Source organism: Rutidosis leptorrhynchoides, chromosome 11 (assembly GCF_046630445.1).
Source record: "Rutidosis leptorrhynchoides isolate AG116_Rl617_1_P2 chromosome 11, CSIRO_AGI_Rlap_v1, whole genome shotgun sequence".
Taxonomy (NCBI): Eukaryota; Viridiplantae; Streptophyta; class Magnoliopsida; order Asterales; family Asteraceae; genus Rutidosis; species Rutidosis leptorrhynchoides.
In genome coordinates, this window is record NC_092343.1 from 242,247,616 (window position 1) to 242,391,794 (window position 144,179).

At 36.3% G+C, this 144,179-nt stretch overlaps 2 protein-coding genes across 2 annotated transcripts; one reads left to right on the top strand and one right to left on the bottom strand.

Moving 5' to 3' along the window:
• Positions 1–21,677: 21,677 nt before the first annotated feature.
• Positions 21,678–22,400, bottom strand: LOC139875491 (uncharacterized). The gene has a single exon (XM_071862828.1). It carries the CDS (start codon positions 22,398–22,400, stop codon positions 21,678–21,680), a length of 723 nt encoding a protein of 240 aa, XP_071718929.1.
• A 2,246-nt stretch (positions 22,401–24,646) lies between these two features.
• Positions 24,647–107,036, top strand: LOC139875493 (uncharacterized). Its single transcript, XM_071862829.1, has 4 exons — positions 24,647–25,340; positions 25,430–25,576; positions 93,231–93,487; positions 106,884–107,036. The coding sequence occupies exons 1-4, from the start codon at positions 24,647–24,649 to the stop codon at positions 107,034–107,036; spliced, it is 1,251 nt and encodes a 416-aa protein (XP_071718930.1).
• Positions 107,037–144,179: the final 37,143 nt, after the last annotated feature.

A 144,179-nucleotide genomic window follows, 5' to 3' on the forward strand; every position in this document is an offset into this window, starting at 1 on the left:
AATGTTTATAATATCAAAAGAGATTTTAAATTATTATATTATCATGATATTATGATGTACGAATATCTCTTAATATGATATATATACATTAAATGTCGTTACAACGATAAACGTTACATATATGTCTCGTTTCAAAATCATTAAGTTAGTAGTCTTGTTTTTACATATGTAGTTCATTGTTAATATAATTAATGATATGTTTAATTATCATAATATCATGTTAACTATATATATAACCATATATATGTCATCATATAGTTTTTTTTACAAGTTTTAACGTTCGTGAATCACCGGTCAACTTGGGTGGTCAATTGTCTATATGAAACCTATTTCAATTAATCAAGTCTTAACAAGTTTGATTGCTTAACATGTTGGAAACATTTAATCATGTAAACATCAATCTCAATTAATATATATAAACATGGAAAAGTTCGGGTCACTACAGTACCTACCCGTTAAATAAATTTCGTCCCGAAATTTTAAGCTGTTGAAGGTGTTGACGAATCTTCTGGAAATAGATGCGGGTATTTCTTCTTCATCTGATCTTCACGCTCCCAGGTGAACTCGGGTCCTCTACGAGCATTCCATCGAACCTTAACAATTGGTATCTTGTTTTGCTTAAGTCTTTTAACCTCACGATCCATTATTTCGACGGGTTCTTCGATGAATTGGAGTTTTTCGTTGATTTGGATTTCATCTAACGGAATAGTGAGATCTTCTTTAGCAAAACATTTCTTCAAATTCGAGACGTGGAAAGTGTTATGTACAGCCGCGAGTTGTTGAGGTAACTCAAGTCGGTAAGCTACTGGTCCGACACGATCAATAATCTTGAATGGTCCAATATACCTTGGATTTAATTTCCCTCGTTTACCAAATCGAACAACGCCTTTCCAAGGTGAAACTTTAAGCATGACCATCTCTCCAATTTCAAATTCTATATCTTTTCTTTTAATGTCAGCGTAGCTCTTTTGTCGACTTTGGGCAGTTTTCAACCGTTGTTGAATTTGGATGATCTTCTCGGTAGTTTCTTGTATAATCTCCGGACCCGTAATCTGTCTATCCCCCACCTCACTCCAACAAATCGGAGACCTGCACTTTCTACCATAAAGTGCTTCAAACGGCGCCATCTCAATGCTTGAATGGTAGCTGTTGTTGTAGGAAAATTCTGCTAACGGTAGATGTCGATCCCAACTGTTTCCAAAATCAATAACACATGCTCGTAGCATGTCTTCAAGCGTTTGTATCGTCCTTTCGCTCTGCCCATCAGTTTGTGGATGATAGGCAGTACTCATGTCTAGACGAGTTCCTAATGCTTGCTGTAATGTCTGCCAGAATCTTGAAATAAATCTGCCATCCCTATCAGAGATAATAGAGATTGGTATTCCATGTCTAGAGACGACTTCCTTCAAATACAGTCGTGCTAACTTCTCCATCTTGTCATCTTCTCTTATTGGTAGGAAGTGTGCTGATTTGGTGAGACGATCAACTATTACCCAAATAGTATCAAAACCACTTGCAGTCCTTGGCAATTTAGTGATGAAATCCATGGTAATGTTTTCCCATTTCCATTCCGGGATTTCGGGTTGTTGAAGTAGACCTGATGGTTTCTGATGCTCAGCTTTGACCTTAGAACACGTCAAACATTCTCCTACGTATTTAGCAACATCGGCTTTCATACCCGGCCACCAAAAATGTTTCTTGAGATCCTTGTACATCTTCCCCGTTCCAGGATGTATTGAGTATCTGGTTTTATGAGCTTCTCTAAGTACCATTTCTCTCATATCTCCAAATTTTGGTACCCAAATTCTTTCAGCCCTATACCGGGTTCCGTCTTCCCGAATATTAAGATGCTTCTCCGATCCTTTGGGTATTTCATCCTTTAAATTTCCCTCTTTTAAAACTCCTTGTTGCGCCTCCTTTATTTGAGTAGTAATGTTATTATGAATCATTATATTCATAGATTTTACTCGAATGGGTTCTCTATCCTTCCTGCTCAAGGCATCGGCTACCACATTTGCCTTCCCCGGGTGGTAACGAATCTCAAAATCGTAATCATTCAATAATTCAATCCACCTACGCTGCCTCATATTCAGTTGTTTCTGATTAAATATGTGTTGAAGACTTTTGTGGTCGGTATATATAATACTTTTGACCCCATATAAGTAGTGCCTCCAAGTCTTTAATGCAAAAACAACCGCGCCTAATTCCAAATCATGCGTCGTATAATTTTGTTCGTGAATCTTCAATTGTCTAGACGCATAAGCAATCACCTTCGTTCGTTGCATTAATACACAACCGAGACCTTGCTTTGATGCGTCACAATAAATCACAAAATCATCATTCCCTTCAGGCAATGACAATATAGGTGCCGTAGTTAGCTTTTTCTTCAATAACTGAAACGCCTTCTCTTGTTCATCATTCCATTCAAATTTCTTCCCTTTATGCGTTAATGCAGTCAAGGGTTTTGCTATTCTGGAAAAGTCTTGGATGAACCTTCTGTAGTAACCAGCTAGTCCTAAAAACTGGCGTATGTGTTTCGGAGTTTTCGGGGTTTCCCACTTTTCAACAGTTTCTATCTTTGCCGGATCCACCTTAATACCTTCTTTGTTCACTATGTGACCGAGGAATTGAACTTCTTCCAACCAAAATGCACACTTTGAAAACTTAGCGTACAATTCTTCCTTCCTCAATACTTCTAACACCTTTCTCAAATGTTCACCGTGTTCTTGGTCATTCTTTGAGTAAATAAGTATGTCATCAATGAAAACAATGACAAACTTGTCGAGGTATGGTCCACACACTCGGTTCATAAGGTCCATGAACACAGCTGGTGCATTAGTTAAACCAAACGGCATGACCATAAACTCGTAATGACCGTAACGTGTTCTGAAAGCAGTCTTTGGAATATCATCTTCTTTCACCCGCATTTGATGATACCCGGAACGTAAGTCAATCTTTGAATAAACAGACGAGCCTTGTAGTTGATCAAATAAGTCGTCGATTCTCGGTAGTGGGTAGCGGTTCTTGATGGTAAGTTTGTTCAACTCTCGGTAGTCGATACACAACCTGAATGTACCATCTTTCTTCTTGACAAACAAAACAGGAGCTCCCCACGGTGATGTGCTTGGTCGAATGAAACCACGCTCTAAAAGTTCTTGTAATTGGCTTTGCAGTTCTTTCATCTCGCTGGGTGCGAGTCTGTAAGGAGCACGAGCTATTGGTGCAGCTCCTGGTACAAGATCTATTTGAAATTCAACGGATCGATGTGGGGGTAATCCCGGTAATTCTTTCGGAAATACATCGGGAAATTCTTTTGCAATGGGAACATCATTGATGCTCTTTTCTTCAGTTTGTACTTTCTCGACGTGTGCTAGAACAGCATAGCAACCTTTTCTTATTAGTTTTTGTGCCTTCAAATTACTAATAAGATGTAGCTTCGTGTTGCCCTTTTCTCCGTACACCATTAAGGGTTTTCCTTTTTCTCGTATAATGCGAATTGCATTTTTGTAACAAACGATCTCCGCTTTCACTTCTTTCAACCAGTCCATACCGATTATCACATCAAAACTCCCTAACTCTACTGGTATCAAATCAATCTTAAATGTTTCGCTAACCAGTTTAATTTCTCGATTTCGACATATATTATCTGCTGAAATTAATTTACCATTTGCTAATTCGAGTAAAAATTTACTATCCAAAGGCGTCAATGGACAACTTAATTTAGCACAAAAATCTCTACTCATATAGCTTCTATCCGCACCCGAATCAAATAAAACGTAAGCAGATTTATTGTCAATAAGAAACGTACCCGTAACAAGCTCCGGGTCTTCCTGTGCCTCTACCGCATTAATATTGAAAACTCTTCCACGGCCTTGTCCATTCGTGTTCTCCTGGTTCGGGCAATTTCTAATAATGTGGCCTGGTTTTCCACATTTATAACAAACTGCATTGGCATAACTTGCTCCGACACTACTTGCTCCGCCATTACTCGTTCCGACACCATTTGTTCCTTTCGTTCTATTAACCCCTGGTCCGTAGACCTCACACTTCGCCGCGCTATGACCATTTCTTTTACACTTGTTGCAAAATTTGGTGCAGAACCCCGAGTGATTCTTTTCACACCTTTGGCATAGTTGCTTCTGATTGTTGTTGTTGTTGCGGTTATTATTATTGTTGGGATGATTGTTGTAGTTGCTGTTGTTGTTGTTGTTGTTGTTGTTGTTGGGCCGTTTGTTGTAGTTGCGATTGATGTTGCGATTGTTGGGATAATTGTTGCGATTATTGTTGTAATTGCTGTTGTTGTTGTATTGGTGATTCTTATCACCGTTTTCCTCCCACTTTCTTTTGACTTGCTTCACATTGGCCTCTTCAGCAGTCTGTTCTTTAATTCTTTCTTCAATCTGGTTCACTAGTTTGTGAGCCATTCTACATGCCTGTTGTATGGAGGCGGGCTCGTGTGAACTTATATCTTCTTGGATTCTTTCCGGTAATCCTTTCACAAACGCGTCGATCTTCTCTTCCTCATCTTCGAATGCTCCCGGACACAATAGGCACAATTCTGTGAATCGTCTTTCGTACGTGGTAATATCAAATCCTTGGGTTCGTAACCCTCTAAGTTCTGTCTTGAGCTTATTGACCTCGGTTCTGGGACGGTACTTCTCGTTCATCAAGTGCTTGAATGCTGACCACGGTAGTGCGTACGCATCATCTTGTCCCACTTGCTCTAGATAGGTATTCCACCATGTTAACGCAGAACCTGTGAAGGTATGCGTAGCGTACTTCACTTTGTCCTCTTCAGTACACTTACTTATGGCAAACACCGATTCAACCTTCTCGGTCCACCGTTTCAATCCGATCGGTCCTTCGGTTCCATCAAATTCCAAAGGTTTGCAGGCAGTGAATTCTTTGTAGGTGCATCCTACACGATTTCCTGTACTGCTAGATCCAAGGTTATTGTTGGTATGTAGCGCAGCCTGTACTGCGGCTATGTTTGAAGCTAGAAAAGTACGGAATTCCTCTTCATTCATATTCACGGTGTGTCGAGTAGTCGGTGCCATTTCCTTCAAAATAGTTAAATGGAACAAGTTAATCATACAGAATATTAAGAGTAGTTAATAGTATTTCGTAGCATAATATGAACTCATTTATAAAAGCTTTTTCTTCATATTAGCGTTTTATAAGTTTAAATTCGGGTAGTACCTACCCGTTAAGTTCATACTTAGTAGCTAATATACAATTCAACTACTACAATTCTATATGAAAAACTGATTGTAATAATATTTCGCGTTCAAACTTTTATACAATATTTTACAAACTTACAATACCGCTTATTTTACATAAAGCATGAAATATAGCACACAATAACTTTGATACAAGATAGTTGTGAAGACAATTCTAGCTAGTACACAAGTCGTTCGGCAAAGGCAATAAAGACACGTAATTCATACGTCCAGAAACAAGTCATGCATTCTGGTTTTACTAGGACTACTTCCCATCCTTGGTCTTGTGCAACATAACCGTTATGGCCGTTGATAAGACAGCGTGTTGTAACGTCATCAAAGGGACGAGGGTTACGTAATGTCCAACAGTCCCGTAATAATCTAAAAACCTCATTTCTTACCCCAATTACCGACTCCGTCACTTGTGGAAACGTTTTGTTTAATAGTTGTAGCCCGATGTTCTTGTTCTCACTTTGGTGAGAAGCGAACATTACTAATCCGTAAGCATAACATGCTTCTTTATGTTGCATGTTAGCCGCTTTTTCTAAATCACGAAGTCCAATATTCGGATATATTGAGTCAAAATAATTTCTTAACCCGTTGCGTAAAATAGCATTTGGGTTCCCCGCAATATATGCGTCAAAGTAAACACATCGTAACTTATGGGTTTCCCAATGTGATATCCCCCATCTTTCAAACGAAAGTCTCTTATAAACCAAGACATTCTTGGAACGTTCTTCGAATGTCTTACAAACTGATCTCGCCTTAAATAGTTGTGCCGAAGAATTCTGGCCGACTCTAGACAAGATTTCATCAATCATGTCTCCGGGTAGGTCTCTTAAAATATTGGGTTGTCTATCCATTTTGTGTTTTTAAACTGTAAAATAGACAAGAGTTAGATTCATAAAAAAAATACTTATTAATACAAGCAATTTTTACATATATCATAAAGCATAAGAACACTATATTCCATATATTACACCACACGAATACAACTATCTTATTCTGACTCGCTCGTTTCTTCTTCTTCGGTTTTGGTTCGTTTTGCCAAGTTTCTAGGGATATATGATGTTCCCCTAATACGAGCCGTCGTTGTCCACATTGGTTTAGAAAAACCTGGTGGTTTAGAGGTTCCCGGGTCATTGTTACAACTTAAGGACTTCGGGGGTTGACGATACATATAAAGTTCATCGGGGTTGGAATTAGATTTCTCTATTTTTATGCCCTTTCCCTTATTATTTTCTTTTGCCTTTTTAAATTCAGTTGGGGTAATTTCTATAACATCATCGGAATTCTCGTCGAAATCCGATTCATCGGAGAATTGGTAATCCTCCCAATATTTTGCTTCCTTGGCGGAAACACCATTGACCATAATTAACTTTGGTCGGTTGGTTGAGGATTTTCTTTTACTTAACCGTTTTATTATTTCCCCCACCGATTCTATTTCTTCATCCGGTTCCGATTCTTCTTCCGGTTCCGATTCTTCTTCCGGTTCCGACTCTTCTTCCGGTTCCTCTTCGGGAACTTGTGAATCAGTCCACAAATCATTCCAATTTACATTTGACTCTTCATTATTATTAGGTGAGTCAATGGGACTTGTTCTAGAGGTAGACATCTATCACATAATATCAAACACGTTAAGAGATTAATATATCACATAATATTCATATGTTAAAAATATATAGTTTCCAACAAAAATGTTAAGCAATCATTTTTAAAGAAAACACGGTCGAAGTCCAGACTCACTAATGCATCCTAACAAACTCGATAAGACACACTAATGCAAATTTTCTGGTTCTCTAAGACCAACGCTCGGATACCAACTGAAATGTCCCGTTCTTATTGATTAAAAACGTTCCATATTAATTGATTTCGTTGCGAGGTTTTGACCTCTATATGAGACGTTTTTCAAAGACTGCATTCATTTTTAAACAAACCATAACCTTTATTTCATCAATAAAGGTTTAAAAAGCTTTACGTAGATTATCAAATAATGATAATCTAAAATATCCTGTTTACACACGACCATTACATAATGGTTTACAATACAAATATGTTACAACAAAATAAGTTTCTTGAATGCAGTTTTTACACAATATCATACAAGCATGGACTCCAAATCTTGTCCTTATTTAAGTATGCAACAGCGGAAGCTCTTAATAATCACCTGAGAATAAACATGCTTAAAACGTCAACAAAAATGTTGGTGAGTTATAGGTTTAACCTATATATATCAAATCGTAACAATAGACCACAAGATTTCATATTTCAATACACATCCCATACATAGAGATAAAAATCATTCATATGGTGAACACCTGGTAACCGACAATAACAAGATGCATATATAAGAATATCCCCATCATTCCGGGACACCCTTCGGATATGATATAAATTTCGAAGTACTAAAGCATCCGGTACTTTGGATGGGGTTTGTTAGGCCCAATAGATCTATCTTTAGGATTCGCGTCAATTAGGGTGTCTGTTCCCTAATTCTTAGATTACCAGACTTAATAAAAAGGGGCATATTCGATTTTGATAATTCAACCATAGAATGTAGTTTCACGTACTTGTGTCTATTTTGTAAATCATTTATAAAACCTGCATGTATTCTCATCCCAAAAATATTAGATTTTAAAAGTGGGACTATAACTCACTTTCACAGATTTTTACTTCGTCGGGAAGTAAGACTTGGCCACTGGTTGATTCACGAACCTATAACAATATATACATATATATCAAAGTATGTTCAAAATATATTTACAACACTTTTAATATATTTTGATGTTTTAAGTTTATTAAGTCAGCTGTCCTCGTTAGTAACCTACAACTAGTTGTCCACAGTTAGATGTACAGAAATAAATCGATAAATATTATCTTGAATCAATCCACGACCCAGTGTATACGTATCTCAGTATTGATCACAACTCAAACTATATATATTTTGGAATCAACCTCAACCCTGTATAGCTAACTCCAACATTCACATATAGAGTGTCTATGGTTGTTCCGAAATATATATAGATGTGTCGACATGATAGGTCGAAACATTGTATACGTGTCTATGGTATCTCAAGATTACATAATATATAATACAAGTTGATTAAGTTATGGTTGGAATAGATTTGTTACCAATTTTCACGTAGCTAAAATGAGAAAAATTATCCAATCTTGTTTTACCCATAACTTCTTCATTTTAAATCCGTTTTGAGTGAATCAAATTGCTATGGTTTCATATTGAACTCTATTTTATGAATCTAAACAAAAAAAGTATAGGTTTCTAGTCGGAAAAATAAGTTACAAGTCGTTTTTGTAAAGGTAGTCATTTCAGTCGAAAGAACGACGTCTAGATGACCATTTTAGAAAACATACTTCCACTTTGAGTTTAACCATAATTTTTGGATATAGTTTCATGTTCATAATAAAAATCATTTTCTCAGAATAACAACTTTTAAATCAAAGTTTATCATAGTTTTTAATTAACTAACCCAAAACAGCCCGCGGTGTTACTACGACGGCGTAAATCCGGTTTTACGGTGTTTTTCGTGTTTCCAGGTTTTAAATCATTAAGTTAGCATATCATATAGATATAGAACATGTGTTTAGTTGATTTTAAAAGTCAAGTTAGAAGGATTAACTTTTGTTTGCGAACAAGTTTAGAATTAACTAAACTATGTTCTAGTGATTACAAGTTTAAACCTTCGAATAAGATAGCTTTATATGTATGAATCGAATGATGTTATGAACATCATTACTACCTTAAGTTCCTTGGATGAACCTACTGGAAAAGAGAAAAATGGATCTAGCTTCAATGGATCCTTGGATGGCTCAAAGTTCTTGAAGCAAAATCATGACACGAAAACAAGTTCAAGTAAGATCATCACTTGAAATAAGATTGTTATAGTTATAGAAATTGAACCAAAGTTTGAATATGATTATTACCTTGTATTAGAATGATAACCTACTGTAAGAAACAAAGATTTCTTGAGGTTGGATGATCACCTTACAAGATTGGAAGTGAGCTAGCAAACTTGAAAGTATTCTTGATTTTATGAAACTAGAACTTTTGGAATTTATGAAGAACACTTAGAACTTGAAGATAGAACTTGAGAGAGTTCAATTAGATGAAGAAAATTGAAGAATGAAAGTGTTTGTAGGTGTTTTTGGTCGTTGGTGTATGGATTAGATATAAAGGATATGTAATTTTGTTTTCATGTAAATAAGTCATGAATGATTACTCATATTTTTGTAATCTTATGAGATATTTCATGCTAGTTGCCAAATGATGGTTCCCACATGTGTTAGGTGACTCACATGGGCTGCTAAGAGCTGATCATTGGAGTGTATATACCAATAGTACATACATCTAAAAGCTGTGTATTGTACGAGTACGAATACGGGTGCATACGAGTAGAATTGTTGATGAAACTGAAAGAGAATGTAATTGTAAGCATTTTTGTTAAGTAGAAGTATTTTGATAAGTGTATTGAAGTCTTTCAAAAGTGTATAAATACATATTAAAACACTACATGTATATACATTTTAACTGAGTCGTTAAGTCATCGTTAGTCGTTACATGTAAGTGTTGTTTTGAAACCTTTAGGTTAACGATCTTGTTAAATGTTGTTAACCCAATGTTTATAATATCAAAAGAGATTTTAAATTATTATATTATCATGATATTATGATGTACGAATATCTCTTAATATGATATATATACATTAAATGTCGTTACAACGATAAACGTTACATATATGTCTCGTTTCAAAATCATTAAGTTAGTAGTCTTGTTTTTACATATGTAGTTCATTGTTAATATAATTAATGATATGTTTAATTATCATAATATCATGTTAACTATATATATAACCATATATATGTCATCATATAGTTTTTTTTACAAGTTTTAACGTTCGTGAATCACCGGTCAACTTGGGTGGTCAATTGTCTATATGAAACCTATTTCAATTAATCAAGTCTTAACAAGTTTGATTGCTTAACATGTTGGAAACATTTAATCATGTAAACATCAATCTCAATTAATATATATAAACATGGAAAAGTTCGGGTCACTACAATATACACCTGAAAAAACAATTAAATCTTGAGAAATGCAAATAATAAGATTGGTTTGTACTGTAAAAAGTAATAACGCGAGATTGATGGCTCCATCTTTCACACTTTCAGAAGACAATATAGAACTACGATTTGCCACAAATCATTTAGGTATGTAAAATCAGTGTAAGTGGTGGCAACATGAACTGGGCCATTTGGGCACATAGCGGTATTCGGATCAAACATGTAATTTTTGGTATTCGTTGAATTTGATTTCGGTCAGGTTGACCCAAAAAATTTTTCCTCCAAAAGCCTGAATTTATATATCAACAGTTCATGTGGCAAAAAACGGACGGAATCAAGTGAAAAAAAGGTTTACTATTTCTGTATGTGTTGAACATGTCATATTAGCAGGGCACATTAATGGTAAAAACATGTCAGATTAACAAAACGTATCGACTTTTTTAGGTCATTTTCTTTTGATGAATCTTCTACCCGAGACCATGAAGACCACTTCACGTGAGCAGGAAAAGAAGAAATGATAATTAAGATGTCATCTATGGGTCATCAATTTGCCAACAAAGGAATCGCTTTGACAAAATAAGTGATCCATGAAGGTAAACAACTTGCAAACAATTGTACACACACAAATACTTTTGTTTTCAGGTTGTGGATATGTTCTATTCTAAAGTAACATATATACTTTAGTTCTATTTCTGTAGATTGCATATATAATTTATACTCTACATTTGTACCGCTAATATCAAGAATGTTTTATTTGTAGACTACATGTTCGGTCTATCTATAATAATTAACTTATATCTACAATTTTGTTCTATCTTTTTACTTTGCTTTGATTCGTTTTCTATACACAATTTTTGTCGTTTTAATTGATGTGCTCATAAATAAGATATTATATTTGAAAATTTTATTAACGAAACCCGGGAATTTGCGGTTCTTAAGCTAGTATGTATATAAAAAAATAGAGAAATAAAAGGGGATGAATAACGAATACCAAAATTGAAATGCACTGCCATCAGGTGCACGTCCCAATGCATTGATTCTCTTTCGACCTTTTGATTCATGCACCATTTTCATTTTATTTTCCGTTTAAGCTTTTGGGTATGGGTATGTTTATACTTGGGAGTAAATTTTCCCCCTTTTTTGTATTTTTTTTAGGGTTTAAAAAGTGTTATTGAAATGATGAGTTGGCGGGGTGCGGAGGAAGTAAAATAGTGGGAAGTGGTGTTTGGGTGCTATAGTGCGCTAGCGGGTGAATTTGAATTTTGACTATTAAAGTTAAAAAGTTAAATGGTATCGTTTTCTTGTTTTTTTTGGCAAATTGATTTGTTTACACCTTGTAATGCGCTAACTTTGAATATCAATATAATAAATTATTATGTCGTGTTATACCAGCATAATACATTACCTTAAACAAATACGAAGTACAATTTTAAAGACGTCCGATGTTTTAACCAAAATTCAAACTAATATAGTTTCTTCATTCTAAACAATTATTCAATCAATTTTTTATATTTGTCTCAAAATAACAAAAATGACTGATGAATAGAGTTAGATTTCTTAGTTTAATTTTATGTATTTGATCAATCCTAGATTATCCAATAAAGGCTAATCAAGGATTGAGTGCAATGAGGGGGTATAATGGATGTCGATTATGGTTTTGGGACCTTATTGTCATATTTCGTTAAGTGCTAAACGATCAACAACCATGTCCCGGTCTTCATAAATTACCTTAACCAACAAAGATCAAGTCTCGAGCAAACTCACGAGAGAGATCAATATGGCTAGGGCAATCCTTCCAGAATCAACAACCTAAAATGAGAGGTCAAACTCCCTATTTATAGGCTTGAGATCTGCGCGGAAGTAAAATGTGCGTGCACTTAGGCATTCCGCACAAGTACTGTGAGAATCCTACGCACTCTTTAATATTCCGCGTAATCTCACCGCATTCATTAGCATTTACCGCGGTTCATCAATTTCGCGTCTTTGTCCTTAAGTAGCTTTTCGCACTAAAAATATACATATACATATCTGGTTTTCAACCTGCACTTTCTACCATAAAGTGCTTCAAACGGCGCATCTCAATGCTTGAATGGTAGCTGTTGTTGTAGGAAAATTTTGCTAACGGTAGATGTCGATCCCAACTGTTTCCGAAATCAATAGCACATGCTCGTAGCATGTATTCAAGCGTTTGTATCCTCCTTTCACTCTGCCCATCAGTTTGTGGATGATAGGCAGTACTCATGTCTAGACGAGTTCCTAATGCTTGCTGTAATGTCTGCCAGAATCTTGAAATAAATCTGCCATCCCTATCAGAGATAATAGAGATTGGTATTCCATGTCTGGAGACGACTCCCTTCAAATACAGTCGTGCTAACTTCTCCATCTTGTCATCTTCTCTTATTGGCAGGAAGTGTGCTGATTTGGTGAGACGATCAACTATTACTCAAATAGTATCAAAACCACTTGTAGTCCTTGGCAATTTAGTGATGAAATCCATGGTAATGTTTTCCCATTTCCATTCCAGGATTTCGGGTTGTTGAAGTAGACCTGATGGTTTCTGATGCTCAGCTTTGACCTTAGAACACGTCAAACATTCTCCTACGTATTTAGCAACATCGGCTTTCATACCCGGCCACCAAAAATGTTTCTTGAGATCCTTGTACATCTTCCCCGTTCCAGGATGTATTGCGTATCTGGTTTTATGAGCTTCTCTAAGTACCGTTTCTATCATATATCCAAATTTTGGTACCCAAATCCTTTCAGCCCTATACCGGGTTCTGTCTTCCCGAATATTAAGATGCTTCTCCGATCCTTTGGGTATTTCATCCTTTAAATTTCCCTCTTTCAGCCCTTTATTTGAGTAGTAAGGTTATTGTGAATCATTATATTCATAGATTTTACTCGAATGGGTTCTCTGTCCTTCCTGCTCAAGGCGTCGGCTACCACATTTGCCTTCCCCGGGTGGTAACGAATCTCAAAGTCGTAATCATTCAACAATTCAATCCACCTACGCTGCCTCATATTCAGTTGTTTCTGATCAAATATGTGTTGAAGACTTTTGTGGTCGGTATATTTAATACTTTTGACCCCATATAAGTAGTGCCTCCAAGTCTTTAATGCAAAAACAACCGCGCCTAATTCCAAATCATGCGTTGTATAATTTTGTTCGTGAATCTTCAATTGTCTAGACGCATAAGCAATCACCTTCGTTCGTTGCATTAATACACAACTGAGACCTTGCTTTGATGCGTCACAATAAATCACAAAATCATCATTCCCTTCAGGCAATGAAAATATAGGTGCGGTAGTTAGCTTTTTCTTCAATAACTGAAACGCTTTCTCTTGTTCATCCTTCCATTCAAATTTCTTCCCTTTATGCGTTAATGCAGTCAAGGGTTTTGCTATTCTTGAAAAGTCTTGGATGAACCTTCTGTAGTAACCAGCTAGTCCTAAAAACTGGCGTATGTGTTTCGGAGTTTTCGGGGTTTCCCACTTTTCAACAGTTTCTATCTTTGCCGGATCCACCTTAATACCTTCTTTGTTCACTATGTGACCGAGGAATTGAACTTCTTCCAACCAAAATGCACACTTTGAAAACTTAGCGTACAATTCTTCCTTCCTCAATACTTCTAACACCTTTCTCAAATGTTCACCGTGTTCTTGGTCATTCTTTGAGTAAATAAGTATGTCATCAATTAAAACAATGACAAACTTGTCAAGGTATGGTCCACACACTTGGTTCATAAGGTCCATGAACACAGCTGGTGCATTAGTTAAACCAAACGGCATGACCATAAACTCGTGATGACCGTAACGTGTTCTGAAAGTAGTCTTTGGAATATCATCTTCTTTCACCCGCATTTGATGATACCCGGAATGTAAGTCAATCTTTGAATAAACAGACGAGCCTTGTAGTTGATCAAATAAGTTGTCAATTCTCGGTAGTGGGTAGCGGTTCTTGATGGTAAGTTTGTTCAACTCTCGGTAGTCGATACACAACCTGAATGTACCATCTTTCTTCTTGACAAAAAAAAACAGGAGCTCCCCACGGTTATGTGCTTGGTCGAATGAAACCACGCTCTAAAAGTTCTTGTAATTGGCTTTGCAGTTCTTTCATCTCGCTGGGTGCGAGTCTGTAAGGAGCACGAGCTATTGGTGCAGCTCATGGTACAAGATCTATTTGAAATTCAACGGATCGATGTGGGGGTAATCCCGGTAATTCTTTAGGAAATACATCGGGAAATTCTTTTGCGACGGGAACATCATTGATGCTCTTTTCTTCAGTTTGTACTTTCTCGACGTGTGCTAGAACAGCATAGCAACCTTTTCTTATTAGTTTTTGTGCCTTCAAATTACTAATAAGATGTAGCTTCGTGTTGCCCTTTTCTCCGTACACCATTAAGGGTTTTCCTTTTTCTCGTATAATGCGAATTGCATTTTTGTAACAAACGATCTCTGCTTTTACTTCTTTCAACCAGTCCATACCGATTATCACATCAAAACTCCCCAACTCTACTGGTATCAAGTCAATCTTAAATGTTTCGCTAACCAGTTTAATTTCTCGATTCCGACATATATTATCTGCTAAAATTAATTTACCATTTGCTAATTCGAGTAAAAATTTACTATCCAAAGGTGTTAATGGACAACTTAATTTAGCACAAAAATCTCTACTCATATAGCTTCTATCCGCACCCGAATCAAATAAAATGTAAGCAGATTTATTGTCAATAAGAAAAGTACCCGTAACAAGCTCCGGGTCTTCCTGTGCCTCTGCCGTATTAATATTGAAAACTCTTCCGCGGCCTTGTCCATTCGTATTCTCCAGGTTCGGGCAATTTCTAATAATGTGGCCCGGTTTTCCACATTTATAACAGGCTACATTGGCATAACTTGCTCCGACACTACTTGCTCCACCATTACTCATTCCGACACCATTTGTTCCTTTCGTTCTGTTAACCCCTGGTCCGTAGACCTCACACTTCGCCACGCTATGACCATTTATTTTACACTTGTTGCAAAATTTGGTGCAGAACCCCGAGTGATACTTTTCACACCTTTGGCATAGCTGCTTCTGATTGTTGTTGTTATTGCGGTTGTTATTGTTGTTGGAATGATTGTTGTAGTTGTTGTTGTTGTTGTTTTGCCATTTGTTGTAGTTGCGATTGATGTTGCGATTGTTGGGATAGTTGTTGTTGTTTTGGTGACTCTTATCACCGTTTTCCTCCCACTTTCTTTTGACTAGCTTCACGTTGGCCTCTTCGGCCGCCTATTCTTTAATTTTTCCCTCAATCTGGTTCACTAGTTTGTGAGCCATTCTACATGCCTTTTGTATGGAGGCAGGCTCGTGTGAACTTATATCTTCTTGGATTCTCTCCGGTAACCCTTTCACAAACGCGTCGATCTTCTCTTCCTCATCTTCGAACGCTCTAGGACACAATAGGCACAATTCTGTGAATCGTCTTTCGTACGAAGTAATATCGAATCCCTGTGTTCGTAACCCTCTAAGTTCTGACTTGAGCTTATGGGCCTCGGTTCTAGGACGGTACTTCTCGTTCATCAAGTGCTTGAATGCTGACCACGGTAGCGCGTAAGCAGCATCTTGTCCTACTTGCTCTAGATAGGTATTCCACCATGTTAACGCAATACCTGTGAAGGTATGCGTAGCGTACTTCACTTTGTCTCCTTCAACACACTTACTTATGGCAAATACCGATTCAACTTTCTCGGTCCACCGTTTCAATCCGATTGGTCCTTCGGTCCCATCAAATTCTGAAGGTTTGCAGGTAGTGAATTCCTTGTAGGAGCATCCTACACGATTTCTTGCGCCGTTAGCTGTATTGCTAGATTCAGAGTTATTGTTGGTATGTAGCGCGGTCTATACTGCGGCTATGTTTGAAGCAAGAAAGGCACGAAATTCCTCTTCGCTCATATTCAAGGTGTGTTGAGTAGTCGGTTCCATTTCCTTCAAAATAGTCAAATGAAACGAGTTAATCATATAGAATATCAAGAGTAGTCAATAGTATTTCGTAGCGTAATATGAACTTATTTATAAAAGCTCTTTCTTCATATTAGCGTTTTATACTCTTTAATTCGGGTAGTACCTACCCGTTAAGTTCATACTCAGTAGCTAACATGCCATTTCAACTACTACAATTCTATATGAAAAACTAATCACAACAAAAAAAATATATCATATTCAAACCTTTATACAATAACTTGCAAACTTACAATACCGCTATTTTACATATAGCATGAAATATAGCACATAAAACTTTGATACAAAGTAGTTGCGAAGATAATTCTAGTTAATAAATAAGGCGTTCAGCAAAGGCAATAATGACACGTAATTCATACGTCCAGAAACTAGTCATGCATTCTGGTTTTACTAATACCACTTCCCATCCTTGATTTTGTGGAACATAACCGTTGTGACCGATAGTAAGACAATGTGTTGTAACGTCATCAAAAGGATGAAGATTACGTAATGACCAACAATCTCGTAATAACCTAAAAACCTCATTTCTTACCCCAATTACCGCCTCCGTCACTTGTGGGAACGTTTTGTTTAATAGTTGTAGCCCGATGTTCTTGTTCTCACTTTGGTGAGAAGCGAACATTACTAACCCGTAAGCATAACATGCTTCTTTATGTTGCATGTTAGCCACTTTTTCTAAATCACGAAGTCCTATATTCGGATATATTGAGTCAAAATAATTTCTTAACCCGTTGCGTAAAATAGCATTTGGGTTCCCCGCAATATATGCGTCAAAGTAAACACATCGTAACTTATGGATTTCCCAATGTGATATCCTCCATCTTTCGAACGAAAGCCTTTTATAAACCAAGGCATTCTTGGAACGTTCTTCGAATGTCTTACAAACTGATCTCGCCTTAAATAGTTGTGCCGAGGAATTCTGACAAACTCTAGACAAGATTTCATCAATCATGTCTCCGGGTAGGTCTCTTAAAATATTAGGTTGTCTATCCATTTTGTGTTTTTATACTGTAAAATAGACAAGAGTTAGATTCATAAAAAATACTTATTAATACAAGCAATTTTTACATATATCATAAAGCATAAGCATACTATATTACATATATTACACCACACGAATACAACTATCTTATTCTGACTCGCTCGTTTCTTCTTCTTCAATTTTGGTTCGTTTTGCCAAGTTTCTAGGGATATATGATGTTCCCCTAATACGAGCCGTCGTTTTCCACATTGGTTTAGAAAAACCTGGTGGTTTAGAGGTTCCCGGGTTATTGTCACAACTTAAGAAATACGGGTGTTGACGATACATATAAAGTTCATTGGGTTTGGAATCAAATTTCTCTATTTTTATACCCTTTCCCTTATTGTTCTCTTTTGCCTTATTAAATTGTGTTGGGGTAATTTCTATAACATCATCGGAATCCTTGTTGGGATCCGATTCATCGGAGAATTGGTAATCCTCCCAATACTTTGCTTCCTTGGCGGAAACACCATTGACCATAATTAACTTTGGTCGGTTGGTTGAGGATTTTCTTCTACTTAACCATTTTATTATTTCCCCTACTGATTCTATTTCTTCTTCTTCCGGTTCCGATTCTTCTTCCGGTTCCTCTTCGGGAACTTGTGAATCAGTCCACGAATCATTCCAATTTACATTTGACTCTTCATTATTATTAGGTGAGTCAATGGGACTTGTTCTAGAGGTAGACATCTATCACATAATATCAAACACGTTAAGAGATTAATATATCACATAATATTCACATGTTAAAAATATATAGTTTTCAACAAAATTTGTTAAGCAATCATTTTTCAAGTAAACACGGTCGAAGTCCAGACTCACTAATGCATCTTAACAAACTCGATAAGACACACCAATACAAAATTCTGGTTCTATAAGACCAACGCTCGGATACCAACTGAAATGTCCCGTTCTTATTGATTAAAAACGTTCCATATTAATTGATTTCGTTGCGAGGTTTTGACCTCTATATGACATTTTTCAAAGACTGCATTCATTTTAAAACAAACCATAACCTTTATTTCATCAATAAAGGTTTAAAAAGCTTTACGTAGATTATCAAATAATGATAATCTAAAATATCCTGTTTACACACGACTATTACATAATGGTTTACAATACAAATATGTTACAACGAAATAAGTTTCTTGAATGCAGTTTTTACACAATATCATACAAGCATGGACTCCAAATCTTGTCCTTATTTAAGTATGCGACAGCGGAAGCTCTTAATAATCACCTGAGAATAAACATGCTTAAAACGTCAACAAAAATGTTAGTGAGTTATAGGTTTAACCTATATATATCAAATCGTAACAATAGACCACAAGATTTCATATTTCAATATACATCCCATACATAGAGATAAAAATCATTCATATGGTGAACACCTGGTAACCGACATTAAAAAAATGCATATATAAGAATATCCCCATCATTCCAGGACACCCTTCGGATATGATATAAATTTCGAAGTACTAAAGCATCCGGTACTTTGGATGGGGTTTGTTAGGCCCAATAGATCTATCTTTAGGATTCGCGTCAATTAGGGTGTCTGTTCCCTAATTCTTAGATTACCAGACTTAATAAAAAGGGGCATATTCGATTTCGATAATTCAACCATAGAATGCAGTTTCACGTACTTGTGTCTATTTTGTAAATCATTTATAAAACCTGCATGTATTCTCATCCCAAAAATATTAGATTTTAAAAGTGGGACTATAACTCACTTTCACAGATTTTTAATTCGTCGAGAAGTAAGACTTAGCCACTGGTCGATTCAAGAACCTATAACAAATATGTACATATATATCAAAGTATGTCCAAAAAATATTTACAACACTTTTAATACATTTTGATGTTTTAACTTTATTAAGTCAGCTGTCCTCGTTAGTAACCTACAACTAGTTGTCCACAGTTAGATGTACAGAAATAAATCGATATATATTATCTTGAATCAATCCACGACCCAGTGTATACACGTATCAGGCTAGATCACAACTCAAAGTATATATATTTTTGGAACAACCTCAACCGTGTATAGCTAACTCCAACATTACTGTATATAGAGTGTCTATGGTTGTTCCAAATAATATATATACATGGGTCGATATGATATGTCAAAACATTTGCATACGTGTCTATGGTATCCCAATATTACATAATATGTTAGAATACATGTATAATACAATATAAGTTATCTAGGATATGATTTGTATAGAATTGTTAATATTTCCCGTAGCTACAAAAATAAAAAAATATCCAATCTTGTTTTGCCCATTACTTCTTCATTTTAAATCCGTTTTGAGTGAATCAAATTGCTATGGTTTCATATTGAACTCTACCTTATGAATCTAAACAGAAAAAGTATAGGTTTATTGTCAGATATATAAGTTACAAGTCATTTTTGTAAGCGGTAGTCATTTCAGTCGAAAAAATGACGTCTTGATGACCATTTTGAAAAACATACTTCCACTTTGAGTTTAACCATGATTTTTGGATATAGTTTCATGTTCATAAGAAAAATCATTTTTCCAGAAGAACAACTTTTAAATCAAAGTTTATCATAGTTTTTAATTATCAAACCCAAAACAGTCCGCGGTGTTACTACGACGGCGTATGTCCAGTTTTACGGTATTTTTTTCGTGTTTTCAGGTTTTAAATCATTAAGTTAGCATATCATATAGATACAGAACATGTGTTTAGTTGATTTTAAAAGTCAAGTTAGAAGGATTAACTTTTATTTGCGAACAAGTTTAGAATTAACTAAACTATGTTCTAGTGATTTCAAGTTTAAACCTTCGAATAAGATAGCTTTATATGTATGAATCGAAAGATGTTATGAACATCATTACTACCTCAAGTTTTGTAGATAAACCTACTAAAAAGAGACAAATGGATCTAGCTTCGAAGGATCTTGGATGGCTTGAAAGTTCTTGAAGTAGAATCATGACACGAAAACAAGTTCAAGTAAGATTTCCACTCGAAATAAGATTGTTATAGTTATATAAATTGAATCAAAGTTTGAATATGAGTATTACCTTATATTAGAAAGATATCTTACTGTAAATAAGAAAGATTTCTTGAGGTTGGATGATCACTCTACAAGATTGGAAGTAAGCTAGCAAACTTGGAAGTATTCTTGATTTTATGAAACTAGAACTTGTAGAATTTATGAAGAACACTTAGAACTTGAAGATAGGACTTGAGAGAGATCAATTAGATGAAGAAAATTGAAGAATGAAAGTGTTTGTAGGTGTTTTTGGTCGTTGGTGTATGGATTAGATATAAAGGATATGTAATTTTGTTTTCATGTAAATAAGTCATGAATGATTACTCATATTTTTGTAATTTTATGAGATATTTCATGCTAGTTGCCAAATGATGGTTCCCACATGTGTTAGGTGACTCACATGGGCTGCTAAGAGGTGATCATTGGAGTGTATATACCAATAATACATACATCTAAAAGCTGTGTATTGTACGAGTACGAATACGGGTGCATACGAGTAGAATTGTTGATGAAACTGAACGAGGATGTAATTGTAAGCATTTTTGTTAAGTAGAAGTATTTTGATAAGTGTCTTGAAGTCTTTCAAAAGTGTATGAATACATATTAAAACACTACATGTATATACATTTTAACTGAGTCGTTAAGTCATCGTTAGTCGTTACATGTAAGTGTTGTTTTGAAACCTTTAGGTTAACGATCTTGTTAAATGTTGTTAACCCAATATTTATAATATCAAATGAGATTTTAAATTATTATATTATCATGATATTATGATGTACGAATATCTCTTAATATGATATATATATATATATATATATATATATATATATATATATATATATATATATATATATATACATTAAATGTCGTTACAACGATAATCGTTACATATATGTCTCGTTTCAAAATCATTAAGTTAGTAGTCTTGTTTTTACAAATGAAGTTCATTGTTAATATACTTAATGATATGTTTACTTATCATAATATCATGTTAACTATATATATAACCATATATATGTCATCATATAGTTTTTATAAGTTTTAACGTTCGTGAATCACCGGTCAACTTGGGTGGTCAATTGTCTATATGAAACCTATTTCAATTAATCAAGTCTTAACAAGTTTGATTGCTTAACATGTTGGAAACACTTAATCATGTAAATAACAATTTCATCTAATATATATATATAAACATGAAAAAGTTCGGGTCACTACACCATTGGTATTTGATGATACCCTTTCGCAGCATCCAGAAAGCATTTGTAAGGATAAGCATGCAAAGACTCCACTTTGAGATCTATTTCTGGAAGCGGATAGTTGTCCTTTGGACAAGCTTTGTTTATGTCTTTAAAGTCTATGCACATCCTCCATGAACCATCGGGCTTTTTTACTAATACTGGATTTGCAACCCATGTTTGATATTTTACCTCTGCGCTTTTGCACAATTGGTTTCAGTGCAGGATTTGCATTTAATCTATGTTCCGCAACATCACGCAGAACTCCAGTCATATCTTGTTTACTCCAAGCAAATACGTCCATGTACGCAACAAGCAATTGCATAATTTTCTTTCTTTTTTCCTCATTCAACTCGGTGCCAATTTTTACTTTTTGATCAGGATATCTAAAGTTTACGACAACCATGTCATCTTCTACAATTTTGTGCGCAACAACTGCATCATGCATACGTATAGCTGCACAAATTGTCTGCATACCCATAGAATTTATTGTTGCCACACCCTTGCAAGTAGTGAATTTTATCATTCCATGTATTGTAGATGGCACCACGCCAAGCTTACGCAACACGGATCTACCCAACAACATGCTATAACGCGAAGCAGCGCGTATAACATAAAAATCTAACTGCGCTTGCCTTTTTAATTTCACATCTTCTTCATCATGCAACTCGATTTTTAATGATATTTGCCCCATAGGCCAGGCGGATTCACCCGCGAAACCAGACAAAGATATCGCGGTTGGCTTCAATTCCTCTTTAATACATTCTGGCAATTGTCGAAAACACTGCTCGTATATCAAATCTATACTACTACCAGTGTCAACATGTATTTTCATAATTGTTATTCCAGTATTTGCGATCTTACACGATATGACTAGCGGTGCGTCATACGTATCGCGGTTTTGCTCAAATAGAAAAGTAATGGGCGCGAATTGCCATTTTCAAGCATTTCTGCTGCCTTTCGCTTTTTAAACCCTTTCTTCTTGTGTATTGTGCTTACTGTTTTCATGTCTTGCACCTTTTGTATCTTTTGTGGTGAATTTTTGTTCAAAAAAGTGTTCCACACTTTGTGCACCTTCAAATTCATATTCGTCTCATTTACAACCTTTTTCGTAGCTAAAAGCTTTTATTGTTTCGTCATTTTGTTTAGCTCACAACTTTTGTTAAAGAGATTACGTTTTCCTGCAACATAATAAAGAAAATTAACATGACTAGAATTAGGAAATGAGTTTAATAGCTCGATTAAAACGAACGTGAATTTCTCATTTCAATTCGGTTCGGGTCCTACGGATGGCGCCAATTGATCAATCCTAGATTATCAAATAAAGGTTAATCAAGGATTGAGTGCAATGAGGTGGTATAATGGATGTTGATTATGGTTTTGGGACCTTATTGTCGTATTTCGTTAGGTGCTAAACGATCAACAACCATGTCCCGGTCTTCGTAAATTACCTTAACCAACAAAGATCAAGTCTCGGGCAAACTCACGAGAGAGATCAATATGGCTAGGACAATCCTTCCAGAATCAACAACCTAAAATGAGAGGCCAAGCTCCCTATTTATAGGCTTGAGATCTGTGCGGAAGTAAAATGTGCGCGCACTTAGGCATTCCGCACAAGTACTGCGAGAATCCTACGCACTCTTTAATATTCCGCGTAATCTCACCGCATTCATTAGCATTTACCGCAGTTCATCTGTTTCGCGTCTTTGTCCTTAAGTAGCTTTTCGCACTAAAAATATACATATACATATGTATGTATTTGATCAGTATTTATTACTCTCAAAAAAATTTATTTATTAAATCAAATAAACACTAATCAACCTTACTTTAAATATAAATAAAAGAAACTAGCATGTATTATAATTATCTTACCAATGGGCCCTTGGCCTAGCGGTATGAGAAAACCCTTCAATTAAGAGGTTGTGGGTTCAAGCTTCATTTGAGACAATGAGATGTAAATATTCGTGGTTTTGTGTGTAATTATAGATTTGCCTTTAAAAAAAAAATTATCTTAATAATCTTAAATTCAATAAGAATTGTTATAACACGAATTTTTGAGCGTAAGAGAGTATTTACATACAAGTATTATGTTAACACCTATTTCCTTATGAGGTAAGGCTTAGTATGTCAACAAGAGACTAGAAGTGATCTAGCTTTTAGGAGGACGGAGTGTTACCGATTGATTTTTACCCTCGGGAAATAATCCCTGCAGACCCGGTTCACAAGTGTAGAAACTTGTGGGGTGGCTTAATCAATCTGTCATCCGTAGAGCGTAAGAGTGCTAGCCGGATGAATTCTAGTGAGAGAAAGTAGAGAGAGAAAGAGAAGTGAAGTCTCAGCTCTCAAAGTTGTCAGAATATCTGAACTTGTGTAAAATGACGACCCAAGGGGTCTATTTATAGTGTTAGATCCACCAGATTGCTCAGGGACAAGTGTCAGATGATGATACGTTCTGTTACTCGCGGTCCAAAATTTATGCTGAAAGTGCCGTTCTCCGGCGAGGGCTTACACGCTAGGCGGCCTTCAGGGCTTACGCATGACGGAACAGCCTGTACAGCGGAGAACGCTGGACGGACAACTCCACAAAACTGTTGTTTCTATCCTTCCTGATGCTACTTTTATGCAACCATTATGCCATTTTATGTGTGTATACGATAGGATACACCATTAAGTCCCCCCCAGTTTAAGGACTTAAGCATTTGAAAAATGATTAATTTGTTAAACTTTTGATAACGCATGCCAACCAAAATCTTCACATTTCACCTTTTCCTTTCGCATTGGTAATCACACCACAGGCATTAAATGATAGGCGAATTTTACTGAAAACATGATGATTGCTAAAATATCGCACGCGCCTCTTAGCTGTAAAAGGACTCTTCGATGTAGTCACCTTTTTATCTTGTCCTTACACGTGTGTGGCTGAAAACAAAACCTTCAATTCACCATTAACTACAGCTGTTATATCTTCTTACTTTTAACCATCATAAACCCTAGCCGATAATTCGCGTTTACAACTTCCTTCTACAGTATTCATCTTCTTCCATTAATACCTTCTTTATTTTCTGTTTCATTAGAACATTAATGGCGGCCATAAAGGATGTTGCAGCTATTCCTAGTAGAGTAAATGAGAGATATTTAAGCGAGCTACTGCAACATTTCCCTAGATTAGCTGGTGTTGAACCAGTGATTCCTGCAATTAATGCCAGAGCCTGTTCACCGCCCCCTGGCAAAGTTTCCATTTATGGCCATTCAATCTTCAGATTTTGCTTACGTTTACCAGTTACACCCTTCTTCTTAGAAGTTTGCAGATTTTTCGGTGTTGCTGTTGGTCAATTCGAACCAGCATCAATTCGAAAGATCTTGATTTTTGAAATGTATTGTCACGCAAGGAAAATTGAGCCATCAATTCGAATATTTTGTCATCTGGTACGCATAGCACGCCATGAAAATGGTTGGTTTACATTCAATAAAGTTCATGGGTTTCTGAAACCTGCAGTTGATCATCCTGGCGATAACTGGTATGCTTCATTTATTTTCATAAATGAAGATGTAATTGATAAACAATACTCAGCTACTCGAGTATGGCGCAAATATTCGCATAACATTTCTGTTACCTTTCCAAAACTCGTCACCAAAGAAAATCTTTTGTTTAAGAAGATTAAAGCTGAACAAATTAATGATATTAAATATGGGGAACACATGCTTTCGCTGACATCCATGAGCCAAGATTGGGATATCTCTCAAGGTTATGCTTGTATTCTTGCTGGGAAAAAGAGTAAGCATTTACTTTTGCTATATATGCTTAAATAAAATGTTCTTCTGTATCTATCCATTTAATCACTGTGACGGTTTAACTTTTTGCAGAAATTACTCCGCTTACCGCTATGCGATCATCATGTTATTCACAGCTTACTTTTAGCACTGAGAAAATTATTGATGATACCCCCAAAACAGATGAAGTGAGGGAGGAGGAAGATGAAGAAGAAGAAGAAGAAGAAGAAGAAGACATAGGTATGAATCGGATTGCCTCTAGAGAACGTCGTACCTCGGGTAATGAAAATGACAACACTGAATTATGCAAAATTCCATACCCAAACCTGTACTTGTTTTCTTACATACCCAGTACTGGTGGATTTTATAATCCAAACCCTTCCTTATATTTAATGCCACCTTTGAAATGTTGTGAAGCATATTGGAATTCTTTTATAAGTAACAATTTTCCTTTATCTCCAACAACTAGTGCATCACATCAAGACACTATCTTAGTAACTCTTCCGCCTTCCGCCAAGAGGAGAAGAACTGGTCAAATTCCTTCGTCATCTGCTCAACAGGGAGGTGGCCCTAGTTCTTCTCAACAACAAATTACGCTTCCCAATCTTGACACAAACATGCTCTCTTCTCTTTTAAAAGGACCACCACATTCGTATGAAGATTTCATGACTTTTATGAATGCCATGGTGTGTCCTTCACTAGAGCAATTTTTTAGCAACTTATCTGATGCAGATGCCAAGAAAGTTAAGGCACAAAGCATTATTTTGAACATTGCTTCTGGTTTGAATGACCTTCAACGCCTATCTGATTTGCAGAACAGTGAAGTCACTACAAATAAGGAGCTATCTGCTGAAAATGAGAAAGTAACCAAGGCTGAACGAATAGCCACAGAGATGAAGAGGGAATACGAGACAATGAAGAGGCATTATGAAAATTGCAACAGTCAGAGGGCGGAATATAAGGAGCAAGTTAAAGTACTATCCTTCAGAGAAACACGGCATCTGAGCAAAGTTGATGAACTAGTGAAGGAGAAAGAAAAATTAGTTGAGGAAAATAACATATTGAAGGAACAGCTTAGAGCCAAAGAGGAGAATGAAAAATGAATGATAACTGGCATTCCTGCACTTGTAGAGCGTGTCTTTAACTGTCAGGCACTATCTCACAGAATCCGTGAGTTTGTCCGCCTTGCGAAATCTGCTGAACGGTTAAATTTTTTCAACTTTATGAAGAAAAAACTACCAGAACTTCCAAATCCTCTTCCTGAGGTAATCACATCAAAAATTAATGAAAATGCTATTTTAGAAGCTGATGAAGCCGGTGCCTCAATAGAAAATATAAAGTTTTCTGATCTTGAAAATCTGTGTAAAAGGCCAGATGTAACAATAGATGATGTATTGAATTACACTCCACAGAATGAATAAAACATTATGTTTTTATACATCTGCTTTTACATAACGCTTAATATTGCATTTAGTTATGTATATTAGAAAGATATGATGTAACTTAGTAAGATTATTGTACTGAACAATGTTCAAGATACTGAGATTGTACGTTACAATCATTATAGTTATGAATATTAAAAACATATTCTCCGCCATACGCCTTCCGTCATGAAATTCATGAGGAAAAGTTATGAATTATTTTCGCCTTCAGATATTTTGCTGGACACTATGATCCGTTTTCTGTTTTGTTTTGTATTTTGTGTATATGTGTCATGACATTTTTTGTAGATTCGTTTCATCGCTTCGATGTTTTAGTGAGTTCTACATGTCTCACTATCGATACAACCATTTTGAGTATGATTGTACTTCTACCACCGAAAGGCTCTCTTTCTTTCTGCGGGTAGGGATGACACACAGCTATGTGACACCTGGGCTAAAAAATCCTTGGCCGGATAAAATTTGAAAAATATTGCCATAAGAATAATTGCTATTATTCATATTTTTTAAAGAAATTTTTTCATTTATGACTATATCTCATGCATTTGACAGTTGATCAAGCGGTCCATGCATATAGTGCTACGCATAAAATTTCTTTAAATTCATTGCATTCTAAGCACTTTCATATTGCTCGCCGGAAGGCGCATCAAGCATGTAGGATCCGTTCTGATTTACTTTCGTGACCTTATAAGGTCCTTCCCATTTTGGGGCTAGCTTTCCAAATTTGATTTGCCTGCTTGCTTCATTATCACGTAGTACTAAATCACCTACTTCAAATTGCACATGCTGCACTTTCTTGTTATAATATTTTGCCATTTTATGTTTGTGATCCGCTTGCCGGATGGCGGCCATCAACCTTCTTTCCTCCAATAAATTGAGATTCTCTCTTAACGCCTCAGAATTAACCTCAATATCAAATGCCATAATGCGTTGCGTTGGCACACATATCTCAGCCGGTATCACTGCCTCTGTTCCATACACCAGACTGAAAGGTGTTTCCCCCGTGCTCCGCTTTGGCGTCGTCCGGTGTGCCCACAATACATTTGGCAATTCATCCACCCATCCAGTTTGACTTAGACCTAATCGTGCCTTAATGCCAGCAACAATTTCCTTGTTGGTAACCTCCACTTGTCCGTTCGCTTGAGGATGAGCAACAAATGTAAAATTTTGTTTGATGCCCAGCTCTTCACACCAACTCCGAAATGGATTTTCTGCAAATTGCTTGCCGTTATCGCTAACTATTTCATTTGGCACCCCATAACGGCATATAATATCATGCCAAACAAATTTCTTGACATTTTCTCCTGTGATTTTTGCTAAACCTTTGCTTCAACCCATTTCGTGAAAAAATCGATTGCTACCACCAAGAACTTAGCATTACCAGTGCTCCTATTGAATGGCCCCACAATGTCAATAGCCCATTTACAGAACGGCCAAGTGGATGATACCGGTATCAAGTCATACTTTGGAAGACGCTGAATTGTTCCATGCATCTGACAATTCTCACATGTTTTGATGATTTCTGCAACATCCCGATAAAGTGAAGGCCAAAAATACCCTTGTCGCATGATCCGTGACGCCACAGTACGGAAACCGGAATGTTGCGAACAGACTCCTTCATGCATTTCTTTGACCACCTTTAACGCTTCATCATCGGTTAGACACCTTAACAACGGACCATTGTATGATTTTTGATAAAGGACGCCACTAACTATTTCATACATTGGTGCAGTCACTCTTATTCTTCTTGCTTCCGCCTTATCAACAGGTAACCATTCGTCATGTAAATATCTCAAATACGGAGTCATCTAAGTTTCCTTAGCTTCTTCAACTATTGCAATAATTGGTTTTCCATGTATTGATTTCTCCTTAAGTTCTTCAACCAACACTCGTTTGTGCAAATGATCAAATGTTAACGTGGCTAACTTGCTCAAAACATCAGCTTTTTTGTTCTTATTTCGAGGGATTTGCACGACTTCAAGGTTATCAAATTTCTTTGAAATTGCTTCCACCAACTTTACATATTGCCTCATGGATGCATCCCTTGCATCGAATGTTCCATTAACCAGTTGGGCAACAATTTGAGAATCAACATACGCTCGTAAATTTGTTATGCCCATTTCTACCGCTATGCGAAGGCCAAAGAGTAATGCCTCATATTCTGCTTCATTGTTTGAAGCATAAAAATAGAATTTCAGTGCATAAGTATATTCTTCACCGTCTGGACTTGTTAAAACTAGCCCTGCACCTGTTCCCTCTTCACTGGATGCCCCATCAGTGTGTAACTCCCACTCATGCTGTGATGGTGCCATTTTGTTGTCATACTCTACTTTTTCATTTGTCTCCAAGAGGAAATCTGCCAAAATTTGCCCTTTAACTGCATTTCGAGGAGCAAAATTGATTTCATACTCCCCCAACTCGATGGCCCATTTCGCTAAACGGCCAGATGATTCTGGGCGCCGGAGTATTTGCTTCAATGGTTGATCTGTCAATACTAAAATGGGATGACCTTGAAAATATCTTCGTAGACGTCGTGCAGTATGCACAAGGGCATAAACCATTCGGTGAAGTGGTGGATAATTTGTTTCACTAAGCTGCAACACCTTGCTAACAAAATATATGGGCATTTGCACGCCACTCCGTTCTGCGATTAGAACAGAACTTATTGCTTCCTTTGAGACAGCTAAGTATAAAATTAGGGTTTCCCCCTCTTTTGGTGCTGTTAACGTAGGTAATGTTTTTAACAACTGCTTAATCTCTTGGAATGAATTTTCGGCTTCCGCCGTCCACATAAAATCTTTTTTATTCAAACAGCCCTTTAACACCTTCATGAATGGAAGTGACTTTTCAGCTGCTCTGGACAAGAATCTTGTTAATGCTGCTAGACATCCATGTAACCGTTGAACATCCTTCTTGCTAGTTGGTGACTTCATATCTTCAATTGCTTGAATTTTCTTAGGATTAGCTTTAATTCCACGTTCTGTGACAATATGACCTAAGAATTTTCCCTCTTCCACACCAAACGTGCACTTCTTGGGATTTAATTTCATGTTAATTTTTCGCAGAGATGCAAAAGTTTCCTGTATATCTCGTAACATCTTTTCTTCAGTATGACTTTTGATGACAATGTCATCAACGTAAGCTTCTAAGTTTCGCCCAATTTGATCCTTAAACGCCATATCAATAAGTCGTTGATATGTTGCTCCTGCATTCTTCAAACCAAAAGGCATTTTCATATAACAGAATATGCCTTCCATCGTGTGAAAAGCTGTTTTGTCTTCATCCTTTAAAGCCATCGGGATTTGATGATATCCCTTAGCTGCATCTAGAAAACATTTGAATCGATATCCTGCTAATGATTCAACCTTCCAATCAATTTTAGGTAAAGGATAATTATCCTTTGGACATGCTTTATTGATATCCGTGAAATCCACACACATCCGCCATGAATTATCCGGTTTCCTAACCATGACCGGATTGGCTACCCATGTCTGATATTTAACGTATCGCAAGATCCCAGCATCTACCAAACTTCGTACCTCATCACGAAGGAACTTGCTTCTTTCTGGCGCCATGCCACGCTTTTTCTGACAAACAGGATGTACATTGGGGTTCACATTTAGCCTATGCTCTGCAATTTCCCTTGAACACCGGTCATATCAGACGGCTGCCTTGCAAAAACGTCTAAATTTGTTGTCAAAATATTGTATAATTTTTCTCTACATTCAGTGGACAACGTATGCGCAATTATGATTTTCTGATCTGGAAATTTAAGATTTGGTGAAATTGACCCATCATTGTGTATGATTGGCTTAATTACTGCCTTTGTTACTTGGGCACACTCAATTGACTTCTGCCGTTCTGCATATAACGTTGCCACTCCGCCTGGTGTTGGAAACTTCATCATACCATGTACAGTTGACGTTACAGCTCCAAACGTCATTAAAGCAGTTCTTCCCAAAATTATGTTGTACTGTGAATTTGCTTTAACTACCAAGAACTCAATGTTGGCTGCACGTCTTAGGGGTGGCTTGCCCAAGGTTACTTCAAGCAAAATACTTCCCTCAGACCACGATGGCTCACTTGTAAAACTTGCCAACGGCACATATGTTTCCTTCATTCCTTCTTGCACATCTTTGGGTAGCTGTATGAAACAATGTTCATACATAATGTCTGCTCCAGCTCCTGTGTCAGTGTAAATGTTGCGTATTTGTAACAACCCAAACCATCCAACGACAAAACCACGTGAAAACAGCAAAATAAAAAAAAATTTCCCTGAACAGCATGTTGCGCGGCGCGCCATATAGGCCGCGCGGCGCGCCAAAGTGGACTGTCTAAAAAGTTCTTAATTGCGAAAATGTTTGACTAGTTCCCGACATATTTAGGCGTAACGCTTTTAACCCCATGTTCCATATATAAAAACTAGCACGTTCTATTAATAAAATTATGTTTACGAAGCGGTGCCCACATCGACCCAAATTACCCTTTAAGTATCAAAATACAATTTTCGACCATAAGACTTTTAATACAAAATAAAGCCGAGCATGGCGATTGGGGACACGCTACCCAATCCTAATAAATCCAAAAGCAAGCCTTCTACGCAAACTATGCAAGTCCTCTAATCCTCGCGCTTACCCGAGCCACCATCCGCATGCAATCTATAAAAAGAGTCAACAACGAGAGGGTAAGCTAACGCTTAGTGAATGATAATATACTACATACATATATATGTATAAAATGGACACGCCACAAAATAACAAATACCGCATACCGAGGCATCCATATAAGGCACTACACTAAGCATACCGTACGATCTCTAAGCAACGAGCTAAAGATACAACAACAATATAAGTTCACCAACGACGATGTGAACAACGCCAAATAGCTACACCCGGAGGGTTAGCTACAACACAACAATACATTAATATGTAACAATATAAATATAACAACGCGTAACACTCCCAAGGTTAACCATAACGCTATGGTGCTACCGGCTCGTGGTTCACACCATACGCAATTGAGTCATACTCTTTTATAGTGCTACCTGCTCGTGGTTCACACTCGATGCTACCGGCTCGTGGTTCACATCAATTATTTTATAGTGCTACCGGCTCGTGGTTCACACTCGATGCTACCGGCTCGTGGTTCACATCTTAGTTTATAGTGCTACCGGCTCGTGGTTCACACTCGATGCTACCGTAACATCCACAAACAAATACGCCATAAACATGAACGCATAATTATTCCACTCACAATATTAACCCTTCGCCATTGGGGTTATATAATCCACATCACCCGCCCATGTGATAACGTACACACAAAGTGTGCACCTCGTCAAAGGTGGTCAACCAAAATGTACAACCGTGCCAATTGGACCTATACACAAGTCCATCAATCCACCTATATGTGAAGTGAGTTCTATGACCGAGAACTACTTCACCCAACCCGCACCCATCCTACACATACATATGCACATAGGATATTAACACTCACCTTGAAGTCTTGAAGAAAGCTTCCAAGTAAACCGCAACTCGCCAATGAAAAATACCTATTCCATTATCACAATTACAACAATACACTTAGAGTGGATTTACAAATCAACCCAATTCGTCACTTAGTGTAATTTCGACCCAAATGCACTTCCAAGCACAAACCGTGCCCAAAACTAACCAATAATCACTAACACAAGTGAGAATGGTCCTAATACGCCAATTGAACCCGAACTCAAGTGTTAAATACGTGTCATACCCATTTTGACACTTAAACCCTAATTTTGACCCATAAGGTCAAAATCTCACCATTTACAAGTTTTGACACCAAAACACATTTAACTTGGTTTTATACTTCAACTTAATCCATTTCAAGTTTATAAACCTCATTAAATCGCCAAATGGGTCATAATCACCACCAAACCCTAATTTAACCCAAAGTCACAATTAGTCAACCAAATAACCTTAAATGGGTTTCAATACTTCCATAATCACTAACTTAAGTGATTAAACTCAATTTCAAGTCCTAAACATGGCCAATTAGTTCACCAACCCAAAATCCACCAACAATTAACAATAAACCCAATTACTAGCATCACTAAACCCATTTCATCATCTAAAAGGGTTTTTCATCAAACTAACTCAAACCCTAACTTGAATATCAAATCAAATAGATGAAATTCGGAGTTTGAGCTTACCAATACCACCACAACGTAGCTAGGGACGAAAGGAACAACTTTAGAACTCGAGCTTTTGATCCATTCGGCCTCCTTCTTCACCAAAACCCTAAATCTCTCTCTAGAACTCTTACTCTCTCAATAGATAAGGTTGAGAGTGTTTGATGAGTGAAAATGTGATCCAAACTGATCAAAGGATCAGTTTTGATGACCCCAAACCGACCCCAAGTGAAAAGACCAAAGTACCCTTCATTTAGACCTTTTAAAAAGGCTGAAAATTGCATCAGACGGGTTCGGCGCGCCGCGCCGAAAGGTGGAGCGCCGCTCCAACCTACAGGTCAGTTTTCAGAAACTTGTTTTGGCCATAACTTTTTGACCGTAGCTCCGTTTTCGATGAATCAAATATCGTTGGAAACGTGATAAGATTTCCTTTCCAATGTTAAGGCTTTGGAACATCAACACAAAATTTATTTGGGGTTGAAAGGATACGTACACACCTTGTCACTTCAGACAACGTCCAGTTTCCTTAAGCGTCCGAGCAAGCAACACGTAAACTTCGTACACGCATCGTACACCATAAATACATTATGTACAATAAATATTTGGGTCTTACAACTCTCCCCCACTTAAACTCGATCACGTCCTCGTGATCTTCTCCACTTAACCAATCCGGACCTACTCAACGATCCTCACTCAAGTCCCAATACGAACTTTCCTAGACAATTCTTCCCAATGTATCTCTTTTAACAACTAAAATCGTCAACCGTGATTTATCAAAACCACAATCCGAGCACTAAAACCTGCTCAATTTCCCATATCGGGAAAAACTCAACTAATCTCGTACCGAGATATCAATCCCTTAGCGTACTATTACCGAGTACAATGCTAGAAGCAACCAAGTCTCAACCTAGGGTCAACAACCCGAAATGATGAAGACTGAACCAAACTAATCCTTACGGATACCATCAATCAATAAACATCCATTGTAGTGCGCAATACGACCAATACGCAACTATCGTAACATCATAATCCAACGGTTAGAAACCGGTAGCGCCCAAGCGACTATGGCGACGCTAATCCCATGGTGTACAAAATCGACGATCGTCACACCCGTAACAACACGTGAGCGAAACACGGCTATCGCATCACTAATCACACAACACACGAAGGCTGGCCGAAAACACACGCGCCTTAGTGAATCCGAACTACACGCGACTCACTACCTTCACCACAACAACAATCGGGAATGGCCGAACTACACGCGCCATAGTGAATCCGAACTACACGAGAGTCACTATCCCGGAGGAATGACCGAACTACACGAGTCATTTGTGAATCCGAACTACACGAGATTCACTCCTCAATACAATGACCGAAACCATACGAGTCATTCGTGAATCCGAACTACACGAGATTCACTTCCACAACATCGAGGTTGGCCGAACTACACGAGCCTTAGTAATCCGAAACCACACGAGATTACTACCTCAATAAGATGACCGAACTACATGAGTCACCATGAATCCGAACTACACGAGATTCATTTAGTTAAGATGACCGAAACCACACGCGTCATCGTGAATCCGAAACCACACGCGATTCACAATCTCAACATAGGAATGGTACTCGCATTTCCCACCGGTACTCGCATTTCCCGATAGTGTTCACCATACCGACATAACACTACTCCCTTGATGAAGTCAGCGGACCTCAAAGGTCATACTCCACCAATCTCAACACCGGATGAAGTCAGCGGACCCGAAGATCATGCTTCACCGATATAACACCACGCTCATGATGAAGTCAGCGGACCCCGAAAGTCATGCTCCACCAATCACGTATTCCCATGATGAAGTCAGCGGACCCGAAAGATCATGCTTCATCAAACAACCATACCATAATCGAGCAAGAACCACCTATACCAAACATAGGTACCAAACAATAATTCTCCACAAGAGAACCCGACACACACCTCCCTTAACCGGAGGATTTCACCTTGCTCGCCAAACACGTCCATTATCTCTCAACGAGATTTACCACGTTACCACCTCGGTGATGATTCAAATCCAAACCATAAGTACAATTTATCCGAAATTGTACTCTACCACAAATTGACCCAACCAGGTCTCGACAATATTTTACGGATCTACCAATAGCATCATCCGAAATCTCACACTAAAACTTCCTCGTGCGGGAGTGTAACTCCCCCACTTAGAACCACGTTCCATATCCACAACTCGTACAACCGCACAATGCTACCACATGTAGACTTTACCAACAATTGGGCTCACACGACCCATTACCACATCTTGCTCCAACCTTGAGCACACGAAGGATTTTAACCAACCCTTAAACACTTTGTACAAAAAGTGTACCGCAACACAATCGGAGTCGAACACCACGCTAGTTGGTATAAAAGAGGCACCTAATGTCGCGTCATAAAGACTCCATTACCAACACACATCGAGATTTAAAACACTCGATCTCAAGGGTTGCAACCAACCGACGAACCTCATGATTCGTCACTTCAACATCAAATCGAACACGCGCTTAACAACCAAACACCAAAACCATTTCCGTGGCTTGGTAGAAACGTTTCCCAAATACTAAGGAATGCTTGGTTGCACCAAGTCTTACGCCCTTCGCCCGTCAATCAATCATCAACATAGGGTACTTCCATTAGGAACGTCACCCATAGCATAACATGCACAACAAAGGCACGCAACTCAAACTCAAACGGCATTTAATAAATAATCAAAAGACATATTTATCAAAATTAAACGTACCTTAACGTCTCCTGGCCGCACTAGAATCCGACATACCCGTTCGCGTACCACCCGTGCTCACACTCGGACCCTTAGCCCTCTTACTCGGAGCACCATAAGAAACGACCCTTCGCTCACTTGAAGGTTCACCCTTTTTCGATCGTGAATACGACTCGAAACCTCTAGCCAAGTCAAATAATTCCGAAAACGATTTCGCTTGACCCCGGCTAATTTTACTTTTCAAGTCATCATTCAAGGTCTGATAGAAATCCCCCATCAACAAACGATCATTCCCCAAATACTTCGGACAAAAAGAGCCTTCGCCATAAAGGTCGTCTTGAGAGTACTCAAATCCATAGATCCTTGTCGCAAATTTCGCAACTCATTACGCAATTCCCACAAATCGGCCGAAGTCCGGAACTCCTCGAAGAATTCCTCCTTAAAGTCGTCCCACGATAAAGCCATAAACGTCTCACCACCGACAAGATCAATCTTACCATCCAACCAATCCCTTGCCCTACCCCGCAACAAACTCGTAGCGAGTCTCGTCTTTCTCTCGGGAGGGCAATCAATAGTACGGAAACACCCTTCGACGTCCGAAATCCAAGTTGTGCTTACCAGAGAATCCGGTTTTCCGTCATACATCGGGGGTTTAGTCCTCATGAAGCTCTTAAGATAACGCTCCATTTCACTACTACCTTGAAGTTCAGAATACTTCCTATCCATTCTTTCTTCCAACGCACCCATTTGCTCCGCAACGGTGGCCGCAACTCTAGTATTAAACTCCGCGTCATTCGCCTCGGTCTCGTTTCGCGTCGTCATTCTTAAGAATGCAAAACGATTAGTCCACGAACGTGTAAAACCGTACGCACGACACAGCCCCATCTTGCTAAACACTCATCGTACATCACTTGTTAGACACGATTTGCACCCGTAATAAGGTTTGCAAGTTCTTATTACGCACACATGCCGCATCGACTCGTTAGTACAACGACCGTCTCGCTCGATGATATACACAAACACAACCAAAATTCTACGCGGTACAAACACACGCGAGAATTATTATCACAACACGACAACATATTAATAATATCCGCATTACTAATATAAACGTTAGTCAACCTATAGCCAAGGTACTAACCAAACCCATTCCGACCCGTAATCCTACAAGTCCCGCAACAATTTAAGCACACACAAGTCTAAGTCTAGGCACCTATCTCAAGTCACCTAAATCCCTTAGACCATGCTCTGATACCACTTGTAACAACCCAAACCATCCAACGACAAAACCACGTGAAAACAGCAAAATAAAAAAAAAAAATTCCCTGAACAGCATGTTGCGCGGCGCGCCATATAGGCCGCGCGGCGCGCCAAAGTGGACTGTCCAAAAAGTTCTTAATTGCGAAAATGTTTGACTAGTTCCCGACATATTTAGGCGTAACGCTTTTAACCCCATGTTCCATATATAAAAACTAGCACGTTCTATTAATAAAATTATGTTTACGAAGCAGGGCCCACATCGACCCAAATTACCCTTTAAGTATCAAAATACAATTTTCGACCATAAGACTTTTAATACAAAATAAAGCCGAGCATGGCGATTGGGGATACGCTACCCAATCCTAATAAATCCAAAAGCAAGCCTTCTACGCAAACTATGCAAGTCCTCTAATCCTCGCGCTTACCCGAGCCACCATCCGCATGCAATCTATAAAAAGAGTCAACAACGAGAGGGTAAGCTAACGCTTAGTGAATGATAATATACTACATACATATATATGTATAAAATGGACACGCCACAAAATAACAAATACCGCATACCGAGGCATCCATATAAGGCACTACACTAAGCATACCGTACGATCTCTAAGCAACGAGCTAAAGATACAACAACAATATAAGTTCACCAACGACGATGTGAACAACGCCAAATAGCTACACCCGGAGGGTTAGCTACAACACAACAATACATTAATATGTAACAATATAAATATAACAACGCGTAACACTCCCAAGGTTAACCATAACGCTATGGTGCTACCGGCTCGTGGTTCACACCATACGCAATTGAGTCATACTCTTTTATAGTGCTACCGGCTCGTGGTTCACACTCGATGCTACCGGCTCGTGGTTCACATCAATTATTTTATAGTGCTACCGGCTCGTGGTTCACACTCGATGCTACCGGCTCGTGGTTCACATCTTAGTTTATAGTGCTACCGGCTCGTGGTTCACACTCGATGCTACCGTAACATCCACAAACAAATACGCCATAAACATGAACGCATAATTATTCCACTCACAATATTAACCCTTCGCCATTGGGGTTATATAATCCACATCACCCGCCCATGTGATAACGTACACACAAAGTGTGCACCTCGTCAAAGGTGGTCAACCAAAATGCACAACCGTGCCAATTGGACCTATACACAAGTCCATCAATCCACCTATATGTGAAGTGAGTTCTATGACCGAGAACTACTTCACCCAACCCGCACCCATCCTACACATACATATGCACATAGGATATTAACACTCACCTTGAAGTCTTGAAGAAAGCTTCCAAGTAAACCGCAACTCGCCAATGGAAAATACCTATTCCATTATCACAATTACAACAATACACTTAGAGTGGATTTACAAATCAACCCAATTCGTCACTTAGTGTAATTTCGACCCAAATGCACTTCCAAGCACAAACCGTGCCCAAAACTAACCAATAATCACTAACACAAGTGAGAATGGTCCTAATACGCCAATTAAACCCGAACTCAAGTGTTAAACACGTGTCATACCCATTTTGACACTTAAACCCTAATTTTGACCCATAAGGTCAAAATCTCACCATTTACAAGTTTTGACACCAAAACACATTTAACTTGGTTTTATACTTCAACTTAATCCATTTCAAGTTTATAAACCTCATTAAATCGCCAAATGGGTCATAATCACCACCAAACCCTAATTTAACCCAAAGTCACAATTAGTCAACCAAATAACCTTAAATGGGTTTCAATACTTCCATAATCACTAACTTAAGTGATTAAACTCAATTTCAAGTCCTAAACATGGCCAATTAGTTCACCAACCCAAAATCCACCAACAATTAACAATAAACCCAATTACTAGCATCACTAAACCCATTTCATCATCTAAAAGGGTTTTTCATCAAACTAACTCAAACCCTAACTTGAATATCAAATCAAATAGATGAAATTCGGAGTTTGAGCTTACCAATACCACCACAACGTAGCTAGGGACGAAAGGAACAACTTTAGAACTCGAGCTTTTGATCAATTCGGCCTCCTTCTTCACCAAAACCCTAAATCTCTCTCTAGAACTCTTACTCTCTCAATAGATAAGGTTGGGAGTGTTTGATGAGTGAAAATGTGATCCAAACTGATCAAAGGATCAGTTTTGATGACCCCAAACCGACCCCAAGTGAAAAGACCAAAGTACCCTTCATTTAGACCTTTTAAAAAGGCTGAAAATTGCATCAGACGGGTTCGGCGCGCCGCGCCGAAAGGTGGAGCGCCGCTCCAACCTACAGGTTAGTTTTCAGAAACTTGTTTTGGCCATAACTTTTTGACCGTAGCTCCGTTTTTGATGAATCAAATATCGTTGGAAACGTGATAAGATTTCCTTTCCAATGGTAAGGCTTTGGAACATCAACACAAACTTTATTTGGGGTTGAAAGGATACGTACACACCTTGTCACTTCAGACAACGTCCAGTTTCCTTCGGCGTCCGAGCAAGCAACACGTAAACTTCGTACACGCATCGTACACCATAAATACATTATGTACAATAAATATTTGGGTCTTACAGTATTAAGCAATTTGCAACTCGCGCTTCTATAACCACTGGACCATCAGATGGGTTTGTGTTACACATAGAAGGAAATGATATTAATTGTTCTTCCCAACCTTCTAATACTTCTGCCTTCCTTCGTTGTCCAGCTTTCCATGGATGTATCATGCCCACTTCTATGGGTATGAATTCATTATCCTCACCGTTTTTATCAGTATTGGTGAGATGATTCGTCTTAATAATGGATGGCGCCATTGTTAACACCTATTTCCTTATGAGGTAAGACTTAGTATGTCAACAAGAGACTAGAAGTGATCTAGCTTTTAGGAGGGCGGAGTGTTGCCGATTGATTTTTACCCTCAAGAAATAATCCCTGCAGACCCGGTTCACAAGTGTAGAAACTTGTGGGGTGGCTTAATCAATCTGTCGTCCGTAGAGCGTAAGAGTGCTAGCCGGATGACTTCTAGTGAGAGAAAGTAGAGAGAGAAAGAGAAGTGAAGTCTCAGCTCTCAAAGTTGTCAGAATATCTGAACTTGTGTAAAATGACGACCCAAGGGGTCTATTTATAGTGTTAGATCCACCAGATTGCTCAGGGACACGTGTCAGATGATGATACGTTCTGTTACTCGCGGTCCGAAATTTATGCTGAAAGTGCCGTTCTCCGGCGAGGGCTTACACGCTAGGCGGCCTTCAGGGCTTACGCATGACGGAACAGCCTGTACAGCGGAGAACGCTGGACGGACAACTCCACAAAACTGTTGTTTCCATCCTTCCCGATGCTACTTTTATGCAACCATTATGCCTTTTATGTGTGTATACGATAGGATACACCATTATATTACAAGTACCTGAATATTACTTGTATTTAATACTAAAAAGTTTTGACTTAATTGATATAGAAAGAGACATTATATTAAGGTGTTGTGTACTTATTTTTTCATTAATTTCAATAGAGATAGAGATAAAGACAAAGATGAATTGGTGTATGTACTAGTCAGATAATAAATAATCTTGTTTACTGGATTAATAAGTAATCGATCGAATACTACTTATATTGTGTTAAATAAACATTAAGCATTCTGAATCATTATCATGACAAATTTCCCCCTTAAATTAATATCCTAATCATCGTCAAAATACAAACCAATTTTGCCGAATAACACTCATGGTAATCAGCCCTTGGCCTTAAACTGGATAATCAACTAATTATCCCATGTATATACGAGTCCTATCTTATGAAACCACCAGATTTGTAAGTAAGAGCCATAGCTTCACAAAAATTGTCATTTTCGTATGACAAAATATTTCTGTTAGCCCATGAAACGTTTATGATTTTTTTTTAAGTAAAGGGTTACTCCGACAGATATTATTATATAATAACTGAAAATATATAATAAAACACAATTGTTACTAGAGAGCCTTGCAGCTAAGCAAAAACAACCAACTAGCTATCGACTAGACCAAATACATGACATGTGACAACTAGAACAACTCAAAACACCAAGACGAATTATCTTATGTGCCAATCTTCTCTAATCTGATCTACAAACCTTGAGTTCTTGATTTAATAGTCATAAACTTTAACCGAACAATTGAGCGAATAAGTTGAAATAGTTGGTTCATTGAACGATGTGATTTCTTGAATAAACGACTGTTTGTTTTTTACCACTGAAAATAAACACAAAATAGAGTTTAGCGACCACTACGCGGGCATTGACGGCTTTCCATAGGAATCAAGAAATAACTACACACCTTCCAGCCATTACTACCAATGGTTATGCATAAGATCCTTAGCTCATGTCTACACCCGAGTTAACTAATTGCATTCAAAGAAAAGGTGAGTGTACGAATCCATACAATTATTACACAATGAGCACTTTAACACTAGATTGTCTTTTAATTCTCACTTTCAACATGTCTTGAGACGTTCACCCATTAAAAGTCACGTAAAAAAAACATGCTACGAAGTACATTGTGTAAACCAAGTAATTAGGGACCAATCAACCTTCGAACCATTTGGTCGAATAATATCCCACACTCAGGATCAGAAAATCTACAGACTGTGTCATCTGTGTCGAAGGGTTGTAAACGAGCCGAGCCGAGCCCGAGTTTGATCGTGTTCGAGCTCGGCTCGTTTAATTTTCTTAAAGCTCGAGCTCGAGCTCGGCTCGATTCGAGCCTCAAATGTTTGGCTCGAGCTCGGCTCGTGACTTATGTGAAAAGCTCGAGCTCGGCTCGTTATAAGCTCGTTTATTACTAGGAATGTTTAAATGTGCAGCCCGATTGATTTCTTATCCATAGTTTAGATTATTAGAAAGACTAAGCATTAAACCACTATATTCACTTGGTCAAGCTATTGTTGACTTATGTAATTCAAAAGACACAGACAAACGGTAAATTGATATCGTCTCATTGTTAAAGAAGAATTCTGCTTGAGTAGTTTTTCAACTCCTATAGAACTTTCGTCCATAATGTTTTTTTATAACAAGTAATAAAGCATAAATACTCAGAGAGTGGTAGTCACTATCACTACGTGTTCGGTATATACAAGAACATAATAGAAGAAACATAAACACCAGAAATAACAAAATGAGAATCTGGAAAATGAGAAGAGAATTAAAGATGTTTTGAATGAAAAAGTTGAGAAGGGAGATGTAGGTGGAAAAGAGTACTCATATAAATTAGTCATTTATTATAATAAAACTCCAATTGGTTGATATTAGCGGTGGGTTAGTCATAAAAGTTTATGGGAATTAAAAATGTGTTAAATAGGAACATGGAAAGCCAATACTTTGTTTGGAAAAATTAACAGCGAGATTCGATAAATGATATTTTTCGTACACTATAATTATTAATATTAATAAAATATATAATATATGTAAAAGCTCGTTTAGGCTCGCGAGCTTAACGAGCTCGGCATGTGAAGCTCGTGCTCGTGCTCGAGCTCGTTTATTTAACGAGCTCTATCTTATGCTCGAGCTCGGGCTCGAGCTCGTTTAGGTTCGGCTCGAATCAAGCTTTTAACGAGCCGAGCTCGTTTAGGTTCGGCTCGAATCAAGCTTTTAACGAGCCGAGCTCGAGTAGCTCACGAGTAGCTCGGCTCATTTACAGCCCTAGACTGCATTACTTATCGAAACCCAGCAGCAATATCACTTACAGTGGCACGATCCAAATTATCCTCAATAATGTCTTTGCTTGCAACAATCTCAGCTATAGGCCCTAGACTGCATTACTTATCGAAACCTGCATAAATATTTCGACCATCGTTAATTTAGTACACTAAAAAATGCCGAAGCATAGGCCTTCTCGTACACGAAGAGGTTTAAACCTTTCCTTTCTACTCAATATGTCAGCTACTACATTAGCCTTCCCAGGATGATAGCGGATTTCACAATCGTAGTCGTTTATCAACTCAACCCATCGACGTTGCCTCATATTTAACTGTTTCTGATCAAAAATATGTTGAAGACTCTTGTGATCGGTATAAACTATGCACTTAACTCCATACAATAGTGTCTCCACATTTTCAACGCAAACAACGGCTCCCAATACAAAATCATTCGTTGTATAGTTCTGTTCATGAATCTTCAGCTATCTAGAAGCGTAAGCGATCACTTTCGTACGCTGCATCAATACACAACCAAGAAGTCCATGACAAACTCGCAACAACTGGGACCACCCGTATATTATGATTAGAGAGCATATTTTGATGAATCCATTTAACCGACAACGACTGCTTAAACATCATCAAACTCCATAAGTGCGTAACCATAAGAGCTACATTTCACAATTTTAGCCGTCTAATGCCAAGGCCATCTTCATTCTTGACATAGACACATCATCCCACCGGGCCTTATATTTTCCTCTCTTTAACTCTCCCTGACACCACAAGAAACCATACACCAATTTCTATATGTCTTTAATAATATAATAAGGCAATATTGTTGAGTCCCCAAAATAATTAAGGATTTAATTATGACAAAACAATATTTATTTGCACTAAAGTGTTATGTGCAGCCAGCACACGTTTGTTTATGTATAGTCAGCTAATATAGCTGTGTCGAGTGTTTAGTATGCTGCCTAGTCTATCAGCACAAGGTAGAAATGTATTCTTCGAATCAGCACAGGATGTGCACCCAGCAAATCAAGAATATCAAGTGACTCAGCATATGAAGGACCAGTAAGTCTGGATATTAGCATACAACACAAGACAGCCATGCTCCATTACAAGCATGGTAGTTTCCCAGAGTGGTCTACATCAACGCACTATTCAACAGAAGTCGAAGACAAAGTTGAACAGAAAAGGACAGGAGTCGGCGGCTGACAAGTGACCTTACAAGACCACGTGGGAATGCAGAAGTGGAACGCATGTGCAGACATGTGTTATACTTTATTCATACCTAGGGAACACAACATTCCATTTGTTTAAATCAAATGGTAGTGCCAAACCGAATTGGTGTGTTCCAGCAAATAGCTACCTAAGAGGAAAGAAGGAGAGCACGCCTTCTGACACAATTGTCCCCACAAGTACAAGGCATCCAATGTACTAGTGGACAATAGATTAATTACACGGTTAATAGAACTACTATATATATTGTTGTATCCACTATTGTAAAAACTAGTGGTGTGGGTTTATCTGTTAGAGTCAAAACCGTGTAATAGCTTTAGTTTATCTCTTAGCTATAATCTAGGTAATCTGTATCAACCAACTATCATTTCCGCCAAGGATAGTTGTGATTCTTTCTGATTTAATCAATAAAGAATAACAGTTGAAAATTACCTGTGACTCTATCTTATTTACTACAGAATACTAAACGTGTTTAACTGACTTGTTAATTAAGAAAAGAATTGTATTCACCCCCCCTCTACAATACTCCTGTTGTTATTAAGGGACCAACAACTGGTATCAGAGCTTCAGTCTTGATAATTAATATCTTGGATCTGAATTCTCTTATGGCTTCGTATTCAAACTCAGCTTACCTTGAGAATGGCTCGTCTAACAGACCACCTAAGTTTGATGAAGATGAGTATGAAACCTGGAAGGCAAGGTTCATGCTCCATCTTGAGTCTGTGGATTCACTCATGCCTGGAATTGCCAAAGATGGCCCTTTTGTTCCCACTGAGACAGTTGGTAGTGCACCAGCAACAGCTGACACTCCTGCCATCCCTGGCAGAGAGGTTATTCTCACTCCCTCTAGATGGGATGATGAGGATAAACGTCGAGTTGGTCTTGACCCTAAAATCAGAACCCTGTTAGCCATAACTTTGCCTAACCCTCTGTTCAAACTGATCAAGGGAAAAGAAAATGCTAAGCTTATGCTTGACTACCTAGATGTCACCTATGAGGGTATGGGAGAAGTTAGGCAGAACAGGGTGATTGCTCTTAAAAGAGAATATGAAATGTTCTTTGCCTATAAGAATGAAACCCTTAAGCAAACCTTCATTAGGTTTAACTCTTTGATAGCAGACCTGACCACTTTAAATGTAACCTACACTGAATTTGAACAAGTGAACAAATTCATTGATGCACTGCCATGTAAATGGAAACCTGTTACTGACCCATTAAGAACCACACAGACCCTAAAGAACTTTAACCTGTCTTCTCTCTACAGTTCCCTTTGGAATCATGAGAGGGCAGAAGCCAAGTTTGAACTTAACATGAAAGAAAACTTTAGGTCTGCCCCCACCACTTCAAAATCATCTAAAAATGATGATGCTGCTCTTATTGCTGCTGCTAAATGGAAGAAAGCTCAAAAAGCTTTACTGGTTCAAAAGTTACTGGCAGAACAAGAGTCAGCTGATAGTGTTGAGGAAAGTGGTACTGGGTCTGAAGAAAGCAGTACAGATGAAAGTGATGTAGAAGGGTTTGCTGAAGGTATGGCTCTGCTGGCTAGGCAGTTCAAAAGGTTCAATCGTAGTAGAACCAGCAAGTCATACAAAGGGAGCAAAAAGCCAAATGCTAGGTACAACAGCAAGTCAGTCAAGGGTCCTAAATCTGAGTGCTTTAACTGTGGGAAGGTTGGACATTTTGCTGCTGAATGCATGTCCAAGAAACCTTCCACGTCACATGCTAACTCTTTCTCAAAAGCTGATAAGTACAAAAACAAGTACAAAGCTATGAAAGCTCAGATGAAGGAAAGTGCAAAGACTGACAAGAAGGGTAAACAGCCAGAAAAGGTTCTAGTTGCTGAACATCATGACTGGGATGAAGCCAGCACGTCCTCATCTTCTGATAGTGATACCGATGATGATGGTGCTGGTTATGCTACTGGTAAAAAGCTGTGTTTGATGGCCAAAGAGGTAGAGGAGTCTGATGAGGATGATGGTGGTAGTACGTTTTTGGCTGATATGAGGGAAGCTGATCAAAACAGAGATTCTCCTCAATGGAAAACTGAAATGATGTATAAGGTTGATAATTTTCGAACTTATACTGATGATGAAAAAGCTGAAATGTTTGACTACCTAAGAATTGATTTATGCAGAAGCTGCAAACGTGAAGAGAGTTTGAAATCTAATAACAAATCTTTAAATGAAAAACTCAAAGGCAAAAATGATGAAATTAAGATCTTAAAAGATACAATTTCCAAACTTGAAAAACAAAACTTTGCTTTAGAAACTCTTCACGTTGAGGCAGCAGAAGTCAAGACCCAGCTGGACAATCTCAAAAGAGTTGTTGCTTCATGGTGCACATCTGCTCAACGCACAGCTAAATGTGTTAACGAGCAGGTGCCTGCCCAAGTTCAAGCCTTCTTTGCTGGTGACTATGCTGCTGCTACTGCTATTGCAGAAGTTACTTTCATGGACCCGATTCTTGAAACTGATCCTGAAGCTGTCTTGCCAAATACTTTTGCCAAGATAGTTGAAGGTAAAAAGGTTGTGACAAACAAATTTGTTAGACCTACTGTGTCCCCACCACCTGCCATGAAAGAAATTTTGGAGGATGAAGTTAGAGCAAGAGAAGCCAGTAACTCAATTGATGAGACTACTGACCCCTCAAGCATCCACTACATGACTCCGAAAGAAAGACGTATTAAAAGGGAAATCACTGAAAACAATTTGAGAAAAGTTAAACCAACTGATTCCCCTTCGTGTTCGAGTTCTACCAGTGCTAAGCCAGCTGATGACCAATCTACTGGTTACCCAGTAGCTGCAGACAAGCCAGTGAAACGAAATACTGGCAAATCTAAAGCAGCAGTTAAGATACCTACTGGTTCATCAGCATCAGAAGACAAGCCAGCAACTTCCCACGCTAACTTGTCAAATGATAAAGGAAAGACAGTTCGCCATGGTCATGGTACTGGTTCCAAAAGGAAAGCTGCCCATAAGGGAAAAGCAAAAATTGACTCGACTGATGAGCTGTCTATCACTGAGATAATGACAGCCAAGCTTGACCAGCTAATTGAGGCAGTAACTAAAAGTCGACCCGATCCTACTGCCCTTATTAGATCTGTGCATGACCAGCCACAAAAGCCAAAAGTGAGAAAATGCTACAAATGTGGCAGCAAAGCTCACCTGGCTAACCAGTGTACTCAAACCCAAACCCCATCTGCTGCTTCTTCTAGCAAGCCAGTAGAAAAGAAGAAGTCATCAAAGGTGACTCCTTCAGAACCCATCCTAGGATGGGTTCCCAAAAAGAACTAATCTCTAAGTTATTGTGCAGGGCATTCAAAACAAGCAAATCTGGTATCTCGACAGTGGTTGTTCGAGACATATGACCGGAAGTAAGTCCCTACTGATGGACTATCAGGAAAAGGATGGTCCAGTTGTTTCGTATGGAGATAATTCGTTGGGTTACACAAAGGGTTTTGGTACTTTGACAAATGGGAATGTCACGTTCTCAAATGTTGCATATGTAGTTGGGCTTAAACATAACTTACTCAGCATAAGCCAACTGACAAGCAAGAATAAGATAGTCCAATTCAGAAAGAAAATTGGTACTATTTTTGATAAGACAGGGAAGCCACTGCTGACTGCAAAACGTCATGAAAACATGTATCAAATTGACATGAACACAGCAGTCACAACAACTGATACTTGTTTCTATTCGAAGGCAGCAGACAACCTGAAGTGGTTATGGCACAAGAGACTCTCACATCTCAACTTCAAAGATATTCACAAATTATCCAGTAGAAGTTTGGTGTCTGGGCTACCCACAATGTCTTATGTAAAGGACAGATTGTGTCCTGGTTGTGAAAAGGGGAAACATCACCATACCTCGTTCAAATCAAAGCAAATCTCATCTGTTGAGAAACCATTTCACTTACTTCATATGGATCTATTTGGTCCAGTGAATGTGGCCAGCTGTAGTGGGAAGAAGTATACACTGGTTATTGTTGATGAATACTCGAGATACACTTGGGTGTTCTTTCTGAGGCAAAAGAGTGAAGCTGCTGATGAAATCATCAATTTTATCAAAAGAATGGAGCTTTTGAATGGGCAACTGGTGAAGCAACTAAGAAGTGATCATGGTACAGAATTCAGAAATGCTACATTAGAAGAATTTTGTGCTGACAAAGGTATTTCCCAAAATTTCTCTGCTGTGAGAACACCTCAGCAAAATGGTGTTGCAGAAAGAAGAAACAGAACTCTCATTGAAGCAGCAAGATCTATGTTGGCTGAGTCTGGGTTGAAGAATTACTACTGGGCAGAAGCTGTGAATACTGCCTGTTTTACCCAGAATAGATCTCTTATTGTGAAAAGACATCAGAAAACTGCTTATGAAGTTCTCAAAGGAAGAAGACCCTCAATTTCATTTCTTCATGTATTTGGCACTCCCTGTTACATTCTAAATAATAGGGATCAGCTGGGCAAATTCGATGCTAAAGCTGATGAAGGTATATTCCTTGGATATTCCAACATGTCAAAGGCATATAGGGTCTACAACAAAAGAAGAGGTTGTTTTGAAGAATCCATTAATGTTACATTCGATGAAACTGCCTCTGCTTCATCTACTGATCGTGAAGATGAAGTGTTACTGTTTGAAGAGCCTACTCAGCAAGCTCTTGATGATGAAGAGCCAGCAGCACAACCCTCACCAATCCATGCTGCTGGGTTCTCTGATGATGAAATGGAACATTCTGTTCCATCTGTGTCTAAACCAAGTAGACCTACTGGCTCTACTGAAGTGCTGCAACTTGAGCCTAGGTCTGCTGGTTCTGAGAGATCACAAGCTGGTACTGATTCTACTGATATTGATCAGCAACCTTCTGTTGCTGCTCACTCATCTGAACCAGCTGATGATCAAGATGCTGTGTGTTCTACTACCAGCTCACCTGTTCATAACACCAAATGGACAAGGGAGCATCCGATTGAGCAGATTATTGGTAATCTTGCGAGTGGTGTTATAACACGGAGGCATGCTACCAGTAACTTTTGTATGCATGTTAATTTTGTGTCTACCATTGAGCCCACGTGTCCTGAGGAAGCACTTCTAGATCCTAGCTGGGTTGGTTCAATGCAAGAAGAAATTACTCAGTTTGATAGGAACAAAGTGTGGACATTGGTACCTGAACCTGAGGATAAGACAAAGAAGATCATTGGTACTAAGTGGGTGTTTAAAAACAAGATGGATGAAGATGGTGTCGTTATCAGAAACAAAGCAAGATTGGTTGCTCAAGGGTTTAGACAGGAAGAAGGATTGGATTATGGGGAAACTTATGCACCAGTGGCTAGGATGGAAGCTATCAGATTGTTCTTAGCATATGCTGCTAGGATGAACTTTAGAGTATTTCAGATGGATGTTAAATCTGCATTTCTGAATGGGAAGCTGCAAGAAGAAGTTTATGTCAAACAGCCTCCTGGTTTTGTAAGCAGTAAATATCCAGACCATGTCTACAAGTTAGACAAAGCTCTTTATGGCCTTAAACAGGCTCCAAGAGCATGGTATGAGACACTTCATGTGTATCTCACTGGTATAGGTTTTAAAGTTGGAACAATTGATACCACTCTATTCTCAAAAGAGATAGATGGTGATCTCTTGTTGGTACAGATATATGTGGATGATATTATTTATGGTTCTAAAAATGAAAAACATTGTCAAGATTTTTCAAAACGTATGTCAAAGGCATATGAAATGAGTTTACAAAGAGATCTGCAATACTTTTTAGGATTGCAGATCAAACAACTTGATGATGGAATATTCATAAGTCAAGATAAATATATCAAAGATATGTTAAAGAAATTTGGTCTGACCTGTTTAAAAGACATAGGGACTCCAATGGCAGCATCCATTAAAATAGATGCTGATCCAAATGGTGAACCAGTCAATATCACTGAATATAGAGGTATGATTGGATCCCTACTTTATCTCACAGCCAGCAGACCAGATATTATGTTCGCCACATGTCTCTGTGCCAGATATCAAGCTGATCCTAAAGAGTCACACTTGCTGGCAGTAAAAAGAATATTCAGATACCTAAAAGGTACTGCTAAACGTGGTCTTTGGTATCCCAAAGACCAGGATTTTGAACTAATTGGGTATTCAGATGCTGACTTTGCAGGGTGTAAAATAGACAGGAAAAGTACTACTGGTGGGTGCCAGTTACTGGGTAGTAGGCTAGTCAGCTGGACAAGCAAAAAGCAAAATACTGTGTCCACATCCACTGCTGAAGCAGAATATGTCTCTGCTGGTAGTTGTACTGCTCAAGTACTGTGGATGCAAAGCCAGCTAAAGGACTATGGTGTTCATGTTACAAAAACTCCAATCTACTGTGACAACACCAGTGCAATTGCTATCACCAACAATCCTGTGATGCACTCAAGGACTAAGCACATCGATGTTCGGTATCATTTCATAAGGGATCATGTTCAAAAGGGTGATGTTGAGTTACATTTTATTTCTACAGACCAGCAATTAGCAGACCTATTTACAAAGCCATTAGATGAGAAACGTTTTAACTATCTCATCTCTGAGCTGGGTATGCTTGAGCTTTAAATAAAAGACAACTTTTGTTGGTGTGCTGGCTCTACAACGTGTAGGGCAAACCAGTAAGTCACATTTATTTACTTACTGCCTACATGTCAAACAACCAGCACAGCAAGGTCTTTTATATTTTGGTTACTTAAATGTTTTAAATGAAATAATAAATAGCTCTCCAAATTTAATGATTCTTTAAAACTGGAAACTCATTTACTTCCAAGTATTTAAATTAAATTCATGACATATTAAATGTAACAAAAGTATTTTGTATTTAATACAAAAAAATTATTTTTGAGATTTTAAATCAATTTGTTTGAAATGAAATCTGATGCATTTAATGCTGTATGGGAGTAATGAGTGTTTAAGCCGTATAAATGTCATGTCAACCGTCTGTCTCCCTTTGAAAACGTGCCAGTCTGTCACATCTGCCCACGCGCCTGCAGATGACAGTAATTTTCTCTCTCCTGCACTTTTTCACCCAATCACAACGGATAAAAGTGTGTTTCATCTTACAAAATAACCTTCGGTTATTCATTTTTCAAAATACACACACTTTTACTCTCAAAATCTTTTCAATCTTCAAATCTTCATCCTACACTCATCAATGGCAGAACAACAACAGCAATCACCACGTGCTGCAAGCCAGCAAGAGGAACAACAGCAACAACAACCTCAAACAGTCGAACCACAACAGCAACCACAACCTGCCCCACAACCGGCACCGGCACCGGAGGAACCGGTGGTTCAAGAACACGTCGTTCAAGGACCACTGTTCAATCTCCACCCCAACCTGATTAGGGCTCCAAATGCACCTGATCACTCACTGATTCGCCTATCTAGAGGCAATGCTGCACATGCCCTCTCTATTCCCAAATCGAAGGTTAACAAAGGGTATGAGGCCCTCATCGAATACATCCGTCAATCACCTTTGGCAAGAGCCATCACCGGTGTACCTTCCCGATTCTATGCTGCCTGTTTGGCACGATTTTGGTATACTGCCACTGTTGCCACCACTCCCGGCAACGTTCCATGTATTCGTGGCATGGTGACTGAAACCCTAAATTGCTCTGTCACCGTCGAAGCTATTAGACGTGCTCTTCAATTGCCCGGTGGACCATTTGTTTCTTCACCTACTAGTGACGAATTAAGAAGGGAGGTGTTGGAGACCATTGGGTTTGCTGGACCAGTGGCACATACACCGTTGAGAAAGCATATGCCACCTCTGTGGTACTACTTCTTTGGGTTGATGACTCAGTGCATGAGTCAAAAGTCAGGAAGCTTTGACCAATGCTCAGATTTTGAGCTCAAGCTTGGTCATGGGTTGTTGTTCAAAGGAACATCGATTACGCCCTTGAAATTTATTTGAGGCTAAGGGAAATGGTCACTGCTAGAGTAAGAACCAACTTGATTCCATTTCCACGATTCTTAAGCCTGGTATTTGAAAGTGAACTGGGTGAAGCTTATCAGCAAATTGCTGATCAATCATTTGAGGTCCCAGTAAAACAAGGGGGTATGCCAAAGGATGTACCTGCTGCTCCATATGCTGAGTTGACACCAGCAATGAACGAGTATCTTGCTGCTCGTCGTGGAGCCACCCAATCGACTGCCTCTGGTTCTGCACCAGCTGAGGGGGAGGGTCCTCAGCGAAAGCCAGCAACGCGAAGGAAGCAGCCAGCTACCTCAACTAGTACAGTCACCGTCTCATATACTGGTAAAGCAGTAGTTGTATTAGAATCTAGTGCTCTCTAATCATAAAGAACAGCCCTAGTCTTATATACTGACTACCCAATTCTAGTGTTGGAATCCGTTGCTCATCTATTTCTTGGTAACAGGCAAACCTAAGCGTGCTAAAGCTGGCTCCAAGCGAACCACAGGGGAGATTGCACCAGTCTCAGCTGCTGCTCCTGCAAAGGATGTAGCTATGGAACCTGGTGCGTTTCTAGACCAAACAGCAGAACAATCTAACTTAATTGAAAATTTTTTAACTGCTGACTTAAAAAATGTTGAGGGAGTTAACGGTATAACTCTGGCTCCCAAGCTGACTGGTTTTAAAACTGGTGTCAAGAAGAGTAGCAACCCATACTCGTCTAACCAGGCACTTCCACATTTTTCTGAAATGAACTTATTGCAATACTCTCTGCTGACAGTACAACCAGCAGAGAACATAACTGACCCCCAAAGCAGGCTTGAGCTGAGTCTTCATCGTGTTGAACCAGCTCAGGTGACTGCACAGCCAGTATGTTACTCGGATACTGATAAGAGTCGCACTCCTACATCATTACCAGCCAGATCTCTTACACTATCTGGGTCAACATGTGTTGCCAATGAGTCAGCAGAGTCACCGCTGTACTTACAGACACCTTCTTCTGTCTCATTCGAAGGGCTGACCAAATCAAAAGTCTGTCCCCAGAGACCAAAAACAGATGCAATTGTTGAGTCAAATTTATTTGGTTCTACAGTTGCTAACATAACTTGTTCTATTGTTTCAGTTCTTAGCAGGGTAGATGAACAGGCAGAGATGGAGCAAAATAAAGATGTTGTTATTCCTACTGGTGATATTGCTGCCTCTGCTACTGGTGTTGGTGCCACTGATTCTGTTACTGGTGGTGCTGATGCTAGTACTGTTGATTCTGCTGCTGCTGGTGTGGAAGATGTTATCATGGAAGAACCTCCTGTTCTTGAGAAGGTTATTGACAATATTGTCAAGGATGTTCTTCTTGATGAACCTGTCACCCAGCCAAGAGTGGACCCTGCATTAATGTCTGATGAGCCTGCTGATTCTTCTGATTCTTCTTCTATGGAACGACAAGTTCTTACAGAATCGGCAGTTCGTCATCCTATTGGTCCGATTTTGGTTGCTACTGAACCAACTGCTGAGGTTGCTGATGTTAAGGATGCTGGTACCTCTGCTGACACAACTACTGATTCGACTAAGGCCTCTGTTACTGAGGAAACAAAGCCATATGTTGTGCAGGTACCAGATCCAGATGAAGTTGTTCCTAACTTCATTTTCAAGGGAGCTTCAATCTCTCCCAAGATTGCTATGCTGGTCGATCAGCTGACCATCGATCCCGAATCTGCGATAGTCTCAGCCAGCAGATTACCTCGTGAAGAGATGGTTGAGCTATTATCTCAGCTTGATAGACCAGCTAGAGAAGAAATTTATGAGAGGATAGCCCTGCTGGAGCAAATCAATGAACAGCCTTACTATCATGTTTTTGGTATGGCTCCAGCTGCTTCGCCATTTCCTGGTACATGGAGGCCTCTCAAGTTTGTCATCGATCCTACTACTGGTAAGTGTGTTATGCAAAATTTCCCTGATTCGCCAGTACCTTCTTCTTCCTCAGCTTCTTCCTCCTCATCTTCTTCTGATGAGGATGCTGATGAAGGTACTGGTAAGGGCGAACCAGTCATTCATGATAACGTGACTGGTTCCAAAGACAAACCAGTGGATCTTACTGATGACAATGCTGATAGTAATGCTGACAAGGATATCAGTGGTTCTAAGCCTTCGGGCGAAGGTAAAAACGATGGTGATCATGATGATGAGTCAGTTCCTGACCTTCCATCTCCACCACCCCACGGTGATACTCCTCTGTTAGCTTGTGCTGACCAACCTTCAACCTCTGCATACTTAAAGTTCAATGCAGATGAGGTTGCTGATATTTCCACCTTTGCTGTCTATAAGACACTGCAAGGGATCACACCAAATTTGGAGGAAACTATTCGCAGAGCTATTGTTGATAGTGTCTCTGCTGCTGTCAGATCTGCTGGAGAGGCTGTTACAACTCCTATTGATCTTAAACTCCAGCAGGTGTGTGCTTTTGCTGATGTGGCAGTCGAAGCAATCACAAAGCACCACGAAGATGAAGAGGAGCTTCAAAGGCGAATTATCTCTCACAATGAGTACTGTGAAAATATCACCCGACTCCAAGCTGATTTGGATGCTGCTAACCGCAGAAATACTTTCTTAAATGAGGAGAACAGGGTGTTACACGAGAGATTGGAATCGCAGGAAGCTCAAATGGCTAACATGATTCATGCTGCTGCCTATGTTCAGATGGTTGAAAACATGCAACGAATGGCTGCTTTGCAAGGTGATGTTCGGGCCATCGTTGAACAAATGGCTATGGGTGTAGCCAGGAATGAAGTTAGATCCTCCAATCTTCTGCTAAGACAATTTGGTGTGGATCCTGGTGCCCATCTTACTCCAGAGGTTGCTGAGTGGAACAATTTTGCCTTCTCTGCTCCTCAGTCAGACAGTGATCTTGATGCTACTGTCTCCCCTTCTATTCACCCTACTGCCCGTGCTGATGACAAAAAGGGGGAGAAAAAGTCTCAAAAGAAATCTAAAAAGAGAAAACAGTCTGAGGGGGAGCATGAACATGAAAAGGCTCCTAAACAACCCAGGAGAGATGGAGATGGTGATGGTGATGGTCAAGACACTGGCCCTAAGCCCAGCAACGCTCATACTGAATCTGGTGGTGCACAGGCAACTGGTGGTACTCAACCCAGTGTGTCTGCCACACCAGTGGATGATATTGGTTCTGGCAGTAAGCCCAGTGATGTTTCTGATATGGCTGTAGCTGAAGCTTTTGTGCTGTCTCAATCTATTGAACGTAAAATGAAGAGGAAGTTAGAGAGACATCAAAAGCGACAGCAGGAACTAGATGATGCCTTCAATGCCAAGTTTGAGGCCTTTGCTGAACTTAAACGTCGTAAGATTATGCACAGAAGATGGCTGAGTCCAAAAGCAATGGAAGTCGATGATGACCTGACTGCCTTTGATAAACACAGAAAAGAGGCAAGAAAAAGAAATGCCAAGTTCATGGTCAAATACGACAAACAGAGGGCAAAGCTGTATGCACAGAGAGCAGAAAGAATCAGGAACATGACTCCTGCTGAGATGAAGGATTACCTTGATTCTACTGAGTCAACTGGTGGAGTTAGAGCTGATATTTTCATGAAATGGGTTGATGCTATATTAGAACCCAGCTCTACTCCTCAACCAGCATCTGCTGCTCAGCCAGCTACACAACAAACACAGCCAGCAGAAACAATCATCCTTAATGATGATGATGTTATTAGACAGGGGGAGCATCTTGCTATTGTTCCTTACCTGCCTCCTATTCAACCTGTATCGACACAAGAACCATCAGCTGAACCCAGGCCTATTGACAAATACAGGGTGAAATCTGCTCCTAGGGACAATCAGCCCCTGAGGAAAGGACCCCTATTCGAGGCAGCTGATGAAGGTACTGAAGTGGTTGAGCCAGCTGATACTAATCAGTCAGCTGGCATTGAAGACACAGCAAGGAGTGCTGTGATAGAAGACCCAGCCAGAAGTGTGCTGCTGGGTAGTACAAGTGTTGAAGACCCAGCAAAGTCGGTTGAGCTGGGTGCTAAACAAGTAGGTGATGAAACGGTTGATCCTGCTCACTTCACAGTCTGGGGAAGAGACGGCCAAACATTTGTTCTATCTCCTCTTCCTCCCCAGATTCAAGTTTACTTTGACAGAACACAGGATAACCGGGTCAATCAGCATCCAGTTAGTTCATCTGGCAGCTATGAATCATCTATGTATCCTCCATCTTCCCCAAGGGTTCATGACAAACATATCACTTGGGAAGATGACTCAGTAACCCATGGTGAGCCGAACATCAGAAAAATGAACCCAGATGAAACAGATGCCTACAGACTTCAGATCACTGTTCCAGAGTTGCTTGAACAAAGACAAATTGAACTTAATGAAAGAATTCGTCAAGTCAGGCTGCTGCATCACCCTCTTGATCAGCCACACTATATTGCTGCACTAACCTTTGGCGTTGACATTAGGGTGTACTTGAATAACAGTGGTCTCAGGCTCTCCACTACTGATGAAAGAATTCATTTTGAAGATGCTCTCCAGCTGGGTATGGATATAAGGGAGTATTGTGCTGCCCTTAGTACTGAAGAGGGTAGAAAGATGGTTGAAGCAGTAAGATCCCTGAACATTTCTTATGATGATTATCTGATGGGTTTAGCTGCTGAAAGGGAAGCCAGAGAAGCTGCTGATGCTGAACTTGCTGAACGTTCAAGGCTTCAGGATATTGAAGACAGATTGGCTGCTGACAGAAAGCAACAGGCTGAGTCCCTCAAACTAGCCAGAGCCATTGTCAAAGAACAGGATAAGGTTTTTGATAAGATAGAAACTGCTGAGAAAGTACCTACCACTGCTCCTGTAGTACCTGATCACAATATTGAGTTTCCTGATACTTACTATAAGAGCAGGTATGGTAATGTGATGAATAGAAGATCTAATCCCTGCAGAATTATCAAGGTAAACAGGGGGACAAAAAGGGCTTTCAATGTTGTCAGGGAGAACAATGTTCAAGAAAGGATTAGTTTTGATGACTTAAGAACTCTTGGATTCAGTGAATGGATAGAAATCTTGGAGTATTTCATTGGTAAAGGTGAGAGTGCTATCAAGAGTGCTCTTAAGACTGAACTCCAACAGCTGTTCAAGAAGGCAACTAAGTTTGGGAATGCACCAGTAGTTGATGTTGATGAATTTCTTGCTCAAAAGCCTAAAGGGAAGCAACCTACTGGTGAAGGACCAACTGGGAGAAGCCGAATTGTTCTACCTCCTTCCATCCCTGTTTTTGACCCTGCTGAATTACCTCTCCTGTTCCCTGAAGCCTGGAAGATTAAACAAGAGGAGCTATCTGATGAAGAAAGAGAAAGAGAAAGGGATAAAGATAGATAGTCTCCTATGTGCTTAACTTGTATCTTTGTAATTTACTTTTTATTTTTGAATTATCTTGTAATTATTGTATATATCTGATGTAATGTAAGTAAAGTGAGTTTATCTTGAAAATCATATCAAATTATAAGATATAGATAACTCATCAAAAGATCCCAAAACAAACTTAAAGGGACGAATTTACTGTCTACTCTCTCTAGGTCCCTAAGTGCTGGCTTTAGTGTTTTCTCTTCAAGTCATAGGTTTTGTCATCATCAAATAGGGGGAGATTGTTGAGTCCCCAAAATAATTAAGGATTTAATTATGACAAAACAATATTTATTTGCACTAAAGTGTTATGTGCAGCCAGCACACGTTTGTTTATGTATAGTCAGCTAATATAGCTGTGTCGAGTGTTTAGTATGCTGCCTAGTCTATCAGCACAAGGTAGAAATGTATTTTTCGAATCAGCACAGGATGTGCACCCAGCAAATCAAGAATATCAAGTGACTCAGCATATGAAGGACCAGTAAGTCTGGATATTAGCATACAACACAAGACAGCCATGCTCCATTACAAGCATGGTAGTTTCCCAGAGTGGTCTACATCAACGCACTATTCAACAGAAGTCGAAGACAAAGTTGAACAGAAAAGGACAGGAGTCGGCGGCTGACAAGTGACCTTACAAGACCACGTGGGAATGCAGAAGTGGAACGCATGTGCAGACATGTGTTATACTTTATTCATACCTAGGGAACACAACATTCCATTTGTTTAAATCAAATGGTAGTGCCAAACCGAATTGGTGTGTTCCAGCAAATAGCTACCTAAGAGGAAAGAAGGAGAGCACGCCTTCTGACACAATTGTCCCCACAAGTACAAGGCATCCAATGTACTAGTGGACAATAGATTAATTACACGGTTAATAGAACTACTATATATATTGTTGTATCCACTATTGTAAAAACTAGTGGTGTGGGTTTATCTGTTAGAGTCAAAACCGTGTAATAGCTTTAGTTTATCTCTTAGCTATAATCTAGGTAATCTGTATCAACCAACTATCATTTCCGCCAAGGATAGTTGTGATTCTTTCTGATTTAATCAATAAAGAATAACAGTTGAAAATTACCTGTGACTCTATCTTATTTACTACAGAATACTAAACGTGTTTAACTGACTTGTTAATTAAGAAAAGAATTGTATTCACCCCCCCTCTACAATACTCCTGTTGTTATTAAGGGACCAACAAATATAAAGACCGAACACCATTATAACTTCATAGCTGTGAAGACTGAAATAATTGGTTAAACTGTTTCCACGAACGACAAGAACTTGTTTTTCCAGTGATTTATTTTGTTCCTTATGCGATCCACCAAAATCTTACAATCACGATATAAGAGACGAGATGAGACTAGGGTAATTCTAAGATATCTAAGGGGAAGGGTACCTTCATCAAAAGTTAATATAGGTAGAATATGGTTTTTAACACCCATTTTCACATTGGCGAAAAAATTCACGCTCTTCGGCAAACTAAGAGTTAATCTGAAACATCGTTTAAGCTCTTTAGTTGACTCTTTAATAACGTGAATAGAATCAATAGTCCCATGGGCAAAAAAGAACAAATCATCCGCAAAACATAAATTTATAATCTTCAACTTATCACATTTTGGATGGTATCCAAAGCCGCCTGAACGATTCCTCTTGAATATCCACGTGAGAACCTCCATAACAAGCGTGAAAAGATAAAAATATATTGGATCACCTTGATGCTCTAATGCCCCGTCCTAATGTAGTGACCCGAACTTTTCCATGTTTATATATATTAATTGAGATTGATATTTACATGATTAAATGTTTCCAACATGTTAAGCAATCAAACTTGTTAAGACTTGATTAATTGAAATATGTTTCATATAGACAATTGACCACCCAAGTTGACCGGCGATTCACGAACGTTAAAACTTGTAAAAACGACATGACGATATATATATGGATATACATATGGTTAACATGAGATTATGATAAGTAAGTATCTCCATAAGTATATTAACAATGAGTTATATACATATAAACAAGACTACTAACTTAAGAATTTCGAAACGAGACATATATGTAACGATTATCGTTGTAACGACATTTAAATGTATATATATCATATTAAGATATATTAATATATCATAATATCATGATAATATAATAATTTAACATCTCATTAGATATAATAAACAATGGGTTAACAACATTAATTGAGATCGTTAACTTAAAGGTTTCAAAACAACACTTACATGTAACGACTAACGATGACTTAACGACTCAGTTAAAATGTATATACATGTAGTGTATTTAGATGTATTAAAATACTTTTGGAAGACTTCAAGACATATATCAAAACACTCATACTTAACGAAAATGGTTACAGTTACTTTTCCATTCTTTTCTTTCATCAAGAATTCTAGTCGTATTCTTACCCGTATTATACACAGCTTCAAAACGTACTTACTATGAGTATATACCAATAGGAACTAGCATGGGATTCCACTCTTGATTATGTCATGTATGACTAATCAATTTTAACTTCTACCATGAGCTAGTCAACTAACTAGAACTCCTTTTAACCCCACTCACCACTCACCAATTACCACTCATCATTCACTCCATTTCACTTTCAATTCTCTTTCTAATTCTCTCTCAACACACACACACTATTATGAACGTATTTTTCCAGTAGTTAATCATCATCTTCATCAAAAATCACTTCAAGAATCAAGCTATAATCATCATAGGAAGAACACTTCAAAAATCCCTTCAAGTTTACTAATTTACTTCCAAGCTTTCTAATCCATTCCAAGTAATCATCTAAGATCAAGAAACCTTTGTTATATACAGTAGGTTATCTTTCTTATTCAAGGTAATATTCATATTCAAACTTTGATTCAATTTCTATAACTATAAACTATCTTAATTCGAGTAAAAATCTTACTTGAACTTGTTTTTGTGTCATGATCCTACTTCACGAACTTTCAAGCCATCCAAGATCCTTTGAAGCTAGATCATTTCTTGTCACTTCCAGTAGGTTTACCTACTAAACTTGAGGTAGTAATGATGTTCATAACATCATTCGATTCATATATATAAAACTATCTTATTCGAAGGTTTAAACTCGTAATCACTAGAACATAGTTTAGTTAATTCTAAACTTGTTCGCAAACAAAAGTTAATCCTTCTAACTTGACTTTTAAAATTAACTACACACATGTTCTATATCTATATGATATGCTAACTTAATGATTTAAAACCTGGAAACACGAAAAACACCGTAAAACCGGATTTACGCCGTCGTAGTAACACCGCGGGCTGTTTTGGGTTAGTTAATTAAAAACTATGATAAACTTTGATTTAAAAGTTGTTATTCTGAGAAAATGATTTTTATTATGAACATGAAACTATATCCAAAAATTATGCTTAAACTCAAAGTGGAAGTATGTTTTCTAAAATGGTCATCTAGACGTCGTTCTTTCGACTGAAATGACTACCTTTACAAAAATGACTTGTAACTTATTTTTCCGACTATAAACCTATACTTTTCTATTTAGATTCATAAAATAGAGTTCAATATGAAACCATAGCAATTTGATTCACTCAAAACTGATTTAAAATGAAGAAGTTATGGGTAAAACAAGATTGGATAATTTTTCTCATTTTAGCTACGTGAAAATTGGTAACAAATCTATTCCAACCATAACTTAATCAACTTGTATTGTATATTATGTAATCTTGAGATACCATAGACACGTATACAATGTTTCGACCTATCATGTCGACACATCTATATATATTTCGGAACAACCATAGACACTCTATATGTGAATGTTGGAGTTAGCTATACAGGGTTGAGGTTGATTCCAAAATATATATAGTTTGAGTTGTGATCAATACTGAGATACGTATACACTGGGTCGTGGATTGATTCAAGATAATATTTATCGATTTATTTCTATACATCTAACTGTGGACAACTAGTTGTAGGTTACTAACGAGGACAGCTGACTTAATAAACTTAAAACATCAAAATATATTAAAAGTGTTGTAAATATATTTTAAACATACTTTGATATATATGTATATATTGTTATAGGTTCGTGAATCAACCAGTGGCCAAGTCTTACTTCCCGACGAAGTAAAAATCTGTGAAAGTGAGTTATAGTCTCACTTTTAAAATCTAATATTTTTGGGATGAGAATACAAGCAGGTTTTATAAATGATTTACAAAATAGACACAAGTACGTGAAACTACATTCTATGGTTGAATTATTGAAATCGAATATGCCCCTTTTTATTAAGTCTGGTAATCTAAGAATTAGGGAACAGACACCCTAATTGACGCGAATCCTAAAGATAGATCTATTGGGCCTAACAAACCCCATCCAAAGTACCGGATGCTTTAGTACTTCAAAATTTATATCATATCCGAAAGGTGTCCCGGAATGATGGGGATATTCTTATATATATGCATCTTGTTAATGTCGGTTACCAGGTGTTCACCATATGAATGATTTTTATCTCTATGTATGGGTTGTGTATTGAAATATGAAATCTTGTGGTCTATTGTTACGATTTGATATATATAGGTTAAACCTATAACTCACCAACATTTTTGTTGACGTTTAAAGCATGTTTATTCTCAGGTGAATACTAAGAGCTTCCGCTGTTGCATACTAAAATAAGGACAAGATTTGGAGTCCATGTTTGTATGATATTGTGTAAAAACTGCATTCAAGAAACTGATTTCGATGTAACATATTTGTATTGTAAACCATTATGTAATGGTCTAGTGTAAACAGGATATTTTAGATTATCATTATTTGATAATCTACGTAAAGCTTTTTAAACCTTTATTTATGAAATAAAGGTTATGTTTTGTTTTAAAAATGAATGCAGTCTTTGAAAAACGTCTCATATAGAGGTCAAATTTTCTGGTGAGTGAGTCTTATCGAGTTTGTTAGGATGCATTAGTGAGTCTGGACTTCGACCGTGTTTTCTTTAAAAATGATTGCTTAACATTTTTGTTGGAAACTATATATTTTTAACATATGAATATTATGTGATATATTAATCTCTTAACGTGTTTGATATTATGTGATAGATGTCTACCTCTAGAACAAGTCCCATTGACTCACCTAATAATAATGAAGAGTCAAATGTAAATTGGAATGATTCGTGGACTGATTCACAAGTTCCCGAAGAGGAACCGGAAGAAGAGTCGGAACCGGAAGAAGAATCGGAACCGGAAGAAGAATCGGAACCGGAAGAAGAAATAGAACCGGTGAGGGAAATAATAAAACGGTTAAGTAAAAGAGAATCCTCAACCAACCGACCAAGGTTAATTATGGTCAATGGTGTTTCCGCCAAGGAAGCAAAATATTGGGAGGATTACCAATTCTCCGATGAATCGGATTCCGACGAGAATTCCGATGATGTTATAGAAATTACCCCAACTGAATTTAAAAAGGCAAAAGAAAATAATAAGGGAAAGGGTATAAAAATAGAGAAATCTAATTCCAACCCCGATGAACTTTATATGTATCGTCGACCCCCGAAGTCCTTAAGTTGTAACAATGACCCGGGAACCTCTAAACCACCAGGTTTTTCTAAACCAATGTGGACAACGACGGCTCGTATTAGGGGAACATCATATATCCCTAGAAACTTGGCAAAACGAACCAAAACCGAACAAGAAGAAATGAGCGAGTCGGAATAAGATAGTTGTATTCGTGTGGTGTAATATATGTAATATAGTGTGCTTATGCTTTATGATATATGTAAAAATTGCTTGTATTAATAAGTATTTTTTTTATGAATCTAACTCTTGTCTATTTTACAGTATAAAAACACAAAATGGATAGACAACCCAATATTTTAAGAGACCTACCCGGAGACATGATTGATGAAATCTTGTCTAGAGTCGGTCAGAATTCCTCGGCACAACTATTTAAGGCGAGATCAGTTTGTAAGACATTCGAAGAACGTTCCAAGAATGCCTTGGTTTATAAGAGGCTTTCGTTCGAAAGATGGGGGATATCACATTGGGAAATCCATAAGTTACGATGTGTTTACTTTGACCCATATATTGCGGGGAACCCAAATGCTATTTTACGCAACGGGTTAAGAAATTATTTTGACTCAGTATATCCGAATATAGGACTTCGTGATTTAGAAAAAGCGGCTAACATGCAACATAAAGAAGCATGTTATGCTTACGGGTTAGTAATGTTCGCTTCTCACCAAAGTGAGAACAAGAACATCGGGCTACAACTATTAAACAAAACGTTCCCACAAGTGACGGAGTCGGTAATTGGGGTAAGAAATGAGGTTTTTAGGTTATTACGAGACTGTTGGTCATTACGTAACCCTCGTCCCTTTGACGACGTTACAACACGCTGTCTTATCAACGGCCATAACGGTTATGTTCCACAAGACCAAGGATGGGAAGTAGTCCTAGTAAAACCAGAATGCATGACTTGTTTCTGGACGTATGAATTACGTGTCTTTATTGCCTTTGCTAAACGACTTGTGTACTAGCTAGAATTATCTTCACAACTATCTTGTATCAAAGTTATCGTGTGCTATATTTCATGCTTTATGTAAAATAAGCGGTATTGTAAGTTTGTAAAATATTGTATAAAAGTTTGAACGCGAAATATTATTACAATCAGTTTTTCATATAGAATTGTAGTAGTTGAATTGTATATTAGCTACTAAGTATGAACTTAACGGGTAGGTACTACCCGAATTTAAACTTATAAAACGCTAATATGAAGAAAAAGCTTTTATAAATGAGTTCATATTATGCTACGAAATACTATTAACTACTCTTAATATTCTGTATGATTAACTTGTTCCATTTGACTATTTTGAAGGAAATGGAACCGACTACTCGACACACCGTGAATATGAATGAAGAGGAATTCCGTACTTTTCTAGCTTCAAACATAGCCGCAGTACAGGCTGCGCTACATACCAACAATAATCTTGGATCTGGCAGTACAGGAAATCAGGTAGGATGCACCTACAAAGAATTCACTGCCTGCAAACCTTTGGAATTTGATGGAACCGAAGGACCGATCGGATTGAAACGGGGACCGAGAAGGTCGAATCGGTGTTTGCCATAAGTAAGTGTACTGAAGAGGACAAAGTGAAGTACGCTACGCATACCTTCACAGGTTCTGCGTTAACATGGTGGAATACCTATCTAGAGCAAGTGGGACAAGATGATGCGTACGCACTACCGTGGTCAGCATTCAAGCACTTGATGAACGAGAAGTACCGTCCCAGAACCGAGGTCAATAAGCTCAAGACAGAACTTAGAGGGTTACGAACCCAAGGATTTGATATTACCACGTACGAAAGACGATTCACAGAATTGTGCCTATTGTGTCCGGGAGCATTCGAAGATGAGGAAGAGAAGATCGACGCGTTTGTGAAAGGATTACCGGAAAGAATCCAAGAAGATATAAGTTCACACGAGCCTGCCTCCATACAACAGGCATGTAGAATGGCTCACAAACTAGTGAACCAGATTGAAGAAAGAATTAAAGAACAGACTGCTGAAGAGGCCAATGTGAAGCAAGTCAAAAGAAAGTGAGAGGAAAACGGTGATAAGAATCACCAATACAACAACAACAGCAATTACAACAATAATCGCACCAATTATCCCAACAATCGCAACATCAATCGCAACTACAACAAACAGCCCAACAACAACAACAACAACAACAACAATAACAGCAACTACAACAATCATCCCAACAACAATAATAACCGTAACAACAACAACAATCAGAAGCAGCTATGCCAAAGGTGTGAAAAGTATCACTCGGGGTTCTGCACCAAATTTTGCAACAAGTGTAAAAGAAATGGTCATAGCGCGGTGAAGTGTGAGGTCTACGGACCAGGGGTTAATAGAACGAAAGGAACAAATGGTGTCGGAACGAGTAATGGCGGAGCAAGTAGTGTCGGAGCAAGTTATGCCAATGTAGTTTGTTATAAATGTGGAAAACCGGGCCACATTATTAGAAATTGCCCGAACCAGGAGAACACGAATGGACAAGGCCGCAGAAGAGTTTTCAATATTAATGCGGCAGAGGCACAGGAAGACCCGGAGCTTGTTACGGGTACGTTTCTTATTGACAATAAATCTGCTTACGTTTTATTTGATTCGGGTGCGGATAGAAGCTATATGAGTAGAGATTTTTGTGCTAAATTAAGTTGTCCATTGACGCCTTTGGATAGTAAATTTTTACTCGAATTAGCAAATGGTAAATTAATTTCAGCAGATAATATATGTCGGAATCGAGAAATTAAACTGGTTAGCGAAACATTTAAGATTGATTTGATACCAGTAGAGTTAGGGAGTTTTGATGTCATAATCGGTATGGACTGGTTGAAAGAAATGAAAGCAGAGATCGTTTGTTACAAAAATGCAATTCGCATTATACGAGAAAAAGGAAAACCCTTAATGGTGTACGGAGAAAAGGGCAACACGAAGCTACATATTATTAGTAATTTGAAGGCACAAAAACTAATAAGAAAAGGTTGCTATGCTGTTCTAGCACACGTCGAGAAAGTACAAACTGAAGAAAAGAGCATCAATGATGTTCCCATTGCAAAAGAATTTCCCGATGTATTTCCGAAAGAATTACCGAGATTACCCCCACAGCGATCCGTTGAATTTCAAATAGATCTTGTACCAGGAGCTGCACCAATAGCTCGTGCTCCTTACAGACTCGCACCCAGCGAGATGAAAGAACTGCAAAGCCAATTACAAGAACTTTTAGAGCGTGGTTTCATTCGACCAAGCACATCACCGTGGGGAGCTCCTGTTTTGTTTGTCAAGAAGAAAGATGGTACATTCAGGTTGTGTATCGACTACCGAGAGTTGAATAAACTTACCATCAAGAACCGCTACCCACTACCGAGAATCGATGACTTATTTGAACAACTACAAGGCTCGTCTATTTATTCAAAGATTGACTTACGTTCCGGGTATCATCAGATGCGGGTGAAAGAAGATGATATTCCAAAGACTGCTTTCAGAACACGTTACAGTCATTACGAGTTTATGGTCATGCCGTTTGGTTTAACTAATGCACCAGCTGTGTTCATGGACCTTATGAACCGAGTGTGTGGACCATACCTTGACAAGTTTGTCATTGTTTTCATTGATGACATACTTATTTACTCAAAGAATGACCAAGAACATGGTGAACATTTGAGAAAGGTGTAAGAAGTATTGAGGAAGGAAGAATTGTACGCTAAGTTTTCAAAGTGTGCATTTTGGTTGGAAGAAGTTCAATTCCTCGGTCACATAGTGAACAAAGAAGGTATTAAGGTGGATCCGGCAAAGATAGAAACTGTTGAAAAGTGGGAAACCCCGAAAACTCCGAAACACATACGCCAGTTTTTAGGACTAGCTGGTTACTACAGAAGGTTCATCCAAGACTTTTCCAGAATAGTAAAACCCTTGACTGCATTAACGCATAAAGGGAAGAAATTTGAATGGAATGATGAACAAGAGAAAGCGTTTCAGTTATTGAAGAAAAAGCTAACAACGACACCTATATTGTCATTGCCTGAAGGGAATGATGATTTTGTGATTTATTGTGACGCATCAAAGCAAGGTCTCGGTTGTGTATTAATGCAAGGAACGAAGGTGATTGCTTATGCGTCTAGACAATTGAAGATTCACGAACAAAATTATACGACGCATGATTTGGAATTAGGCGCGGTTGTTTTTGCATTAAAGACTTGGAGGCACTACTTATATAGGGTCAAAAGTATTATATATACTGACCACAAAAGTCTTCAACACATATTTAATCAGAAACAACTGAATATGAGGCAGCGTAGGTGAATTGAATTATTGAATGATTACGACTTTGAGATTCGTTACCACCCGAGGAAGGCAAATGTGGTAGCCGATGCCTTGAGCAGGAAGGACAGAGAACCCATTCGAGTAAAATCTATGAATATAATGATTCATAATAACCTTACTACTTAAATAAAGGAGGCGCAACAAGGAGTTTTAAAAGAGGGAAATTTAAAGGATGAAATTGTAGTGACCCGAACTTTTCCATGTTTATATATATTAACTGAGATTGATATTTACATAATTAAATGTTTCCAACCTGTTAAGCAATCAAACTTGTTAAGACTTGATTAATTGAAATATGTTTCATATAGACAATTGACCACCCAAGTTGATCGGTGATTCACGAACGTTAAAACTTGTAAAAACTATATGATGACATATATATGGATATATATATATATATATAGTTAACATGATACTATGATAAGAAAACATATCATAAAGTATATTAACAATGAACTACATATGTAAAAACAAGACTACTAACTTAATGATTTTTAAACGAGACATATATGTAACGATTATCGTTGTAAAGACATTTAATGTATATATATCATATTAAGAGATATTCATACATGATAATATCATGATAATATAATAATTTAAAATCTCATTTGATATTATAAACATTGAGTTAACAACATTTAACAAGATCGTTAACCTAAAGGTTTCAAAACAACACTTACATGTAACGACTAACGATGACTTAACGACTCAATTAAAATGTATATACATGTAGTGTTTTAATATGTATTTATACACTTTTGAAAGACTTCAATACACTTATCAAAATACTTCTACTTAACAAAAATGCTTACAATTACATCCTCGTTCAGTTTCATCAACAATTCTACTCATATGCACCCGTATTCGTACTCGTACAATACACAGCTTTTAGATGTATGTACTATTGGTATATACACTCCAATGATCAGCTCTTAGCAGCCCATGTGAGTCACCTAACACATGTGGGAACCATCATTTGGCAACTAGCATGAAATATCTCATAAAATTACAAAAATATGAGTAATCATTCATGACTTATTTACATGAAAACAAAATTACATATCCTTTATATCTAATCCATACACCAACGACCAAAAACACCTACAAACACTTTCATTCTTCAATTTTCTTCATCTAATTGATCTCTCTCAAGTTCTATCTTCAAGTTCTAAGTGTTCTTCATAAATTCCAAAAGTTCTAGTTTCATAATATCAAGAATACTTTCAAGTTTGCTAGCTCACTTCCAATCTTGTAAGGTGATCATCCAACCTCAAGAAATCTTTGTTTCTTAAAGTAGGTTATCATTCTAATACAAGGTAATAATCATATTCAAACTTTGGTTCAATTTCTATAACTATAACAATCTTATTTCAAGTGATGATCTTACTTGAACTTGTTTTCGTGTCATGATTCTGCTTCAAGAACTTCGAGCCATCCAAGGATCCATTGAAGCTAGATCCATTTTTCTCTTTTCCAGTAGGTTTATCCAAGGAACTTAAGGTAGTAATGATGTTCATAACATCATTCAATTCATACATATAAAGCTATCTTATTCGAAGGTTTAAACTTGTAATCACTAGAACATAGTTTAGTTAATTCTAAACTTGTTCGCAAACAAAAATTAATCCTTCTAACTTGACTTTTAAAATCAACTAAACACATGTTCTATATCTATATGATATGCTAACTTAATGATTTAAAACCTGGAAACACGAAAAACACCGTAAAACCGGATTTACGCCGTCGTAGTAACACCGCGGGCTGTTTTGGGTTAGTTAATTAAAAACTATGATAAACTTTGATTTAAAAGTTGTTATTCTGAGAAAATGATTTTTATTATGAACATGAAACTATATCCAAAAATTATGGTTAAACTCAAAGTGGAAGTATGTTTTCTAAAATGGTCATCTAGACGTCGTTCTTTCGACTGAAATGACTACCTTTACAAAAACGACTTGTAACTTATTTTTCCGACTATAAACCTATACTTTTTCTGTTTAGATTCATAAAATAGAGTTCAATATGAAATCATAGCAATTTGATTCACTCAAAACGGATTTAAAATGAAGAAGTTATGGGTAAAACAAGATTGGATAATTTTTCTCATTTTAGCTACGTGAAAATTGGTAACAAATCTATTCCAACCATAACTTAATCAACTTGTATTGTATATTATGTAATCTTGAGATACCATAGACACGTATACAATGTTTTGACCTATCATGTCGACACATCTATATATATTTCGGAACAACCATAGACACTCTATATGTGAATGTTGGAGTTAGCTATACAGGGTTGAGGTTGATTCCAAAATATATATAGTTTGAGTTGTGATCAATACTGAGATACGTATACACTGGGTCGTGGATTGATTCAAGATAATATTTATCGATTTATTTCTGTACATCTAACTGTGGACAACTAGTTGTAGGTTACTAACGAGGACAGCTGACTTAATAAACTTAAAACATCAAAATATATTAAAAGTGTTGTAAATATATTTTGAACATACTTTGATATATATGTATATATTGTTATAGGTTCGTGAATCAACCAGTGGCCAAGTCTTACTTCCCGACGAAGTAAAAATCTGTGAAAGTGAGTTATAGTCCCACTTTTAAAATCTAATATTTTTGGGATGAGAATACATGCAGGTTTTATAAATGATTTACAAAATAGACACAAGTACGTGAAATTACATTCTATGGTTGAATTATCAAAATCGAATATGCCCCTTTTTATTAAGTCTGGTAATCTAAGAATTAGGGAACAGACACCCTAATTGACGCGAATCCTAAAGATAGATCTATTGGGCCTAACAAACCCCATCCAAAGTACCGGATGCTTTAGTACTTCGAAATTTATATCATATCCGAAGGGTGTCCCGGAATGATGGGGATATTCTTATATATGCATCTTGTTATTGTCGGTTACCAGGTGTTCACCATATGAATGATTTTTATCTCTATGTATGGGATGTGTATTGAAATATGAAATCTTGTGGTCTATTATTATGATTTGATATATATAGGTTAAACCTATAACTCACCAACATTTTTGTTGACGTTTTAAGCATGTTTATTCTCAGGTGATTATTAAGAGCTTCCGCTGTCGCATACTTAAATAAGGACGAGATTTGGAGTCCATGCTTGTATGATATTGTGTAAAAACTGCATTCAAGAAACTTATTTTGTTGTAACATATTTGTATTGTAAACCATTATGTAATGGTCGTGTGTAAACAGGATATTTTAGATTATCATTATTTGATAATCTACGTAAAGCTTTTTAAACCTTTATTGATGAAATAAAGGTTATGGTTTGTTTTAAAATGAATGCATTCTTTGAAAAACGTCTCATATAGAGGTCAAAACCTCGCAACGAAATCAATTAATATGGAACGTTTTTAATCAATAAGAACGGGACATTTCAGTTGGTATCAGAGCGTTGGTCTTAGAGAACCAGAAAATTTGCATTAGTGTGTCTTATCGAGTTTGTTAGGATGCATTAGTGAGTCTGGACTTCGACCGTGTTTTCTTTAAAAATGATTGCTTAACATTTTTGTTGGAAACTATATATTTTTAACATATGAATATTATGTGATATATTAATCTCTTAACGTGTTTGATATTATGTGATAGATGTCTACCTCTAGAACAAGTCCCATTGACTCACCTAATAATAATGAAGAGTCAAATGTAAATTGGAATGATTTGTGGACTGATTCACAAGTTCCCGAAGAGGAACCGGAAGAAGAGTCGGAACCGGAAGAAGAATCGGAACCGGAATAAGAATCGGAACCGGATGAAGAAATAGAACCGGTGGGGGAAATAATAAAAAGGTTAAGTAAAAGAAAATCCTCAACCAACCGACCAAAGTTAATTATGGTCAATGGTGTTTCCGCCAAGGAAGCAAAATATTGGGAGGATTACCAATTCTCCGATGAATCGGATTCCGACGAGAATTCCGATGATGTTATAGAAATTACCCCAACTGAATTTAAAAAGGCAAAAGAAAATAATAAGGGAAAGGGCATAAAAATAGAGAAATCTAATTCCAACCCCGATGAACTTTATATGTATCGTCAACCCCCGAAGTCCTTAAGTTGTAACAATGACCCGGGAACCTCTAAACCACCAGGTCTTTCTAAACCAATGTGGACAACGACGGCTCGTATTAGGGGAACATCATATATCCCTAGAAACTTGGCAAAACGAACCAAAACCGAAGAAGAAGAAACGAGCGAGTCGGAATAAGATAGTTGTATTTGTGTGGTGTAATATATGTAATATAGTGTTCTTATGCTTTATGATATATGTAAAAATTGCTTGTATTAATAAGTATTTTTTTATGAAACTAACTCTTGTCTATTTTACAGTTTAAAAACACAAAATGGATAGACAACCCAATATTTTAAGAGACCTACCCGGAGACATGATTGATGAAATCTTGTCTAGAGTCGGCCAGAATTCTTCGGCACAACTATTTAAGGCGAGATCAGTTTGTAAGACATTCGAAGAACGTTCCAAGAATGTCTTGGTTTATAAGAGACTTTCGTTTGAAAGATGGGGGATATCACATTGGGAAACCCATAAGTTACGATGTGTTTACTTTGACGCATATATTGCGGGGAACCCAAATGCTATTTTACGCAACGGGTTAAGAAATTATTTTGACTCAATATATCCGAATATTGGACTTCGTGATTTAGAAAAAGCGGCTAACATGCAACATAAAGAAGCATGTTATGCTTACGGATTAGTAATGTTCGCTTCTCACCAAAGTGAGAACAAGAACATCGGGCTACAACTATTAAACAAAACGTTTCCACAAGTGACGGAGTCGGTAATTGGGGTAAGAAATGAGGTTTTTAGATTATTACGGGACTGTTGGACATTACGTAACCCTCGTCCCTTTGATGACGTTACAACACGCTGTCTTATCAACGGCCATAACGGTTATGTTGCACAAGACCAAGGATGGGAAGTAGTCCTAGTAAAACCAGAATGCATGACTTGTTTCTGGACGTATGAATTACGTGTCTTTATTGCCTTTGCCGAACGACTTGTGTACTAGCTAGAATTGTCTTCACATCTATCTTGTATCAAAGTTATTGTGTGCTATATTTCATGCTTTATGTAAAATAAGCGGTATTGTAAGTTTGTAAAATATTGTATAAAAGTTTGAACGCGAAATATTATTACAATCAGTTTTTCATATAGAATTGTAGTAGTTGAATTGTATATTAGCTACTAAGTATGAACTTAACGGGTAGGTACTACCCGAATTTAAACTTATAAAACGCTAATATGAAGAAAAAGCTTTTATAAATGAGTTCATATTATGCTACGAAATACTATTAACTACTCTTAATATTCTGTATGATTAACTTGTTCCATTTAACTATTTTGAAGGAAATGGCACCGACTACTCGACACACCGTGAATATGAATGAAGAGGAATTCCGTACTTTTCTAGCTTCAAACATAGCCGCAGTACAGGCTGCGCTACATACCAACAATAACCTTGGATCTAGCAGTACAGGAAATCGTGTAGGATGCACCTACAAAGAATTCACTGCCTGCAAACCTTTGGAATTTGATGGAACCGAAGGACCGATCGGATTGAAACGGTGGACCGAGAAGGTTGAATCGGTGTTTGCCATAAGTAAGTGTACTGAAGAGGACAAAGTGAAGTACGCTACGCATACCTTCACAGGTTCTGCGTTAACATGGTGGAATACCTATCTAGAGCAAGTGGGACAAGATGATGCGTACGCACTACCGTGGTCAGCATTCAAGCACTTGATGAACGAGAAGTACCGTCCCAGAACCGAGGTCAATAAGCTCAAGACAGAACTTAGAGGGTTACGAACCCAAGGATTTGATATTACCACGTACGAAAGATGATTCACAGAATTGTGCCTATTGTGTCCGGGAGCATTCGAAGATGAGGAAGAGAAGATCGACGCGTTTGTGAAAGGATTACCGGAAAGAATCCAAGAAGATATAAGTTCACACGAGCCCGCCTCCATACAACAGGCATGTAGAATGGCTCACAAACTAGTGAACCAGATTGAAGAAAGAATTAAAGAACAGACTGCTGAAGAGGCCAATGTGAAGCAAGTCAAAAGAAAGTGGGAGGAAAACGGTGATAAGAATCACCAATACAACAACAACAGTAATTACAACAATAATCGCAACAATTATCCCAACAATCGCAACATCAATCGCAACTACAACAAACGGCCCAACAACAACAACAACAACAACAACAACAGCAACTACAACAATCATCCCAACAACAATAATAACCGCAACAACAACAACAATCAGAAGCAGCTATGCCAAAGGTGTGAAAAGAATCACTCGGGGTTCTGCACCAAATTTTGCAACAAGAGTAAAAGAAATGGTCATAGCGCGGTGAAGTGTGAGGTCTACGGACCAGGGGCTAATAGAACGAAAGGAACAAATGGTGTCGGAATGAGTAATGGCGGAGCAAGTAGTGTCGGAGCAAGTTATGCCAATGTAGTTTGTTATAAATGTGGAAAACCAGGCGACATTATTAGAAATTGCCCGAACCAGGAGAACACGAATGGACAAGGCCGTGGAAGAGTTTTCAATATTAATGCGATAGAGGCACAGGAAGACCCGGAGCTTGTTACGGGCACGTTTCTTATTGACAATAAATCTGCTTACGTTTTATTTGATTCGGGTGCGGATAGAAGCTATATGAGTAGAGATTTTTGTGCTAAATTAAGTTGTCCATTGACGCCTTTGGATAGTAAATTTTTACTCGAATTAGCAAATGGTAAATTAATTTCAGCAGATAATATATGTCGGAATCAAGAAATTAAACTGGTTAGCGAAACATTTAAGATTGATTTGATACCAGTAGAGTTAGGGAGTTTTGATGTGATAATCGGTATGGACTGGTTGAAAGAAGTGAAAGCGGAGATCGTTTGTTACAAAAATGCAATTCGCATTATACGAGAAAAAGGAAAACCCTTAATGGTGTACGGAGAAAAGGGCAACACGAAGCTACATCTTATTAGTAATTTGAAGGCACAAAAACTAATAAGAAAAGGTTGCTATGCTGTTCTAGCACACGTCGAGAAAGTACAAACTGAAGAAAAGAGCATCAATGATGTTCCCATTGCAAAAGAATTTCCCGATGTATTTCCGAAAGAATTACCGGGATTACCCCCACATCGATCCGTTGAATTTCAAATAGATCTTGTACCAGGAGCTGCACCAATAGCTCGTGCTCCTTACAGACTCGCACCCAGCGAGATGAAAGAACTGCAAAGCCAATTACAAGAACTTTTAGAGCGTGGTTTCATTCGACCAAGCACATCACCGTGGGGAGCTCCTGTTTTGTTTGTCAAGAAGAAAGATGGTACATTCAGGTTGTGTATCGACTACCGAGAGTTGAACAAACTTACCATCAAGAATCGCTACCCACTACTGAGAATCGACGACTTATTTGATCAACTACAAGGCTCGTCTGTTTATTCAAAGATTGACTTACGTTCCGGGTATCATCAAATGCGGGTGAAAGAAGATGATATTCCAAAGACTGCTTTCAGAACACGTTACGGTCATTACGAGTTTATGGTCATGCCGTTTGGTTTAACTAATGCACCAGCTGTGTTCATGGACCTTATGAACCGAGTGTGTGGACCATACCTTGACAAGTTTGTCATTGTTTTCATTGATGACATACTTATTTACTCAAAGAATGACCAAGAACACGGTGAACATTTGAGAAAGGTGTTAGAAGTATTGAGGAAGGAAGAATTGTACGCTAAGTTTTCAAAGTGTGCATTTTGGTTGGAAGAAGTTCAATTCCTCGGTCACATAGTGAACAAAGAAGGTATTAAGGTGGATCCGGCAAAGATAGAAACTGTTGAAAAGTGGGAAACCCCGAAAACTCGGAAACACATACGCCAGTTTTTAGGACTAGCTGGTTACTACAGAAGGTTCATCCAAGACTTTTCCAGAATAGCAAATCCCTTGACTGCATTAACGCATAAAGGGAAGAAATTTGAATGGAATGATGAACAAGAGAAAGCGTTTCAGTTATTGAAGAAAAAGCTAACTACGGCACCTATATTGTCATTGCCTGAAGGGAATGATGATTTTGTGATTTATTGTGATGCATCAAAGCAAGGTCTCGGTTGTGTATTAATGCAACGAACGAAGGTGATTGCTTATGCGTCTAGACAATTGAAGATTCACGAACAAAATTATACGACGCATGATTTGGAATTAGGCGCGGTTGTTTTTGCATTAAAGACTTGGAGGCACTACTTATATGGGGTCAAAAGTATTATATATACCGACCACAAAAGTCTTCAACACATATTTAATCAGAAACAACTGAATATGAGGCAGCGTAGGTGGATTGAATTATTGAATGATTACGACTTTGAGATTCGTTACCACCCGGGGAAGGCAAATGTGGTAGCCGATGCCTTGAGCAGGAAGGACAGAGAACCCATTCGAGTAAAATCTATGAATATAATGATTCATAATAACATTACTACTCAAATAAAGGAGGCGCAACAAGGAGTTTTAAAAGAGGGAAATTTAAAGGATGAAATACCCAAAGGATCGGAGAAGCATCTTAATATTCGGGAAGACGGAACCCGGTATAGGGCTGAAAGGATTTGGGTACCAAAATTTGGAGATATGAGAGAAATGGTACTTAGAGAAGCTCATAAAACCAGATACTCAATACATCCTGGAACGGGGAAGATGTACAAGGATCTCAAGAAACATTTTTGGTGGCCGGGTATGAAAGCCGATGTTGCTAAATACGTAGGAGAATGTTTGACGTGTTCTAAGGTCAAAGCTGAGCATCAGAAACCATCAGGTCTACTTCAACAACCCGAAATCTCGGAATGGAAATGGGAAAACATTACCATGGATTTCATCACTAAATTGCCAAGGACTGCAAGTGGTTTTGATACTATTTGGGTAATAGTTGATCGTCTCACCAAATCAACACACTTCCTACCAATAAGAGAAGATGACAAGATGGAGAAGTTAGCACGACTGTATTTGAAGGAAGTCGTCTCCAGACATGGAATACCAATCTCTATTATCTCTGATAGAGATGGCAGATTTATTTCAAGATTCTGGCAGACATTACAGCAAGCATTAGGAACTCGTCTAGACATGAGTACTGCCTATCATCCACAAACTGATGGGCAGAGCGAAAGGACGATACAAACGCTTGAAGACATGCTACGAGCATGTGTTATTGATTTCGGAAACAGTTGGGATCGACATCTACCGTTAGCAGAATTTTCCTACAACAACAGCTACCATTCAAGCATTGAGATGGCGCCGTTTGAAGCACTTTATGGTAGAAAGTGCAGGTCTCCGATTTGTTGGAGTGAAGTGGGGGATAGACAGATTACGGGTCCGGAGATTATACAAGAAACTACCGAGAAGATCATCCAAATTCAACAACGGTTGAAAACCGCCCAAAGTCGACAAAAGAGCTACGCTGACATTAAAAGAAAAGATATAGAATTTGAAATTGGAGAGATGGTCATGCTTAAAGTTGCACCTTGGAAAGGCGTTGTTCGATTTGGTAAACGAGGGAAATTAAATCCAAGGTATATTGGACCATTCAAGATTATTGATCGTGTCGGACCAGTAGCTTACCGACTAGAGTTACCTCAACAACTCGCGGCTGTACATAACACTTTCCACGTCTCGAATTTAAAGAAATGTTTTGCTAAAGAAGATCTCACTATTCCGTTAGATGAAATCCAAATCAACGAAAAACTTCAATTCATCGAAGAACCCGTCGAAATAATGGATCGTGAGGTTAAAAGAGTTAAGCAAAACAAGATACCAATTGTTAAGGTTCGATGGAATGCTCGTAGAGGACCCGAGTTCACCTGGGAGCGTGAAGATCAGATGAAGAAGAAATACCCGCATCTATTTCCAGAAGATTCGTCAACACCTTCAACAGCTTAAAATTTCGGGACGAAATTTATTTAACGGGTAGGTACTGTAGTGACCCGAACTTTTCCATGTTTATATATATTAACTGAGATTGATATTTACATAATTAAATGTTTCCAACATGTTAAGCAATCAAACTTGTTAAGACTTGATTAATTGAAATATGTTTCATATAGACAATTGACCACCCAAGTTGATCGGTGATTCACGAACGTTAAAACTTGTAAAAACTATATGATGACATATATATGGATATATATATATAGTTAACATGATACTATGATAAGAAAACATATCATAAAGTATATTAACAATGAACTACATATGTAAAAACAAGACTACTAACTTAATGATTTTTAAACGAGACATATATGTAACGATTATCGTTGTAAAGACATTTAATGTATATATATCATATTAAGAGATATTCATACATGATAATATCATGATAATATAATAATTTAAAATCTCATTTGATATTATAAACATTGAGTTAACAACATTTAACAAGATCGTTAACCTAAAGGTTTCAAAACAACACTTACATGTAACGACTAACGATGACTTAACGACTCAGTTAAAATGTATATACATGTAGTGTTTTAATATGTATTTATACACTTTTGAAAGACTTCAATACACTTATCAAAATACTTCTACTTAACAAAAATGCTTACAATTACATCCTCGTTCAGTTTCATCAACAATTCTACTCGTATGCACCCGTATTCGTACTCGTACAATACACAGCTTTTAGATGTATGTACTATTGGTATATACACTCTAATGATCAGCTCTTAGCAGCCCATGTGAGTCACCTAACACATGTGGGAACCATCATTTGGCAACTAGCATGAAATATCTCATAAAATTACAAAAATATGAGTAATCATTCATGACTTATTTACATGAAAACAAAATTACATATCCTTTATATCTAATCCATACACCAACGACCAAAAACACCTACAAACACTTTCATTCTTCAATTTTCTTCATCTAATTGATCTCTCTCAAGTTCTATCTTCAAGTTCTAAGTGTTCTTCATAAATTCCAAAAGTTCTAGTTTCATAAAATCAAGAATACTTTCAAGTTTGCTAGCTCACTTCCAATCTTGTAAGGTGATCATCCATCCTCAAGAAATCTTTGTTTCTTACAGTAGGTTATCATTCTAATACAAGGTAATAATCATATTCAAACTTTGGTTCAATTTCTATAACTATAACAATCTTATTTCAAGTGATGATCTTACTTGAACTTGTTTTCGTGTCATGATTCTGCTTCAAGAACTTCGAGCCATCCAAGGATCCATTGAAGCTAGATCCATTTTTCTCTTTTCCAGTAGGTTTATCCAAGGAACTTAAGGTAGTAATGATGTTCATAACATCATTCAATTCATACATATAAAGCTATCTTATTCGAAGGTTTAAACTTGTAATCACTAGAACATAGTTTAGTTAATTCTAAACTTGTTCGCAAACAAAAATTAATCCTTCTAACTTGACTTTTAAAATCAACTAAACACATGTTCTATATCTATATGATATGCTAACTTAATGATTTAAAACCTGGAAACACGAAAAACACCGTAAAACCGGATTTACGCCGTCGTAGTAACACCGCGGGCTGTTTTGGGTTAGTTAATTAAAAACTATGATAAACTTTGATTTAAAAGTTATTATTCTGAGAAAATGATTTTTATTATGAACATGAAACTATATCCAAAAATTATGGTTAAACTCAAAGTGGAAGTATGTTTTCTAAAATGGTCATCTAGACGTCGTTCTTTCGACTGAAATGACTACCTTTACAAAAACGACTTGTAACTTATTTTTCCGACTATAAACCTATACTTTTTCTGTTTCGATTCATAAAATAGAGTTCAATATGAAATCATAGCAATTTGATTCACTCAAAACGGATTTAAAATGAAGAAGTTATGGGTAAAACAAGATTGGATAATTTTTCTCATTTTAGCTACGTGAAAATTGGTAACAAATCTATTCCAACCATAACTTAATCAACTTGTATTGTATATTATGTAATCTTGAGATACCATAGACACGTATACAATGTTTCGACCTATCATGTCGACACACCTATATATATTTCGGAACAACCATAGACACTCTATATGTGAATGTTGGAGTTAGCTATACAGGGTTGAGGTTGATTCCAAAATATATATAGTTTGAGTTGTGATCAATACTGAGATACGTATACACTGGGTCGTGGATTGATTCAAGATAATATTTATCGATTTATTTCTGTACATGTAACTGTGGACAACTAGTTGTAGGTTACTAACGAGGACAACTGACTTAATAAACTTAAAACATCAAAATATATTAAAAGTGTTGTAAATATATTTTGAACATACTTTGATATATATGTATATATTGTTATAGGTTCGTGAATCAACCAGTGGCCAAGTCTTACTTCCCGACGAAGTAAAAATCTGTGAAAGTGAGTTATAGTCCCACTTTTAAAATCTAATATTTTTGGGATGAGAATACATGCAGGTTTTATAAATGATTTACAAAATAGACACAAGTACGTGAAATTACATTCTATGGTTGAATTATCAAAATCGAATATGCCCCTTTTTATTAAGTCTGGTAATCTAAGAATTAGGGAACAGACACCCTAATTGACGCGAATCCTAAAGATAGATCTATTGGGCCTAACAAACCCCATCCAAAGTACCGGATGCTTTAGTACTTCGAAATTTATATCATATCCGAAGGGTGTCCCGGAATGATGGGGATATTCTTATATATGCATCTTGTTATTGTCGGTTACCAGGTGTTCACCATATGAATGATTTTTATCTCTATGTATGGGATGTGTATTGAAATATGAAATCTTGTGGTCTATTATTATGATTTGATATATATAGGTTAAACCTATAACTCACCAACATTTTTGTTGACGTTTTAAGCATGTTTATTCTCAGGTGATTATTAAGAGCTTCCGCTGTCGCATACTTAAATAAGGACGAGATTTGGAGTCCATGCTTGTATGATATTGTGTAAAAACTGCATTTAAGAAACTTATTTTGTTGTAACATATTTGTATTGTAAACCATTATGTAATGGTCGTGTGTAAACAGGATATTTTAGATTATTATTATTTGATAATCTACGTAAAGCTTTTTAAACCTTTATTGATGAAATAAAGGTTATGGTTTGTTTTAAAATGAATGCAGTCTTTGAAAAACGTCTCATATAGAGGTCAAAACCTCGCAACGAAATCAATTAATATGGAACGTTTTTAATCAATAAGAACAGGACATTTCAGAAATACCCAAAGGATCGGAGAAACATCTTAATATTCGGGAAGACGGAACCTGGTATAGGGCTGAAAGGATTTGGGTACCAAAATTTGGAGATATGAGAGAAATGGTACTTAGAGAAGCTCATAAAACCAGATACTCAATACATCCTAGAACGGGGAAGATGTACAAGGATCTCAGGAAATATTTTTGGTGGCCGGGTATGAAAGCCGATGTTGCTAAATACGTAGGAGAATGTTTGACGTGTTCTAAGGTCAAAGCTGAGCATCAGAAACCATCAGGTCTACTTCAATAACCCGAAATCCCGGAATGGAAATGGGAAAACATTACCATTGATTTCATCACTAAATTGCCAAGGACTGCAAGTGGTTTTGATACTATTTGGGTAATAGTTGATCGTCTCACCAAATCAGCACATTTCCTGCCAATAAGAGAAGATGACAAGATGGAGAAGTTAGCACGACTGTATTTGAAGGAAGTCGTCTCCAGACATGGAATACCAATCTCTATTATCTCTGATAGGGATGGCAGATTTATTTCAAGATTCTGGCAGACATTACAGCAAGCATTAGGAACTCGTATAGACATGAGTACTGCCTATCATCCACAAACTGATGGGCAGAGCGAAAGGATGATACAAACGCTTGAAGACATGCTACGAGCATGTGTTATTGATTTTGGAAACAGTTGGGATCGACATCTACCATTAGCAGAATTTTCCTACAACAACAGCTACCATTCAAGCATTGAGATGGCGCCGTTTGAAGCACTTTATGGTAGAAAGTGCAGGTCTCCAATTTGTTGGAGTGAAGTGGGGGATAGACAGATTACGGGTCCGGAGATTATACAAGAAACTACCGAGAAGATCATCCAAATTCAACAACGGTTGAAAACCGCCCAAAGTCGACAAAAGAGCTACGCTGACATTAAAAGAAAAGGTATAGAATTTGAAATTGGAGAGATGGTCATGCTTAAAGTTGCACCTTGGAAAGGCGTTGTTCGATTTGGTAAACGAGGGAAATTAAATCCAAGGTATATTATTGGACCATTCAAGATTATTGATCGTGTCGGACCAGTAGCTTACCGACTTGAGTTACCTCAACAACTCGCAGCTGTACATAACACTTTCCACGTCTCGAATTTGAAGAAATGTTTTGCTAAGGAAGATCTCACTATTCCGTTAGATGAAATCCAAATCAACGAAAAACTCCAATTCATCGAAGAACCCGTCGAAATAATGGATCGTGAGGTTAAAAGACTTAAGCAAAACAAGATACCAATTGTTAAGGTTCGATGGAATGCTCGTAGAGGACCCGAGTTCACCTGGGAGCATGAAGATCAGATGAAGAATAAAATACCCGCATCTATTTCCAGAAGATTCGTCAACACCTTCAACAGCTTAAAATTTCGGGACGAAATTTATTTAACGGGTTGGTACTGTAGTGACCCGAACTTTTCCATATTTATATATATTAATTGAGATTGATATTTACATGATTAAATGTTTCCAACATGTTAAGCAATCAAACTTGTTAAGACTTGATTAATTGAAATATGTTTCATATAGACAATTGACCACCCAAGTTGACCGGCGATTCACGAACGTTAAAAATTGTAAAAACGACATGACGATATATATATGGATATACATATGGTTAACATGAGATTATGATAAGTAAGTATCTCCATAAGTATATTAACAATGAGTTATATACATATAAACAAGACTACTAACTTAAGGATTTCGAAACGAGACATATATGTAACGATTATCGTTGTAACGACATTTAAATGTATATATATCATATTAAGATATATTAATATATCATAATATCATGATAATATAATAATTTAACATCTCATTAGATATAATAAATAATGGTTTAACAACATTAATTGAGATCGTTAACTTAAAGGTTTCAAAACAACACTTACATGTAACGACTAACGATGACTTAACGACTCAGTTAAAATGTATATACATGTAGTGTATTTAGATGTATTAAAATACTTTTGGAAGACTTCAAGACATATATCAAAACACTCATACTTAACGAAAATGGTTACAGTTACTTTTCCATTCTTTTCTTTCATCAAGAATTCTAGTCGTATTCTTACCCGTATTATACACAGCTTCAAAACGTACTTACTATGAGTATATACCAATAGGAACTAGCATGGGATTCCACTCTTGATTATGTCATGTATGACTAATCAATTTTAACTTCTACCATGAGCTAGTCAACTAACTAGAACTCCTTTTAACCCCACTCACCACTCACCAATTACCACTCATCATTCACTCCATTTCACTTACAATTCTCTTTCTAATTCTCTCTCAACACACACACACTATTATGAACGTATTTTTCCAGTAGTTAATCACCATCTTCATCAAAAATCACTTCAAGAATCAAGCTATAATCATCATAGGAAGAACACTTCAAGAACACTTCAAAAATCCCTTCAAGTTTACTAATTTACTTCCAAGCTTTCTAATCCATTCCAAGTAATCATCTAAGATCAAGAAACCTTTGTTATATACAGTAGGTTATCTTTCTTATTCAAGGTAATATTCATATTCAAACTTTGATTCAATTTCTATAACTATAAACTATCTTAATTCGAGTAAAAATCTTACTTGAACTTGTTTTTGTGTCATGATCCTACTTCAAGAACTTTCAAGCCATCCAAGATCCTTTGAAGCTAGATCATTTCTTGTCACTTCCAGTAAGTTTACCTACTAAACTTGAGGTAGTAATGATGTTCATAACATCATTCGATTCATATATATAAAACTATCTTATTCGAAGGTTTAAACTCGTAATCACTAGAACATAGTTTAGTTAATTCTAAACTTGTTCGCAAATAAAAGTTAATCCTACTAACTTGAATTTTAAAATTAACTACACACATGTTCTATATCTATATGATATGCTAACTTAATGATTTAAAACCTGGAACGTAAAACCAGATTTACGCCGTCGTAGTAACACCGCGGGCTGTTTTGGGTTAGTTAATTAAAAACTATGATAAACTTTGATTTAAAAGTTGTTATTTTGAGAAAATGATTTTTATTATGAACATGAAACTATATCCAAAAATTATGGTTAAACTCAAAGTGGAAGTATGTTTTCTAAAATGGTCATCTAGACGTCGTTCTTTCGACTGAAATGACTACCTTTACAAAAATGACTTGTAACTTATTTTTCCGACTATAAACCTATACTTTTCTGTTTAGATTCATAAAATAGAGTTCAATATGAAACCATATCAATTTGATTCACTCAAAACGGATTTAAAATGAAGAAGTTATGGGTAAAACAAGATTGGATAATTTTTCTCATTTTAGCTACGTGAAAATTGGTAACAAATCTATTCCAACCATAACTTAATCAACTTGTATTGTATATTATGTAATCTTGAGATACCATAGACACGTATACAATGTTTCGACCTATCATGTCGACACATCTATATATATTTCGGAACAACCATAGACACTCTATATGTGAATATTGGAGTTAGCTATACAGGGTTGAGGTTGATCCCAAAATATATATAGTTTGAGTTGTGATCAATACTGAGATACGTATACACTGGGTCGTGGATTGATTCAATATAATATTTATCGATTTATTTCTGTACATCTAACTGTGGACAACTAGTTGTAGGTTACTAACGAGGACAGCTGACTTAATAAACTTAAAACATCAAAATATATTAAAAGTGTTGTAAATATATTTTAAACATACTTTGATATATATGTATATATTGTTATAGGTTCGTGAATCAACCAGTGGCCAAGTCTTACTTCCCGACGAAGTAAAAATCTGTGAAAGTGAGTTATAGTCCCACTTTTAAAATCTAATATTTTTGGGATGAGAATACATGCAGGTTTTATAAATGATTTACAAAATAGACACAAGTACGTGAAACTACATTCTATGGTTGAATTATCGAAATCGAATATGCTCCTTTTTATTAAGTCTGGTAATCTAAGAATTAGGGAACATACACCCTAATTGATGCTAATTCTAAAGATAGATCTATTGGGCATAACAAACCCCATCCAAAGTATCAGATGCTTTAGTACTTCAAAATTTATATCATATCCGAAGGGTGTCACAGAATGATGGGGATATTCTTATATATATGCATCTTGTTAATGTCGGTTACCAGGTGTTCACCATATGAATGATTTTTATCTCTATCTATGGGATGTGTATTGAAATATGAAATCTTGTGGTCTATTGTTACGATTTGATATATATAGGTTAAACCTATAACTCACCAACATTTTTGTTGACGTTTAAAGCATGTTTATTCTCAGGTGAATACTAAGAGCTTCCGCTGTTGCATACTAAAATAAGGACAAGATTTGGAGTCCATGTTTGTATGATATTGTGCAATAACTGCATTCGAGAAACTGATTTCGATGTAACATATTTGTATTGTAAACCATTATGTAATGGTCGAGTGTAAACAGGATATTTTAGATTATCATTATTTGATAATCTACGTAAAGCTTTTTAAACCTTTATTTATGAAATAAAGGTTATGTTTTGTTTTAAAAATGAATGCAGTCTTTGAAAAACGTCTCATATAGAGGTCAAAACCTCGCAACGAAATCAATTAATATGGAACGTTTTTAATTAATAAGAACGGGACATTTCACCTAATCCATCTGGACGAATACATTACATTTGGTTACATCGCGAGGTACTTGACCTCTATATGATACATTTTACAAACATTGCATTCGTTTTTGAAAGACTAACTTTCATTACATCGAAAATTGATGGCATACATACCATTTCATAATATATCCAACTATAATTGACTTAATAATAATCTTGATGAACTCAACGACTCGAATGCAACGTCTTTTGAAATATGTCATGAATGATTCCAAGTAATATCTCTAAAATAAGCAAATGCACAGCGAAAGATTTCTTTCATACCTGAGATTAAGCATGCTTTAAAGTGTCAACCAAAAGGTTGGTGAGTTCACTAGTTTATCATAAACAATCATTTTCAGTAATATAATAAACCACAAGATACTCATAAATATACGTCCCATGCATAGAGACAAAAATCATTCATATGGATTGAACACCTGGTAATCGACATTAACAAGATGCATATAAGAATATCCCCTATCATTTCGGGAAATCCTTCGGACATGATAAAACAACATCGAAGTACTAAAGCATCCGGTACTTTGGATAAGGTTCGTTAGGCCCAATAGATCTATCTTTAGGATTCACATCAATTAGTAGATCGGTTTACTAATTCTTAGGTTACTAAGCAAAAGGGGCATATTCGGCTTCGATCATTCAACCATATAATGTAGTTTCAATTACTTGTGTCTATTTCGTAAAACATTTATAAAAATTGCGCATGTATTCTCAGCCCAAAAATATAGAGGGTAAAAAGGCAAATGAAACTCATAATTTAATATTTTGTAGTAAAAATATTCATACGACGAAACTGAACAATGCAGGATTGACCTCGAATTCATGAACCTATATCAAGTATGTATATTAACACATATAATAATATTCAAATAAATATATACGTTATCTATTTACAAATAGTTGTTCGTGAATCATCGGGAATGGTCGAAAGTCAAACGAATATATGAAACAGTTCAAAATATTTGTGACTCAACATTACAGACTTTGCTTATTATGTCGAAATAATATAAAGATTAACTTTAAAATTTAGTCGGAAATTTCCGGGTCGTCACAGTACCTACCCGTTAAAGAAATTTCGTCCCGAAATTTGATTGGAATGGTCATGGCTGACAATAAATATGTTTTCATGACGCGTACGAGCTAGAAATTTAGAGTTTTTATCATCGGTGAATAATATGGATAAAATAAATCATTTATGTGAAGAGTACGAGTGAAGCTATCACAAAAGATTGAGATAGAGATTTAACTCTTGACGTAGTCAGAGTTGAATTTCGGAATTCAAGGGATTAAAGAAAATCTTCGAAATCCGAAAGATTTGATTCTTCGACGAATAAGGAAATTAAGATCTCTATAATTAAATACGGTGATCTGCCTCGATTACTCTGTCTGATATTTTCATTATAAATTAAACTCTTCTATTCCATTATTCTCACCATTCCTATACTTTCTTTCTTAATTCATACATCCAAAAGATTATGAAAATGCTTAATCCAGTTCTAATCCTTGATATTTCCTAATTATCATTTATGTCATCCTTTTTTTCAATCTTCCACTAGAAAATCTGTTTACTTATACTATTACCTTGGGGTGATACTATTCTTAATTATACCGTGTCTTTATATTGCTATTCGTTTTAATATCCACGATTTGTAATCTCCGTGTTGTTATTGGGCTTTATATTTTCTCTTATATTTTAGAGCTCTTTGCCTTTTTATTATCCTCCCGACCTCTAGTAAAGTGAGTAACGGTCCAGAATTCGTAAGTATGGAATTTCATATAAACATCATGTTCTAAATAAGAAAGAATGTATTAACACGATTTGATTTGTCAAATTACCAGAATCATTGAGAATAGAACTATCAAGAATATATTTTGTTGATATGTTCAGAAGTTAAGCAGAATGAAAGAGCTATGTAACATGGCACATGATGACGTTATGATCTGTGAATCATCACGTTCCAATAGAAACTCAGCATGACCTACTGTAATATAATCACGTTGATCAAGTGTCATTATATTATACTAACTCATGCATCAATTTTCAACACTACTTCAAAATCATTCATAATTCAAACTCGAATTTTTAAAGAACTTTAGAAACTAAAGTAGTTTCCTTTATGATGTAATATAGATAGCACGAAAAGATAAATAATTTCAGACGAGAATATTTATGAAAATATCTTCAGAAATATCGAAGATATTTATAATAAAAGATACGATTATACCTTAGAATTTTAGAATCAAATTGTGATGAAGAAATTCATTCACGATGATTTAGAGCGATTAAGGAGCAAGGTATTCGCTAAAGGTTTCATCAGAAATAGAATCATCTGAATCCATTATGTACAAGTTTAATCCTTGTAAATTGTTCAGAGTCTCCTTCATGATTTTCTCAATTCATTTTTCAGTATCAAAATCTTTGAGCTTTTTCAACATTCCGAGTATTGATTCGTAGATTGGGTGCTTTTCAGAATTTCAAAATGAAAGATCATAATTCTAAGAGGTAAATGTTATATGTATACATATAACGGTTGATGTAGAAATGCTGCGAGATTCGAAGTATTGATTGTTGATTCTCGGTAATTGGTATGGCAATTATTGTTATGAGATGTGGATGAATATATGATAGGGTTTCGGTATATAATTATTTTTGGAAAGTTAAAGATCAACAAAATTGTTGGTAATTTTACTGCTAATGTGGTGGAATATAAATGGTTTCCTGATAACGATGTCGAAAAGCAAACTTATATATCAAGGTTATAATAAAGTTGTTTTGAACGAAAATTCGAAGTTGACTTGCTGAAGCTGTGACAAAATTGGTTATCTCGAACAGGAGTTGCAAAGTTATTTTTCGGTAATAATAACGCTAAAGGAATTAGTACAGCTACGTGTTAAACGTTTACTCAGGTTCCGAATGTTTTCAGGTGCATAACTATATGCATCAATCTTTTCTTCCGTAGATGAAGTGCGGTTGGTTCATTATCTCGATTGAGGTGTTTGCAAGAATCGTGAAAGGTTTTGAACGCAGATTGTAATCGTCAAGATACAAATGAGGTTTAAGATGAAATCAAATGCCAAACTTGAAGAATTGTTTAGCTTCATATGTTATAATCAATATTTTAATTCATTTTTAATTGTCCAATCTTGATAGTCTACAGTTAGCAGTCCACAGTTACTAACTCAATAATTCATATATAGTTTATAATATTCAAATTAATTAATACGTATCGTGACCCGTGTACATGTCTCAGACTCGATCACAACTCAAAGTATATATATATTATTTAAGAATCAACCTCAACCCTGTATAGCGAACTCGAACATTATAGCATATAGAGTGTCTATGGTTATTCCAAATAATATATATAGATGTGTCGATATGATATGTTAAAACATTGTATACGTGTCCCGACATTTAAAGTGCGTAAAATAAATAACAGAAATTAAATGACGATAAATAAAATTGCGAGAATTTAAATTGCGATAAATAAATTGCGATAATTAAATTGCGATAAATAAATTGCGATAAATAAAATGTAATACGTAATTAACAGTTAGCTAGGAACAGTTAGCTAGGATTTTGTTAGCGTGGATTCTTAACAGCATTTCTCATAGTTAATTCGTTTGTTTCTAACAAATTTTATTTTGTCAAATGTTTTCTTCATTATGCCACTTGTTGGATTCTGATAGGTCAAAATCCAAATATAAAATTGAATGAAAAGGGTTATTTTGCGGTGAACGGATACGTATATCTGTGGATGTAAGTAGGATAGTAAATGGCTTGTTGAATCGGATTCGAAGAATGTACAGTGTAATTTATTAATGTGAAATCTAAATATTCCTTGGGTATTACCTACCCGTTAAAATGTTTTCATCATTAACAGTTTGTACAAAAGAATTTTTAATTACAATCTTTATGAAAACATATATACATATATATTTTCTTCAGATGTAATCATGGATTTAATGAGTTAATATGATATTAATCTCATTTGCTTTACCGTTAGAACATGAATATATAATCTCTAAAACATTAGAGATTACATAATCGCCATGTGACGAAGATAAATGATGTAGAACATCATGTAGAACGATGATCATACTCGAGGTACAGAATGAGATATTGAGGCATGTGATGTTGAAACTTGGGTTGTTAGTAGTACTGTTAGTGCCGGTGATGTTGATAAAGCTGGCAAGTTTTGCACCATATTTTCCAAATTAATTACTCGAGCGCGAAGTTCGTTGACTTCTTCTATTACCCATGAATGATTGATGGTTGGAATGAGCGGATGGATAAGGTTAAGAATTTGGGATATCATATAATCGTTGTGGGATATCCTGGCAATGAGGGTGAATATGGTGTTTCAGATACATTCGCCGGTAAGTGCTTCAGGTTCTTCGCCAAGAGGGAAATTTTGTTGGTGGAAAGGATCGCCTTCTTCGCGTCTCCATTGATTAAGTCGACTATGAACCCATCAGATGAATTGGGGATGGCTGATTGATTGATTCATTCTGGTGACACCGCTTTCGGAGCTTAGGTGAATATCCATGTCGAATAGCTGTCGGAATAGCTATCGAAATCTGAGGGACTCGAACTGGTTGAGGGATTCATCTCGTACGATCAGATGAATGATTTTTGATAAGAAATAGATTATAGGATGTAGATTAGTACCCTGCAATACATAATTTACATATTCATATATAATACTAAAATCCCATAAGTTACGGAGGAATCTACAGAAGCTGTCAGGCAAAGGTAACTATAACAGATACGCTAAGATATGAATTTATCTATACACTGTCTATGCAATAGAGGCAGTAAGACATGTCTAGACTAAGAATGATAAGCAGGTAATTTCCTAAGGATGATAAGCAGATGATTTTCGACTAGAAATGATAAGCAAAAATTTTGACATGCAGACACGGTCGAAGTCCAGACACACTAATGCATCTAAACAACTATCAGTTAGACACACTAATGCAAGACCTGGTTCGCTAATACCACCGCTCTGATACCAACTCTAATGCCCCGTCCTAATCCAACTGGACGAATACATTACATTTGGTTACATCGCGAGGTACTTGACCTCTATATGATACATTTTACAAACATTGCATTCGTTTTTTAAAGACTAACTTTCATTACATCGAAAATTGACGGCATGCATACCATTTCATAATATATCCAACTATAATTGATTTAATAATAATCTTGATGAACTCAACGACTCGAATGCAACGTCTTTTGAAATATGTCATGAATGACTCCAAGTAATATCTCTAAAATAAGCAAATGCACAACGGAAGATTTCTTTCATACCTGAGATTAAACATGCTTTAAAGTGTCAACCAAAAGGTTGGTGAGTTCATTAGTTTATCATAAACAATTATTTTCAATAATATAATAGACAACAAGATACTCATAAATATACGTCTCATGCATAGATACAAAAATTATTCATATGGATTGAACACCTGGTAACCGACATTAACAAGATGCATATAAGAATATCCCCTATCATTCCGGGAAATCCTTCGAACATGATAAAACATCATCGAAGTACTAAAGCATCCGGTACTTTCGATGGGGTTCGTTAGGCCCAATAGATCTATCTTTAGGATTCACGTTAATTAGTATATCGGTTTACTAATTCTTAGGTTACCAAGCAAAAGGGGCATATTCGGCTTCGATCATTCAACCATATAATGTAGTTTCAATTACTTGTGTCTATTTCGTAAAACATTTATAAAAATTGTGCATGTATTCTCAGCCCAAAAATATAAAGGGTAAAATGGCAAATGAAACTCACAATTCAATATTTTGTAGTAAAAATATTCATACGACGAAACTGAACAATGCAGGGTTGACCTCGGATTCACGAACCTATATCAAGTATGTATATTAACACATATAATAATATTCAAATAAATATATACGTTATCTATTTACAAATAGTTGGTCGTGAATCGTCGGGAAGGGTCGAAAGTCAAACGAATATATGAAACAGTTCAAAATATTTGTGACTCAACATTACAGACTTTGCTTATCGTGTCGAAATAATATAGAGATTAAGTTTAAAATTTAGTCGAAAATTTTCGGGTCGTCACAGTTGCAACCCTTTTTTCCCCTTTAAAGAACCCATGATAATCACCATTTACACAAATAAAATAGGATTTTTTTAGCAACCGAAGACTTCCTTACCACTTTTACATCGCATGACCATGCACCACCTGCTTCCACCCTTCTATAAAAGTGACATCAAAATCCACTTAACAATATAATACTAAATTTAAAAGGTTTATGCTACCCTTTCAAAAGCAATCGAAATTTGAGCACCGTCAGATAATGATTTGATATCCTTTAAGGCTGAAAAATCACATAAGAGTTAGTAAATTTACTAATAAACTCATCATTAGCAATAACTCTCTTAATCTTCTATAAAATCCTCAAAGTTGAGTTTGGATTTTGGTTCCAAGTGTAGTGAAACCATAAGTGGTTCACACCAGTCATATTAATACCCTCCAAGCACCCCCTGAATTCTCTCATCGCCAAAGTGCTCTTTGGTACTCTAGAGGTCGAATAATCAACATCAAGCAGGACATTAAAGTCTTCAAAAATCATCCAAGGTTGTGAACCCCAAAAATTCTTATGCATATTCAAACTCTGTCACAATTTTCACCTTTAAATATAATAGTTGCCAGCGTAGACAATCGATACATAGCTTTTCTATGCATTATTCAAAGCCGTAACAACACTGTGAATAACTTGATTCGTCATGGTCAAAAACATCAACTGAACCATTGTCGGATCCCATCCAGTAATAATATGATGAATGTAAAATAAATTATGGTTATGATTATGATTATGATTATGATTAGTGTAACATTAAATCTTTTAATAAAAATTTATAATTTAAACGACCTTACTATTTACTATTTGTTGTCATTAAAAAAATAATATAATGAAAGAAAAAGGAGATTGATTATTATGGATATGGTAAATGTTGAGTCCCCAAAGTAATTAAGGATTTAATTATGACAAAATAAAATTTATTTGCACTAAAATGTAATGTGCAGCCAGCACAAGTTAGTTTATGTATAGACAACAGATATTGATGTGTCGAGTGTTTAGTCTGCTGCCTAGTCTACCAGCACAAGGTAGACGGTATTCTTCAATTAGCATAGGATGTGTACCTAGCAATTCAAAAATATCAAGTGACTCAGCAATGAAGAACCAGCATAGCTGGAATGCACCGTACTACACATGACAGCTATGCTCCATTACAAGTATAGCGGTTTCCTGAGTGGTGTACATCAATTGTACTATTCAACAGAAGTTAAAGAAAAAGTTGAACAGAAAAGGACACGCGTCGGTGGCTGACAAGTGACTTTACAAGACCACGTGGGAATGCAGAAGTTTAACGCATGTGCAGACATATGTTATACTTTTTCAACGCCTAGGGAACACAATATTCTATTTGTTTAAACAAATAGTGGTGCGAAACCGAATTGAGGTGTTCCTGCAAATAGCTACCAAAGAGGAAAGAGGAGAGCAAGCTCTCTGATGCAGTTGTCCCCACAAGTACATGCATCCTATGTGCTAGTGAGCAATAGAACAATTACACGGCTAATAGGACTACTATAAATTGGTGTATCCACTATTGTAACAACTAGTGGTGTGGGTTTTATTTATTTAGAGTCCAAACGTGTAATAGCTTAATATATCCTCATTAGCTATACTTAGGTAAATCTGTATCGGCCAACTATCATTCCGCCAAGGATAGTTGTAATTCTTTGTGATTCAATCAATAAAGAATAAACCGTTGAAAATTACCTTTGACTCTATTTAAATTACTTACTTGAATACTAAACTGATTAAACTGTTATGTTAACCAAAAGAGAATTGTATTCACCCCCCTCCTACAATACTCCTGTTGTTTATCAAGGGACCAACAACTGGTATCAGAGCTTCAGTCTTGATAATTTAATATCTTGGATCTGAATTCTCACATGGCTGCATATTCAAATACAGCTTACCTTGAAAATGGCTCATCCAATAGACCACCCAAATTTAATGAAGAGGAGTATGAAACTTGGAAGGCAAGGGTCATGCTTCATCTTGAGTCTATTGACCCACTCATGCATGGCATTGCTACAGATGGTTCATTTGTCCCAACTGAGAATATTGCAAGTGTTCCACCTACTGCTGACGCTCCTGCTATTCCTGGCAGAGAGGTTGTTCTCCCTCCATCTGAATGGGATGCTGAGAACAAACGTCATGTTGGACTTGACCCTAAGATCAGAACCATGTTAGCTATAACATTACCTAACCCTTTGTTTAAGCTGATTAAGGGAAAGCTGAATGCTAAGTTTATGATCGATTATCTAGATGTTACCTATGAGGGCATGGGTGAGGTTAGACAGAACAAGATTATTGCCTTGAAAAGAGAGTATGAAATGTTCTTTGCCTATAAGAGTGAAACCCTTAAGCAGACCTTCATTAGGTTTAACTCCTTAGTTGCTGACCTGCTTACTTTAAAAATCACTTATACTGATTTTGAACAAGTAAACAAATTCATTGACTCACTGCCTGCTAAATGTAAACCTTTTACTAACCCATTAAGAACCACCCAGATTTTAAAGAATTTTAACATGTCTTCTCTCTTTGTGTGATGACCCGGAAATTTCTGACCAAATTTAAACTTAATCTTTAACGTTTCCGACACGATAAGCAAAGTCTATGAAGTTGAATCCTAAAATTCATGAACTATTCAAATACCCTTCGATTGTTCTCAACGATTCGCTAACAAATATAAGTAAATAGATACATATATATACTATAACATGAAAATGTAACAAAGTGTTATGAAAACGATACTGTACATTAACCTTATTAGTTTGATTATCTGATTGATATATTTAACTACGGAGTTAAAAGATTATGTCAAACGATTGAATTAAAAGATATTTATTGAGTCCCTTAAAGATTATGATATTATTACGAGTCTGTGTTGTGAGGTCCACGTTGATTTGGAAAATCGTTCATTTTTAATGATATTCGAAATAAATGGTAAAGTGTTTGTTTAAATAACGTAATTTGGAGACATACAATAGTAAGGAATATTAACAGTTGGAATTAGATATATGAATAACTTGTGATATGTATTTTAAAACGTATATATTAATATTGAAAATATATAAAATATAATATTAAACTGGTCATAAAACGAATTGTTATTATATATATATTAACAAATAGCGAGATAATGATTTATAAAAGTAAATGACCAAAACACTCGAAAGTTTAATATATACTTTGAGTAGTATAGTTTAGGGATAATTTAAGGCTATATTTTGACAAAGGTACGTGATACGAAACGTAAAATGCAAGTTTTCTAAGCGTACGAAAATGCGTTCGAGAAACCGGAACCGGGACATGAGTCAAGTGATGACGTACGACTTATCGGAACAAAAATTACAAGTCAACTATGCACGTGAATTTAATGTAATATATAATTAATTATTTAAATTAAATATATTATATATATTATATAAAAATATGTCGACAAGCTAAAAGTTAAAAAAATTGTGAGCTGGATTTTGGGGCCATGCGATCGCATGAGAAATAGGCATAAAACCCATGCGATCGCATGGGGTCTGAAATCTGGCCACATCTATAAATTCGATCGTTTTTCTGATTTATGATGCATTCTTCACTTCTATCTATCTCATACTCCCTCTATATTATTATTATTATTATTATTATTATTATTATTATTATTATTATTATTATTATTATTATTATTATTATTATTATTATTATTATTATTATTATTATTATTATTATTATTATTATTAGTATTTTTAGATATCGTTATTATTAGTATTATACATAAAATACTACGACGAGGTTATGAACGTGTCACTTTCAAAATGGGTTTCGAGCGGGATAGAGCAAAGGAAATTATGGGTTATAGCTATGGAGGTTATGGGTAATATTCGTGGGTAATATTCGCAAGTCAAACCTAGTGTTTATCATCTCCGTTACGTCTACGTACTTTCCTACAATATTGAATCTCAATATTGATACGTAAGCACTCATATTTTATCTTTTATATATTAATTGTGTATCCATGTCTAGTGCTCGAGTATATATATTTATGCAGGCTTGTATGCTAAATTTTGTCGTTAAACAGTTATGATGAATCACGAAGTAAATACATATATTACTGATAAAAGGTATATGATATGCATGTTTTTGGAAAGCTGGCGAAAAACCAATAACTTTTCATTTAGAAATCGCGTAATTTCGGTGAACGAATTAAAAGATATGATCAACTGAATTATGATTGACATTAATTGAAATTGCTTTTGAATCTGCAATTAATATTTAAACCACTTGTTTGTAAGGTTGATAAATTGGATTTTTGAATATTACCAGCCGAGTAAATGAATCCTTATATAAGGCACGTCTCGTTTTGTTGAACTATTGTCAAAATTGACTTTTTGAAACGACTTTGGATAACTATTGTATGTCGATCTCGAGCATTAGGATTGTGATACACTATGACCTGACCTAGCTTGATAGACATTTATTGACCAACATATGTTCTCTAGGTTGAGATCTACGGTTATTTGGTAATCCGAGTTTCAGTCACATTTTGGTGAACAACTTTATATGCTGCTAAGGTGAGTTTCATTGATCCCTTTTTAATTGCTTTTGCAATATATATTTTTGGGCTGAGAATACATGCACTTTATTTTAAATACAATGGATACAAGTACATACTAAATTCTACACTGAGTTTGAACCGAAAATCCCTTAGCTTTGGTAACTGTTAACTGCCAGTTATAAGAACTGGTGGGCGCGAGTAGTAGTATATGGATCCATAGGGCTTGATATTCCCGTCCGAGCTAGAGTACTAGCCTTTTAACGGACGTATGCTATTTGAGAAGCATACACGTTGGTATGCGTGTATTATTAAGATGATTATACAAAGGGTACAAATTATATATACGTTAAGTTTAGTTACCAGGGTGCTCAATCTTGTAGAATATTTTGATAAACGTTTCTGGATGAAACAACTGAAATCTTGTGATCCACCTTTATATACAGATTATGCGAAACACTAAAACTATGAACTCACCAACCTTTGTGTTGACACTTGTTAGCATGTTTATTCTCAGGTTCCCTAGAAGTCTTCCGCTGTTTGCTTATATGTTAGACAAGCTATGTGCATGGAGTTTTACATGGCATATTTATCAAGGAAACATTGCATTCACCAAATCATCACCATGTATCTTATTTTGACTGCATTGTCAACGGAATTACTATTGTAAACTATTATTTACGGTGATTGTCTATATGTAGAAATCATCAGATGTCGAAAACCTTTGATTTAAATATTCATTTATGGTGTGCCTTTTCAAAAGAATGCAATATTTACAAAACGTATCATATAGAGGTCAAATACCTCGCAATGAAATCGATGAATGACGTGTTCATCCATATGGATTTGGAGAGATCGTCACAGTTGGTATCAGAGCGTTGGTCCTAGAGAACCAGGTCTTGCATGAGTGTGTCTAACTGATAGTTGTTAGGATGCATTAGTAAGTCTGGACTTCGACCGTGTCTGCATGTCAAAAGTTTTGCTTATCATTTTTTGTCGGAAATTACCTGCTTATCATTCCTAGTCTAGACACGTTTTACTGCATTGATTGCATGAATAGTGTATAGACAAAATTCATATCTTAGCGTACCTGTTACTGTAAACTTTTCCTGACATCTTCCGAAAATTTCTCCGTGATTTATGGAATTTGGTATTATATATACATATGTAAATTATGTATTGAAGAATACCAAACTAAATTCTATAATCTAATTCATATCAAAAATCATCTCCCTAATTATACAAGATGGATCCCGCATCTAGTTCAAATTTCTTAAACTCTGACAGCTATTCCGATATGAATATTCACCTGAATTTCGAAGACAGTGTAACCGGAATGGATCAACCAATTAGCCATCATCTATTCTGGATGAATTGGGGATGAGTTCGTAGCCTACTTAATTATTGGAGACAAGAAGAAGGTGATCCCTTCCATCTACCACATTGCCCTCTTGGCGAAGAACCTGAAGCACTTACCGGCGAACCTGTTCGAGACACCATTTTCTCTCTCATTTCCAGAGTATCTCGTCACGATAATATACTATCTCAAATTCTGGATCTTATTCATCCGCTCGTCCGAACCGCCAATCATCCCGGTGTAGTAGAAGAAGTCAACGAGCTTCGCGCTCAGGTAGTGGCTTTGGAGAATATGGTGCAAAGATTACAAGCACCAGCAGCATCACCGGCATCAACAGTGCCACCGACAACAACACCAACAGTACCATTACCACCACCAACAATATTCGCATCGCAAATCTCAACTTCACAATCTGTTCCACGAGCATCAACGTCATACGCACCGTAGTTACCAAGAAATACCAGCAACAATAACCGATGAAGTATTAACTCATTTCCCCTGAAGAAAATTTATGTATATTTAATATATAAGAATTTTGAAATCAAAATAAATCTTTTCGTACTAAGCTATTACGTGTGAATCTTAACTGGTAGGTACTACTCGGTTAGTTCATATTACTAATATGCAATGATGTATATCCTTCCTTAACAACTTAACCATTGTTAATTACAATCTCTGTTTCAACTTAATGAATTCCATTTCATAATAAACCAAGTGTATTATTCAATTACATAATTGATTTTACATTTTCATTTTCGATATACTTGAAACTTTCCAGAAAACATCATTTTTACCTTGCGAAGTTAGCAAGAGTTCCATAAGCACCAACATGATTCACTGAGGAAGTATCAATAAAACTGAATAACGAAGTATTGATTACATTAGTAAAATACTCCACGAAGATTATGAAATCTTTAATGTTTTAGAGATTATTCATTTCTAATCCAGCCAAAAATTAAATGAGCTTAATATGATATTAACTCATTAAATCTGTGTTACATCTGAAGAAAATATACATAGATATATTTTCATAAAGACGGTAATAAAAATTCTTTTGTACAAAGTATTAATTGTGAAATCTTTAACGGGTAGGTAATACCCAGGAAATATATAAGTTCGCAATTAATATGTTACACTGTACATTCTTCAACTTTGATTCAAAAATTATTAACAATGCTCACAACGATATACAATCGTTTTCATACAAATTCAATTACATATTCTGATATTGACGGATCAGAATCCAAGTCATAACTCTGAACCGGTGACATCATTCTTAGATTCTTACATCTTTCAAATGCTATACTTTGACTTCAAAACTGTGCTAGAACATCACTTCTATTCATAAACCCAGAAAAAAAAAAGAAAAAAAAAATTTGTATCGTTCAAAATTCTAGAACATCATATGTATCTTGACAATTACAATCTTCATGCAAACCCTTCAAACTTTTGAAAACACCTCGGATTGATAACCAACGATTCGGTTATGATAACTTTGAATGCTGATGAAGCAGCAAAAACTGTAAACGACCTTAACAGCCAAAAGTTTGATGATAAAGAATAGTGTGTTGGCAAAGCTCAGAAAAAGAGAAGGTTTGGAACTGGAAAACGGATTGAGCAAAGTATGAAGGAGGCTGTGGATAAATCATAAAGACTAAACCTGCCTTCAAAGAATCCAAATTATTCAGTATCTGCTGAAGCCATTAACGAATACCTTGCTTCTGAATCTAAACCCTTGCGGACAATATTCTTCATCATCCTCTGATATTAGAAATTCTAAGATATCATCGTATCTTTCATTATAAATATCCTCCATATTTTTGGATATAATTCCATAATCATTCTCATCGGAAATCAATTTTCTCCTTGCGATATCTGTGTAACATCATAAAAGAAACTATTTAATTTCTAAATTCTGAAACCTTCGAGTTTAAAATATGAATATTTTTGAAGTGGTGTTGGGAACTGAAGCATGAGTTAGTATAATATAATGACACTTGATCAACGTGATTATATTACAGTAAGTCATGCTGAGTTTCTAAAGGAACGTGATAAAGGTTCACAGATCATACCCTCATTATAAACCATGTTACATAACTCTTTCATTCTATTTAACCTCTAAACTATGAAGAAAATATTTTCTTAATGATTCGGTCTTTTTCGAGGTATTATGGTAATTTGACAAGTCAGATTGTGCTATTACCGTTTTTTTTTTTAACATTAATTATGTTCATTCCGAAATTCATACCTACGAATTCTGGACCATTATTCGCTTGATTTAAAGTCGGGAAGAGAAAACGAAAGCATGAAGCTCCGAAATATAATGGAAAATATAAAGCCCGAAAACAACCCCGAAATTACAAACCGTATATATCAATGCGTATAGCAATATAAAGACACGGGAGAATGAAAAACAATATAACCCCAAGGTATTAGTAGAAGAAAATAACCTCCTCTGGTGGCAGATGAAAAAGAAGAATGAATGATATGATAGCCAAGAAAATATCAAGAATCAGAACTGGATGAAGCATTTTCACAAATCTTTTGTAAGTATGAAATAAGGAAGAAGATTATAGGAGTGGTGAAAATAAATGAAACGGAAGAGGTCAATTTATAGCAAAATATCAGAAATAGCAATCGAGGCAGATTACGCATTTAATCAAAGGAAATCCTAATTTCCTTAAATTCCGAAAAATCAAATCTTATTTAAATTATGAAGATTTTCTATTCCTTAAATTCTGAAAATCAATCGTTACTACGTCAAGAGATAAGACGAATCTCTATTCTCCATTTCACTCTATTACGATAACTTCCCTCATACGCTTCGAGTAATTGGATTTTTTGTATCCATATTATTCAACGGTGATAAAAATTCTATTTATCAACACATGTTCGTTATGAAAACATTTTTATTGTTAGCCATGACGACCTCACTCAAATTTCGGGACGAAATTTCTTTAACGGGGAGGTACTGTGATGACCCGGAAATTTCTGACCAAATTTAAACTTAATCTTTAACGTTTCCGACACGATAAGCAAAGTCTATGAAGTTGAATCCTAAAATTCATGAACTATTCAAATACCCTTCGATTGTTCTCAACGATTCGCGAACAAATATATGTAAATAGATACATATATATACTATAACTTGAAAACGTAACAAAGTGTTATGAAAACGATACTGTGCATTAACCTTATTAGTTTGATTATCGGATTGATATATTTAACTACGGAGTTAAAAGATTATGTCAAACGATTGAATTAAAAGATATTTATTGAGTCCCTTAAAGATTATGATATTATTACGAGTCTCTGTTGTGAGGTCCACGTTGATTTGGGAAATCGTTCATTTTTAATGATATTCGAAATAAATGGTAAAGTGTTTGTTTAAATAACGTAATTTGGAGACATACAATAGTAAGGAATATTAACAGTTGGAATTAGATATATGAATAACTTGTGATATGTATTTTAAAACGTATATATTAATATTGAAAATATATAAAATATAATATTAAACTGGTCATAAAACGAATTGTTATTATATATATATTAACAAATAGCGAGATAATGATTTATAAAAGTAAATGACCAAAACACTCGAAAGTTTAATATATACTTTGAGTAGTATAGTTTAGGGATAATTTAAGGCTATATTTTTACAAAGGTACATGATACGAAACGTAAAATGCAAGTTTTCTAAGCGTACGAAAATGCGTTCGAGAAACCGGAACCGGGACATGAGTCGAGTGATGACGTACGACTTATCGGAACAAAAATTACAAGTCAACTATGCACGTGAATTTAATGTAATATATAATTAATTATTTAAATTAAATATATTATATATATTATATAAAAATATGTCGACAAGCTAAAAGTTAAAAAAATTGTGAGCTGGATTTTGGGGCCATGCGATCGCATGAGAAATAGGCATAAAACCCATGCGATCGCATGAGGTCTGAAATCTGGCCACATCTATAAATTCGATCGTTTTTCTGATTTATGATGCATTCTTCACTTCTATCTATCTCATACTCCCTCTATATTATTATTATTATTATTATTATTATTATTATTATTATTATTATTATTATTATTATTATTATTATTATTATTATTATTATTATTATTAATCTTATTATTATTAGTATTTTTAGATATCGTTATTATTAGTATTATACATAAAATATTACGACGAGGTTATGAACGTGTCACTTTCAAAATGGGTTTCGAGCGGGATAGAGCAAAGGAAATTATGGGTTATAGCTATGGAGGTTATGGGTAATATTCGTGGGTAATATTCGCAAGTCAAACCTAGTGTTTATCATCTCCGTTACGTCTACGTACTTTTCTACAATATTGAATCTCAATATTGATACGTAAGCACTCATATTTTATCTTTTATATATTAATTGTGTATCAATGTCTAGTGCTCGAGTATATATATTTATGCAGGCTTGTATGCTAAATTTCGTCGTTAAACAGTTATGATGAATTACGAATTAAATACATATATTACTGATAAAAGGTATATGATATGCATGTTTTTGGAAAGCTGGCGAAAAACCAATAACTTTTCATTTAGAAATCGCGTAATTTCGGTGAACGAATTAAAAGATATGATCAACTGAATTATGATTGACATTAATTGAAATTGCTTTTGAATCTGCAATTAATATTTAAACCACTTGTTTGTAAGGTTGATAAATTGGATTTTTGAATATTACCAGCCGAGTAAATGAATCCTTATATAAGGCACGTCTCGTTTTGTTGAACTATTGTCAAAATTGACTTTTTGAAACGACTTTGGATAACTATTGTATGTCGATCTCGAGCATTAGGATTGTGATACACTATGACCTGACCTAGCTTGATAGACATTTATTGACCAACATATGTTCTCTAGGTTGAGATCTACGGTTATTTGGTAATCCGAGTTTCAGTCACATTTTGGTGAACAACTTTATATGCTGCTAAGGTGAGTTTCATTGATCCCTTTTTAATTGCTTTTGCAATATATATTTTTGGGCTGAGAATACATGCACTTTATTTTAAACGCAATGGATACAAGTACATACTAAATTCTACACTGAGTTTGAACCGAAAATCCCTTAGCTTTGGTAACTGTTAACTGGCAGTTATAAGAACTGGTGGGCGCGAGTAGTAGTATATGGATCCATAGGGCTTGATATCCCCGTCCGAGCTAGAGCACTAGCCTTTTAACGGACGTATGCTATTTGAGAAGCGTACACGTTGGTTTGCGTGTATTATTAAGATGATTATACAAAGGGTACAAATTATATATACGTTAAGTTTAGTTACCAGGGTGCTCAATCTTGTAGAATATTTTGATAAACGTTTCTGGATGAAACAACTGAAATCTTGTGATCCACCTTTATATACAGATTATGCGAAACACTAAAACTATGAACTCACCAACCTTTGTGTTGACACTTGTTAGCATGTTTATTCTCAGGTTCCCTAGAAGTCTTCCGCTGTTTGCTTATATGTTAGACAAGCTATGTGCATGGAGTTTTACATTGCATATTTATCAAGGAAACGTTGCATTCACCAAATCATCACCATGTATCTTATTTTGACTGCATTGTCAACGGAATTACTATTGTAAACTATTATTTACGGTGATTGTCTATATGTAGAAATCATCAGATGTCGAAAACCTTTGATTTAAATATTCATTTATGGTGTGCCTTTTCAAAAGAATGCAATGTTTACAAAACGTATCATATAGAGGTCAAATACCTCGCAATGAAATCGATGAATGACGTGTTCATCCATATGGATTTGGAGCGATCGTCACACTTTGGCAGAAGCAAAGTTTGAACTTAACCTGAAAGAAAACTTTAAGTCTGCCCCCACCACGTCAAAATCTTCTAAGTCAGATGACACTGCTCTTATTGCTGCTGCTAAAAAGAAAGCTCAAAAAGCTTTACTGGTTCAAAAGTTGATGGCAGAAGAAGAGTCAACTGTAGATGAGGTGGATAGTGGTACTGGGTTTGAAGAAAGCAATGATGATGAAGATGATGTGTGTGATGACCCGGAAATTTCTGACCAAATTTAAACTTAATCTTTATATGTTTCCGATACGATAAGCAAAGTCTGTAATGTTGAGTCATAAAATCTTTGAACTGTATCATATATCCATTTGACCTTCGACTATTCCCGACGATTCACGAACAACTAATTGTAAATAGATACATATATATAATAAATTGAAATATAAGTTGAAATAAAATACGATTCAATTGTTAAAAATAAATATGTAAATAATATAAAATATAATAAAATTCGTTATTAAAATGAATCTATATATCTATATATATATAAAGTAAATTGAATGAAATTATTTAATGATAGTAATACTTGATTGTTATTTTGATAATTACATATACATGTATATATTATTATTTTAATAATACAAGAACCCCACACCTTTCAACTTTCTACTCCTATTACTCGTTCCCAACTAATTGAATTATACTTTGTTTCTTTTCTAACTTTAACCCTACACTATTATATTTCCTTTTTGATATCTACTACTCGACAACTAAGGATCCACAAAATATCATACATGTTCTTAAATCGTTATTGGATAATACTATTGTTGGAATCTTCTTAATATATTTAACAGAATTGCATGTGGACATATTCATATTGTTTTTCTCTGCTTTCCACTATCTCAATTATGATACATATTCAATTATATATAGACTTATTTCAATTATATATAGACTTATTTACCCGAACACAAACAAAACACTTCAATTCCTTTTAGACATTAGTCTTATTGTTGCATTATACTATTCGGTTTACTTTATGCTTCACTATGAATCATCAAGCCTTTATCTATGCACACATATATACCGAATTATATAACTATATATCTATATCTATATCTATATCTAAAACCATATGTGTATTAAATGGTTTATTAGATCAGTTTCCTACTGGGCAATTTGATCAACTATGAAAATCACTACAACCTCATTTATCACTTCCTCAAAGTAACATAGAACACCACACACTTGCTTGTTTTGTTTCCATGTTTAAACCAATCACAACCACCGTCATCTACCACTCAGCCAATCACAACCACCATCTAACCATCTTGTGTACTGTTCGTTCTTGTTTTCTAGTTCGATCAAACAACCATCTTCACGAAACCCATTTGATCACCACCTTGAGCTCCACACCCGCCACCATTCCCAACCGTCGTCAACCACCTGCAACACTCACTAACGATTCTGTTTTCATTCGAAACTCACCAAAGATCAATCTACTTCTTCAATTTTTCTAATTTGATGATCAACAACTTTATTCAAACCCGATATATAAATCAACTGAGTTGTTATTTATTTCTGTTATTGACCTATTCGATTTAACCATCAAACAAGTCGTAATCGATTTTGTTACTTTAGCAACAAGAAGGTTGCTACTATTGTTGTTACTCGATTGTTACCCAAAACCCAAAACCTATCTCTCTTACTCACTTTTTATTTATTGCTGTTATTAACTTTAAATCAAACCAAAACCCACTCACTTTCATAATCAGTCCACTACTAATCGGATTTAGGAATGATTACTTCTATTACTCGATGATCAAACAACACGCAAACACAAACCAACATACTCAATGAGGTATTCTACTGATTACTACTACATACTTATCGATTCTTTCTTCTTTCTTTTCTTCTGTATCCTTATCACAAACATAACAAAATACCACACACCACCTTCACCCTACATCTAACACCACCATTCTTTCTCTATCTGTGTTTTCTGTTATTATCAAACAACCCACATGAACCGAACTGTAACACCCTAAGCAAATCCCACATCGCCCACGAACATGAGTGATCATGGGATTATAAGGTAATACTCACGCTTAAATGACACAACGCGTTTTGGGATCACAGGCTGAATAGAAGTGCGAGTACGCTGTGGTTAAGCGTGCTCTGGCGAGAGCACTACCAGGATGGGTGACCTCCTGGGAAAGTGCTTCTCGTGTATGGTCGCCAAGAAAAAGTCGTGCACCTGCAGGCAAAGCGGACAATATTGTGGTCATGTTAAGCTGGGGTGTTACAGAATGGTATAAGAGCCACTCATGTCCCGTTGGGGGTGGTGGGGCAAACCTCATCGAGGATGATGAGTCCCTAAAGGGGGTGAATGTAACACCTTAGGCAAATCCCACATCGCCCACGAACATGAGTGATCATGGGATTATAAGGTAATACTCACGCTTAAATGACACAACGCGTTTTGGGATCACAGGCTGAATAGAAGTGCGAGTACGCTGTGGTTAAGTGTGCTCGGGCGAGAGCACTACCAGGATGGGTGACCTCCTGGGAAAGTGCTTCTCGTGTGTGGTCGCCAAGAAAAAGTCGTGCGCCTGCGGGCAAAGCGGACAATATTGTGGTCATGTTAAGCTGGGGTGTTACACGAACATCCATCTTTCTGTATCATTCTTTCTGTCGTGCACACAATTGTAAACCACCTTAGACCACTGTTACGACTGCTGCAATAATATTTCTGTTCTTCTGTAATGAACCTGTTACACCTTCAAACCACTTGTTACTCATGTTTCATGATTTACAAACCCACAAATTTTTACTACATGCTGCAACATAGTTGCTATATTTTTTTTTAATCATCATCACCATACCATGACCAATCTACTACTACGATTATTATATTTTTCTGCTTCCACTCGAAACCACCACAACCAACAATTATATCGATCCAATCATAGTGATCTCCTTTTTGTGTTACAGCAACCTTTATTTCGGTTGTTAATTGAATTAAATCATCTATTTTTCTCCTTGTGGTCGACAAATCACTAAACAATGATAACCCACTTGATTAGTTTATTAGAGGGATAAATAATGATGACACAGTGAGTGGATAGTGATGTGATGATGACGGCAATTCCAAATATTTATGATACGTTATTTCAATATAAAACTGTTGGGTAATTTTGATAGTTGAGTGGTTATCTAGGTTAAGTAAAAATAAATGCATTGTCATAAGTTTAGATTTGGTTTATTATTAGTTGGTTTTATTAAATTAGGTGTCAGTTAGTTTTTGTTACTTAGAAGAAGTCTTTGCATTGAACGGATATTGTGGTCAAATAGGAACAAGTCTAGCAAGTATTTTCGTGCACATTGGAGAGTGGAGAGGCAAAGTAGTTCCTATTTTCATGTATGCAGGTGATTCCTTTAAGGCTATAAATAGCCTAGCTATGTTATTGAATAAATGCAACAGACTCTTATTCCAATATTTCCTTTACTTTATTTACATATCACAAAAGCACATTTGTTTTCTTACTCTTAATAGTGTAGCTTGTGAGTTTGTTATAGATCACACCCTACAAAAACGTCCACTGTCTTTTATTTCTTTCAACTTGACTTCTTGGGCCAATTCAAATCGGGCTGCCATGGTGGCCGAATCTGTCATTCAAACAAAGTGAAACTCGGGTTTCAAACTTTACCCAACATTGATCGCTCCTTAATACCTCTTTTCGAATTCTATTACCTGACCAAAAGCCAAAGAACCATCAACATAAATCACCTCCTGCACCACTCATTTTCTTATTTTCTGTTTAAACCGCCATGATAATTAATGATGATGACGATTAGAAAGATGAATGATGGTGTTAGTACATGGAAATAATGGTGATAACTCTGTAAGTGATGATAACGATGATTATAGAATGAAGGGATGTATATGATATATGATGATGCTAGTTGATGATAAAACATAGATGACGATGATGAAGTTAAAAGGTGACGATGATGATCGTGATGATTTCGATGATGATGAAACGGCTAAACTATCTGTTGTAATTTCGATTGCTACTCCTGCTGCGTTATATTTTTTTCTGTCGACTTCTGTGGTTATTCGTGGTTATAACTAAGCAATGAAAACCCTTTTACATCTTGGGCTTGATTTAATTATAGATTGGGCCAATTAAGTGTTGTTGGGCCAAGGTTTTCAGTTGGGCCGGATTATTTCCCATCTGTTTTGAAGCAGCGAATGTTATATAGTTTTTTTTTGTAGTGACCCGAACTTTTCCATGTTTATTTATATTAAATGAAATTGATATTTACATGATTAAGTGTTTCCAACATGTTAAGCAATCAAACTTGTTAAGACTTGATTAATTGAAATAGGTTTCATATAGACAATTGACCACCCAAGTTGACCGGTGATTCACGAACGTTAAAATTTGTAAAAACTATATGATGATGTATATATGGATATATATATATAATTAACATGATATTATGATAAGTATGTATCTCATTAAGTATATTAACAATGAACTACATATGTAAAAACAAGATTACTAACTTAAGGATTTCGAAACGAGACATACATGTAACGATTATCGTTGTAACAACATTTAAATATATATATATATATATATATATATATATATATATATATATATATATATATATATATACCATATTAAGATATATTAATACATCATAATATCATGATAATGTAATAATTTAATATCTCATTAGAGATAATAAACAATAGGTTAACAACATTTAACAAGATCGTTAACTTAAAGGTTTCAAAACAACATTTACATGTAACGACTAATGATGACTTAACGACTCAGTTAAAATGTATATACATGTAGTATTTTAATATGTATTCATACACTTTTGAAAGACTTCAAGACACTTATCAAAGTACTTCTACTTAACAAAAATGCTTACGATTACATCCTCATTCATTTTCATCAACAATTCTACTCGTATGAACTCGTATTTGTACTTGTACAATACACAGCTTCTAAATGTATTTACTATTGGTATATACACTCCAATGATCAGCTCTTAGCAGCCCATGTGAGTCACCTAACCATGTGGGAACCATCATTTAACATCTAGCATGAAATATCTCACAAAATTACAAACTAATGGAGCCTATATGGAGACTAACATTCACGTGAATGAGAGGTACCACAAACACATTCACTTTGCAATTTTCTTGAATCAAACTACTCTCTCTCAAGTGTTCTTCCTTTGTTCTAAGTGTTCTTCATCATCTTCAACAAAATCTAGCTCAATCTAGTTCATAAATTCATACATAAACCAAGTTATAAAACAACTACTCAAGAACACACCAACAACACTTCCAAGTTTGCTAACTTACTTCCAATCTTGCAAATCCACTTTGAATGATCATCCAACCTCAAGAAATCTTTCTTATTTACAATAAGATATCTTTGTAATATAAAGTAATACTCATATTCAAACTTTGATTCAATTTCTATAACTTTAACAATCTTATTTCGAGTGGAAATCTTACTTGAACTTGTTTTCGTGTCATGATTTTGCTTCAAGAACTTTCAAGCCATCCAAGGATCCTTTTGTCACGACCCCATTTCGATCTCGAAATGTGACGTGATAGGTGTCCCAGTTATAGTTAACGATTTCTAAAGACGATAGCGGAAACGTTTTTATTTCAACACACAAGTACAAGTTTGGAGTTACATGTCGGGACTTAAAAGTAAAGTACAACAATTACAACCATAACATAACAAAGTACAACACTTAAACATAGTGCATGATGATTTATTTTTAAAACGACGTCCCGACATCCTGACGACATCCCAAAAGCCAACCTGAATGTATGCGGACTCCTGCTTAAGGACCTGAGAAAACACATGCTTAAAAACGTCAACAATAATGTTGGTGAGATCATAGGTTTAATGTATATAAATGTATGGACCATAAGATTTTCAAGTATAAACAGTTGTAAATATGTTCTAAATAAACATGAGCTCCCGATATCGAACTTAACAATCAAGAACCCGAAATCATGTAGTCTAACTTAGCTAGAGCTAAAAAGTTGAAGGTTATGCCTTCTCTAGCCTGAAGACTATGCCGGATGTGAGGAGTCACCCTCAAATAGATCTATCCACATTATTCGCGTTTACCATAAACAAGTAATTAACGATATCAGAATCGGGGTTTAAGCTAAGTCACAAACTCAACACAATAGAATATAGTTTTAAGCACTTATGTCCATAATGTAAAACATAAAAGAAGCATATTTCTCATCCCAAAATAGTAAGTTTGCTAAAAGCAAGTAAAATGGGACTATGATACTCACAGGTGATGTTATGCGGTATAAAGCTTGGATTTGTGGTTTAAGTACTTTGATGTACTTCGAGCTCGGGACCTAAATACATAAGTTAAGGTCAGAGGTGTGTTATTACTAATATTTGTAATACTAATGATTTGATTTATGTTCAAATGTAACATAGTGTACTCGGCTTTTAAAAGACGGTTTCTCGGTTTACAAGTTAAGGTTTCTATGTGGACTGATTTTACAAGTAGTTTTAGAAGTTGATTTCTTATTTAAAAAGTAGTGATATAAGGTAATTCTTATTTTATAAGTGAAGGTATTTGTGTTGGAGGTCTAAAAATATAAGATTTGTAATTTATATCATAAAAATGAATTTTATAGAATTATTTTACTACAAGTGGACTGTTTTGACTAGTTTAAAGTTTAATATCACTAAAAATAGTAAATTAATTTATTTACACTTATCCTTTTGAAGTCTTACTCCAATATAGTTATATTTTAGTTCACAAATTCTTTTTGCTCAGAAAACATAAGTTGTGTATGTTTTCTTTATATTCTAAGTGGTGACAGTTTCAACAAGTTTAAAACCCATTATTTAAATGTACAAGACCATATCCTAATCATTTCTTAAGCTTTTTATATGATTCCAAAGCCTAACATGTTCTATTTTTAGTCTATTTTATAATGAAAATCTCCTAAGTTTTCATATCTAAACGTTGGTACCTCATTTTTGGTGATACATGTGTGTTGGACAGATTCTGTCCAAATCAGTACCCATAAAAATTAAAAATACAAAAGAAATACTTAAACTACTTTATAAATCATGGGATTTTTACAGAAGGTCTATGACTCATAAAAGTTTTAGAATCTAAAAAATTCCATAGCAAAAGTGAGTGTAAGTATTTTCTAAAAATTCCACCAAATGAAGACTGATTTGGTTTCTTTGTAAGTTAAGAACTAACTAGTAATCTTAATACATTTTAGCTATATCTCTTTTCATTTTAAGTTTATTTTAGGTTGTTAAACATATGTAAAACATATTTTTAGTTACTTATGATCAAGATTAGAGTTAGCCATGTAATCATCAGTGAGTGTTTTTAACACTCTAGATTAAGCTTTTACACCCATTTCTTTTGAAAGTAACTTGGTAAGAAATAAAAGAAGTGTTCTTGGTAATTATACCTTGAGTAATGATGATGTATGAGTTGATGAAGATGAACAAAGAAGAAAGAAATGGCTGTAACTTAGAGAGGATTTAGTGAATGATTAAGATTAGTAAGTGAGTTCAAGAGTTACCAATTTGATCTTATGGGAATGATGACGATGTCATGTAACATGGAGAAGAAAAATAGGTTAAATGACTAAGCACACTTACTAGCTAATCATGCATGGAAGTGGCATGTCTATGTAATGTGGCATAAGGAGAAGAAAAGAGAAGATGACTAATCAATCTTTACTTAGTTAATTATGCATGGAAATGACAAGTGTTTGTTATATTTGCATGTAATTAGTGCTAATTAATTAATGTTAATTACATGTAGTCTTTTGGTTAATCTTAGATTAGTTTTAAGTTTAGATGTAAGTATATAATTAGGTGTTATAATCTTGAGTAAGACTTAGTTAATGACTAATGTTGTAGTATTTTACTAACTAGGTGTATTAAGGATGATTACTTAATCAATAATACTTGATCATGTTATATACTTAATTTCACAAGTATACAAGTGTGTAGTTTTTTTTTTTTTTTTTTCAAGTCTTAGTATTTATGGTGGTAAACTAGGGTTTCTAGGAATTGTGTATATGTATAACAATCCTCGATCAATCAAGACTTAAATGTAAGACCAGGGTTATACAAACCCTAAAATAAATCAAGACGTATTTTATTAAATATACTAGTCAAGAAAAAAAATTCTAATTTTGAAAGGTTAGATTAAATAACCTAGTAGAAAAAGTTAGGGTTATGACATTACCCACCCGTTAATAAAAATTTCGTCCTCGAAATTTAGGTGGTACTTGACGTTTGTGTGATATCGGTGAAAAGATGTGGATACTTCTGTCTCATGTGGTCCTCCCGTTCCCAAGTAAACTCCGGTCCTCTACGAGCATTCCAACGAACTTTGACAATCGGAATACTACTATGCTTTAAGCGCTTAACTTCGCGATCCATGATCTCAGCTGGTTCCTCGATAAATGAAGTTTATTGTCTATACGAATCTCTTCCAATGGAATAACGAGAGTGTCATCGAACAAACACTTCTTTAAGTTTGAGATATGAAAAGCATCATGGATACCACTCAATTCTTGAGGTAGTTTCAAACAATACGCCACAGGACCAATCCTTTCAATTATCTCGAAAGGTCCAACATATCTCGGGCTTAGTTTTCATCGTTTCCCAAATCGAATCACACCCTTCCAGGGAGACACTTTAAGCATGACTTTATCTCCTACCTGAAATTCTAAGGATTTTCTTCGAACATCAGCATAGCTCTTTTGTCGGCTCATGGCAGTCTTCAATCTCTCTTGAATCTGAAAGATTTTCTCTGTAGTCTCATGTATGATTTCTGGACCAGTGAGTTGTCTATCACCCACTTGACTCCAACATAGAGGTGATCTACATTTTCTACCATAGAGAGCTTCAAATGGTGCGGCTTTAATACTCGCGTGATAACTGTTGTTATATGAAAATTCTGCTAATGGTAGATATTTATCCCATCCATTATCAAAATCAATAACACATGCCCGTACCATATCTTCTAGGATTTAGATGGTCCTTTCACTTTGTCCGTCAGTTTGCGGATGGTAGGCGGTACTCATGTCCACACGAGTTCCTAAAGCTTCTTGTAAAGATTGCCAAAATCTTGACGTGAATCGACTATCACGGTCGGATATAATAGAGACAGGCACTTCCGTGTCTTGAAATAACTTCTTTCAAATATAATTGTGCCAATTTCTCCATCCTATCCGTCTCTTTCATAGGTAGGAAATGTGCAGACTTAGTGAGATGATCGACAATCACCCAAATAGTGTCGTAACCACTCACGGTTCTTGGTAGCTTCGTTATAAAATCCATGGTTATTCTTTCCCATTTCCACTGTGGGATTTCCGATTGTTGTAACAACCCTGACGGTTTTTGATTCTCCACTTTGACTTTCGTACAAGTCAGACATTGGCTCACATAAGTGGCAACGTCAGCTTTCATGTTAGCCACCAATAAAATTCCTTGATATCGTGATACATTTTCCCAGTTCCAGGGTGAATTGAGTATCTCGTCTTGTGCGCTTCATCTAACACAAGTTTTCTTAATTCACCATACTTTGGTACCCATAGACGTCCTGCAAAGTATCGGGTCCCATCACCCTTTACTTCAATTTGCTTAATCAATCCTTTAATCGCCTCATCCTTCCAATGTTCCTCCTTCACAGCTTCTAACTGAGCATCTCGGATTTAAGAAACAAGATTTGCACGAATAGTTATATTCAGTGCTCTAACTCGAAGAGGTTTAATCTTTTCCTTTCGACTCAACGCATCGGCAACCACGTTAGCCTTCCCAGGATGATAACGGATTTCGCAGTCATAATCATTCAACAATTCAACCCAACGCCGTTGTCGCATATTTAATTGTTTCTGATCAAAAATATGTTGAAGACTCTTGTGATCCGTAAATATAGTGCATTTAGTTCCATACAAATAATGTCTCCACATTTTAAGGGCAAAGACAACAGCTCCCAATTCTAAATTATGAGTTGTATAGTTCTGTTCGTGCACCTTCAGCTGTCATGATGCATAAGCAATGACTTTCTGTCACTGCATCAAAACACATCAAAGTCCTTGACGCGAGGTGTCACAATAAACCACAAAATCTTCATTTCCCTCAGGTAAAGTTAATATGGGTGCAGTAGTTAGTTTATGCTTCAATTGTTGAAATGCAGACTCTTGTTCCTTTAACCATTCAAACTTCTTTCCTTTGTGAGTCAGTGTAGTTAAAGGTCGCGCAATCTTTGAAAAATCTTGGATAAACCTTCGGTAATATCCAGCAAGACCTAAAAATTGTCTCACTTGAGTTGGAGTCTTAGGAACTTCCCAGTTGCCAATAGACTCGATCTTGGCAGGATCAACATAAATACCTTGGCTACTAACCACGTGACCTAAAAATTGTACCGACTGCAACCAAAAATCACACTTTGAAAACTTGGCGTATAATTGCTCTTTCTCTAGCAATCCAAGAATTATCTTCAAGTGTTCTTCATGTTCTTCTTTACTTTTAGAGTAGATCAAAATATCATCGATGAATACGATAACAACTTGTGTAACATCCCGCGTTTTTCCGTTAAATTTATTTTTAACACCGTCTTTTTCTTTTAAATAATACCTTTCGTTATTTAAATTCGTAGTTTCCGTTGACTAACGTTCATAATAATTCCGTCATTTAATTATAACATCTCTCGTTAACTTGCGTTTTAAAAATATTCGATCGGTTAAATCCCGCACCCGCTTTGAAACTCGAGGGACCGGAGTTGCCAAATGGGCAAACTAGTTGACTAGGTCAACTAGTCAACCCATTTCATCCATTCCATCATCTCCCTCATCCCTTTTCTCTCCATCTCAAGAACACACACACAAACCCATTCCATTCATTCATCATCTAAATTCAATCTTGGAAGCTCACAACAAATCCGATTACATATTTGGAATCCTCTCTTCATCCTCTACAATTTGATACCAACTTCATCTCGTTTGGGTAACATTTCTAAAACTCTAGATTTCTCTAAATTCGTGTTTTTGATTTGAAATGGTGTTAGTTAGTGTCTATGGCTCGAGTCTAACATGAATATATGTTTGGTTTGCTCGATTTGTTGTTTTTGGAGTAACTAGCATGAACTTGAAATGGGTGTGCTTAATCCTTGATTTTGGATGAGTTAATGTTGTTAGATTGTTAAAGTGCATGTTTTAATTGTGTTACTAGTATCACTAGCTTCGTTTTGATGCGTAGGTTGATTAAGAAAACTTCAAAAACATGAATATTGATTTTGTGATGTTTGACTAGGGTTTGATAGTTCTTGACATGAACTTTTGATGCTTGAATGCCATGGAATGTTAATTGTTAGTGATTAGTTGTAATGTATGCTTAATTACCTTCGAAACGGCATATCGTATGTGTAAATTGGATTCCCGAATCATAAAATACGTTTTACGAACTTGAAACTTTGAAAATAAACCTTTCTTGATCAATTGACGAGTTTTCGGTTATTGTCACATGTATGCATTGAATGCCCAAATCATTAAATGTGCATTGGTGAGTTTGAAGCATTAATGTGGGCATTGAATGATCACTTGGTTGGAAAACTCGGTTGTTACAAATGAGGTTTTTGATTGTTAAATTGTGTTTAGTTGCATTCTATGTCAAAAGAGCTTTCCAACGATATAAGGTGCGAGTCCTAAGTGTTTGTGGTTTGCGTTTTATGCTTATTTGAAGTTTGGATCAAGTTGGACAAGTGAAACAGACCAGGCACCAGCACCCGCCTATTGTCGCGGCGCGACAGAAGGGTGCCGCGGCGCGGCATAAGCCGTGCCCAGCTTCTGTCTCCGGTGTCCATTTTATGGAAAATGTTTGGCATACTACGGACCTCCGATTCACATGAAACTTGTTTTAATATACTTGTATATGAATATTTAGCATAGAAAAATAGTCCGGGACCCGACCCGAACGCGTTGACTTTTTCGTTGACTTTGACCAAGTTTGACTTTTAGTCGAACTTAACCAAACTTTTATACAATCGTTCTAACATGCTTTGGTACGTGATTCTTGCATGAAACTTAACAACGTGATTCACATGCTATACTATTCAAGTCGTATTGAGCCATAGGACTAATTGAACACATTTCACCCGACCTTGTGTCGTAACCGGTTAATTGATACAACTTATTTGTTTAGGTCAAGGCTAAGCAACATTCATGCACACGTTTACTTTGTGAAGTACATTTATACTTGTGCAATCAAAGGTGAGATCATAGTCCCACTTTTATTCTTTTTGAACTTATATTTGGGATGAGAAAACATAAACGATTCTTTTGAACTAAGTGAACACAAGAACGGGAAAACAAACATTCTACATACGAGTTTAGAACAAAAATCCTCAATTCGATTATCATTAGTTACACTTGCCGGGTGTAAGCGAGAACTTATGTTATATGGCCATATGGGTTGACAACCCTCATCTTTGACGGTTCGCTACCGTCTACGGATGAAATATATTTTCGAGAATCAGTGTTTGTTCTAGCACTAAGTGATGGGGTATACAATGGAAGGAATGTTAAGCTTTGATAATTGGGTGCTCGTGAAACAAACTTTTGGAATGTATTACTATTATTTCATTGATGCAAATCTTGTGGTTCACTTGTACTTACTTACTTAAACCTATGATTTCACCAACGTTTTCGTTGACGGATTTCTATGTTTTTCTCAGGTCCTTGAACGATACATGATACATGCTTCCGCTCATTATTTGATACTTGCATTGGATGTCGAGTATATGTGCATTTCATGGAGCGTCTTTTGACTTTACTTTAAACCGTGTCGCCTAGATTTCATTCGTATTATAACGTTGTAACTTAACTATTGGTTGAACAATTCTTGTAAACTTTGGGAACAATCTTTATTTTGAAATGAAGGCGACATATTTTGGTCAAACGTTATCTTAAAGACTTATAATCAGGTAATGGGACCCACGTAGCCGACGCCGTCACTTGACGATTTGTCGGGGTCGCTACAGGTGGTATCAGAGCCTTGGTTGTAGGGATTTAGAGTTCATTTGTGTTCACCCCGAGTCATAGGGTACATAGGTGAATCTAGACTACAACCGGCATATAGACTGAAGTAGGAATTATTTGACTAATTGTGCATTTATACTCGAACTCTTCTATCATATCTAACTCGTATTCGATCTTGATCTTACGTTGATAAATTTTGTTGGTGCGCCACCTTGACTTTATGAAGTAATGTTAAATGCACATGAGGATCAGGGTAATATAATTTCCGGGATTATATTACGGTGATTCACATGGACGTTCCGACATTATGACATAGAGAATTTAAGGCGAGTCAAGGAAAAATTTTCTCTCTATCCTTATTCCATGCCACGGTTAGTATTGTTGAAAATACTAACCAACGATATTCTTGTCTCATGAAGGAACAATGGCTCACCAAGGTCAACACAATACTCCTCTCGAAACTCTAGAACAAGCTCTTCAACGAATGATAACCACCGCCGTGGGTACGGCCGTGGCCGATCACTTTTCTAACAACAACAATCATGGAGCCGGTAATTCAATCGAAGGTTGCTCCTACAAGAACTTCATGAAGTACAATCCTCCCACTTTCGATGGAACCGGGGGACCGGTTACTCTCACCCGATGGTTTGAACAAATGGAGACCGTTTTTAACACAAGCGGTTGTCGAGACCAAGATAAGGTCAAGTTTTCCACCCTCACTTTCACCGGTATTGCTCTCTCATGGTGGAACACGTATGTACAATTAGTGGGAAGCGATGAAGCCCACACACTCTCTTGGACCGAATTAAGAGAAAGAATGATCACCGAATACTTCCCGCGCGACGAGACTCGAAGGCTCGAACAGGGTCTAAAGAATTTAAAAACGGCCGGAAATGACCTCAAGGCTTATAATCAACGGTTTACCGAACTAGTCTCGATGTGTCCAATTCTCATGACTCCCGAATCCCTAAGAGTCGAACTTTACATGGATGGCCTCCCTAAGAGCATTCAACACAAGGTAATGACATCTCAACCCACTAACCTACAAGAGGCTTTAACAATGGCCCGCCAAGCCTTAGAAACGGTGAATGAAATGGAAGCACCGGCACCAATGGTCGAGAACCACCCGAGTAACAACAAAAGAACATGGGAAGCCTCTCAATCAAGCAACCACAACAATAACAACAACCCCGCCAAGAAGCCTTTTACCTCCAACGACAAGAAAGGCTATGCCGGAAAACTGCCTTTTTGTGACGAATGCCACAAGCATCACTTTGAAGGATGTGGCAGGTTTCGCCACCGGCGCCAAGGACCCTTCGCTCGAAAGATGCCCAACGCACACAGAACGGGTGCTTGCTTCGAATGTGGCCAACTGGGTCATTTTAGGAATGTGTGCCCAAATAAGAAAATCAACCCCAACGCACGCCGTTGAACCTTCGACATCGACACCAAGGATGCCCGGAACGACGATGGACTAGTAACGGGTACGTTTCTTCACAACAAACCGTATATTTCATACTTGTTCGATTCGATTACCGCTAGACGTTTTATAACCAAGGATTTGACTCATGCTCTTTATATTCCACCTCTTTCCCCCAGATACTACTTAGACGATTTAAGTGACCGACGGAAAAATATTGTGTGCCTATAAATTTTATTGGAGGAAATACGTTAAGACCTTTGACTTGACACCTATAGAACTAGGGAGCTCGGAACCTATTCGTAAAAAAAAAAAAAAAAAAAAAAAAAAAAAAAATAATTTAAAAAAAAAAAAAAAAAAAAATGTTTCCCCATCATCTTGTATAGATTATTGTGAACTGAGTAATTTTCGGTTGGAAACCGATACCCTCTCCCTCGCATCCATGACCTCATGATTATTTGCACGAATCCCGTATGTTCCAAATCGACCTCCGTTCCGGTTATCATCAATTGGGGGTTAAGTGAGACGATGTCTCCTAAGCCACTTTCCGAACTCGCAACGTTAGTTGTAAATCTCTCTTAGTACCGCTTGATTTATTTAGGGCTCGCCCGTATCCATAAACCTCTTGAACCGCGTATGCAAATTCATATAGACTAATCTGTTATCGTATTTATAGATGACATCTTAACTTATTTAAGTAAAGAAGGAAAACGAACAACATCACCATCTTACGCTCGAACTTTTGAGAAAAGAGCAACTTTATACCAAATTCTCCGAGTGAGAATTTCTGTTGAACGAAGTCCAATTTTCTAGACCATGAAGTTAATGGTCAAGGAATTACAATCAATCTCGTAATCAAGCCACATGTAATCAGGAAACTCTCCCAACTCAGACTTGTATTCGTAAAAATCTTAGATCTCACCGGTTGTTACCGAAGATTCATTTCTGACTTTTCTCGTATTACACGACTTTAATCTCTCCGCGATCGAACCTTGAGCGTGATTCTTCACACCAACATTTCTAGCTAAATTCGTACAACACCAGATGGGACTCAAATATGGAAATATTTCTACTTGGACGCCGAAAGGCATACTCCCTCGACTCGAAATCAACGGGACGGAAATTCGTTATTTTGCACGAAGAATTCGAATACTAAATTGTGGATCCGATCAATATTCTTGTCATCACGTACCACACTACATACCTCTGTTATTTCACCGTTACTGTCTGATATTACTGGAAATTAAGATAACACACAATCCAACGATACTTCACTCTTCTTTGACTTAACGCCCTTGTGTTCCTGATAATCGGCCAACTATTATTCAACCCCGAACTATACAACTAAGTGTACTATCTCGTTTCTCTTTCAGACTTCAACTTTTGACAACTAGAGGCACGTTATGGCAACCTCGAGATGTAAACTCATCCTATTCTAAGTCCTCATTTCACTCCTATCTTTATTGCTCGCATTTCCGTTTAAAGAAACTCCTTGTAACATTTCTCCATGGATAGAGAAACTCCTCATATTACATAAGTATTCGCCACGAGGGTGAATAGTCCTAACGAACATTTTTCGAACCCTAACTAACTTGTTCAAACGTATCTTAAGAGATTCTTTTCCAACATGGTGTATCTTTGTCAATTATTCTGTATCGAAATACTCGTTTCACTTCTAGTTTTACAAGAAACCTTGGGAACCTGCTTAGACATGAGTACCGCGTACCACCCACAAACAGACGAACCGAACAAACGAACGATTTACGTCTTCGAAAGACATGTTTCAAACTTGCATGGTCGCTTTTAGTAGATCCCTCTTACAACAGTAGTTACCACTCGTGTGTTCACACGCACTTTCCGAAACCCTATATAACCGCTAATGTCATACCCTGTTCATTTAACCAAAGCATCAACCACCGAAATCTGAACTCCATCAAGAAACAACAATCGAGATCATTCAAGTCCGAGAAGGGCTCGAGACAACCCATTGTCGCCAGAAGAGTTATACCAAACTTAGAGGAGAACCTCACAAATCCCAGTGTGTAACCGCGTAATATTGAGAACCCGCACCTTGGAAGGGTGTAATCCGTTTCGGGAATCAGGGAAAGTTAAACCCGCGACATGTTAACCCTTTTGAAACCTTGGGGCGTATTGGAACCGCTCCCTACCGTTTAGAACTTCCGACTCAATTAAGTTTCCGTTTACCCTACATTTCGTGTAACAAACTTAGAAACGTGTCCTGCGGAACAGGAACGTGCAATCCTGCTGGATACATCAACTATCGATGACAAACTTCTCTTCATAGGAAAACCAGTTGAAACTGGGGATCGTAAAAACCGAACCTTAATGCAACGTAAAACCCTGACTATCCAAATTCATGAGAACCCTCAAGAACGTACTTTCACTTATTCATAGCATTGACAACGTAAAGTCTCGAGTAAGAGATATCGACTACTACTTCCAACTAAATTTCGGGACGAAATTTCTTTTGAGTTGTGGATAATGTAACATCCCGCGTTTTTCCGTTAAATTTATTTTTAACACCGTCTTTTTCTTTTAAATAATACCTTTCGTTATTTAAATTCGTAGTTTCCGTTGACTAACGTTCATAATAATTCCGTCATTTAATTATAACATCTCTCGTTAACTTGCGTTTTAAAAATATTCGATCGGTTAAATCCCGCACCCGCTTTGAAACTCGAGGGACCGGAGTTGCCAAATGGGCAAACTAGTTGACTAGGTCAACTAGTCAACCCATTTCATCCATTCCATCATCTCCCTCATCCCTTTTCTCTCCATCTCAAGAACACACACACAAACCCATTCCATTCATTCATCATCTAAATTCAATCTTGGAAGCTCACAACAAATCCGATTACATATTTGGAATCCTCTCTTCATCCTCTACAATTTGATACCAACTTCATCTCGTTTGGGTAACATTTCTAAAACTCTAGATTTCTCTAAATTCGTGTTTTTGATTTGAAATGGTGTTAGTTAGTGTCTATGGCTCGAGTCTAACATGAATATATGTTTGGTTTGCTCGATTTGTTGTTTTTGGAGTAACTAGCATGAACTTGAAATGGGTGTGCTTAATCCTTGATTTTGGATGAGTTAATGTTGTTAGATTGTTAAAGTGCATGTTTTAATTGTGTTACTAGTATCACTAGCTTCGTTTTGATGCGTAGGTTGATTAAGAAAACTTCAAAAACATGAATATTGATTTTGTGATGTTTGACTAGGGTTTGATAGTTCTTGACATGAACTTTTGATGCTTGAATGCCATGGAATGTTAATTGTTAGTGATTAGTTGTAATGTATGCTTAATTACCTTCGAAACGGCATATCGTATGTGTAAATTGGATTCCCGAATCATAAAATACGTTTTACGAACTTGAAACTTTGAAAATAAACCTTTCTTGATCAATTGACGAGTTTTCGGTTATTGTCACATGTATGCATTGAATGCCCAAATCATTAAATGTGCATTGGTGAGTTTGAAGCATTAATGTGGGCATTGAATGATCACTTGGTTGGAAAACTCGGTTGTTACAAATGAGGTTTTTGATTGTTAAATTGTGTTTAGTTGCATTCTATGTCAAAAGAGCTTTCCAACGATATAAGGTGCGAGTCCTAAGTGTTTGTGGTTTGCGTTTTATGCTTATTTGAAGTTTGGATCAAGTTGGACAAGTGAAACAGACCAGGCACCAGCACCCGCCTATTGTCGCGGCGCGACAGAAGGGTGCCGCGGCGCGGCATAAGCCGTGCCCAGCTTCTGTCTCCGGTGTCCATTTTATGGAAAATGTTTGGCATACTACGGACCTCCGATTCACATGAAACTTGTTTTAATATACTTGTATATGAATATTTAGCATAGAAAAATAGTCCGGGACCCGACCCGAACGCGTTGACTTTTTCGTTGACTTTGACCAAGTTTGACTTTTAGTCAAACTTAACCAAACTTTTATACAATCGTTCTAACATGCTTTGGTACGTGATTCTTGCATGAAACTTGACAACGTGATTCACATGCTATACTATTCAAGTCGTATTGAGCCATAGGACTAATTGAACACATTTCACCCGACCTTGTGTCGTAACCGGTTAATTGATACAACTTATTTGTTTAGGTCAAGGCTAAGCAACATTCATGCACACGTTTACTTTGTGAAGTACATTTATACTCGTGCAATCAAAGGTGAGATCATAGTCCCACTTTTATTCTTTTTGAACTTATATTTGGGATGAGAAAACATAAACGATTCTTTTGAACTAAGTGAACACAAGAACGGGAAAACAAACATTCTACATACGAGTTTAGAACAAAAATCCTCAATTCGATTATCATTAGTTACACTTGCCGGGTGTAAGCGAGAACTTATGTTATATGGCCATATGGGTTGACAACCCTCATCTTTGACGGTTCGCTACCGTCTACGGATGAAATATATTTTCGAGAATCAGTGTTTGTTCTAGCACTAAGTGATGGGGTATACAATGGAAGGAATGTTAAGCTTTGATAATTGGGTGCTCGTGAAACAAACTTTTGGAATGTATTACTATTATTTCATTGATGCAAATCTTGTGGTTCACTTGTACTTACTTACTTAAACCTATGATTTCACCAACGTTTTCGTTGACGGATTTCTATGTTTTTCTCAGGTCCTTGAACGATACATGATACATGCTTCCGCTCATTATTTGATACTTGCATTGGATGTCGAGTATATGTGCATTTCATGGAGCGTCTTTTGACTTTACTTTAAACCGTGTCGCCTAGATTTCATTCGTATTATAACGTTGTAACTTAACTATTGGTTGAACAATTCTTGTAAACTTTGGGAACAATCTTTATTTTGAAATGAAGGCGACATATTTTGGTCAAACGTTATCTTAAAGACTTATAATCAGGTAATGGGACCCACGTAGCCGACGCCGTCACTTGACGATTTGTCGGGGTCGCTACAACTTGTCCAAATACGGCTTACACACACGGTTCATGAGATCCATGAATACCGCAGGTGCATTAGTCAAACCAAATGACATGACTAAGAATTCGTAATGGCCATATCGCGTCCTAAAAGCTGTCTTAGGAATATCATCCTCCTTAACTCTTAACTGATGATAACCAGATCTCAAATCAATCTTCGAATATACACTAGATCCTTGTAGTTGATCAAACAAATCATCGACTCTTGGTAGTGGATACCGATTCTTAATCGTCAATTTATTCAACTCTCGATAATCTATGCACATCCTCATAGATCCATCTTTCTTCTTTACGAACAAGATAGGAGCACCCCAGGGCGATGAACTAGGTCGAATAAATCCCTTATCCAACAGTTCTTGTAATTGGTTCGATAACTCTTGCAATTCTGAAGGTGCTAATCGATACGGTGGTCGAGCAACAGGTGCAGCTCCCGGAATTAAGTCAATTTGAAATTCAACTTGCCTATGTGGAGGAAGACCAGGTAAATCTTCAGGAAAAACTCCAGGAAAATCCTTTACTACCGGTACATCCTCAAGTCGCTTCTTCTATGACTCCATCGCCTTTACGTGCGCGAGGATGGCTTGACATCCTTTTCTTAAATATTTTCGAGCCTTCATACAAGAAATGATGTTGAGTTTCGCGCCACTCTTTTCTCCTTGAACTACCAAAGTTTCACCATTCGCGAGAGGAATACGAATGGATTTCTCCGTGCATGCAATGTTCGCATGGTTCTTAGATAACCAATCCATACCAATAATAACATCAAAACTACCTAACTCAACAGGCATAAGATCGACTTCAAATAGTTTATCAGCTAACGTTAGAGCACAACCTTGAAAGATCTTATCTACTTTCAAAGTTTTGCCATTAGCCAATTCTATGATATACTTAGTATCTAAAGCAGTTGGAGGTACGTTAATTACGGTACTAAAGTCCTTAGAAATAAAACTTCTATCAGCACCACTATCAAATAGTACATAAGCAATGTAGTTGTTTAGCAGAAATGTACCCGTGACTAAATCAGGATTTTCACGAGCTCCTTTTGCCGAGATATTAAATGCTCTACCTTTTGCATTTCCATCCTTCTTGGCATTCGGACACTGATTCTTCATGTGTCCCACTTGTCCACATCCATAACAAGTTTTAGGTTTGTTTCCAGTTGGCTGTGCGAGTTTGACTGTACAATCTTTGGACATATGCCCCACCTTTTTGCACCTATCACAAACAATAGTACAAGCTCCATAATGATGCTTATAACATTGATTGCAATAAGGTTTCTTGCCATTATAATTCTTCTTGGCATTAGCATTCTCAAACTTGGTGGTATCTTGTTTCTTCTGGTGAGAACTATTTCCTTGGTTCTCGTTCCACTTACGCTTACCGCCTTGAGTTTTTGTATCTGTTGTTGCTTCTGGGTTTTCATGACATGTAATCTGATCCATTAGGTTTTGTGCCATTCAAATAGCACTTTGGAGTGTTTCTGGTTTGGATGATGTTACATTACCTTGGATTTCTTTCGAAAGTCCCCACACATACCTTTCGATCTTCTTTGCTTCAGTAGTAACTAACTCCGGACACAATAGGGCAAGTTCTAGGAATCGTTTTGTATATCCCGTAATGTCATTCCCCTGAATTTTCAAATTCCACAATTCCATTTCTTGTTTCTGAATTTCGTTTCTTGGACAATACTCACTGATCATTGCTTGTTTGAATTCTTCCCATGGCATTGCATACGACGCGTCCATTCCTGCAGGCTGAGCATAATTGTTCCACCATGTCAGGGCACCATCTTGAAGAGTATAGGTAGCAAACTTTACTCTATCCGTATTTGCACAGTTGCTTATTCGAAAGACTGACTCGAGCCTCTCAAACTACCTCATCAAACCAACTGGTCCTTCTATTCCAGTGAAAGTTTGAGGTTTGCAGTTGGAGAACTCCTTGTAGGTACATCTTTGTGGAACATTATTTACACTTGAACCTCCAGCTTGACTCGCATTAGCTTGCACTCTCCGTGCCTCAGCAGCGGCTAAAGCTTCATTAACCCTTTGACTAATCATCTCGTCAACTTGAGCGTCAGTAAAAGTCCTTCGTGTTTGCATTATCCTTCATGATAATCAAAAAGAGACATCAATTACTTAGAGTAATATATACAAAATAAATAGTAGTGATTGTACATAATGGCACAATTAAGGAAATGAACTAAACTTCATAATAATAAAAGCCTTTTCCATTAGCATTTTATAATTACAAAACTTGGGTAATATCTACCCATTACAGTTCACTTAGATAATTTGCTAGTACAAGTTAAGTCACTACTACTATTCCTATATATATCCGATTAGGTGATAGATAGTCAAAATATACTAATGTCATAGAACACTAGTAGGGATCACCACAATCTCCCAAAGCAATCTAAGATCTCCATTGGCGATCTTGAGCGAACATTTGCAAGTCTGCTAAACACATCGCCTCTATAGCACCCAACCTCGAATCAAAATCAATCATGTTACGCTCCATCCTATCAATATTACCCGCATATCGCTCCATACTATCAACACTATCTGCATGTCGCTCCATCCACTGCTTATTGAGCTCTACCCTAGCATAAAGGTCATCATAGTCATCCTTAAGATCCTTTATAGAAGCCTCTAATGCCTCTTGCTTATCGGAATCATATAATGTGATGCCCCGTACAAAACCATCGTGTACGAATCATCAACAACAGGATCATTACAAGGTTAAGTACTATATGCTGTAATTAAAGAAGTTGCATTCATGATAAAAAGCTGATGTCATAACCGACATCAAATGTTTTACATTTCAAAAGCATGCTTCACTAAGTAGAAGCAAATAATAAGTGTACGTGACCACAATGGTCGTTACAAGTCATAGTTCGAAAGTACGAATGTTTGAATGCAAAGTAAAGTAGTTCATGCGTGGACAACTCTAAGCAGCGGGTTCTACAGCACGACTAGTACGCAGCGGAAGCAACCTCAAGCACCTGAGAAATACATGCTTAAAAAAATCAACACAAAGGATGGTGAGCTATAGTTTAAGTATAATAGTATGTAAGGTAGGCCACGAGATTTCAGTGCTACAAAGAGCGTTTCAAAACAGTATGATAAAGTATATGTTAACCGTGGGCACTTGGTAACTAACTTAACGTTTAAAATACCCCCTGAAAGTACACTTGGAGAGTGCGTATGTTTACGAAGTATTAAACACTCGTTGACTACTAGCGCGACTAGCCCGAGTGGGGATGTCAAACCCTATGGATCCATATCTAAGATTCGCGTTCACCGGTTCATAAACCAATGATTAAACGTTACCGAGCTAAAGGGAATGTTTCTGCCGTTATATAACCCACACATATATAAAGTTTAAGTACTCGTGCCTAGTATGTAAAACATAAAATCCTCATGTATTCTCAGTTCCCAAAATAAGTTAAAGTAAAAAGGGAATGCTATAACTCACAATGATATGTAGCGGTAAAGTAGTAGTCGGGAAAGGTGTGCAAGTAAATGGTCCGAAGTCCTCAACCTAAGTCAAATAGTACTAAGTTAGTAAATCGTCTTAATAGGTTTAAAAGTATGTATTTAAGGTCTTAAGGGTCATCATCAATCATCATTAAACAAAAGGCGTAAAGTAAGTTTCGTTTATGAAAGTAGTTTTCAACAAAGTCTGACTTCAGTCAGTCACCACGGCCTCTACCCTTATTGAATTAAGGTGAGACCAGTGGCCATGGCTCCGTCTATGAGTCCCTTAAGTGTGGTAAAATTTACAGAAGCAAACTCGTCTTGATTTGACCGTGGCGACGGTCTAAGTGCGAGTAGGTCAGAAATTTCTGCACAACGTTAAAGGACATAGTGACGATCGGAGGGCCATAAATCCTAAAGCGTAACTCGGATTAAGACGAGTCCTATATGAAAATTTATCTACACGAACTGAGCTATCTGAAAATTAAGGTTACAGTAGCCCAGGTATACTGGTCTGTTACAGAAACCAGAAAAACAGAAACTGTACACAGAAAACAGAAAAGTAAATGGACATAGTGACGCTCGGAGGGCCGTAGACTCTAAACCGTAACTCGGATTAAGACGAGTCTTATATGAAAAGTTATCTACTCGAAAAGTTCTATCTAAAAATCAAGGTTAGAACAGCCCAAGTCTACTGGTCTGTTCCAGAAGCATCAGGTCAGTAGGTTTTGGACAGAACAGTGAGTTTAAAAGGGTTCCGGTGGTCTTGGTGCTTGATGTTCATCATGGTTCTCATCCTTGTTGGATATAGCTTCAAGTGTACAACTCATTGATGTATCTATATAATCTTAACCAAGTCTTGACCATCATAATCCTAGTGCAAGTCTAAGACATGAAGCACAACTCACTTAAGAGTTGTATGAAGTTTGATGAACCAAAGTTGCATCAAAGTCTTAGATCTAACACATACATGGACTTTAAAGCTAATAACAAGTTACAAACTTGAAAGTAAACTAACTAATCAAGATCATAAGTAGTAGAACATAGTTCTTAGTTTGATCTTGAAGATCCAAGACTCAAAAGTCTAGATCCAAAGTTACATTTAAAGAAAACTTGTTTGTGTGTTCTTGAACTTCCAAGGTTAACTTGATTTGTTCAAGAGATATGAGATCAAGACTAACTTGTAGTACTTGACCATATAAACTAACTACATGAAATTAAAGTGTATAAAATAAAGAAACAAGTTAACTAAACAAGTAATTAGTTCAAGGGTTGCTCATACTTTAAAGATTCAACCAAAGTTGATCTTTAAGTAAAGTAAACTTTAAGTTTACTTCCATGACTTACAAGTATGATTTCAACAACAAGAACTTTATAATCTTTGAAACATTATATGTAGAACATAAACTAGTAAGTTTAGTTCTTGTGTTCTTGATGAATACAAGATATTATGAAGAATCAAAACTAGGAAGTTAGATTCTTGAAAGTTAGTAAGTAAGTAACAACAACATGTAACAAGAATCAAACAACAAACAAAGATTGATGATGATGAATGCTTATGAAATCAATTTTTAGCAAGGAAAAGAGGAGAGAAAAGTTCATATTACTTACAAGTAAGTAGAGAAAAGTGAGAGAGAATGGTTGAGAGAAAATGGGAGATGAATGTGTGTTTGAATTGTGAAGTGAATACAAGTTAACTAGTAGTGAATAATGAACACAAAAACACCCCTAAAGGGAGTCTTGGTTTCGGCATTCTGCAGCAGAAATGAAGGGGGAAGGTTAAGTTTAATGGTTATTAGCATGTAAAGTTCATAAAGGTGGTTAATGAATGGTCATGCATGGGGAAGATGTGCAACTAGATTCCTTCAAGTATTAAACTAAGTAGTCTCCATCTAATTGATACTTACACTTTGAAAGAGTGGGCTAACTAAGCCCACTTAAAGGTAGGGTGGGCTTACAAGTCTTAATTCATGAGTCCATTAACTAATCAAAGTCCAAGTTCAAATAAATCACATGTTAAACCAATTAAAGCCCAAGTAACTAACTAATAGCCTTAGTTAATTAAAATGATTAATAAATTTAATCATGAATGTAAATAATATCTAAAAATATTATTCGTGAAAGTTCCGGGTGTTACAAAGACGTTTCGGGCTCTTAAAAGTCAAGTACGGGCAATCAAGGCAACATGTAAATGTAATAACATACATTCGTTTAACCACACGTATTAATAATAATAATTATTAATAAATAAATGTTGGAAATTCTAGGGTCGTTACATATAACGCATAAACAGATTCAAAAACCCTAGAGATACGGTTATCAAGACGGCAAATTCGGGAAATAACGGTAAAAAGAGTGTCCCTAATAGTTTGGCCAGTCAAGACATTAACACCTCCTCGGGATGGTGGAACGTGCACCTCATGATAAGGTGTACCTTCCTCATCTACCCAAGAGGAAATCATGGTTCTAACCCAACCCCAACGTCTCCAAAATGACTGGTAAACATTCGCGTCTTCGTCGGAGCTATCATCACCAGTTGAGCTTGAGTTCACTATCGGGTCGGGATAGTAGTTGGAAGACATAGAGCTTTGTGAGGCAGCCATCTTAAGTCATCACACAAAAACATACAAGTTAACATATAGAAGTTTCGATAAGCAAAATGACAATAAAAGACTAAAATACGTGAAAGACGAAAATGACTCCGTTATAGACCCGACTCACTAATGCATCCTAGAATCTTAGACACACTAATGCAGTCCTGGTTCCCTATAACGTGGGCTCTGATACCATGTCCGTCACGATCCCATTTCGATCCCGAAATGTGACGTGATAGGTGTCCCAGTTATAGTTAACGATTTCTAAAGACGACAGCGGAAACGTTCTTATTTCAACACACAAGTACAAGTTTTGAGTTACATGTCGGGACTTAAAAGTAAAGTACAACAATTACAACTATAACATAACAAAGTACAACACTTAAACATCGTGCATGATGATTTACTTTTAAAACGACGTCCCGACATCCTGACGACATCCCAAAAGCCAACCTGAATGTATGCGGACTCATGCTTAAGGACCTAAGAAAACACATGCTTAAAAACGTCAACAATAATGTTGGTGAGATCATAGGTTTAATGTATATAAATGTATGGACCATTATATTTTCAAGTATAAACAGTTGTAAATATATTCTAAATAAACATGAGCTCCCGATATCGAACTTGACAATCAAGAACCCGAAATCATGTAGTCTCACTTAGCTAGAGCTACAAAGTCGAAGGTTATGCATTCGCTAGCCTGAAGACTATGCCGGATGTGAGGAGTCAACCTCAAATAGATCTATCCACATTATTCGCGTTTACCATAAACAAGTAATTAACGATATCAGAATCGGGGTTTAAGCTAAGTCACAAACTCAACACAATAGAATATAGTTTTAAGCACTTATGTCCATAATGTAAAACATAAAAGAAGCATGTTTCTCATCCTAAAATAGTAAGTTTGCTAAAAGCAAGTAAAATGGGACTATGATACTCACAGGTGATGTTATGCGGTATAAAGCTTGGATTTGTGGTTTAAGTACTTTGATGTACTTCGAGCTCGGGACCTAAATACATAAGTTAAGGTCAGAGGTGTGTTATTACTAATATTAATAATACTAATAATTTGATTTATGTTCAAATGTAACATAGTGTACTCGGCTTTTAAAAGACGGTTTCTCGGTTTACAAGTTAAGGTTTCTATGTGGACTGATTTTACAAGTAGTTTTAGAAGTTGATTTCTTATTTAAAAATTAGTGATATAAGGTAATTTTTATTTTATATGTGAAGGTATATGTGTTAGAGGTCTAAAAATGTAAGATTTGTAATTTATATCATAAAATTGAATTTTATAGAATTATTTTACTACAAGTGGACTGTTTTGACTAGCTTAAAGTTTAATATCACTAAAAATAGTAAATTAATTTATTTAGACTTATTCTTTTGAAGTCTTACTCTAATATAGTTATATTTTAGTTCAAAAATTCGTTTTGCTCAGAAAACATAAGCTGTGTACGTTTTATTTATATTCTAAGTGGTGACAGTTTCAACAAGTTTAAAATCTATTATTTAAATGTACAAGACCATATCCTAATTATTTCTTAAGCTTTTTATATGATTCCAAAGCCTAACATGTTCTATTTTTAGTCTATTTTATAATGAAAATCTCCTAAGTTTTCATATCTAAATGTCGGTACCTCATTTTTGGTGATACATGTGTGTTGGACAGATTCTGTCCAAATCAGTACCCATAAAAAGTAAAAATACAAAAGAAATACTTAAACTACTTTATAAATCATGGAATTTTTACAGAAGGTCTAGGACTCATAAAAGTTTTAGAATCTAAAAAATTCCAGTAGCAAAAGTGAGTGTAAGTATTTTCTAAAAATTCCACCAAATGAAGACTGATTTGGTTTCTTTGTAAGTTAAGAACTAACTAGTAATCTTTTAGCTATATCCCTTTTCATTTTAATTTTATTTTAGGTCGTTAAACACATGTAAAACATATTTTTAGTTACTTATGATCAAGATTAGAGTTAGCCATGTAATCATCATTGAGTGTTTTTAACACTCTAGATTAAGCTTTTACACCCATTTCTCTTGAAAGTAACTTGGTAAGAAATAAAAGAAGTGTTCTTGGTAATTTTACCTTAAGTAATGATGATGTATGAGTTGATGAAGATGAACAAAGAAGAAAGAAATGGCTGTAACTTAGAGAGGATTTAGTGAATGATTAAGATTAGTAAGTGAGTTCAAGAGTTACCAATTTGATCTTATGGGAATGATGATGATGGCATGTAACATGGAGAAGAAAAAGAGGTTAAATGACTAAGCACACTTACTAGCTAATCATGCATGGAAGTGACATGTGTATGTAATGTGGCATAAGGAGAAGAAAAGAGAAGATGACTAATCAATCTTTACTTAGTTAATTATGCATGGAAATGACAAGTGTTTGTTATATTTGCATGTAATTAGTGCTAATTAAGTAATGTTAATTACATGTAGTCTTTTGGTTAATCTTGAAATGTCCCGTTCTTATTGATTAAAAACGTTCCATATTAATTGATTTCGTTGCGAGGTTTTGACCTCTATATGAGGCGTTTTTCGAAGACTGCATTCATTTTTAAAACAAACCATAACCTTTATTTCATAGATAAAGGTTTTAAAAAGCTTTACGTAGATTATCAAATAATGATAATCTAAAATATCCTGTTTACACACGACCATTACATAATGGTTTACAATACAAATATGTTACAACAAAATAAGTTTCTTGAATGCAGTTTTTACACAATATCATAGAAGCATGGACTCCAAATCTCGTCCTTATTTAAGTATGAGACAGCGGAAGCTCTTAATAATCACCTGAGAATAAACATGCTTAAAACGTCAACAAAAATGTTGGTGAGTTATAGGTTTAACCTATATATATCAAATCATAATAATAGACCACAAGATTTCATATTACAATACACATCCCATACATAGAGATAAAAATCATTCATATGGTGAACACCTGGTAACCGACATTAACAAGATGCATATATAAGAATATCCCCATCATTCCGGGACACCCTTCGGATATGATATAAATTTCGAAGTACTAAAGCATCCGGTACTTTGGATGGGGCTTGTTGGGCCCGATAGATCTATCTTTAGGATTCGCGTCAATTAGGGTGTCTGTTCCCTAATTCTTAGATTACCAGACTTAATAAAAAGGGCATATTCGATTTCGATAATTCAACCATAGAATGTAGTTTCACGTACTTGTGTCTATTTTGTAAATCATTTATAAAACCTGCATGTATTCTCATCCCAAAAATATTAGATTTTAAAAGTGGGACTATAACTCACTTTCACAGAATTTTACTTCGTCGGGAAGTAAGACTTGGCCACTGGTTGATTCACGAACCTATAACAATATATACATATATATCAAAGTATGTTCAAAATATATTTACAACACTTTTAATATATTTTGATGTTTTAAGTTTATTAAGTCAGCTGTCCTCGTTAGTAACCTACAACTAGTTGTCCACAGTTAGATGTACAGAAATAAATCGATAAATATTATCTTGAATCAATCCACGACCCAGTGTATACGTATCTCAGTATTGATCACAACTCAAACTATATATATTTTGGAATCAACCTCAACCCTGTATAGCTAACTCCAACATTCACATATAGAGTGTCTATGGTTGTTCCGAAATATATATAGATGTGTCGACATGATAGGTCGAAACATTGTATACGTGTCTATGGTATCTCAAGATTACATAATATACAATACAAGTTGATTAAGTTATGGTTGGAATAGATTTGTTACCAATTTTCACGTAGCTAAAATGAGAAAAATTATCCAATCTTGTTTTACCCATAACTTCTTCATTTTAAATCCGTTTTGAGTGAATCAAATTGCTATGGTTTCATATTGAACTCTATTTTATGAATCTAAACAGAAAAAGTATAGGTTTATAGTCGGAAAAATAAGTTACAAGTCGTTTTTGTAAAGGTAGTCATTTCAGTCGAAAGAACGACGTCTAGATGACCATTTTAGAAAACATACTTCCACTTTGAGTTTAACCATAATTTTTGGATATAGTTTCATGTTCATAATAAAAATCATTTTCTCAGAATAACAACTTTTAAATCAAAGTTTATCATAGTTTTTAATTAACTAACCCAAAACAGCCCGCGGTGTTACTACGACGGCGTAAATCCGGTTTTACGGTGTTTTTCGTGTTTCCAGGTTTTAAATCATTAAGTTAGCATATCATATAGATATAGAACATGTGTTTAGTTGATTTTAAAAGTCAAGTTAGAAGGATTAACTTTTGTTTGCGAACAAGTTTAGAATTAACTAAACTATGTTCTAGTGATTACAAGTTTAAACCTTCGAATAAGATAGCTTTATATGTATGAATTGAATGATGTTATGAACATCATTACTACCTTAAGTTCCTTGGATAAACCTACTAGAAAAGAGAAAAATGGATCTAGCTTCAATGGATCCTTGGATGGCTCGAAGTTCTTGAAGCAGAATCATGACACGAAAACAAGTTCAAGTAAGATCATCACTTGAAATAAGATTGTTATAGTTATAGAAATTGAACCAAAGTTTGAATATGATTATTACCTTGTATTAGGATGATAACCTACTGTAAGAAACAAAGATTTCTTGAGGTTGGATGATCACCTTACAAGATTGGAAGTGAGCTAGCAAACTTGAAAGTATTCTTGATTTTATGAAACTAGAACTTTTGAAATTTATGAAGAACACTTAGAACTTGAAGATAGAACTTGAGAGAGATCAATTAGATGAAGAAAATTGAAGAATGAAAGTGTTTGTAGGTGTTTTTGGTCGTTGGTGTATGGATTAGATATAAAGGATATGTAATTTTGTTTTCATGTAAATAAGTCATGAATGATTACTCATATTTTTGTAATTTTATGAGATATTTCATGCTAGTTGCCAAATAATGGTTCCCACATGTGTTAGGTGACTCACATGGGCTACTAAGAGCTGATCATTGGAGTGTATATACCAATAGTACATACATCTAAAAGCTGTGTATTGTACGAGCACGAATACGGGTGCATACGAGTAGAATTGTTGATGAAACTGAACGAGGATGTAATTGTAAGCATTTTTGTTAAGTAGAAGTATTTTGATAAGTGTCTTGAAGTCTTTCAAAAGTGTATGAATACATATTAAAACACTACATGTATATACATTTTAACTGAGTTGTTAAGTCATCGTTAGTCGTTACATGTAAATGTTGTTTTGAAACCTTTAGGTTAACGATCTTGTTGAATGTTGTTAACCCATTGTTTATTATAACAAATGAGATGTTAAATTGTTATATTATCATGATATTATGATATATAATATATCTTAGTATGATGTATATACAGTTAAATGTCGTTACAACGATAATCGTTACATATATGTCTCGTTTCGAAATCATTAAGTTAGTAGTCTTATTTTTACATATGTATTTCATTGTTAATACACTTAATAATATATTTACTTATCATTTAACATAATTAACCAAGTGTATCAATATCTTAATATGATTCATATGTACCTAGTAAGACGTTGTTATAACGATAATCGTTATATATATCGTTTTCGAGTTTCTTAAATTAATAGTCTCATTTTTATGTATATAACTCATTGTTAAAATACCTAATGAGATACATACTTATAATAAAAACATGTTAACTATATATATAACCATATATATGTCATCGTATAGTTTTTACAAGTTTTAACGTTCGTGAATCACCGGTCAACTTGGGTGGTCAATTGTCTATATGAAACATATTTCAATTAATCAAGTCTTAACAAGTTTGATTGCTTAACATGTTGGAAACATTTAATCATGTAAATATCAATCTCAATTAATGTATATAAACATGGAAAAGTTCGGGTCACTACAGTACCTACCCGTTAAATAAATTTCGTCCCGAAATTTTAAGCTGTTGAAGGTGTTGACGAATCTTCTGGAAATAGATGTGGGTATTTCTTCTTCATCTGATCTTCACGCTCCCAGGTGAACTCGGGTCCTCTACGAGCATTCCATCGAACCTTAACAATTGGTATCTTGTTTTGCTTAAGTCTTTTAACCTCACGATCCATTATTTCGACGGGTTCTTCGATGAATTGAAGTTTTTCGTTGATTTGGATTTCATCTAACGGAATAGTGAGATCTTCTTTAGCAAAACATTTCTTTAAATTCAAGACGTGGAAAGTGTTATGTACAGCCGCGAGTTGTTGAGGTAACTCTAGTCGGTAAACTACTGGTCCGACACGATCAATAATCTTGAATGGTCCAATATACCTTGGATTTAATTTCCCTCGTTTACCAAATCGAACAACGCCTTTCCAAGGTGCAAATTTAAGCATGACCATCTCTCCAATTTCAAATTCTATATCTTTTCTTTTAATGTCAGCGTAGCTCTTTTGTCGACTTTGGGCGGTTTTCAACCGTTGTTGAATTTGGATGATCTTCTCGGTAGTTTCTTGTATAATCTCCGGACCCGTAATCTGTCTATCCCCCACTTCACTCCAACAAATCGGAGACCTGCACTTTCTACCATAAAGTGCTTCAAACGGCGCCATCTCAATGCTTGAATGGTAGCTGTTGTTGTAGGAAAATTCTGCTAACGGTAGATGTCGATCCCAACTGTTTCCGAAATCAATAACACATGCTCGTAGCATGTCTTCAAGCGTTTGTATCGTCCTTTCGCTCTGCCCATCAGTTTGTGGATGATAGGCAGTACTCATGTCTAGACGAGTTCCTAATGCTTGCTGTAATGTCTGCCAGAATCTTGAAATAAATCTGCCATCCCTATCAGAGATAATAGAGATTGGTATTCCATGTCTGGAGATGACTTCCTTCAAATACAGTCGTGCTAACTTCTCCATCTTGTCATCTTCTCTTATTGGCAGGAAGTGTGCTGATTTGGTGAGACGATCAACTATTACCCAAATAGTATCAAAACCACTTGCAGTCCTTGGCAATTTAGTGATGAAATCCATGGTAATGTTTTCCCATTTCCATTCCGGGATTTCGGGTTGTTGAAGTAGACCTGATGGTTTCTGATGCTCAGCTTTGACCTTAGAACATGTCAAACATTCTCCTACGTATTTAGCAACATCGGCTTTCATACCCGGCCACCAAAAATGTTTTTTGAGATCCTTGTACATCTTTCCCGTTCCAGGATGTATTGAGTATCTGGTTTTATGAGCTTCTCTAAGTACCATTTCTCTCATATCTCCAAATTTTGGTACCCAAATCCTTTCAGCCCTATACCGGGTTCCGTTTTCCCGAATATTAAGATGCTTCTCCGATCCTTTGGGTATTTCATCCTTTAAATTTCCCTCTTTTAAAACTCCTTGTTGCGCCTCCTTTATTTGAGTAGTAAGGTTATTATGAATCATTATATTCATAGATTTTACTCGAATGGGTTCTCTGTCCTTCCTGCTCAAGGCATCGGCTACCACATTTGCCTTCCCTGGGTGGTAACGAATCTCAAAGTCATAATCATTCAATAATTCAATCCACCTACGCTGCCTCATATTCAGTTGTTTCTGATTAAATATGTGTTGAAGACTTTTGTGGTCGGTATATATAATACTTTTAACCCCATATAAGTAGTGCCTCCAAGTCTTTAATGCAAAAACAACTGCGCCTAATTCCAAATCATGCGTCGTATAATTTTGTTCGTGAATCTTCAATTGTCTAGACGCATAAGCAATCACCTTCGTTCGTTGCATTAATACACAACCGAGACCTTGCTTTGATGCGTCACAATAAATCACAAAATCATCATTCCCTTCAGGCAATGACAATATAGGTGCCGTAGTTAGCTTTTTCATCAATAACTGAAACGCTTTCTCTTGTTCATCATTCCATTCAAATTTCTTCCCTTTATGCGTTAATGCAGTCAAGGGTTTTGCTATTCTGGAAAAGTCTTGGATGAACCTTCTGTAGTAACCAGCTAGTCCTAAAAACTGGCGTATGTGTTTCGGAGTTTTCGGGGTTTCCCACTTTTCAACAGTTTCTATCTTTGCCGGATCCATCTTAATACCTTCTTTGTTCACTATGTGACCGAGGAATTGAACTTCTTCCAACCAAAATGCACACTTTGAAAACTTAGCGTACAATTCTTCCTTCCTCAATACTTCTAACACCTTTCTCAAATGTTCACCGTGTTCTTGGTCATTCTTTGAGTAAATAAGTATGTCATCAATGAAAACAATGACAAACTTGTCAAGGTATGGTCCACACACTCGGTTCATAAGGTCCATGAACACAGCTGGTGCATTAGTTAAACCAAACTGCATGACCATAAACTCGTAATGACCGTAACGTGTTCTGAAAGCAGTCTTTGGAATATCATCTTCTTTCACCCGCATTTGATGATACCCGGAACGTAAGTCAATCTTTGAATAAACAGACGAGCCTTGTAGTTGATCAAATAAGTCGTCGATTCTCGGTAGTGGGTAGCGGTTCTTGATGGTAAGTTTGTTCAACTCTCGGTAGTCGATACACAACCTGAATGTACCATCTTTCTTCTTGACAAACAAAACAGGAGCTCCCCACGGTGATGTGCTTGGTCGAATGAAACCACGCTCTAAAAGTTCTTGTAATTGGCTTTGCAGTTCTTTCATCTCGCTGGGTGCGAGTCTGTAAGGAGCACGAGCTATTGGTGCAGCTCCTGGTACAAGATCTATTTGAAATTCAACGGATCGATGTGGGGGTAATCCCGGTAATTCTTTCGGAAATACATCAGGAAATTCTTTTGCGACGGGAACATCATTGATGCTCTTTTCTTCAGTTTGTACTTTCTCGACGTGTGCTAGAACAGCATAGCAACCTTTTCTTATTAGTTTTTGTGCCTTCAAATTACTAATAAGATGTAGCTTCGTGTTGCCCTTTTCTCCGTACACCATTAAGGGTTTTCCTTTTTCTCGTATAATGCGAATTGCATTTTTGTAACAAACGATCTCCGCTTTCACTTCTTTCAACCAGTCCATACCGATTATCACATCAAAACTCCCTAACTCTACTGGTATCAAATCAATCTTAAATGTTTCGCTAACCAGTTTAATTTCTCGATTCCGACATATATTATCCGCTGAAATTAATTTACCATTTGCTAATTCGAGTAAAAATTTACTATCCAAAGGCGTCAATGGACAACTTAATTTAGCACAAAAATCTCTACTCATATAGCTTCTATCCGCACCCGAATCAAATAAAACGTAAGCAGATTTATTGTCAATAAGAAACGTATCCGTAACAAGCTCCGGGTCTTCCTGTGCCTCTGCCGCATTAATATTGAAAACTCTTCCACGGCCTTGTCCATTCGTGTTCTCCGGGTTCGGGCAATTTCTAATAATGTGGCCTGGTTTTCCACATTTATAACAAACTACATTGGCATAACTTGCTCCGACACTACTTGCTCTGCCATTACTCGTTCCGACACCATTTGTTCCTTTCGTTCTATTAACCCCTGGTCCGTAGACCTCACACTTCGTCGCGCTATGACCATTTCTTTTACACTTGTTGCAAAATTTGGTGCAGAACCCCGAGTGATTCTTTTCACACCTTTGGCATAGCTGCTTCTGATTGTTGTTGTTGTTGCGGTTATTATTGTTGTTGGGATGATTGTTGTAGTTGCTGTTGTTGTTGTTGTTGTTGTTGGGCCGTTTGTTGTAGTTGCGATTGATGTTGCGATTGTTGGGATAATTGCTGCGATTATTGTTGTAATTGCTGTTGTTGTTGTATTGGTGATTCTTATCACCGTTTTCCTCCCACTTTCTTTTGACTTGCTTCACATTGGCCTCTTCAGCAGTCTGTTCTTTAATTCTTTCTTTAATCTGGTTCACTAGTTTGTGAGCCATTCTACATGCCTGTTGTATGGAGGCGGGCTCGTGTGAACTTATATCTTCTTTGATTCTTTCCGGTAATCCTTTCACAAACGCGTCGATCTTCTCTTCCTCATCTTCGAATGCTCCCGGACACAATAGGCACAATTCTGTGAATCGTCTTTCGTACGTGGTAATATCAAATCCTTGGGTTCGTAACCCTCTAAGTTCTGTCTTGAGCTTATTGACCTCGGTTCTGGGACGGAACTTCTCGTTCATCAAATGCTTGAATGCTGACCACGGTAGTGCGTACGCATCATCTTGTCCCACTTGCTCTAGATAGGTATTCCACCATGTTAACGCAGAACCTGTGAAGGTATGCGTAGCGTACTTCACTTTGTCCTCTTCAGTACACTTACTTATGGCAAACACCGATTCAACCTTCTCGGTCCACCGTTTCAATCCGATCGGTCCTTCGGTTCCATCAAATTCCAAAGGTTTGCAGGCAGTGAATTCTTTGTAGGTGCATCCTACACGATTTCCTGTACTGCTAGATCCAAGGTTATTGTTGGTATGTAGCGCAGCCTGTACTGCGGCTATGTTTGAAGCTAGAAAAGTACGGAATTCCTCTTCATTCATATTCACGGTGTGTCGAGTAGTCGGTGCCATTTCCTTCAAAATAGTTAAATGGAACAAGTTAATCATACAGAATATTAAGAGTAGTTAATAGTATTTCGTAGCATAATATGAACTCATTTATAAAAGCTTTTTCTTCATATTAGCGTTTTATAAGTTTAAATTCGGGTAGTACCTACCCGTTAAGTTCATACTTAGTAGCTAATATACAATTCAACTACTACAATTCTATATGAAAAACTGATTATAATAATATTTCGCGTTCAAACTTTTATACAATATTTTACAAACTTACAATACCGCTTATTTTACATAAAGCATGAAATATAGCACACAATAACTTTGATACAAGATAGTTGTGAAGACAATTCTAGCTAGTACACAAGTCGTTCAGCAAAGGCAATAAAGACACGTAATTCATACGTCCAGAAACAAGTCATGCATTCTGGTTTTACTAGGACTACTTCCCATCCTTGGTCTTGTGCAACATAACCGTTATGGCCGTTGATAAGACAGCGTGTTGTAACGTCATCAAAGGGACGAGGGTTACGTAATGTCCAACAGTCCCGTAATAATCTAAAAACCTCATTTCTTACCCCAATTACCAACTCCGTCACTTGTGGAAACGTTTTGTTTAATAGTTGTAGCCCGATGTTCTTGTTCTCACTTTGGTGAGAAGCGAACATTACTAATCCGTAAGCATAACATGCTTCTTTATGTTGCATGTTAGCCGCTTTTTCTAAATCACGAAGTCCAATATTCGGATATATTGAGTCAAAATAATTTCTTAACCCGTTGCGTAAAATAGCATTTGGGTTCCCCGCAATATATGCGTCAAAGTAAACACATCGTAACTTATGGGTTTCCCAATGTGATATCCCCCATCTTTCAAACGAAAGTCTCTTATAAACCAAGACATTCTTGGAACGTTCTTCGAATGTCTTACAAACTGATCTCGCCTTAAATAGTTGTGCCGAAGAATTCTGGCCGACTCTAGACAAGATTTCATCAATCATGTCTCCGGGTAGGTCTCTTAAAATATTGGGTTGTCTATCCATTTTGTATTTTTAAACTGTAAAATAGACAAGAGTTAGTTTCATAAAAAAAATACTTATTAATACAAGCAATTTTTACATATATCATAAAGCATAAGAACACTATATTACATATATTACACCACACGAATACAACTATCTTATTCTGACTCGCTCGTTTCTTCTTCTTCGGTTTTGGTTCGTTTTGCCAAGTTTCTAGGGATATATGATGTTCCCCTAATACGAGCCGTCGTTGTCCACATTGGTTTAGAAAAACCTGGTGGTTTAGAGGTTCCCGGGTCATTGTTACAACTTAAGGACTTCGGGCGTTGACGATACATATAAAGTTCATCGGGGTTGGAATTAGATTTCTCTATTTTTATGCCCTTTCCCTTATTATTTTCTTTTGCCTTTTTAAATTCAGTTGGGGTAATTTCTATAACATCATCGGAATTCTCGTCGGAATCCGATTCATCGGAGAATTGGTAATCCTCCCAATATTTTGCTTCCTTGGCGGAAACACCATTGACCATAATTAACCTTGGTCGGTTGGTTGAGGATTTTCTTTTACTTAAACGTTTTATTATTTCCCCCACCGGTTCTATTTCTTCATCCGGTTCCGATTCTTCTTCCGGTTCCGATTCTTCTTCCGGTTCCGACTCTTCTTCCGGTTCCTCTTCGGGAACTTGTGAATCAGTCCACGAATCATTCCAATTTACATTTGACTCTTCATTATTATTAGGTGAGTCAGTGGGACTTGTTCTAGAGGTAGACATCTATCACATAATATCAAACGCGTTAAGAGATTAATATATCACATAATATTCACATGTTAAAAATATATAGTTTCCAACAAAATTTGTTAAGCAATCATTTTTCAAGTAAACACGGTCGAAGTCCAGACTCACTAATGCATCCTAACAAACTCGATAAAACACACTAATGCAAAATTCTGGTTCTCTAAGACCAACGCTCTGATACCAACTGAAATGTCCCGTTCTTATTGATTAAAAACGTTCCATATTAATTGATTTCGTTGCGAGGTTTTGACCTCTATATGAGACGTTTTTCAAAGACTGCATTCATTTTTAAAACAAACCATAACCTTTATTTCATAGATAAAGGTTTTAAAAAGCTTTACGTAGATTATCAAATAATGATAATCTAAAATATCCTGTTTACACACGACCATTACATAATGGTTTACAATACAAATATGTTACAACAAAATAAGTTTCTTGAATGCAGTTTTTACACAATATCATACAAGCATGGACTCCAAATCTCGTCCTTATTTAAGTATGAGACAGCGGAAGCTCTTAATAATCACCTGAGAATAAACATGCTTAAAACGTCAACAAAAATGTTGGTGAGTTATAGGTTTAACCTATATATATCAAATCATAATAATAGACCACAAGATTTCATATTACAATACACATCCCATACATAGAGATAAAAAATCATTCATATGGTGAACACCTGGTAACCAACATTAACAAGATGCATATATAAGAATATCCCCATCATTCCGGGACACCCTTCGGATATGATATAAATTTCGAAGTACTAAAGCATCCGGTACTTTGGATGGGGCTTGTTGGGCCCGATAGATCTATCTTTAGGATTCGCGTCAATTAGGGTGTCTGTTCCCTAATTCTTAGATTACCAGACTTAATAAAAAGGGCATATTCGATTTCGATAATTCAACCATAGAATGTAGTTTCACGTACTTGTGTCTATTTTGTAAATCATTTATAAAACCTGCATGTATTCTCATCCCAAAAATATTAGATTTTAAAAGTGGGACTATAACTCACTTTCACAGAATTTTACTTCGTCGGGAAGTAAGACTTGGCCACTGGTTGATTCACGAACCTATAACAATATATACATATATATCAAAGTATGTTCAAAATATATTTACAACACTTTTAATATATTTTGATGTTTTAAGTTTATTAAGTCAGCTGTCCTCGTTAGTAACCTACAACTAGTTGTCCACAGTTAGATGTACAGAAATAAATCGATAAATATTATCTTGAATCAATCCACGACCCAGTGTATACGTATCTCAGTATTGATCACAACTCAAACTATATATATTTTGGAATCAACCTCAACCCTGTATAGCTAACTCCAACATTCACATATAGAGTGTCTATGGTTGTTCCGAAATATATATAGATGTGTCGACATGATAGGTCGAAACATTGTATACGTGTCTATGGTATCTCAAGATTACATAATATACAATACAAGTTGATTAAGTTATGGTTGGAATAGATTTGTTACCAATTTTCACGTAGCTAAAATGAGAAAAATTATCCAATCTTGTTTTACCCATAACTTCTTCATTTTAAATCCGTTTTGAGTGAATCAAATTGCTATGGTTTCATATTGAACTCTATTTTATGAATCTAAACAGAAAAAGTATAGGTTTATAGTCGGAAAAATAAGTTACAAGTCGTTTTTGTAAAGGTAGTCATTTCAGTCGAAAGAACGACGTCTAGATGACCATTTTAGAAAACATACTTCCACTTTGAGTTTAACCATAATTTTTGGATATAGTTTCATGTTCATAATAAAAATCATTTTCTCAGAATAACAACTTTTAAATCAAAGTTTATCATAGTTTTTAATTAACTAACCCAAAACAGCCCGCGGTGTTACTACGACGGCGTAAATCCGGTTTTACGGTGTTTTTCGTGTTTCCAGGTTTTAAATCATTAAGTTAGCATATCATATAGATATAGAACATGTGTTTAGTTGATTTTAAAAGTCAAGTTAGAAGGATTAACTTTTGTTTGCGAACAAGTTTAGAATTAACTAAACTATGTTCTAGTGATTACAAGTTTAAACCTTCGAATAAGATAGCTTTATATGTATGAATTGAATGATGTTATGAACATCATTACTACCTTAAGTTCCTTGGGTAAACCTACTGGAAAAGAGAAAAATGGATCTAGCTTCAATGGATCCTTGGATGGCTCGAAGTTCTTGAAGCAGAATCATGACACGAAAACAAGTTCAAGTAAGATCATCACTTGAAATAAGATTGTTATAGTTATAGAAATTGAACCAAAGTTTGAATATGATTATTACCTTGTATTAGGATGATAACCTACTGTAAGAAACAAAGATTTCTTGAGGTTGGATGATCACCTTACAAGATTGGAAGTGAGCTAGCAAACTTGAAAGTATTCTTGATTTTATGAAACTAGAACTTTTGAAATTTATGAAGAACACTTAGAACTTGAAGATAGAACTTGAGAGAGATCAATTAGATGAAGAAAATTGAAGAATGAAAGTGTTTGTAGGTGTTTTTGGTCGTTGGTGTATGGATTAGATATAAAGGATATGTAATTTTGTTTTCATGTAAATAAGTCATGAATGATTACTCATATTTTTGTAATTTTATGAGATATTTCATGCTAGTTGCCAAATGATGGTTCCCACATGTGTTAGGTGACTCACATGGGCTGCTAAGAGCTGATCATTGGAGTGTATATACCAATAGTACATACATCTAAAAGCTGTGTATTGTACGAGCACGAATACGGGTGCATACGAGTAGAATTGTTGATGAAACTGAACGAGGATGTAATTGTAAGCATTTTTGTTAAGTAGAAGTATTTTGATAAGTGTCTTGAAGTCTTTCAAAAGTGTATGAATACATATTAAAACACTACATGTATATACATTTTAACTGAGTCGTTAAGTCATCGTTAGTCGTTACATGTAAATGTTGTTTTGAAACCTTTAGGTTAACGATCTTGTTGAATGTTGTTAACCCATTGTTTATTATAACAAATGAGATGTTAAATTGTTATATTATCATGATATTATGATATATAATATATCTTAGTATGATGTATATACAGTTAAATGTCGTTACAACGATAATCGTTACATATATGTCTCGTTTCGAAATCATTAAGTTAGTAGTCTTATTTTTACATATGTATTTCATTGTTAATACACTTAATAATATATTTACTTATCATTTAACATAATTAACCAAGTGTATCAATATCTTAATATGATTCATATGTACCTAGTAAGACGTTGTTATAACGATAATCGTTATATATATCGTTTTCGAGTTTCTTAAATTAATAGTCTCATTTTTATGTATATAACTCATTGTTAAAATACCTAATGAGATACATACTTATAATAAAAACATGTTAACTAT

Coding starts and splice junctions, on each gene's coding strand:
- LOC139875491 (XM_071862828.1), bottom strand. CDS start 22,400: ATGAAAATACATGTTGACACTGGTAGTAGTATAGATTTGATATACGAG.
- LOC139875493 (XM_071862829.1), top strand. CDS start 24,647: ATGGCGGCCATAAAGGATGTTGCAGCTATTCCTAGTAGAGTAAATGAG. Junction 25,577..93,230: donor AGAAGAAGAAGAAGACATAG/GTATGAATCGGA, acceptor GCATTGCTACAG/ATGGTTCATTTGTCCCAACT. Junction 93,488..106,883: donor CCTATGAGGGCATGGGTGAG/GTTAGACAGAAC, acceptor GATAAAACATAG/ATGACGATGATGAAGTTAAA.